This window comes from Heptranchias perlo, chromosome X, assembly GCF_035084215.1.
Source record: "Heptranchias perlo isolate sHepPer1 chromosome X, sHepPer1.hap1, whole genome shotgun sequence".
In the NCBI taxonomy this organism is placed as follows: Eukaryota; Metazoa; Chordata; class Chondrichthyes; order Hexanchiformes; family Hexanchidae; genus Heptranchias; species Heptranchias perlo.
The window spans coordinates 3320461-3464639 of NC_090370.1; the positions used below are offsets into that span (position 1 = coordinate 3320461).

Here is a 144179-nt window from a genome sequence, read left to right on the forward strand (position 1 = left end):
CGGCGCTAGAGGGGCCTGAACCGCTTTACTCAGCGGCGCGGGGTCTCCCGGCCGGTAGGGCGGCGCTAGAGGGGCCCTGAACCGCTTCACTCAGCGGCGCGGGGTCTCCCGGCCGGTAGGGCGGCGCTGGAGGGGCCCTGAACCGCTTCACTCAGCGGCGCGGGGTCTCCCGGCCGGTAGGGCGGCGCTAGAGGGGCCCTGAACCGCTTCACTCAGCGGCGCGGGGTCTCCCGGCCGGTAGGGCGGCGCTAGAGGGGCCCTGAACCGCTTCACTCAGCGGCGCGGGGTCTCCCGGCCGGTAGGGCGGCGCTAGAGGGGCCCTGAACCGCTTCACTCAGCGGCGCGGGGTCTCCCGGCCGGTAGGGCGGCGCTAGAGGGGCCCTAAACCGCTTCACTCAGCGGCGCGGGGTCTCCCGGCCGGTAGGGCGGCGCTAGAGGGGCCCTGAACCGCTTCACTCAGCGGCGCGGGGTCTCCCGGCCGGTAGGGCGGCGCTAGAGGGGCCCTGAACCGCTTCACTCAGCGGCGCGGGGTCTCCCGGCCGGTAGGGCGGCGCTAGAGGGGCCCTGAACCGCTTCGCTCAGCGGCGCGGGGTCTCCCGGTGTAATCTCTTTGACGTTTTTTAAAAAAACTGTCTGGCAGATCTCCGTCGCAGATGTGTCCGTGTTGCTATGGTTGTCAAAAAGCTTTAATTTTATTCTAAATAAGCCGGTAAGCGTGGGGTTAAAGACTTGTTTAAAGAGGGTGTGGTGTGGTGAGAGAAGATAAGATGGAGAAGGCCGGGCCGAGTCGAGCTGAGCTGAGCCGAGCCGAGCAGAGCAGGGCCTGTTACCCGGCCGGGAGAGGATGGCTGGCTGGCACGGGTGGGGGAGGAAAACAAAATGTCTGAGGTGCGAGGTTTGGCCTTTGTTACCGCGGAGAGTGTGACGGTAACGGAGCGCCCCCGGGCCCTGACCCAACCGCACACCAACCTCGAGTTCAGCACCGAGAGCCCGGCCTAGGCGGGCTCATTCGCCCGAGCCGGCGGAGATGGGCCTTTAATGGGATTTTGGTGGTGATGGATGAGGGGGGCGGTGCAAATGCTGCACTTGGAAATGTCACCCCGTTACAAACTCCAACTGGCTGCACATCTGCACCCAGCGCTGTCTCCTGAACTAACTTCATGCTCCGTGGGTCCTAACTATAACTATTCCAGAGACCTGTGTTCGAGCTTAAAAAAAGAGGGGAAGCGTTTATCGAAACATCCTATCATCAGAAATCCAGGGTCTTTCCCACAGCCTGGTGAAGAGAATGGAACTTGTAACGTAGGGTGAACTTAGAAAAACCTGGAAATTAACTTTTAATTTAAGAGGAACTTCTCTTACTACTGCCAGATTTGATTGTGTTTGCCATCTCATTCGCTGAATGAAAACATGCAGGTGTACAGTGCAGTTTTATTTTGCTGGGGAAGTTAAATCCAATGCTGCTTATGATGGTGTAAATGTTTCGATAAATAGCAAACACCTGGTTATGTAAAGTCTCAAAAGTCTTGAAATTTAACACAAAATTATCGTTGCTTTTTTTTTCGCTTTAAAAATCAGCCTGATTGTCGGAAGTGTTTTGCTCTCAGACTTGTCAGCTCCAGTTCTGAACAAAGTTCTACCTGTAAAACAATTTAAATAAAACTCCTGAGTGAAATCCTATTTTATTTACTTAAATGTCTGAACAGTTTTGACCTGATTCTGGTTTAACTTAAACATTAAAGGAAACATTCCAAATCAAATGTAGTCAGTGAAGGCCAAAGTCGTTTTTGTAAGCAGATTTCATAATGCAAATATATCATTGTACTTTTGATTTTTTTTGTAGTCAGAAGAGTGACTAACTCTCCCTGATTTATTAATATCATGATATTGTCAAACTCCTTTTAAGACTGCAGTAGTTTTTTTTGCCTCTCATTTTTCTAATCATTTGGTTCAGAGAATGATATGGTTTCTTAACACAGGGCAGCTTTATGAGACATAATTATGCTCCTTATTCTACTGGAAAAATCATTGAAATTTGCATGGAGAATATTCTGTAGCATTGTGTTGTCGTAGGAAATCTGAGAATGAACATTTAATCTTTCCGGATTCCTGAGTGTGCAATGAAAAACATTTAACAAATTAACACTGAAACTATTGCTGGATTAAAGTTTCTACATTATCTGCTTTATAAATGTAAAATCATTCAATAAGATCAGCCATGATCTTATTGAATGGCGGAGCAGGCTCGAGGGGCCGATTGGCCTACTCCTGCTCCTATTTCTTAGGTTCTTAAAATCATATCAAAGATCAGTGATAAGCAGTTTTTACAGAAAAAAGTGGACAGAATCATGGAATTTTGTTTCCAGATTTTTAAAACTGACTTCAAATTCTCAAACTTCCATGGTGGGGTTTGAAGTCACATCCAGGCCTCTGGATAACTAGTCCAGTAACACAATCTCTGCACCACTATACCCCTTGATGTTATATTGCCCATTGTTCTTTGTATATAGAGTACTTGACAATTGTCTGTATTAAATTTAACCTGTTGCTGATTTGCTCATTTACATGTCAGATCAGTTAACTTAGTCACTGCCAGACAAGAGATCGAATATGGGAATTTCTTGGTTTGTATGGCTCAGCTACTCTGCATTTTCTAAGTCATCAGGGAGCCAAGTTCCAAATACTATAACATTTTTTTGTAACTCCCAGACCTCCCACTAATACAAGTTGTAAGACATGTAATATGTACATTGTGAGGGACAATAGTCTTGTCTACATGTGGGTGTCTCATTGAGAGACATTTTTGGTGAGAAAATACTATCCAGAATATTTTATTTAATGCAATCTCTGCACATCCATAGAAAATAGGAGCAGGAGTAGGCCATTCGGCCCTTCAAGCCTGCTCTGCCATTCAATATGATCATGGCTGATCCTCTATCTCAATACCGTATTCCTGCTCTCTCCCTATATCCCTTGATGCTTTTTGTGTCTAGAAATCTATCTAGCTCCTTAAATATATTCAGTGACTTGGCCTCCACAGCCTTCTGTGGTAGAGAATTCCACAGGTTTACCACCCTCTGAGTGAAGACATTTCTCCTCATCTCAATCCTAAATGTCCTACCCGTATTCTGAGACTCTGACCCCTCGTTCTGAACACCCCCTCCAGCCAGGGGAAACATCCTCCCTGCATCTAGTCTGTCTAGCCCAGTCAGAATTTTATGTATTTCAAAGAGATCCCCTCTCATTCTTCTAAACTCGAGTGAATACAGGCCGAGTCGACCCAATCTCTTCTCGTACGACAGTCCTGCCATTCCAGGGATCAGTCTGGTGAACCTTTGCTGCACTCCCTCTATGGCAAGTATATCCTTTCTTAGGTAAGGAGACCAAAACTGCACACAATACTCCAGGTGTGGTATCACCAAGGCCCTGTATAACTGCAGTAAGACATCCTTGCTCCTATACTCAAATCCTCTTGCAATGAAGGCCAACATACCATTTGCCTTCCTAACTGCTTGCTGCACCTGCATGTTTGCTTTCAGTGACTGTTGTACAAGGACACCCAGGTCCCTTTGTACATCAACATTCCCCAATCTATCACCATTTAAATAATACTCTGCCGTTCTGTTTTTCCTTCCGAAGTGGATAACTTCACATTATACTGCATCTACCATGTATTTGCCCACTCACTCAACTTGTCTAAATTGCCTTGAAGCCTCTTTGCATCCTCCTCACAACTCACGATCAGACCTAGTTTTGTGTCGTCAGCAAACTTGGAAATATTACATTTGGTTCCCTCATCCAAATCATTGATGTATATATTGTGAATAGCTGGGGCCCAAGCACTGATCCCTGCGGTACCCCACTAGTCACTACCTGCCACCCTGAAAAAGACCCATTTATTCCTACTCTCGGTTTCCTGTCTGTTAACCAATTTTCAATCCATGCCAGTATATTACCACCAATCCCATGTGCTTTAATTTTGCACACTAACCTCTTATGTGGGACTTTATCAAAGGCCTTCTGAAAATCCAAATAAACCACATCCACTGGTTCTCCGTTATCTAGTCTACCAGTTACATCCTCAAAAAAAACTCCAGTAGGTTTGTCAAACATGATTTCCCTTTCATAAATCCATGTTGACTTTGTCTAATCCCGTTGATATTTTCTAAATATCCTGTTATCACATCCTTTTTAATGGACTCTAGCATTTTCCCTACTACTGATGTTAGGCTAACTGGTTTGTAGTTCCCTGTTTTCTCTCCCTCCTTTTTTAAATAGTGGGGTTACGTTTGCCACCCTCCAATCTGTTCCATAATCTATAGAATTTTGGAAGATGACCCCAACAGCTAGTTAGAGTCCCATTTTACTTGGCCTAACCAGATCAAATTGAACACACCACAACAGCAAGCAATTTCAGATTTACCAAGACACCCTGATAGAATATTTACTCTTTGTAACTTTGAAAATATTCTCAATTTCTACCATTTACAGTAACACAGAAAAAAAAAAGAAAAATAAATCAATGCAATATTTATCAAGATATGTAGTACTTTTTTAATGTAAAAATAAAGTCCCTGGAAAAGTACCAAAGAGTACCATTCAGGTGTGAATGGCTTCTAGACCAGATGGAGAAAAATTGATTTGGTCAGGGCAGAATAACTACTTTCAGTTCAACTGGGATCTAAGTAGTGTTTTGCGGAATAAGATAAATTCTGTTTTCATTTTGAGTTTTCAGGATTTTTACTGGTATTTTGGGGATCACATCCCATAATTCTATTTGTTTCTAATTAAACCTGTTGGTTTACAGTGACTGAGTAAACCAAATTCTGTTTTCATTACATGGGATAATAGGCATTTCACCATGTTTTGGAGACTGTATTCCATGGTTCTGCCCATTTATTCCTGTTAAACTGCTCATCAGTGATCTTTGATACTGACTGGTATCAGTAAAAGTGACCATGACACTATTGGATTGTAGTAAAAACCCAACTAGTTCACTAATTTCCTTTTAGGGAAGGAAACCTGCCATCCTTACCTAGTCTGGCCCTATTTGTAACTCCAGTCCCACAGGTTGACTTGTAATTGTCCTCTGAAGTGGTATAATAAGCCACTCAGTTTAGCGGTGGGAAATAAATGCCGGCCTTGCCAGCGATGCATCTCATGAATGAATTTTTAAAAATTATTCTGTGTATGGTTTTGAAATAGCTGAGGAGCAAGCTGAAAAAGAACTAAGGATTTTAGTAGACTTGATCGACACGTCTAGTCACTATGGAGCAGCAATCAATGAAGAAAGTAGAATGCTGAACTATATAGTCAAACAGTAGAGTACAAGTCAGAGGAAGTCACGCTCAAATAATATAGTTCTGGTTATACTGCACCTTGAGTACTTTGTCCAGCTCTCGAAACCAAGACATGAGGGGGGACATTCAAGCCTGGGAGTCAGTTAAGGGAAGGATTGATCCTTGGAGTCTGAGGGCTGAGTTATGAGGAAAAGCTTGCGATACTTGGGCTTTTTGCTCTTGAACATAGGTGACCCTATTGAGCTGTAGAAGATAGTAAATGGTATAGAAAAGGTAAGTCCAGGACACTACTTCAAACTAAACTATGACAATAGGACAACAGGGTCAAACTGAGAAAAAGCAAAGCTAAGACTGATGTCAGGAAGTTCTTCCAGAAAGAATGGTCAACATATGGAATGGACTCCCAGGTAGGTAGTGGAGCTGAAAGTCCTGGAATCATTTAAGAAGTAATTGGATGCTGTGATGGGAATGTAGGGTCTTTTTTGTTACTTTCTTTTTGTGTTTGTCTTGTTTTCATGATAACTGTTATCTGGGTGATTGTTCGCAGCCTTGTATTTAACCCCGAGCTGAGTATCCTCTCCGTCACTAGGACTGCCTACTTCCACCTCCATTTCATCGCACACCTCCACCCTTATCTCAGCCCATCTGCTGCTGAAACAATCATCCATGCCTTTGTTACCTCCAGACTCAACTTTTCCAATGCTCTCGAGGCTGGCCTCCCATCCTCCACCCCTTGTAAACTTCAGCTCATACAAAATCCAGCTGCTTGTGTTCTATCCTGCACCAAGTCCCGCTGGCCCATCACCCCTGTTCTCATTGACCTAAATTAGTTTCTGGTCCTCCATATCCCAAATTTAAGATTCTCATCCCCTGCGCAGCTCCTTGGGACTTTTTTTTTCTATGTTAAAGGTGCTATATAAATGCAAATTGTTATTGTTCAAATGGTACACACAAAGCTGGGTGATTTTAAAGGGGGACTATAGTTAACACTATTTCAAGTGCTGTAAGGGAAGAAAGCTGCAGACTTGCTGTTAACTCTGTTCTTGTATTTTTATGCGTTAAAACTGCTGGTTAAAGGCAGTCAACATAAAGAAAATGTTAGGAGTGAGATATATGATCAATAAGAATGAATCAGATTGAATGCCGATTTAAATAAATGGAGCTGTAGTTACTTTTAAGAGTGAGATAAGCCAAAATAGGTGCCATTTTTAAACAAAATAAGTGAGTCTCCACATAATAAAAGTGACTCCACTTCAAAAATAAGTGATTGGATTTGAAGTGCTTTGGGGTGTTTTGAGAATGTATTAAGGTGCTCCGTAAATGCAAGTTCTTTTTCTTTCAAATGAGCGGACACTTGATAGGTCTGGCTGGATACAGCCTGGTAATGTTCCTCCACACTAATGAGTGAAGGCTGTGTTGCACTCAGCCTTTCGCATGAATCTCACTCTCCATTCAGGACGTCACTGAGGGAAATAGTGGCTTGTAAAGCTCTTCAGTAAATCCAGTGCTTTGGATAAGCTCGTTTCAAAGAATGGCACAAAGCTCCTAGATTTTGAAATTCTGACTAAGTGGAAATGTTCAGAAGTCGGCGCCACTGATGGATGTATGATAACCCCTTGGTAAAATAGCAATAATCCCAGAATCCTGCACCGCAGGATAGCTGAAGTCATGTGCAAAATACCATAATTGACACAAAGTTTAGGAAGTTATAGAATTCTCATTTAACAGTACCCCTTTACCAGACCAAATCCAGTAAGTTTGGTAATGACACAATAAAGTGTGCAGTCTCTGTCCAATGTCCAGTCTCTGTCTATCAATTGCCACTCCAAGCTTATTAAGCTGTGCAACTACACAAAAGTTTTTTTTGTTTAGTCATTTTCATGTTGCTATACACATATGTGCGTGTAAAAGTGTATTTTTAGTTTATCATCAGCAAATGAACGTTCCTGTGCTTTTATCCACCTCTCCTCCTTTAAGATGCTCCTTAATACCTACCTCTTTGACCAAACGTTTGGTCACCTGTCCTCATGTCTCCTCCATTGGTTCAGTGTCAATTTTTGTCTGATAACGTTTCTGTGAAGCGCCTTGGGATGTTTTACTATGTTAAAGGCACTGTATAAATGCAAATTGTTGTAGTTTTGCTGCCTAACAATTCTACAGCCTCAATTTTAAGTCCTGAATTGGAATGAAAAGATACATAAGGCATTGAAGAATGTTATATTTGCACTATCTTGCATTGTAACTGACGTGACTGTTTTCATTTGCAGGCTTATCTTTACACAAGATATCTTTCATGGAAAGGTGTAAGGCTAAGTGTTTTATTGGCCAGCCAATTTGACTTTAGCGGAAGTTTTCCGAAGCACTGACAGAAAGAATGGGTATGAGAATTAAACTGCACAGTGCTGATCACCCTAATAACCTCCTTAAGGAACTCAACAAGTTTAGGCTCTCCGAAACCATGTGTGATGTAATCATTGTAGTCGGCAACCGGACATTTTCGGCACATAAGTCAGTGCTGGCATGCGCTGCTGGCTATTTCCAGAAGCTCTTTCTGAATTCCGAGGTTAACACTGCAAGAACGTATGTGGTAGACTTTATCACCCCGGCAAATTTCGAAAGAATCTTGAATTTCATCTACACAGCTGAGCTTTTCACCGACCTTATCAATGTCGGCGTAATCTATGAGATGGCGGAGAAGCTAGGAATGCAGGATCTCCTGAAGGCCTGTTACTCTACATTCCCTGACTTGGAAAAAACAGAAACCAACAAAGCGACACAAGGATCAGCTGAAGGCTACGTACCTCTCACCGGGGCCTCAAATGAACAAAATCCCCCCGTGCCAGACTCCAGAGGCACAGGCCCACAGTTTTGTCAAAACCGAGGTTACATCATGCAGGTTGAAGTAGGAGAGAGTTTTAAAAGTGAAGAAAGAAATGTAGTGAATGAAAATGGCCCGAGTATGCCAGTGATGTACCAACAATCAACAAAAACTGAAGATAACCTGGAGATGGAGTATAGCCAGTCCACATCTACCGAAAATGTGTCTCTGGCCTCTAGTAAAGGCCCATGTGAGCTGTATGAGATACAGAGTAATGGATATTATAATCAAACTAGTTTATTAATGGCTGGAGAAGCTCTCAAAGAGAGTAGTAGTTCCTGTGTCAGTAACAATGTTGACCTCCAAGTTCATTCAATGAAGGAAATGGAGTGCATGCAGTTTGAAGGTATTGAGCATGATGGCCTTAACTTCGATGACCACCAAGAGAGCAGAGATCCTTCGGAAGAGATAATAGAGCTAACAGACGATAGCGAAGATGATAGTCTTGTCTGTGTTAAGGATAGCAACAGTGAAGGTAAGAGCATGCCATGTCAGGTGTGTGGGAAGGTCTTACCAGCCAACATAGGATTGATTAGGCAACATGGTAAATTTCACATTGATGTAAAAGAGGGGCTGTGCAAAGTGTGTGGTGCCAAGTTCACTGACAGGAGCTCTCGAATCACCCACGTTTTGTCTCATGTTGGAATCTTCCTCTTCTCATGCGACATGTGTGAAATGAAGTTTGTTACGCAGTGGCAAGTGGCTGGACACAGGAAAGCGAAACCATACGATACTAACATTATTGTCCAGCCGAATACCATGCTTCCATCTGAAGCTAACTTTGGGGGCTCTCCCACAGAACTTTTTTGTGCTGTCTGTGGAAAGGCCATGACTAAAGACTACCTTGCTGTGAAAGAACATATCCTTTCTCACCTTGACATGAAAAGTCTCTCCTGCTGTGTCTGTGAACAACCTTCTAGATCTGTCTGTAGCCTAATGTGGCATGTTTTGTCCCACATGAATATATCTATCTTTTCCTGTTCTGTATGTGGTAATAGCTTTGTAGATCGAACTGTTCTGGAGCAACACATGGTCTCACACCAGGGTATGGAGTATTTATATGAATGTAATTTCTGCAGTAGGAAGTTCCGGTTAGAAGCCTCTTATCAAAACCATGTGAAGATACACAAGAAGCATAGCTTAGATGGTACAAAAGGTCTCCTTGTTCAACACCAGTGGCTCAAAAAGACCTTAACAACGTCACCATCAGACGAATCTACTAGTGATGGACAGGTACCTGGTCTACACCAAGAGAGCCTCCTGACCCTTCCCACAAACCATGGCAAGACCAACTCCAAAGGGAACTGGTATGAATGCGAATTTTGTGGGAAGCGGTTTTCCCATTCTAGCGAGTTTCAGTATCACCTGCGAATCCACTCAGGAGAGAAGCCCTATGAATGCAAGCTCTGCCACAAGTTCTTCAGAGGGCGATCGACCGTCAAAAACCATCTAAAGACCCATTCAGGTGCCCTCATGTATTGCTGCACAGTTTGCCAGAAGTACTGTCCCACCTTGAACCTTATGATTAAACACGTGGAGATGCACAAAGATGGGGGGCTGCCTCCTGATTTTAACATTGCACAGACTTTTATGTACATTGTGCATTCCAAACAGCCAGTAAAAATGATGGACTAATCCTTTACTTGAAAAGGAACCAGTCCCAATGTAGGTTTGAAAAACTGTATTCAGAAATAGACATGAAATAAAGTCTCATTTTAATGTACAGCGGAACCTTCAAAACTAAGATCACTTCCTTTTTTAAGGAGAGGTGCTAGTTGACAACTTAAAAAGAAACAGATTTTATAGATATTACTAGCTTAAGGTGCTAACATAACTACTGTATAATGAGGTTATCACTTTACTGTCTATTTTTATGTGGGGGCGGGGGCAGCAGAGAATGTGGTACTGTGCAAAAATCAAATGTCCAAACTGCACTGTAATTTGAGCATCAAAATCTACTCTGGTGCAGGACAGTAGCATCAGCGATGGAAGGTTTTCTGAATGAGGGTCTGATGGTGTCAATGTACAGGGTCACACAGTACAGTTGAATGTTGCTATCATAGTCTCCTGGGGATTAACAAAATAGTCTGAGGGAGGGGGGGGGGTCACCTTATTGAGGCTTGCACTATGCTACACACTGGAACTTTAGCTAGGACCAAGAGAAAAATTTATTTTAATGGGGCTCATAATAAGTCTGCTATTGAGTTCAACAGTACTATAATGCTGTAGAATTTGAATTTCTACCATTGCTGGCAAGCCATGTAAATCCATTAATGTTAGAAATCGCGCATTGTATTACAAGACTTCCAACAGTACAAAGATTTCTGCCTTGCTTAACCTCGCACCCATGCAAGTGCTTGGCCTTGGGCCAATAGAATTTTGAACCCTCCACCAATGCTGGCAGCATAATGGTGAAGGTGGCACTGCCTTTAGGCAAATCCACCTGTAATTGATGAATTTCATCAGCTGCCTGGCAGCCCAGAAAGGATACCTAGCAGAGGGTCATCTTAAGAAAACAATGTTTGTTATTACTCTGCAGCAATTGCTCTTCATTGGGCAACAGAAACTGGTTTGAGCCTCGTGTGCCATGCATCTAATGGAGGATGTGTGAGGCCTCTTTTGGGGCTGAAAAATTAGCAATCGTTTGTTTTGACTCTTTATTTTTGAGTTGCTGATTGATTAATCTTGAAGTACATTGGGGTTCCACCAGCCAGTTGTTTTGGTAATCCATTACTGAAATGGTTGAATATTATGTATGTATGCAAGATGGTGATTTAAAATTTTTTTTTGTAATATACTGCAGGGTTTATGATGTGATCAATTACATCGCAATACGGAGCCAGTGTATCAGGTTATTTGTCGTAAAAACAATTATGCTGCTTTTATCCTGAAACAAAATATCCACATCCAACAGATGGGCCACACCAACTGAACGAAATTCATTGATATCCAACAGTAACCAATCCCAGTATGTGAATTTAAGGTAAAATCGTGGGAGTTCTGATGAAATTTGCTAACCAGCTTCAGCTCTACTGTGGCAGTTTGAGGTCATCTGAAGCCCTTGATTGCAGTCCTGGATTGTGATACTGCCTTGTTCTCTCTCACTTTAAACTATTCTAAAAATGCTAGAAGGTGATGGTTTAATTTTCCATTCATTGTCTTGCACAAAATGCCACTTTGTCTATATTGTTGCCTATATTTTTCAGTCAAAAAATATCATTTGCCCCAGTATAAATAATACATCGGTGTTAATTTTATTGGACTGACTAGAGTTAAAATATAGTCATTTTTAGGTTCGTGGCAGGCCTCATCATCAGGCATTAAGTCTTAGTTTGACTCTAAGACTTGCATCTATTCATGCATATCTACATAGATTGGCTCTCCTGATGGCTCAGCTAGTTAAAGGCAGCATTCAACTGATAATATATTAGCTGTTTGACCTGTTAGCGTTTTGTTTCCCATGTCATCAGGAAGAGATTGATGAAAATGGTCAAACTGGGTGCAACAGATTGAGTTGTATAGGCTCGAGTAGCCTTTTCCTATTCCCTCCGTATGTTTTTATATTGCATACAGTGTTCAGCTTGGATCGTTTATGCTGGTGAAATTGAATATATATCCATAATTAGAGGTTAAAAAATAAGGCAACTGGTTATGGTAATATAGTGGTTATGGTATTGGATTGGCAATGTAGGGGTTGAGTGTTCATATTTCCCACCTGGCAATTCATTGAGCAAAATGTCCATGGAAGCTGTTGAATTATCATGAAAATCAAACCAATGTATTCACTAATGTCCTTCAGTTCAACCAACACTTGCTGCTCAAGAATAAGGCCAATAAATGTAACCTCAGCCAGAATGGTGTCCCTGGCCGATGAAGAGGAAAATTAGCATGTACTCCTAATCCTAATTAACTGCTGCTGAAATGGGTAGATGTCGGTGGGGGGAAACAGTATCTGCCTCAGCTATGATCCTCCCCATGGTTGAATACCTTGCCAATGCTTTATCTATGCTCGCACCTGGAAAATGGCAACTTGAACTAGGTATGGGCAGGCTGCCAGTGCCCATGGAACCATACTCAGCAGGAATTGGCACCTTCAGGAGGTGAGAAAATGAAGAGGGCGAGTAATATTTTAAGTGCACTTAATGTTCAATGGTGCACTGTACCATAATTACAAATTTTAAATGCTGCTCACTCAGAATTTTGGTGCTGTGACCCGAATTGCAAGTATGTGCGCGCTACAGTTTGGAGGACATTTTAAAAAGAACGACACCAGAAATGCATGATTTTGTTTGATTCTACCTAGGAAGAGTTGTTTGTGCTCTGATTCCCAATGTCCTTCGTCCGTCTCTCTCTCAGTTTGTAAACAGCCTGATGAGCTGTTTATGGGTGGCTATTTGAAGGAAGCATCTTTGGTAAATATTCAGATTCAAATCTTTTTCTTGATCTTGTTAAACTGGCAGAGGGTTGATAGAGCATGGCCGAGACCATTGTATAAGGGATGAGTAGATAAACAAAATAGTTTTGGGTGCAAAGCCATTTCAACAGACTTCTGACGCTGCTTGTTAAGAGAATGTGCCACTGGAAGAGGTTTTTTTATTGAAGGGGAATTAATTCAGGTGACTGGGAAATAATTAAACTAGGGAGTCAGAAGATTTCCCGTGTGAATGGCACGTTACTGTGGTTTAGGAACAAAAGGACCTCAAAATTTTGTAAATCCTGTTAAGCTGGCACCTCTTCTTAAGATGCCCTATTTTAAATGTAATTTCGACCCCTATTTGAGATTTTTTTGTTGCAAAAGTTGGGGTGATACCAGAGTTTGGCACTTTTTTAAAAAAAAGCAGTTTGTCACACGCAAGTTTTGTAGCTTGTTCTGATATCAAATGCTGAGACATGTCAAACACAGTGAAATACTGTTGCCGTGGAACACCTGTTTAGCAGGACATTTGGTTTTGACTTGAAAAATTGGTTGTTCAGTGATCTAATCTGATCACTGGCAACTGTGAGGGTCATATTTTGGTGTATTTCATCTGAGTATGTTTGTTCAATGAACCCACTCGATCATCGCCTTGCTGTAGAATATATACTAGGTGATTATATATGTTAATAAGATGGAGTGTGACGTCTTTCACTAAAATAGTCTTCCCATTGCATGATGCTGATACAAGGTAAATCTAGCATCATAAACCATGTGAAACCCCACTTTGTTATCCTGATCCAAATAAGCAATCAGCTTCAAAGGCCATTGTAGAATACGGGAGACCAAATTACAAGTAGTGGAGGCTCTGGAACAAAAGTGATAATACCTGTATGTATTGCCTGGTATAAACAATACACAGAAAATTATGGTGAGTGTGTGGAGGGATGGCACCTATTCTTGAGGGTCTTGCAACTACTTGAACCTGCATATTCTGCAGAACCCCCTGGATTGTGGTGCACCCTTATAACACACTCCCTGCTGTCTGTACAATATAAGCCAAATAGTTTATTCACTCTTCTGAAAATATCATTGAACAGTGACTGTGAGGTGAAGCCTTCAGACACTGTAAGCTTCATTGTCCTTTTACCTGCATCTATTGAATTCAGAGGCCCATGTCTAATACTATAAAAATAGTAAAACACCGTACACTATTGTACACAATAAATAGCAGCGGTGAGTTTAAAGGTTTGACACAATCCCTGGGTTTTTTTTGAGTTGAGTTAAGATTGATGATCACGACCTCTCAATTATGTTATACTTATGTGGCATGCGCACAGCCAACTTGGCCTCTCTATATTGTGGTACAAATTGTACGATATGCCTGTTCCCTCTTGTATTTCCTAAACTATGTCAATTGTAGTAGAACGTGAGACGTCCAGAAGACCATAATGAGGCCTTTTTAACTTTTAGATATTAAAAATAAATTAGAATAATGAAAGGATGAAAACAACTTTTATTTTTAAACTTTTTGGGATGTTAATATTTATCCAAATCTTTGTGTGAAAAGTTGTGACATTGACCATATCAAGTTCCAGTTATTTTCCATCAGTCTTTTTTTTTAAAGGGGAATTCATGTTTGTGAGTTACTTGGCTCCCTTTACATTAAGCACGGGTACCCACAGTTTCATTATCTTTACATTGATTGGATCCAAATGTTCACAACAGAGTAACAGAAATCTGAGATAATGAACACTAATTAATGTTACTAATCTATTTTAATTTCTTTTTCTTCCTCCTCCTCCCTCCAATTTTCTCCCTCCTCGCCTGACAGTATTGAGTCTTTGAGCTGTGGTTCCATAAGTGCATGCTGTCCTCCAGTACCTCACCCAAGTGGCCTAATCCACTTCTAATCCCTGACAGTGAGCAGTGGTCAGCTATTTGACTGCCAGGGGCAACACAACTGAGCCTGATCTTGCTCTTGCCCAGTGTCTACATACACTTCGGTCTGCTGTCCAGTGGCACCTTCTAGGAGTGGGAATCCTGGCAGTTCTTTTTCTCCCCCACCCAAATCCAAGGGCACTGAGGCCATTTGTAGCATCCAGCACTGCCCGATTGAGATTAGCTAACTCAGCACAGACAGGGGATCAAACTTGGGACTTACAGCTACTCGCTGGATAAACTTGCTGAACCACCCGAGGGAGCCAGTCATTTTTATTGTAGATTTTTGCAATCCAAGCAACCAAATTGAATAATAGTAAATACCTCTCAGTCAAAGAAATTTACAAGTGTTTTTTTTTCTATTTTTCCATTAGTTTCTTCTCCTGCAGGTTGAGTTCTGCACTGGGCAGTGCATTTACCAACTATGGCTTAGAATGAGTTAAGCAGATTGAAGAGAAACCATATGCAAGTTTCTTTTTAAGTATTTATATTTTTCCCTGCTCTTCCCAGCCCTATGCTATGTACCATTCTCCGCAGGCCAGCTGTGGTAAGCTGTCTTACCATTAATAAGTGTGTAAGCACCATGTTCATTTGTTTCCTCCCTGTATGGAGAGTCACAAGTATAAATCTAAGTCCTGTGATCCAATGCACATCACCTTAGTGACAGTGTGCTGGTGTACTGGGTCATTATTGCTCAGGTTAAACTGACCCTTGTATTTTTCCTCTCTCTCTTAACAGGAGAAAAGAGAAGGCTGAGGGGTGACCTGATAGAGGTCTTTAAAATTATGAAGGAGTTCGATAGGGTAGACGTAGAGAAGATGTTTCCATTTGTGGGGGAGACCAAAACTAGGGGCCATAAATACAAACATACAAATTAAGAGCAGGAGTAGGCCATTCGGCCCCTCGAGCCTGCTCTGCCATTTGATAAGATCACGGCTGATCTGATTGTGACCTCAACCCTACTTTCCCGTCTATCTACTATAACCTTTGACTCCCTTATTAATCAGGAATCTATCTAACTCAGCCTTAAAAATATTCAATGACCCTGCCTCCACCGCTCTCTGGGGAAGGGAGTTCCACAGACTCTCAACACTCAGAGAAAAAATTTCTCCTCATCTCCGTCTTAAATGGGAGACACCTTATTTTTAAACTGTGGCCCCTAGTTCTAGTCTCTCCCACAAGAGGAAACATCTTCTCAGCAACTACCCCTTTTCGTCCCCTCAGGATCTTATATGTTTCAATAAGATCACCTCTCATTCTTCTAAACTCCAGTGTATACAGGCCCAACTTGTCCAACCTTTCCTCATAAGGTAACCCCCTCATCCCTGGAATCAGTCGAGTGAACCTTCTCTGAACCGCCTCCAAAGCAATTATGTCCTTTCTTAAATAAGGAGACCAAAACTGCACACAGTATTCTAGATGTGGTCTCACCAATGTCCTGTACAACTGTAGAAAACATCTCCACTTTTATATTCCATTCCCCTTGCAATAAATGACAACATTCCATTTGCCTTCCTAATCACTTGCTGTACCTGCATACTAACTTTTTGTGATTCATGTACTAGGGCACCCAGATCCCTCTGTACCTCAGAGTTCTGCAATCTCTCTCCATTTAAATAATATACTGCTTTTCTATTCCTCCTGCCAAAGTGGACAAGTTCACATTTTCCCACATTATACTCCATCTGCCAAATTTTTGCCCACTCATTTAATCTATCTATATCCCTTTGCAGACTCCTTATGTCCTCTTCACAACTTACTTTCCTACAAACCTTTGTGTCATCAACAAATTTAGCAACCATACATTTGGTCCCTTCATCCAAGTCATTGATACAGATTGTAAATAGTTGAGGCCCAAGCACTGATCCCTGTGCCACTCCACTTATTACATCTTGCCAACCTGAAAATGACCCATTTATGCCTACTTTCTGTTTCCTGTTAGCTAACCAATCCTTTATCTATGGTAATATGTTACCCCTTACACCATGAGCTCTTATTTTGTGTAGTCGCCTTTGATGTGGCACCTTGTCAAAAGCCTTCTGGAAATCCAAGTACACCACATCCACAGGATCCCCTTTATCCACATTGTTACTTTCTCAAAGAACTCTAATAAATTCATCAAACATGATTTCCCTTTCACAAAGCCGTGTTGACTCTGCCTGATTGCATTGAGATTTTCTAAGTGCCCTTAATAATAGATTCTAGCATTTTCCCGATGACAGATGTTAAGCTAACTGGCCTGTAGTTTCCTGCTTTCTGTCTCCCTCCTTTCTTGAGTAGAGGAGTTACATTCGCTATTTTCCAATCTGATGGGACCATTCCAGAATCTAGGGAATTTTGGAAAATTAATACCAATGCATCTACTATCTCTGCAGCCACTTTTTTTAAGACCTTAGAATGAAGTCCATCAGAACCTGGGGACTTGTCAGCTTTTTTTTTTCAGAACCCTTTCCCTGGTGATTGTAAATGTTTTAAGTTCCTCCCTCCCTTTCACCTCTTGATTCACAATTATTTCTAGCATGTTATTTGTATCCTCTACAGTGAAGACAGATGCAAAATATCTGTTCAATTCATCCACCATTTCCTTATTCTAATATAAGATAGTCACTAATAAATGCAATAAGGAATTCAGGAGAAACTTCTTTACTTGGAGTGCTGTGAATGTGGAACTCGCTACCACATGGAGGTGAATAGCATAGATGCATTTAAGGGGAAGCTAGATAAACACATGAGGTACAAAGGGATAGAAGGATATGCTGATAGGGTGAGATGAAGTAGGGAGGGAGGAGGCTCATATGGACCTTAAAAACCCGCATAGATCAGTTGGGCCGAATGGCCTGTTTCTGTGCTGTAAATACTATGTAATGTAATGGTTACAATGAATGTTGCACCATGTTATGTGCTGCAAAAGGGAACCACATCCTGCATGATCAGAAGAGAGAACCCAACAGATTTTTTCCCCTTCCCAATTGGAGCACAGACCAGAGTTTGAACTTGGTCCATGAGGCTAAGTACCACAACTGGCAGTACAATGACCCACTAAGACATCAGGGGAAGCCACATTCTACCTAGCTACATTCTTTCACTGTGTGTATGTATGTACTTGTATGTGGAATTGCTCAGTAATATAGTGAAAAGTACAGCTACAGTGCCTTCCAAATAGAGCTGCTATTTTTCAGGTTAAATGTCATCATGCCTTCTAATCTACATCTTTTCCACGCTACCTTATTATTCTCAATGCTACCAGAAAACTTACATCAAAGGAAAGATCCTGTATACACTGAGGCAACAGTGACTAAACGATACACATATGTATTATGCAGAATAGTCAAATACTGTAGACTTAGACAATAATTGCATCTTGTGGTTTGTCCTCAATGTAACTAGTATCTTGTAATAAGCCCTCCCCCCCCAGTATTCACTATTAACCACTGTATACAAGTTCCTCAATAGCAATGTAAATTTGTTTCTCAACTTTTAAATTTATGGCCCTCCGTAACACCCATGTGACCAGGATTGATTGAGGTTTATCGAGATAGTAACAGCACTGTTTGAATTTTTTCAAGGTTGGCAGGGGATAGAACTTAGTGTTTCTTAAAGAAGGGACTCAACGGGTGGTGGGGAGGAAGACCATGGTAGAATAATCATACATGGACTCTGGATAGGCTGAGTGGCCTTCTCTAGCTCAGACTTCCTATTTCTGCAGCGAATATGACGACTGCCAGTCTCCTTCCAATCAGACCACTCGCACCCACAGGTTCTTGCATCCTGTCTCGACCAACAGTTAAAAATCTAAACAATGGAGTTCAGTGGGCAAATCCACTGTAATGTGTGGAATTAAGCCCTAGCCATGTGTGGAATTAAGACAAGGATGGATGGTCCCAGATTTGATCCGTGACCTGAATTAGCTGACCTCAGCTGGAGTGGTGGTAGGGTTGTACCTCATCGCTATCCAGTAATCATGCTGGAAAGTATGCACATCCAGGATCAGATTTGGCTGTGATGCCACTCGTGGTTAAATAGTCCATTAACACTCACCGTCTCAGCTCACATAAAGAAGGCCACTTGTGCGAAGTATCAGAGGGCTGCTGCTGGCCATTGAACCAAACCCCAGCAAGCAAGGGAGGGAGGGGGGGTTGTAATTGAACTCAAATTAAATTGCCGAGGGCCCTACGTACATCATTTTAAACATTAGGGATGTTTAACTGTATGACAGTCTTGTGGTTCAGGTGCCCTTTAAATTCTGCGTAATGTCATTTGACCCACACAGCTGTAAATTGGCTTTTAATTCCACACAAATAAAGAGTTGTGGCTTTATAACGCAAATTGCTTCTGGCTCTTTGACTCAACCTGAGGTCATTGTATGGTTCCACTGCTGTTTTTTTCTTGTAGGTCTGATATTGCATCTAGCGTGTTTGAATTATTTGGATGCCTTCTGATCGATCAACTGAAGACTGCCAAAGACGTTGTAACTTCAGTGATGGCCACCCGTCGCAATGGTCCATGTTTTTGCAGCAAATGTCTTCTTCGCCATGCTGTGTACTGATGATTCACTGTACCAGCTGATGTAAAACGTCCTGCAAAAAGAGCTGTGAGTTCCCATTGAAAATAACAGATCTTTGGGTGGGAAAGCGTTAAACGGGATTAGAATTGTTTTATTTTCTAAATATACTTTAATATTGAAAATATGTATATTGTGTTTTGTTGTGGTAATGGTATTGTTCGAATCTACTCTCTTTTTCCCGAGGTTTAGGTGTCCTGCTGCGCAGCACTTGTTTCTGTGACACTGGATGTTCTGTTCGTGCAGTACTATTGTGCAGTCAGCAAGTGGCGCTGTTGCACGTATTAAATCAACAGCAACTTGATACACTTAAGAGCCTTAAACATAGCCAAATGTCCTGAGGTGCTTGACGAAAGAGGCAATTGGACACCAAGCAAGAATTTGGATAAGATGGTTAAAGGAGATGGACCAAGAGGTAGGTTCTGAGGAGGCTTTTTAAGGTGGAGAGGAGTTTAGGAAGAGTATTGCAGTGTGACGGCAAGGGTTTTGGCACTGAGCGGAGTGCCCAGTCAGTCGTCCAGACTCAGAATTGTAAAGGGTGTGTGTTGGGGTGTAGAGCTGGAAGAGATTTGCAAAACTAAAAGATGAAAGAACAAACAAAGTGACATTTATATAGCAGCCTTATGTCCTCAAGATGTCCCAAAGTGCTTCATAGCCAATGGAGTATTTTGAAGTGTTGTATGGGTATGTGGTAGCCAAAGTGTGCACAGCAAGGTTCCACAAAGAGCAATGAGATGAATCACAATCTGGTTTATAGTGGGTGTAGATTCAATAACCCAAAACTATAATTTGACATTTGTCTGCCCAGTTGCATAGCCAATCTAAATCCTTCTTGAAATCGTTTGCTGCACCCTCTCTTTATTAGGCTCCCTTTTTTAAGTGTCCAACAAATTTGACAAGCTCATATTTGGTTTGAATATTTTGCTCATAAAAGTAGATTAGAAACAACAAGGATCCAAGCACTGATCCCTGAGACACTGCATTCAGCACCTCCCACAGTCTGCCATTACACCTCTCGTGTGTTCCTATTTGTTAACCAACTTCTTATCCAATCCCAACTTCTCCCCCAGATTCCTGTAGCTTTTAGAAGTCTTTCATGTGGAACTGTGCCAAAAAGATTTTTGAAATTCTAAATAAACTAATACCATAGTTGCACAATCTAATTTATTTGTAATGTTCTCAAAGAAGTCAAGGAGGTTTGTCAAGCAGGAACTCTCCCTTCAGAATCCATACCGGCCATTTCTTAACTTATTGCTATAGGCATTCTCCTCCAGTCTGCCCATTAGAATAGGTTCTGTTATTTTACCTGTCATTAAGTTGATGAGCCTGTAGTAGCCTGGGTCTGTTTTGTCTCCTTTTTAAAATATAAGTACTACTTTAGGCTACTTCCTGTTGCCCAGTGTCCAAGGATTCCATCATGGTAGCCAATGTCCTACAGATTTCCTTCCTTGTCTCCTTCTAAACCCTAGGATATATGCCATCTGGCCCAGGGGATCTTTTTAGTCTTAAGTTCTTTTAATTGTCAAGTCTCTTTGCCACATTGACTTCAAAATCCTCTAGAACGTTGAATGCACCACAGAAATTGGATCGCAAGTTAGTATCATCCTCTCTCTGCTTAAATTTTGTACATATATGCACTCTTCAGACATTGCATACCTATGCCACTATCATGTATATGCCTGTATATTTATTAAAAAGCCTTTCTTTATTTAATGCAAGTCTTACCTGCAAGCAAGCATGCAAGCTGGTGGGTGGGGGGATGCTTTGGAGTCCACTGTCACTTTTTGCTGACAAGCACCCAGACCAGTATTAGCAGGAGAATTATCTACAAGGTGAGTCTGGCTTATGTTTGTGCTGATTCAAAGTTTTATAATTTCAGCATTGATTTGACCCTTGTGTGCCACAATAAGAGGAGAATAATGGGCAGTAATATTGATATTAGTAAATTTGGACCTTAGCCGTCTCCCCAGTATTCCTGCCACATTCTCCCATTCACGTTCTATCATGTTCCCTTCCATTCTTGAGCTATTTTGCTCACCTTTTGTCTTTCTAATGCCTCTCACAGCCTAACTGAGATAATCTTTACACTGCATTCAACAAGCTTCAACTTTATCTAGTAAAAAAAATGTTTATAGGCCATTAACCCCATTACCTGCTTCTTTCTAATAGCAGTTAGCATATCTGTCCTCTTCATCTTCACTTATTATTTGCCCCTCTTTGTTTTGCTCTGTCCAATTAAAGGGGCTTTCTTGCTATCCTGTATCAGTTCTGATGAAAAGTCTGACCTCCCTAGAACACACAAACATTAACCTTTTCTCTCCACAGATGCTGACTGACCTGCTTTTGTATTTCCAGCATTTTCTGGTTTTATTTCCGATTTCCATCGTTTGCAGTTTTTCCTTTTATTGCTACAGTAATTTTCCTCACTTTTGAGTTCAAAATTCACCAACAAAAATTTAGCAAAGGAATAAATTGTAGAGAGTTAAAAGACTGGGGCAAAAGTCTAAATGATCTCATCACTGCAGCTCCCCGACCCTTGCACTGTGCATTAGTGGACACCATGTCCTAAAGTACTGGGTCCCTGTTTACATAGTGAATTCTTACTCTCTTCAACTGAAATATGAACCATAATGAAATATGAATCTGTTGCTTGTCACCATTGCCAGACTAAAACCAATGGACATCCGCCTAATTAAACAATTCTGGCCAAAAATGTCAGTTTTAATCTCCTGACTATGGAAAATTTATTGCTGTAATGCGTAAAATTAGGGGCTGTCAGCAATGGGAACAGTTTAAACTCACAATTTGACTTATCTGCCCACTTCCAATCATTCCTTGGCTTAATGAAAACACATTGTTTCGGTTGTTTGGGTGTATGCACACTTTAGCGTGCTATCTCTTTGTTGTGTTACTAATTTTCTAAGTACATGGAATTCCTGTTTTTGTTTAATGTGAGCCTCCAGCCCAGCATGTGATGAAATGGGCCTTGCACTCCAGCACGACACTGCTGGAACATTCCAGGTTAAGCATTTTTGCACTGAAATCACTGCAGGCTCCTCCATCTAAGAACGAGGTCCCTAGACTTGATGACTACCTCCGGACTCCCTGTCAACGTTAAATTATGAATGAGCCAGCATTTCTTCCAACTGAATATTAGGAAGACTGAAGCCATTGCTTTTGGCCCCTGCCAAAAAAAACTTTACTCCCTTCCCACTGTCTCCATCCCTCTTCCTAGCTGCTTGCTCAGGCTGAACCAGATCGAGCAAAATATCAGTATTCTCTACTTGCTGGACTCTCAACCAAATTCCACCTTGTCCAAAACTCTACCACATATGTCCTGTCTCACTCGTTGATCACCCCCATCCTCATTAACCTACAATGGCTCCCTGTCCCCCTATTCATTGAATTTGAAATTCTTCCTCTTATCTACAAGTGCCTCCATGGCCTCACCCCATCCTGCCTTTGCAACCTTTCCTAGCCTTGTATTCCTTTTCTTGCCCTCGGCTCCTCTGAATTTTCAGCCATCTCAGTCCTACTCTTTGACTTTCCCTCCCTTAATCCTTCCCCCTCTATTTCTTTCTTCCCCTCCCCCTTTTAAAAACTTCCCTTTAAATCTATCAAATCGACCAGGCGATGGTCACCTCTCTCAACTCCCCCACAAAGGCTCGGCATCAGTTCCTTCTTCCTCTCTGAAGCCCCCGGGACTTGTTTCTACATCAAAGGTGCTATGTCAATGCAAGTTATTGCCTTTGTGAATTTATGTTATTGTTTAATTGGATTTTGTGTATGGCAAATTGCACCCATGGAAACCGGATTAAAAACAGAATGCCAAAATGCTCAACATTAAATCGTTGCTGCTATTATTGTTGAGGTTTGTGCTCAAGGTAAATAGGGGAATGGAGCAGGGCAAGTCTGATGCTGACACTCAGCATTAGCATCAGACTCTCCCAGGTCAAGTGAAACATGGGCTGTATGCAGAGTAAGGCTAGCTCTATTCTGTCCCAATAATGAAGGAAGATTCCCTCAGTGCAAAATCGTAAACACATTTATAAAGAACAGAGTTTAGGATTTTGCCATCTATAGCACACAGAGGAAATTTTCACCCAATGTGTCTTAACTTCTGGCATGCCAACATGAAGCATTCCCAGGTCAGGTGTAACGTAGCCACCCGGAGAGTGACGTTTCCTTTACTCTGCTCCAACGATGTGCCTCAGCCACAACCTCAGAAGAGCGCCAGCTCCTTCTGCATCAATGTGACATTTATCCATTTCCAAAATCAGCCACCTTTGTTGCCTATCTGAGTGAGATTATTAATTTATGCAAAATTTAAGGACAGTTTTGTAGTGTGGACCACCCAAGCCAATCATTGATTTTTAACATCCTTTTATTTTCTGTCTGTCTTTTTGCCCATCATTTTATATATATTTTTTGATAAAGGAATAAGAGCTGATACATGGAAACTGACTTGGAGGAGTGGAAAACTTGCTTCTTAAGCTCAATGAACACTTTGTGTGTAGTGGTAATGTTGCTGTATGTAACAGTGTTGGAGCTGCATTCTTCTGTTGTTCGCTGTGTGCCAGCTTGTCACAGTATATTTTCAGAAACAATTTAAAACTGCATGTACTGGTATCTCAGTAAACTACCTCACCCAGCAGTTCTTTTTGTATCATCCTTATCTTTGAATATTTGAAAATGAATAGAGTCTCTTGAGTTCTCTCCTCCAAAACTACAAGAAGTCAAACACACAGGGATAGTTTTTAATATACAAAAAACATTTTGAATTAGTTTTGTGTTCAATCTAGTCAGCCTTGGCTCAGTTGGTAGCAGTCTCGCCTCTGAGTCAGAATGTTGTGGGTTCAATCCCCACTCCAGAGACTTGAGCCCACAATCCAGGCTGACACTTCATGCAGTACTGAGGGAGCGCTGCACTGTTGCAGGTGCCGTCTTTCGGATAAGACGTCTGCCTTCAGGTGGACGTAAAAGATCCCACGGCAGGGGAGTTTTCCAAATGCCCTGGCCAACATTTATCCTTCAACCAACGTCACTAAAACAGATTATCTGGTCATTTATCTCATTTGCTGTTTCGTGTGCAAATTGGCTGCCATGTTTCCCTTTTTAACAGTGACCACTTCAAAAGTAATTAATTGGCTGTGAAATGCTTTGGGACATTCTAAGGGTGTAAAAGGTCCTATTTAAGTGCAAACTAGTTTATTTCCCCTTTTCTTGGAATGTTAGTACTAGGGGATTGGAAAACTTTCTGTACCCCCAGGTCAAGCATTGCACAGTTAAATGCAGAGTAAAACTCCTTCTACTCTTCCCAAACAATGTATCACAAATCAAATTGGCAAAGGCAGTCTGGAGGTTGAGTTCATGGAATGCATTCGAGACAGTTTCCTAGAACAATACATCATGGAACCAACCAGGGAACAGGCTACTTTAGATCTTGTATTGTGTAATGAGGCAGGGTTAATTAGTAATCTCGCAGTAAAGGATCCTCTGGGGAAGAGTGATCATAATATGATAGAATTTCACATTGAATTTGAGAGTGACGTACTTAAGACCAAAACTAGAGTCTTAAACTTACTTAAACCCAATTACATAGGTATGAGGGGTGAGTTGGCTAAGATGGATTGGGAAATTAGATTAAAAAGTATGACAGTAGATAAGCAATGGCAAACATTTAGAGAAATATTTCAGAATTTTCCACAAATATACATTCCATTGAGAATTAAAAACTCCACTGGAAAAGTGATTCATCCGTGGCTAGCTAAAGAAGTTAAGGATAGTATTAGGTTAAAAGAAGAGGCCTATAATGTTGCCAAGAAGAGTAGTAAGCTTGAGGATTGGGAGAGTTTTAGGTAAAGGATGATCAAAAAATTGATAAAAAGGGAGAAAATAGAATATGAAAGTAAACTAGCAAGAAATATAAAAACAGATTGTAAGAGCTTCTACAGTATGTAAAAATGAAGAAAGTAGCAAAAGTAAACATTGGTCCCCTAGAGGCTGAGGCAGGAGAAATTATAATGGGGGAATCAGGAAATGGCAGATGCTTTAAACAAATATTTTGCATCTATCTTCACAGTAAAAGACACAAAAAGCATACCAGAAATAGTGGGGAACCAAGGGGCTAATGAGTGTGAGGAACTTAAAACAATTAATATCAGTAGAGAAAAAGTACTTGAGAAACTAATGGGACTAAAAGCTGATAAATCCCCTGGACCTGATGGCCTACATCCGAGGGTTCTAAAAGAGGTGGCTGCAGAGATAGTGGATGCATTGGTTATGATCTTCCAAAATTCCCTAGATTCTGGAACGGAAGTGGATTAGAAGGTAGCAAATGTAACCCCACTATTCAAGAAAGGAGGGAGAGAGAAAACAGGGGACTACAGACCAGTTAGCCTGACGTCAGCCGTCGGGAAAATGCTGGAATCCATTATTAAGGAAGTGATAACAGGGCACTTAGAAAATCATAATATGATTAGGCAGAGTCAACATGGTTTTCTGAAGGGGAAATCGTGTTTGACAAATTTCTTAGAGTTTTTTAAGGATGTAACTAGCAGGGTAAATAAAGGGGAACCAGTGGATGTAGTATATTTGGATTTTCAAAAGGCATTCAATAAGGTGCCACATAAAAGGTTGTTACACAAGATAAGGGCTCATGGGGTTGGGGGTAACATATTAGCATGGATAGAGGATTGGTTAACAGACAGGAAACAGAGAGTAGGGATAAACAGGTCATTTTCGGGTTGGCAGGCTGTAACTAGTGGGATGCCGCAAGGATCGGTGCTTGGGCCTCAGCTATTTACAATCTATATTAATGACTTAGATGAAAGGACCGAGTGTAATGTATCCATGTTTGCTGACGATACAAAGCTAAGAAAAGTAAGCTGTGAGGAGGACACAAAGAGTCTGGAAAGGGATAGACAGGTTAAGTGAGTGGGCAAGAAGGTGGCAGATGGAGTATAATGTGGGGAAATGTGAGGTTATTCACTTTGGTAGGAAGAATAGAAAAACAGAATTTTTTTAAATGGTGAGAAACTATTAACTGTTGGTGTTCAGGGAGATTTGGGTGTCCTCTTACAGGAAACACAAAAAGTTAGCATGCAGGTGCAGCAAGCAATAAGGAAGGCAAATGGCATGTTGGCCTTTATTGCAAGGGGATTGGAATAAAAGAGTAAGGAAGTCTTACTACAATTGTACAGAGCTTTGGTGAGACCTCACCTGGAGTACTGTGTACAGTTTTGGTCTCCTTATCTAAGGAAGGATATATTTGCCTTAGAGGTGATGTGATGGAGGTTCACTAGATTGATTCCTGGGATGAGAGGGTTGTCCTATGAGGAGAGGTTGAGTAGAATGGGCCTATACGATATAGAAGAATGAGAGGTGATCTCATTGAAACATACAAGATTCTGAGGGGGCTTGACAGGGTAGATGCCGAGAGCCTGTTTCCCCTGGCTGGAGAGTCTAGAACTAGGGGACACAGTCTCAGGATAAGGGGTCGGCCATTTAAGACTGAGATGAGGAGGAATTTCCTCACTCACGGTTGTGAATCTTTGGAATTCTCTACCCCAGAGGGCTGTGGATGCTCAGTCGTTGAGTATATTCAAGGCTGAGATAGATAGATTTTTGGACTCCAGGGGAATCAAGGGATATGGGGATCGGGCAGGAAAGTGGAGTTGAGGTTGAAGATCAGCCATGATCTTATTGAATGGCGGAGCAGGCTCAAGGGGCCATATGGCTTACTCCTGCTCCTATTTCTTATATTCTTATCACAACCTCATCCTAAGAAATCTACCCATATTGCACTAATTTAACAGTTTTCCATTTTCCAGACCTGCTATGTTGCATCCTCTCTGAAATTGCCCTTAATCCAGCACTTATTAGCAGTTTTCTGCTGTGGGCCCAAACCCACTAAGAACTGGATTGAGACATGGTTTGAACCCAGGTCCCAGAGGATTTTAACAATTTTCTCTGCTGTGTACCCTGCCAGATTTTTTTTCCGGTCTCCTTCCTCTCGCTCTCGACTCTTTACTGGGGTGCTGTTCCAAGAAAGCCAGTCACCATCTAAATGGGTTTTTATGTGAGAGCCCCTATCTGTCATCCACATACACTCTCTTCCAGCAGGGTCACTGGAAAGCAATCAGGTGTTGGAGCCCTGGCCAGTTTACCCCACCCCCAGAGTGCCGAGCTCAATTGTAGCAGCCCCACCACCCCGCGTGAGAAGAGCTAATTCAGCACAGTTTAGGAAATCAAATCTGGCCACTTCCTGATCTGTCAACTCAGCCACTCACTGGATAAATTCACTAAGCTGTTGAGGGAGACCCTCTTGCTTCCCCCCCACCTCAGCACCACACCAATACCTACCCTTTTCTGTAGCTTTATCTGTACCTCAACCCTGAATGAAAACGTTACAATAAATAAAAAGAGAATTGCAGTCACAAGCTCCTGTTTGAATGCAGATGTGTCTCTGTAGATCAGAGGACTCCTCCTTGGCATCGATATAGCAGGAGACCGTGTTTAGTCATAAAAACCTTCACCACACGGACTGCAGCGGTTCATGAAGGCGGCTCACCACCACCTTCTCAAGGGGCAATTAGGGATGGGCAATAAATGCCGGCCTCGCCAGCGATGCCCACGTCCCATGAACGAATATATTTAAAACATTGTTTTGTGACACTTGTGAATATTCAGATCAGCAACGTTCCCTGCAGCTAGTTCTTATAAAAGGAACATATTCATTTCTTATTTGGAGTCGGGGTTAAGATTTCCTTTGGTGAAATGTTGTTTGTTACTGCTAATCCATGATCACAAAATGCACTTTTGTTGCTAGTTTTCTCTCCTCCCTTCCTCCTGTCCTGAGATAGAGTTCCAAGAATGCTGACTGCCTACTTCTTGCTTGCCCAAGTGCCATTCTTCATGTGCGAGCTTAGACAGTGAGTGCGAGCAAGCTCTTTACATAGGGGCATTGCCACACTTTCCAGCAGGGGTCACTTTTTTCCTGACATGGAGGAAACAGCATTTCACAGTGCAGCACAAATGCTTCCACTGCTTTCCTCCCTGACATTGTGCAGGAATTCCATTCTACCAGCCCCAACAGCTAGAAATCAATATAAACGAGGTAACATTTATTCTGCAGGACCAAGTGGCACTTGGCACTGCCGAATGAGACGCAAACACTTCGGATGAGGCACACTTTGGAAATAAAATGGAGTATGGTGAAATGTCCCATGTGGTCAGTGTGACTCGGAAGATAGGTCAGGTGGAACACATCTCCAACAATATGTTTTTTTCTCCAGTTACAGTATGTAAAAAATCTTTCTTGGCTGAATTTCAGGCTGCTATTCCCTTGCTCGGGCTCCCGTGCTGACAGCAACTGTGGCATTCCCAGGTAAGCTGGGTTCTGGAGCGTGGTTTCTGATGTTTACCATGGTCCTGCTTTGAGGACTCAGAGGAACACTTACCCCTGCTGTTGTCACTTGTTAAGCTCCAGAGCCTGTGTGTTGAATTAGCGCGGTACATGCTGGAAGTAGTAGTCCCAACTGCTCGGGAACTACAGCAGTGAGGGTGAGTGCTCCCCTGGACTCACGGTGAGTGTGGTATTTGAGCAGATCCTCAGGACTCAAGTTGGAGGCTTGGAATGAGGTTTACCTGTTTCCACTATAGAAAGTGAGGTGAACCGAGAGCATTTTTACCTTGTTCATACTTTGAGGAAAGAAATGTTCTTTTTAAGGATAAAGAGTGTAGTCGGTGAGGAACTGCCATACCTGCTGTTCTTGAGAATTTTTTTTGCTGCAGTTTGATTGGGCTGAAGTTTTTTGTGGAATAGGAGTGAAGAGAAATTTAAAATTGGGAGAAAGAACATAAGAACATAAGAGATAGGAGCAGGAGTAGGCCATTTGGCCCCTCGAGCCTGCTCCGCCATTCAATGAGATGACTGATCTGATTTTTACCTCAAATCCACTTTCCCGCCCTTTCCCCATATCCTTTGACTCCCTTGCTGATCAAAAATTTGTCTAACTCAGCCTTGAATGTATTCAATGACTCAGCCTCCACTGCTCGTTGGGGCAAAGAATTCCAAAGGTTCACAACCCTGAGAGATGAAATTTCTCCTCATCTCCATCTTAAACGGGCGACCCCTTATTCTGAGACTGTGCCCCCTTGTTCTAGATTCCCCCATGAGGGGAAACATCCTCTCAGCATTTACCCTATCGAGTCCCCTCAGAATCTTGTATGTTTCAATAAGGTCTCCTTTCATTCTTCTAAACTCCAGTGAGTACAGGCCCAACTTTCTCAATCTTTCCTCATGAGAAAACCCTTCCATACCCGGAATCAACCTAGTGAACCTTCTCTGAACCGCCTCCAATGCAAGTATATCCTTCTTTAAATAAGGGCACCAGAACTGTACGCAGTACTCTAGGTGTGGTCTCACCAGCACCCTGTACAGTTGTAGCATGACTTCCCTGCTTTTATACTCCATCCCCCTTGAAATAAAGGCCACTTTATTTCAAGATTTGCCTTCCCAATTACCTACTGAACCTGTATGCTAACTTTTTGTGTTTCATATACGAGGACACCCAGATCCCTCTGTACCGCAGCATCCTGTAGTCTTTCTCTATTTATATATTTTGCTTTTTTATTCTTCCTACCAAAGTGGATGACTTCACATTTTCCCACATTATACTCCATCTGCCAAATTTTTGCCCATTCGCTTAACCTGTCAATATCCCTTTGCAGACACTTTGTGCCCTCCTCACAACTTACTTTTCCACCTATCTTTGTATCATCAGCAAATTTGGCTTCATCCGAGTCATTGATATAAATTGTAAATAGTTGAGGCCCCAGCACTGATCCCTGCGGCACCCCACTAGTTACAGATTGCCATCCTGAAAATGACCCCTTTATCCCGACTCTCTTTTCTGTTAGTTAGCCAATCCTCTATCCATGCTAATATATTACCCCCAACACCATGAGCTCTTACCTTGTACAGTAACCTTGTATGTGGCACCTTATCAAATGCCTTTTGGAAATCCAAATACACTACATCTACTGGTTCCCCTTTATCCACCCTGCTCATTATTTCCTCAAAGAACTCTAATAAATTTGTCAAACACAATTTCTCTTTCATAAAACCATGTTGACTCTCCTTGATTTTATTTTGAGTCTCTAAATGTCCTGCTACTACTTCCTTCATAATCAATTCTAGCATTTTCCCAATAACAGATGTTAGGCTAATTGGTCTACAGTTACCTGCTTTCTGTCTCCCTCCTTTCTTGAATAGGGGTGTTACATTGTGGTTTTCCAATCCGCTGGGACCTTTCCAGAATCCAGTGAATTTTGGAAGATTACAACTAATGCATCCACTATCTCTGTAGCCACTTCTTTTAAGACCCTCGGATGCAAGCCATCAGGTCCAGTGGACTTGTCAGCCTTTAGACCCATTAGTTTACCTAGTACTTTTTCTCTCGTGATTGTTTTTAGTTCCTCCCTCCCCTTTGCCCCTTGATTATCTACTATTATTGGTATATTATTAGTGTCTTCTACTGTGAAGACAGATACAAAATATCTGTTCAATGCCTCTGCCATTTCCTTGTTTTCCATTATTATTTCCCCAGTCTCATCCTCTAAGAGATCTACACTTACTTTAGCTACCCTCTTCCTTTTTATATACTTGTAAAAGCTCTTACTGTCAGTAAAGGTTCCATAAAATATGATTAGTGAATATCAAAAGTGGAAAAATAACCAATTAGAAAAGAGAAACTGTCTTAACCAGAGGGAGAAGATAAAGCACTTGGCCAATGAGGAAGAAGAAAATTAACAGACATTGACAATACACTGCAGTCACAATGTTCACAATAGACACAACTTTTTATTATATAGATAGATTATAAAGAGACATTCTCCCCTCCCTCCCCCCCCCCCCCATCGGAAGATAATAAGCCACACTGGTATAGTTCCAAAGCTTGCTCAAGTGCTGATTCGTCATGTGTGAACCTCAACAGTGGGCTAGAAAACCTTGCATTTATATAGCGCCTTATCACATCTCTCTCAAAATGCTTCACATACAATGAAGGACTTTTGGCAGTGCAGTCACTTATTATGTAGGCAAATGCGGCAGTCATTTTGCGCAGAGCAGTGTCCCATAAACAGCAAAAGTGATAAATGATCAGTTAATTTATTTAGATAGTGTTGGTTGAGCAAGGAGTATTGACCAGGAGAATTCCCTAAAAACTCTTTTCTCCTTCAGTAGTGTCATGGGATTGTTAACATTCCCCTGACCTGCCAGAGAGAACAGGGTCTCTGTTTAACATCTCATCCACCTCTGATAATGCAACGTTCCCTCGCTACTGCACTAAAGGGTCAGCTTAGATTATATGCTCAAATAAAGGGATCTGAACCCACAACCTTCAGACTTAGAGGTGAGAGTGCTACCAACTGAGCCAAACTGACACTTAACAGCCCATAAAGAGACACATGGGATAAGATGTGTATTTCATTCCTGTCTTCTTTTAAAATAAAACCTATTTCTTCCTCATTCTCCTCTTGCTTTCCACCCACCCAGGTTCATATCTCCTGTGCCAAAATGACAAAAAATGAGCTGCGTCCCATCGCTGTTCTGTAACTAGCCAGGAAAAGGCACAGTCAGATTTTCCCTCCTATATCCCCTTCCTCTCTGTGGGCGAGTGGTCCTGGAGTCTCTCTCGGATCACTGGGAGTGCACAATGTGGGAAATTGTGGGCAAGGATCTGAATCCTTCAACAAAGTGGCTCATGGCATTAGTGCAGGGGTTTCCAAACTATGGCCCACGGGCCACTTTCAGTCCATGAAGCCCAACCCACAAAGCCCACACAACTCAATTCTATTTGCGCTTGTATTTCTTACTGATTTGTGCTATTTGACTTTTGTCGGCTGAAAGTTTGAGAAAGCGCTGTTCTTAGTGCTGCTGCCTCTTGGATAAGTAAATCCAAAGTCAGAATCCCAAGATCTGTTTGTAGCCGCAGCTTGAGATAGATGCAAATTAATGAGATAATAGGTTTAAACTTTATATGAGGCCCATGCGAGCCACAACGGGATAAAAACGCGGACATTCCTGCGTTAGTGAACCAACACCCTGCGCCAACAAGCCTCCTCCTTCCCTTCATTTTGCATCCCACTTTTAACAAAATATTTTTAATGGAATTATTTAATACTTTCTAGCAGTAACATGCCCATATGATTTTAAATCAACATTTCAACAAGAATTAGGAGCAGAAGAAAAAAATCCTTAGACGATCATTTTGACTGAATCACCCTTTGTTTCCCCTCCCCCTTCAAAGGTTTCGATCATGTAATAACCACAATATGTTTGGTGTCTGAAGAAATGGAAACATCATCATCCTGCTTGACATATTGTTTGGGCATATACTTCACAACATTGGCCGCTAAATGACACCTGAAATCTTTGTGCATAAAGTTGTAGAGAATGGGATTTATGATACAGTGGGAAAAGGTGAGGCACTCCACAAAGTCATAAAAGAAATATAGCAACTGGATAACGACACAGTGAAAGAGCTCGTCTATCAGAGACAAGAATAGTAATGTGTAAAAAGGCGACCAGCATAGCAAAAACACTATGATATAAGCATATGTTATTTTACAGGTCCTTCTGCTTTCTGCGTTACTGGAGGCTTTCACAGCTCTTGCAGTGAAAACATTACTCACTACAATCACAGGCAAAGGAATAATGAACCCAAAAACTAAAGTAACAGTGTTTATAACATACCAAGTTAGCATACCATCAGCATAGCAGTAAAGATAAACAGATCCATGAAGTTCAGTGTATACAAACTCTGGTAAGGATAACAGCAAGGCCACAGCCCACACACACACGCACACCATCCTGCGGATCTGTCGATCCCTTGATCCCTGAGCCTGAAACGGGTATCGCAGTGAGACATAGCCGTCGACGCTCAAACAGGCCAGGAAGAAGATGCTGCTGTACAGATTAACAAAATAAAAGAAGGAAAGGAATTTACACATAAAGTTGCCCCAGATCCAGTGGTAATTGTACAGAGCCTCTATCATCCTGAATGGGACAAAGAGAAGGGCACCCATGTCGGCGACAGCCATGTTAAAAACGTACAGGTTGCTTTCTTTCTTGGACTCTTTCATCCGCCAATTTATCCAAATGACAATGATATTCTCTATCAGACCTACTACAAGAAAGATTATGTAGAAGATAAATGTCGCCATGTCCAGTGCCATGTAATCCAAAGAGAGCCAACAGTTGCACATAACACCATAGCAATCGTCACTGTCGTTGCCGCGCAAGCTGCTGTTGGGGGTGGCCATGACTGAGTCCTTCACGTAGAATCTGCAGAAATGAGAATGATTTGTAATATTGAATCAAAAAGTATTTGGATTAAATAAAGTATCCTTTAACTGCCTCAGTGGGTAACTGCGTTGCCTGGTGTGGTGCTAAGTTATATAAACCAGGAAGGATCCCAGGTTCATTGCCTAGTCTGTGCTGACTCCAGCCAGCAGGATTGCCACAAGTGGCTTGTGTCCCCGGGGTAATAATGAACCAGTGAGCCCCCTGCTGGAGTGGATAACAGGATCAAGATCAGTTATAATGCCCCTCAGTCGAATAGCCTGCCAATACTCACTGTCTACCCTCACCCAAGCAAAATGCTCACCTGGGCAAGATACCAGAAGGTTACATAAACCAATGTAATTATATGTCAGCATAAGTCACTGGTTTCAGGAATGGAGAAAATACTCTAATCCCCTTGCCCTGCTGTTTTCCTGTACTGTGTAATATTTTTCTTTAAGTGTTTATCTAATTCCCTGTCTAATGTTGTGATTGACTTGGCTTCAGTAGCCATTTGAATTTTTTTGAAGAGGCACTGGCAGCTGCACCCCCCCATGGGCTCAACAAGTATCTGCACTGTATGGTGCTGTAGTAAAATATACAGACTGAAAGATTCAGTCCCCACTCTCTGCTGAGTTATGTGATATGAGCTGGGGCAGCAGTAGAGGGAGCTACAAATGGCCTCAACCATTTCAACTTTACACAAAGAGTAGTGGAAATCTGGAACTCTTCCCCCCCCCCCCCCCCTCAAAAAAAAAGCTGTTGAGGCTGGGGGTCAGTTGAAAATTTCAAAACAGATAGATTTTTGTTAGGCCAAGGGTCTATTAAGGGTCACAGAACCAAGGCGGGTAAATGGAGTTAAAATACAGATCAGCCATGATCTAACTGAATGGCGGAACAGGCTCGAGGGGCTGAATGGCCTCCCTATATTCCTGGGTTAGGACGTGTGACAATCTGCCAGGGTTCCTGCTCCTGATTGCTATCCATGGACACCTGCTGGAAAGTGCGTGAGTGGATGGCCAGCGAGGAATAGCATAAGGCCCTCCATGGGTGAATAATCTGCCAATATTCATTGTCTTGGCTCATACGTGAAGAATAGCCACTCAAATGAGATAACAGAGAGTGACTTAGCACCCATAGAACTATAGGTTAGCAAGAGTCAGCGTCTTCAGGAGAGGGAGGGGAAAAAATAGAACCACTGTCTTTGTGCTTGGGGAAGGAAAATAGCAGCGCACCATCTTTATCACATTGATGTAGTACAGGAGCACGATGGTGATATCTGCGCAGCACAGTGATGTGTTTTGGTGTTAATTGCGTAATCACATCTGAGTAATTGCAAGCAAGAAAAAAAATTGCCAAACACCTTTCATGATGACTCCAGCCACTTAATTATTTATTCCTGACCACGATTAGGAAAAACAAGATATTAAACAAAAAAGACAGCAATCCAGACCAATCAGAAAAACCAGTACCTGAACCAGTCATTTCCTTTTCTTCCTCCTTTCTGCTATCAATTTCTCCCCCCCCACCCCCAAAGGTGTTAACTCCTTAATAGGGTACAGTTCTAGGGGTACCAGGAGCCCTCGAGTACCAATTTTCATGTGACCCTTGACAGTAAGCATTGTCAGGATATTTGACTGCAGTGGGCATCACGGTCAAGTCTGACCCTGTCTTTATTTGACGCATGCACACTCTTTCCAGCAGGCATCACTGGGCAGTGATTAAGAGCAGAAACCCTCGCTGATTTCCACCCCCCCCCCCCAACCCAGGGGCATTGAACTCAATTGCACCGCCTCATTGCTGCCACAGCTGAGATCAGCTAACTCAGCACAGATGTGAGATCAAACTTGGGAATTTCCAGGTTTGTATCACTTGGCTACTCAGGCCTTGACCAGCTGAGCCCTGGGACAGTAACTTTGAAACCAGGACAAGTAAATCAGAAAATCATTTTTTCTTTCATTCTGTGGTGAAGGGAACTGGGTGGCTCACAAATTAAGACTGAAGTGGGACAAAATGTCTTGTGGTGTATTTTCCTGTGTGTAAAGTTAAAGAAAAAGTATTTTAGTTTAGTCAAATAATTATCCCTCAGCTTTACACAGAGAAAAAATATTGAGTTCAGGGTATTGAGTGAAATTTCCTTCCTCTCTCAGTGGGGCAATCAGAATGGCAGATGCAGCAAGAAAAGGCAGCGGTGGGACAGGTTTGCAAGCAGTTCACCCTCTGTCTGTAGGTGAACTCCCCCAAAAGGATTACTACCCACATACGTACAGACCAGAAGATGCCTGGTCATCTGGGCAGGGAAGGACAAAAATTAACCAGGGCGCTTGCTCCTAGTCATGATCAAGTGACTCCTTACTGGACAGAGCAAATGTGTGGGTATCCAGGTGAACGGAACCCTCGCCCATGGAAATTCACCCCCAAAATGTACAAAATCTTTCAGATCTGGGTTTAACAAAGCCTGAGAAGCAAATTAACCCAGGTAATCGGGCAGTTTTTTTTCAGGCTGTAAAGGTTTCAATTCAATCGATTTAGATTTGCGGTTCAGTGTGAATTGAAACTGCAGTAGAAAAGCAGAACTTCATGAGGCATCTGCAGTTTCAAGATCAACAGGTTTTTTTTAAATTAATCCATGACACAACCGACTGTCTCTCTCTGTACTAAGGTCTTCACTTTAAATCAGGTTATTGTACAATACTTAACCTTGAATGCTAAGTTTCTTCGAAAGGTTCATAATCTACTTTTCCTGTTATGGACCCACTACAATGTACAATCCTCAACCAGAGCAAAAAATTAAAACATATATACAGAATATATCTCATTATAATCCCTGTATTTCAGAATGTTCACTTTTCAAATGATCACAGTAAGTAAGCTGACACTGACCTGAATAAATGTTCCTTCTGCCGTGCTGAGTGATTTGTTCCAACAGTATAAGAACCTCTGCAAACAATCACGAAAGACTGGTTACCTCAGCACTGTTTAGTTGTGAGGTTCGATATTTATTGCTGTGTGATGCAGGAAGGAATATGAGGGGAGATTCTGCAGTAAACAGGAAAACATGGGAGCTATGATATGTAACTAAAGGTCAAGGGAACATAAGGTGAGGTAAGATAATGAAAGTTTTGTTTGGCTTTTGCTTTGAAAGGTCAGCATCATTACTTTCCAACGTTGAGCCAAATAACTATTAACTAGCTGAATGTGCAACTCATAAAGCCATGGGCTAAATTGACACAGGAGGTTGTTTTGTTTAAAGGAGAGAGAAATTGGGTAGGGGATATTTTCAAAATGAAGTATTACATTAAGTTAGCTTAGAACTAATTGACATAGAAACATAGAAAATAGGAGCAGGAGTAGGCCATTCGGCCCTTCGAGCCTGCTCCACCATTCAATATGATGATGGCTGATCCTCGATCTCAATACCATATTCCTGCCCTCGCCCCATATCCCTTGATGCCTTCTGTGTCTAGAAATCTATCCAGCTCCTTCTTAAATATATTCAGTGACTTGGCCTCCACAGCCTTCTGTGGTAGAGAATTCCACAGGTTCACCACCCTCTGAGTGAAGAAATTTCTCCTCATCTCAGTCCTAAATGTCCTACCCCGTATCCTGAGACTGTGACCCCTCGTTCTGGACCCCTCCAGCCAGGGGAAACATCCTCCCTGCATCCAGTCTGTCCAGCCCTGTCAGAATTTTATACGTGTCAATGAGATCCCCTCTCATTCTTCTAAATGAGTGAATACAGGCCGAGTCGACATAATCTCTCCTCATTAGACAACTCTCTGTGACCTGGTAACTCTCCTTAAAACCTAGCGGATAAACGTACTGTGTGGTGAGGCACTGAGTCACGCAGATCAGGTGGGTCCCATGTTGGATCCCTGGACTGTGCTGAGTTAGAGGGTCTCAACTACAGTTGGCCCCTAAACTGAGAAGAGGATTGAGCTCAGCTGTGATACCCCCATGATAACATATCCGACCAGCACTAGAGGGCTGCTGGTGCCAATAGAATTGAACCCCAGCATCAGCCAGTGTCTTCAAGAGATTAAGAGTGAAAACTGGAGAAAGAAAGAAATAAACCTCTTCAATGTGACAGAATTGTATCTTTTTTTCATCCCCTTGGACACCGGTTATTTCAGATCTCCCCCTCTCTGCAACTAAACTTAGCTTCAGGACCATCAGGGAGTTGCTCCATTTGAAACCCTACAGATTATTGTCAATTCTATTTGTTGATGTTAATCAGCAGGCGTCCGCATTGTGAAAAATCCAATACCAGCTGGGCTATACTGTGAAAATCAGATGGAGCATCACCACAAGACCTCTTGCACACATCACTTAACAATGGTGGTGAGAAATGTAAGGGTATACATTTTGGGTGCAAGAATAAGGAGAGGACATGTACACTAAATGGTAAAACTTTAAAAGGAGTAGGAGCAGAGAGGGGTTCACATATACAAATGGGAGGACAAGTTTAAAAGCTGTCTTTAAAAAAAAAAGCATACAGTTTTATAAATGGGCATAAAGTACAAAAGCAAAAAGGAAATGTTAAATCTACATAAGTTATTGGTTAGGCTGCAGTTTAAAATATTGTAACCAGTTTTGGGCACTCTACTTTAGGAAGGATGCCAAGGTTCATGGAGAGAGTACAGAAGAGATTCACAAAGAGAATACCAGGGATGAGAGGCTTTAATTATGAGGAGAGATTAGAGAGTCACAGGCGCTTTCCATTAGAACAGAGAGGGTTAAGAGGAGATCTGATGGAGTTGTTCAAAATTATGAAGTGTTTTGAAAAAGCTATTTCCACTGGTCGGTGAGTCAGTAACTAAAGGGCATAAATTAAGATCATCAGCAAAAAATGAAGGGAGAGGTTAGGAGAAATTTTCTTACAGAGGGTTGTTAAAATATAGAATGCCCTATGAGGAATAATGGTGTAAGCAGAATCCATAATAGCTTGGGGTCTAACATGGGGGATCTTGGGGTTTGGCAGGACTCAGGGAGTGGTTTTGGTTTTTGACAGCACAGTGGTGGAGATCCTGGGTTTTGGCAGGACTGGAGAGGGGGGGGGGTTGGATCCACTGGGGAGGGTCTTGTGGTTTGGCAGCAACGTCGAGGGGGAATCTGAGGCTTAGCAGATTGGGGGGATGGAATGTGGAGATTTCCAGCATCGTGGGGAGAATTTGGAAGGAAGCTTATAGGAGATCTCCCCAGAGACAGTGAAGTAAGTTTTTTTTTTAAATGATTGTTCCATGGAAAATAAATAAATAGTACTTTTAGATACCAACAGTAATTAAATACATGGCTCCTTTAATTAATGTGAAATGCATATATATACAATCGTTAGTAGATATATTATTTTTGTGTCAAATACTGCACATGTTCAGACTGGAACATCCAGGCACAAAGCAATACCTCTGAGGAAATTATCAACAGCAAGTTTAGGGTTTTGAGAGAGACTGGGGCCTTTAAATAACAATGATGTGGAGATGCCGGTGATGGACTGGGGTGGACAAATGTAAGGAATCTTGCAACACCAGGTTATAGTCCAACAATTTTATTTTAAAATCACAAGCTTTCGGAGATTATCCCCTTCGTCAGGTGAGTGAATGAATAAGAGATTCTCAAATCGCATATCTTATATTAGGCTGGGACACCATCACACCAATCAAAAGGTGTCGTTGGTGTTCAGACAGGTTAGCCACGGAAAACAGTAGGCCCCAGTATGCTGAATACACATTGTGTCAAATTACACAGACAGAGAGAAAGAGACCCAAAAGGCAGAGAGAGAGAGAGAGAGAGAGTATTAAAAACAGATAACTTTTTTTCCCCCTTGCTGGTGGGGTTATGTGTAGCATGACATGAACCCAAGATCCCGGTTGAGGCCGTCCTCGTGGGTGCGGAACTTGGCTATCAATTTCTGTTCGACGATTTTGTGTTGTCGTGTGTCTCGAAGGCCGCCTTGGAGAACGCTGACCCGAAGATCGATGGCTGAATGTCCTTGACTGCTAAAGTGTTCCCCGACTGGGAGGGAACCCTCCTGTCTGGCGATTGTTGCGCGGTGTCCGTTCATCCGTTGTTGCAGTGTCTGCATGGTCTCGCCAATGTACCATGCTCCGGGGCATCCTTTCCTGCAACGTATGAGGTAGACAACGTTGGCCGAGTCACAGCAGTATGAACCATGTACCTGGTGGGTGGTGTCCTCTCGTGTGATGGTGGTATCCGTGTCGATGATCTGGCATGTCTTGCAGAGGTTGCCGTGGCAGGGTTGTGTGGTGTCGTGGATGCTGTTCTCCTGAAAGCTGGGTAATTTGCTGCGAACGATGGTCTGTTTGAGGTTGGGTGGCTGTTTGAAGGCGAGTAGTGGAGGCATGGGGATGGCCTTAGAGAGGTGTTCGTCGTCATCGATGACATGTTGAAGGCTGCGGAGAACATGGCATAGTTTCTCCGCTCCGGGGAAGAACTGGACGACGAAGGGTACTCTGTTGGTTGCGTCCCGTGTTTGTCTTCTGAGGAGGTCTATGCGATTCTTCACTGTGGCCCGTCGGAACTGTCGATCGATGAGTCGAGCGTCATATCCTGTTCTCACGAGGGCGTCTTTCAGCGTCTGTAGGTGTCCATCGCGTTCCTCACGATGCTCCACTTTTCCAGCTTCCACCCCAACCACGTCAAAGAGGCCATCCCCTATGGACAGGCCCTACGAATACACAGGATCTGCTCAGACGAGGAGGAACGCGATGGACACCTACAGACGCTGAAAGACGCCCTCGTAACAACGGGATATGACGCTCGACTCATCGATCGACAGTTCCGACGGGCCACAGCGAAGAATCGCATAGACCTCCTCAGAAGACAAACACGGGACGCAACCAACAGAGTACCCTTCGTCGTCCAGTACTTCCCCGGAGCGGAGAAACTACGCCATGTTCTCCGCAGCCTTCAACATGTCATCGATGACAACGAACACCTCGCTAAGGCCATCCCCACGCCTCCACTACTCGCCTTCAAACAGCCACCCAACCTCAAACAGACCATCGATCGCAGCAAATTACCCAGCTTTCAGGAGAACAGCATCCACGACACCACACAACCCTGCCACGGCAACCTCTGCAAGACATGCCAGATCATCGACACGGATACCACCATCACACAAGAGGACACCACCCACCAGGTACATGGTTCATACTCCTGTGACTCGGCCAACGTTGTCTACCTCATATGTTGCAGGAAAGGATGCCCCGGAGCATGGTACATTGGCGAGACCATGCAGACACTGCGACAACGGATGAACGGACACCGCGCAACAATCGCCAGACAGGAGGGTTCCCTCCCAGTCGGGGAACACTTTAGCAGTCAAGGACATTCAGCCACTGATCTTCGGGTCAGCGTTCTCCAAGGCGGCCTTCGAGACACACGACAACACAAAATCGTCGAGCAGAAATTGATAGCCAAGTTCCGCACCCATGAGGATGGCCTCAACCGGGATCTTGGGTTCATGTCACGCTACACGTAACCCCACCAGCAAGGGGGGAAAAAAAGTTATCTGTTTTTAATTCTCTCTCTCTCTCTGCCTTTTGGGTCTCTTTCTCTCTGTCTGTGTAATTTGACACAATGTGTATTCAGCATACTGGGGCCTACTGTTTTCCGTGGCTAACCTGTCTGAACACCAACGACACCTTTTGATTGGTGTGATGGTGTCCCAGCCTAATATAAGATATGCGATTTGAGAATCTCTTATTCATTCACTCACCTGACGAAGGGGATAATCTCCGAAAGCTTGTGATTTTAAAATAAAATTGTTGGACTATAACCTGGTGTTGTAAGATTCCTTACATTTAAATAACAAAGTTAATGAAGGTACTCAAAGACACAAAAGACAATCTCATATGGAAGCTTAAACATGTTATTGTGAAATATGTAATTTAAAAAAAAATGTCAGAAACTAGGGGGAGAATTTCCGCAGGGTTCTCCCGATCTCCCTCTGTAATTGCGGCAGAAACCCTGGAGAAATTGCTGAAGAATTCCTGTGGAAATTCCAGGCATATATTTTAAACCAGTAGTTGGCAGGTGGAGGGAAAAAATGGCAGCTGAAAAATATTTCACAAGTATTTTGAGAAATTTGATTGGTTTGTCTTTTCCTTTCTTTTATTGGTAGCCGTCGCTGGCATCTCAGTTTTGATTTGTAGGTTTTGATTTTTGGTTTTCATTCCTGCTTGTAACTTGGCGATGAACAAAGTGCCTATCTCTTCGGTTGGGATTTGTTGCTATTTTATGAATGTGAAATTTGAGCCAATCAAGAGAAAGTGTGACGTTAAAATTTAAGAGTAACGTCCAGAGAGACGTGGAAATGTGATGCCTGAAGCGTGACAGACAGGAAGTGCATGCTAGGCATACTGTTTTTTATACTGATATTAAAAAATAGATCTGCCATAACATTCCGCAAGGAGAAAATTGGAGAGGAAATTTACTAACATAAAATTTTTTACATATTTATATATGATGAAATGTAAATATATAATTTATATGTGTATATATAGCTGATTTCTCATCGTGTTGCTTAAGGGAAATTGGAGGATGTGTTTGATAAGGAATGATTATATGTTGGAATGGAGAAATCGTTATTGTAGTGGTGTATTGTAAGTGTTTTTATTAATAAAGGGAATGTTTGTTAAATACTAAGAAAAAAATGTAAATAGATTAAATGTTAGAGATAAATTATATAGAAAATGAAATGAATGCAACTGAAAAGTTATATGAAATTGTATATTGGAAGATTTTATTTAGTTGTGGAGGTTTATGAATGAAAGGAGTGGAAGTTAAAATAAATTAATGTTAAATATGTGAAACAGTATATTAAAATGTATTTACATAAGTAAAGGGTATTATAGGAAATCTGTGCAGAGTAAATATTTTCATATAATGTGTATATTTGATTTAATTGCATGGAGTATTTTAAAGATCTATATATCTACATTCTGTTAAAAGTCTTGCCGTTTAGGGTATACTTCCTTTCACTGTTATTTCTCCCAAAATTTAGTACTTCACATTTCTTGGTATTGTGCTGCCTCTGCCACCTATATATGTGCAATGCATTGTAGTTCTGCTAGCACGGCAATGAGACCTCATAATCAGCCCCACAAAGTGGATGGGAGCGTACATCAGAGGCGGAAACGAGGGGAAGGGAAAAAGGAGCTTGGGGCATGGGGAAGAAACTGGAGTCACAGATACAAGGAGAAAGAAAAAGGATCCTGTCTTGTTTGGAGTTAAAACCGGGACACTGAGCCGTCCCAAAACAATTTATTGGGGCATTAGGACACTGACTAGAAAACCAGGATGTTTGGTCACCTTAAATTATAGGAGCATGATCTTCAAAATAATTGCAGGGATGTAAGTGTCCTTTTGCAGTGGGTAAAGGTGATTTGGAAAATGGATTTGCTGAGCTTTCAAATTACAGACTGAACAACCCTTCCATGAACTTCTAACACCTATTGTGCACTTGGCTTTTCGTTTCATATCCTGCCTCCTGTGTTTTGCCATTTACTGGAAAATGCTTCCTTATGTTTTTTCCTGTTTTCGTTCAACAAGAAATATCAATCAATGAAGGATTCCAAAGGAACAGAAAGTACTGAGGAAGCACGGATATCAGCAAGCCACTGGTGAATTCTGTTGGAGCAAGTCAGCCTTTCACATACACAAATGGACAAGGCAGCAGAAGGAGGAGAGCCTAATCATTTATACAGATCAATGATTGTGTTTATTTAGTTTTTTGGGGGGCTAGGACTATGGGGCTCAAGTAGCACTACTGTACTATGGGCTCTGGCTCGCTGCATTATCTGGTACAGAAGCCTGAGACCAGCTGTGCTCTTGTAGTGCATAGGAACAGAAAGAAGCCATTCAGCCCCTCAAGCCTGTTCCATCGTTTAGTTAGATCATGGCAGATCTGTGCCTCAACTCCATTTACCCATCTTTGATCCATATCCTTTGATAGAATGTGGTAGGGAACATGGACAAGCCTTATTAAGGCCTCAGATTTCATGCAACAATATTTAAAAGAGCACCTAGCATCATAATATGGTATTTGTGCCGATTGTGCTTTTTCCTTAAGCATTCATTTATAAGCAAGGGAAACTCCATGGCACAGGAGTTCTTAAAGTGGTAAAAGCTTTCTTATTTTTTTAATTTTTCAATATGTACAGTACATTTTTAGTGCAATGTCGCTGTTATTACAAATTTTTTCCACTTTTTGATATTTCAATATTTAATTTTAATTTTCAGAAAAATTTTGGGGCACCATTTTTTTATATTCCTTAAGGTAAGTTTGTTTTTTAAAGTGCCTCAAATGTTGTGGTTTGGATAGTACAAGATCAAAGAAGTTTGTCCGAGAGATCAGCAGGTCCCAGATCATATCTGCAGACCTTAGCACACCTACCTGTCAATGACCAAGGACAACTGCCTTGGTTTGCTCAGGATCAGCAGGACGCTATTTGCCTGTCTTTGCCCAACTGGAAGTCCATCCTGAGTGTCAGTAAATGACCATGTTTGTGTTAGAATGGTTTGATATCAGAATCCCTTGGAAGATGTGAGTGTGACAAAGCTTACCATTGTATGTTGCAGCTTAAATGTCTGCCCTGCTGAAGTACGGGCATGCATGAGATGCAATGAAAGAGCTGTAAGGTTGTGTGAGGGCTTACCATGGACAAGCAGTAAAAGTAGGACAGGGAGGAAGACAACATTTTGTGACATGCAATCTTGCACCATCTACCTGGTACATAGTACTGTTCAGTAGTCTTAGGTTTCTTACATCAGGCTGCCTTCTCGCCTCTGAGTCAGGAGGTTGTGGGTTCCAGAGCACTTAATCCAGGCTGACACTTCAGTGCAGTACTGAGGAAGTGCGGCATTGTCAGAGATGTCATCTTTTGGATGAGACATTAAACAGAGGCCCTGTCTGCCCTCTCAGGTGGATGAGAAAGATCCCATGGCACTTTTCGAAGAAGAGCAGGGGAGTTCTGGCCTTATCCCTCAACCAACATCACTGAAACAGATTATCTGGTTGCAATCAGCAATCATCTAATTGCTGTTTGCAGGACCTTGCTGTGTGCAAATTGGCTGCCGCATTTCCTATATTACAACGGTGACGACACTTAAAAAAAAAAGTACCTCATTGGCTGTAAAGTGCTTTGGGACGTCCTGAGGTTGTGAAAGGCACTATATAAATGCAAGTTCTTTCTTTTCTCCCACACCTGTTCTCGGGTGTTGCAAATACTGCAAACAGCACTCAGCTTTCTGCCAGGCAGCCGGTGTCTGCACAGCTGCAGCACTGGCCCACACTCCGTTTCACACCTCAACATTGGCTTGCTTTTAGTCCGCTACATTTTTGCTTCCCCACCATGCAGTCTTTGGAAAGGCTGACAAATATATAATTTTTCAAATAAGCCTTTCTAAAGACTGGAAGATTTTACTGCCCCAATGCAGTTAATTATCTTCAACTGGCTGCAGCCATTTAATTTTTCCCAACACCCCATAACTTTTAATCATGGACTTATAAATCTGCTTATATCCACTTTTTTAATGTTCTCCTCTCCTGAAAGTGCTGACTAAACACCAATATATGTAACATCTTGCATTTCTCAAAATAAATGAATTCTTTGAATGAAATCCTGCTTCTCAGTTTATTTTGGTTTCCAACAAAACCTGCAGGTGGAGTCCCCTGACTGGGGTAGTGTTTATGCTCGATTATTCAGTGGAAAATTGTTTTTTGGAGCATTAAATCTATTTTGGGCATTATTACTACTGCTGCTGCAAATTATTTGCAAGGCTTACGCATTACTGTCTAAGTACAAAAACATCAATTGATAGCCAAGTTCCGCACCCATGAGGACGGCCTCAACCGGGATCTTGGGTTCATGTCACGCTACACGTTACCCCACCAGCGAACAAATGTTATCTGTTTTTAATATAACGGGTCAGTTGCTGTCTTTTCTATGTTTCTACCTCTCTATCTCTGTTTTTTTTGTTTGTTGTTTTTTTTTGGTGATTTGTATATTCTGAGACCTGGCAGGTAACACCTGTCTGTCTGCACACTGATTGCCTTGGCAACGGGCAGTTGAAAAAACTGTCTGTAATCACCAAGCATTGTTCTGTGAATTATAAATGCGATTTCATTTCGAGGATTTCATTTTCACATCGTTCACCTGACGAAGGAGGAAGCCTCCGAAAGCTTGTGAATTTAAAATAAAATTGCTGGACTATAACTTGGTGTTGTAAAATTGTTTACAATTGTCAACCCCAGTCCATCACCGGCATCTCCACATTACAAAAACATCAGTTATTAAAAAGCAGGACACACTAATCCCATTAATGATTTTACATCATGTTTTCTGGGGAGTAAACATGTACACAGTTAAGGAGCCTTTGAAGTAGGGTTTAACTCCCTTCCTTTGTTAAAACAACATACTTCGTCACAAATCTGCCAGATATAGTTATTTATTAACATGACTTTGATGCAAAGGAGTGGACTGATGACCTCAAAAGATGGACTCTGTTGCCTCTTGACCAAGTATATGGTCATGGAACCAACCAGGGAACAGGCTATTTTAGATCTTGTATTGTGTAATGGGATAGGGTCAATTAGTAATCTCACAGTAAAAGAACCTCTGGGGAAGAGCGATCATAATATGATAGAATTTCACATTGAGTTTGAAAGTAACATACTTAAGTCAGAAACTAGAGCCTTAAACTTAAATAAAGCCAATTACATAGGTATGAGGGGCGAGTTGTCAAAGGTAAATTGGGACATTAAAGGGTTTGACAGTTGAAAAGCAATGGCAAACATTTAAAGAAATATTTCAATATTCTCAAGAAATGTACATTTCATTGAGAAATAAAAACTCCACGGGAAGAGTGATCCACCTGTGGCTAGCTAAAGAAGTTAAGGAGAGTATTAGATTGAAAGAAAAGGCCTATAATGTTGCTAAGAAGAGTAATAAGCCTGGGGTTTGGGTGAGTTTTAGAAACCAACAAAGGACGACCAAAAAATTGATAAAAAGGAAGAAAATAGAATATGAAAGTAAACTAACAAGAAATATAAAAACGGATTGTAAGAGCTTCTACAAGTATGTAAAAAGGAAGAGAGTAGCAAAAATAAACATTGGTCCCTTCGAGGCTGAGAGAGGAGAAATTGTAATGGGGAATCAGGAAATGGCAGATCATTAAACAAATATTTTGTATCTGTCTTTACAGTAGACGACACAAAAAGCATACCAAAAATAATGGGGAACCAAGGGGTAAATGAGAGGAAATTAAAACAATTACTATCACTAGAGAAAAAGTACTGGACAAACTAACGGGACTAAAAGCCGACAAATCCCCTGGACTTGATGGCCTATATCTGAGGGTTCTAAAAGAGGTGGTTGCGGAGATAGTGGATGCATTGGTTATGATCTTCCAAAATTCTCTAGATTCTGGAACAGCCCCAGTGGATTGGAAGGTAGAAAATGTAACCCCACTATTCAAGAAGAGAGGGAGAGAGAAAACAGGGAACTACAGGCCAGTTAGCCTGACATCAGTAGTAGGGAAAATGCTGGAATCCATTATTAAGGAAGTTGTAACAGGGCACTTAGAAAATCATATGATTAGGCAGAGTCAACATGGTTTTATGAAAGGGAAATTGTGTTTGACAAATTTACTGGAGTTTTTTGAGGATGTAACTAGCAGGGTAGATAAAGGAGAACCAGTGGATGTAGTATATTTGGATTTTCAAAAGGCATTCAATAAGGTGCCACATAAAAAGTTGTTACACAAGGTAAGGGCTCATGGGGTTGGGGGTAATATATTAGCATGGATAGAGGATTGGTTAACGGACAGAAAGCAGAGAGTAGGGATAAACGGGTCATTTTCGGGTTGGCAGGTTGTAACTAGTGGGGTGCTGCAAGGATTGGTGCTTGGGCCTCAGCTATTTACAATTTATATTAATGACTTCGATGAATGGACCGAGTGTAATGTATACAAGTTTGCTGACAATACAAAGCTAGGTGGGAAAGTAAGGTGTGAGGAGGACACAAAGAGTCTGCAAAGGGATATAGACAGATTAAGTGAGTGGTGATGGAGTATAATGTGGGGAAATGTGAGGTAATTCACTTTGGTAGGAAGAATAGAAAAACAGAATATTTTTTAAATGGTGAGAAACTATTAAATGTTGGTGTTGAGAGAGACTTGGGTGTCTTATACAAGAAACACAAAATGTTAGTATGCAGGTACAGCAAGCAATTAGGAAGGCAAATGGCATGTTGGCCTTTATTGCAAGGGGGTTGGAATACAAGAGTAAGGAAGTCTTACTACAGTTGTACAGGGCATTGGTGAGACCTCACCTGGAGTAGTGTGTACAGTTTTGGTCTCCTTATCTAAGGAAGGATATACTTGCCTTAGAGGCGGTGCAACAAAGGTTCACTAGATTAATTCCTGGGATGAGAGGGTTGTCCTATGAAGACAGGTTGAGTAGAATGGGCCTATACTCTAAGGAGTTTAGAAGAATAAGAGGTGATCTCATTAAAATATATAAGATTATGAGGGGGCTGGACAGGGTAGATGCTGAGAGATTGCTTCCCCTGGCTAGAGAGTCTAGAAGTAGGAGGCGCAATCGCAGGATAAGGGGACGGCCATTCAAGCCTGAGATGAAGAGGAATTTCTTCACGCAGAGGGTTGTGAATCTTTGGAATTCTCTACCCCAGAGGGCTGTGGATGCTGAGTCATTGAATATATTCAAGGCTGAGATCGATAAATTTTTGGACTCTAGGGGAATCAAGGGATATGGGGATCGGGCAGGAAAGTGGAGTTGAGGTTGAAGGTCAGCCAAGATCTGATTGAATGGTGGAGCAGGCTCGAGGGGCCGTATGGCCTACTCCTGCTCCTATTTCTTATGTTCTATATAGCATGGTTCTAAGGGGTGACCATTGAGGGGTATTTCTTTTGCTTCATCAGGTTAGGTGCTCATGTTGAAGGATAATTAATACATTCTTGTTACCTTTAAAGGTAAACATAATGCTCTGTGATATAGGATCTTAAGAAATATTCTTCTATTTACAGATGACTTCGAACTTCTTAAGCATTACCAGGTTACAACTGATGATGTATTTTGGAAAAATTCACACCTACCTCCCCCGATGGCTCAGTGTTTGGTGGTGTACTGAGCCACACAAATTAAGAAGATCCTAGGTTTGATCCCCACCTGTGCTGAGTTATCTGATTTTGGCCAGTAATGGGGCGGGGGGGTGGGGGGGGGGCACTAGAATTGGCCTCAGTGTCCTGTAATAGAAATATAGTAATTGCTGGATGAAAAAAGAACAAGATCTAGTTCATCTTCTACCATCCTGGTAGTTGCATGATACAACGATAGTGAGATGTTGATTAATCATAGCAATCAATCTCCATCAATTAGTCTACACAAACCCAGACATGAGGTGAGGAAAACTCCCTATGGTGGGAAGTTTTGGGAACCATAGGTCCAAAGTCACCTGTTCCTCCCAAACATGCTTCATTTACCACATCATGTCTTAAATTACTCATAGACTGTATCCCAAAATGTTATTTTCTGAAAGAAATGAATCTAATTCGCCTTTGAATGAATCAATATTATCTGCTTCCACCATCTCCCCGGAGAGTCTGTTCCATAGACTGCCGACTCGCTCACTGAAATATTGATTCTGCAGATTAGTTTTGAATTTACCCCCCTTCAAGCACAGGCCTAGAAGCCCGTGGAATCAAGGGAAAAGTACGGACTTGGTTAGGAAGTTGGCTGAGCGAAAGGCGACAGAGAGTAGGGATAATGGGTAAGTATTCACATTGGCAGGATGTGACTAGTGGAGTCCCGCAGGGATCTGTCTTGGGGCCTCAATTATTCACAATATTTATTAACGACTTAGATGAAGGCATAGAAAGTCTCCTATCTAAGTTTGCTGACGACACAAAGATTGGTGGCATTGTAAGCAGTGTAGATGAAAATATAAAATTACAAAGGGATATTGATAGATTAGGTGAATGGGCAAAACTGTGGCAAATGGAATTCAATGTAGACAAATGTGAGGTCATCCACTTTGGATCAAAAAAGGATAGAACAGGGTACTTTCTAAATGGTAAAAAGTTAAAAACAGTGGATGTCCAAAGGGACTTAGGGGTTCAGGTACATAGATCATTGAAGTGTCATGAACAGGTGCAGAAAATAATCAAGAAGGCTAATGGAATGCTGGCCTTTATATCTAGAGGATTGGAGTACAAGGGGGCAGAAGTTATGCTGCAGCTATACAAAACCCTGGTTAGACCGCACCTGGAGTACTGTGAGCAGTTCTGGGCATCGCACCTTCGGAAGGACATATTGGCCTTGGAGGGAGTGCAGCGTAGGTTTACTAGAATGATACCCGGACTTCAAGGATTAAGTTACGAGGAGAGATTACACAAATTGGGGTTGTATTCTCTGGAGTTTTGAAGGTTAAGGGGTGATCTGATCGAAGTTTATAAGATATTAAGGGGAACAGATAGGGTGGATAGAGAGAAACTATTTCCGCTGGTTGGGGATTCTAGGAGTAGGGAGCACAGTCTAAAAATTAGAGCCAGACCTTTCAGGAGTGAGATTAGAAAACATTTCTACACACAAAGGGTGGTAGAAGTTTGGAACTCTCTTCCGCAAACGGCAATTGATACTAGCTCAATTGCTAAATTTAAATCTGAGATAGATAGCTTTTTGGCAACCAAAGGTATTAAGGGATATGGGCCAAAGGCAGGTATATGGAGCTAGATCACAGATCAGCCATGATTTTATCAAATGGCGGAGCAGGCACGAGGGGCTGAATGGCCTACTCCTGTTCCTATGTTGTCTGGTTCTATTGTTCTGGACAAGGTGAAACAGTTTGTCATGGTCGACATTATCTAGTCCCTTTAGAATCATAAAAACAGCAATCATATCACCTCTCAACCTTCTCTATTCCAGTGAGAACATGCCCAATTTACGTAATCACTCCTCGGAATCCAATCCCTCCATCATTCTAGTTGTCCTCTTCTGTATCCTTTCAATAGCTGTAATATCCTTTTTGTTCTGTAGTGACCAGAAATCTAGGGAGGGGAAACAATTCACTAGATTTTCCAGTCCTATCCAGTCACCCATGTTGGAAAGTGTGTATGTGTGGATGATAGATGAGAACAGGATAGGGTGCAGCTGTGATAGCCTATGTGGATGAAAAAATGCCCACACTCACTATCTGAGCTGACTCAAGGGCAAAGTTCTGGCACCTGTGGAGATACTGACGAACTGGATTCTTTTACCCAAGAAAACTGCACCCCTGTGTCCTTTCCAAGTTTGCTGATGACACAAAACTAGGTGGGATCATGAGTTGTGAGGAGGATGCAAAGAGGCTTCAAGGCGATTTAGACAAGTTGAGTGAGTGGGCAAATACATGGCAGATGCAGTATAATGTGGACAAATGTGAAGTTATCCATTTCGGAAGGAAAAACAGAAAGGCAACACATTATTTAAATGGTGATAGATTGGGAAATGTTGATGTACAAAGGGACCTGGGTGTCCTTGTACAACAGTCACTGAAAGCAAACATGCAGGTGCAGCAAGCAGTTAGGAAGGCAAATGGTATGTTGGCCTTCATTGCAAGAGGATTTGAGTACAGAGCAAGGATGTCTATAACTGCAGTAACAGGGCCTTTGTGAGACCACACCTGGAGTATTGTGTGCAGTTTTGGTCTCCTTACCTAAGAAAGGATATACTTGCCATAGAGGGAGTGCAGCGAAGGTTCACCAGACTGATTCCTGGGATGGCAGGACTGTCGTATGAGGAAAGATTGGGTCGACTCGGCCTGTATTCACTCGAGTTTAGAAGAATGAGAGGGGATCTCATTGAAACATATAAAATTCTGACAGGGCTGGACAGACGGGATGCAGGGAGGATGTTTCCCCTGGCTGGGGATCCAGAACAAGGGGTCACAGTCTCAGGATATGGGGTAGGACATTTAGGACTGAGATGAAGAGAAATTTCTTCACTCAGAGGGTGGTGAACCTGTGGAATTCTCTACCACAGAGGGCTGTGGAGGCCAAGTCACTGAATATATTTAAGAAGGAGCTAGATAGATTTCTAGACACAAAAGGTATCAAGGGGTATGGGGAGAGAGCAAGAATATGGTATTGAGATAGAGGATCAGCCATGATCATATTGAATGGCAGAGCAGGCTCGAAGGGCCGAATGGCCTACTCCTGCTCCTATTTTCTATGTTTCTATGTCCTATCACCGTTTCTTATTATATATCATCACATCATCAAAAAAAATCTGGAAAACATGTTATTTTACTAAAATGGATGGGTGCAACTATGTTTCTGTTATTGGTCTGAATGAAAAACAGATTAATTTGTATTGTTACAGCTGCCTGGATGAAAAATCATTTCCTACTGTTTTCCTATCACATCCAGCAGAGTGTTATCTGGCAACTGACTGAGCTTCCTTTTCCCTCAATTCTTTGTATTGGCAAAACACAGAAAGAGTGTTTTAAAGAATTCATGTCAAAGTTAAATAATACTTACAATTATTCCCTTTTTCATTAACTTTGGGGAGCATTCTGCCCATATTCTTTCCTTTGGTTGAGTGATTTTTAAAAAAAATGTAGTTGCCATTATTCTGGAGAACCCCCTGTCATATCCACAAAGCAGTATTAATGAAATCTTCCTGAAAGGCTCAGAAAAATCATATGCACTAGCTTTACTCTGGTACCTGATAGTTTATTCCCCCCCCCGATCTTCCCCCTCACCCCCGACCCATCTCTCCTGAAGGCAGACTTTTGCTGGGATAGGTTTCCACAAATGCAACAGCCCTCCACGTACTTTAGCCAACCAGTTATTCTTTATTCAGCCTAGATACTAAGGGCCAGATATTAGGAGGGAGGCGAGTTGGCAGCGGGGGGTTGACTGGGCACGTGGGTACCGCGCCCAGTGAAATCGGTGGGTTTGGCACGCGATCGTAAGTAAACTGAAGCCACTTACCTTGGCTTCCGTGTTTCGCGCTGGAAATCAGCGCAGCGGGCGGACTGCGCACCCGCATCATAGGCTGTCAGCTGGACGAGCCCTTTTTAAAGGGGCAATCCTCCACTGACTGATGCTGCAGAAAATAGGCAAAATTACAGCATGGAGCAGCCCGGGGGAAGGCTGCTCCTAGGTTTAATGATGTCTCACTCCAGGTCTTACTGGATGGCGTGAGGAGGAGGAGGAGGAGGGAGATCTTCCACCCGGCGGACGGGAGGAAGTGGCCTGCCTCTGCCACCACGAAGGCCTGGCTCGAGGTGGCAGAGGAGGTCACCAGCACCACCAACATATCACACACCTGCATACAGTGCAGGAGGCACTTCAATGACCGAACCAGGTCAGCCGAAGTGAGTACTCTTACTCAGTCCACTACACTCCGTCTGCCACATCACCGCCCCCACCCCACATCTCCTTCTGCACTGCCAACACTACTCTGTCACATCACTCCTCACACCCACTGAACCCTCATCCTCATCTTACCTGCACTTCCTCACCTCCCCAGTGCTCATCCCAAAATTACCACTCAACCCAATCCTCATACAATCTCATGGCTCTGTCTCATACTCTCTCATGCATCTCTTTCAAGGTCAGCCTCACCCCACCTGCCACTACCTTTGCTGCAGGCACAGGGCATGCATCACGTATGTGTAGTAGGAAGCGTAAGGCAAACGTGTCGTGAGCATGAAGGGGATGCACAAGGGTGTTTGAGGGTTTGTCATGGTTTTTACTTATATTTGATTTCTGATCAACTTACATTACAGATTATATTGTCACCACTACTGTCACGTCTTGGCCATTCTTGACTGGCTTGTGCAATAATGCCCTTTCATGAGGTTCTCCATGAACACCCTTGATGCCACCCGTTGGGTCACCCTACAGTGGGTGTATGTTTAGTTGCTCGAATACTTTGAGCAGGTGCCTGTTGCGCAGCACTGTGTTGTGTAGCTCCATGTGGCGGAGGTGGACGGTGGCCTGACGAGGCTGGTGATGTTGCTCATCCTCCAATGGAGTTATGAATGCAGCTATGGACACCCCCCCACCCGCATCCTGATGGTGTGAGTGTGAGGGGGTCCACAAAGTAGGTAAATGTGTTTGGACAGCAGAGTTTAGAGTATGATGTAATAATTTGAGTGTGGAGACAACGGTGTGGCAGGCAAAACTTTGAGGTGACAGAGTGCCCTGCTGCAATGAATGAGGTATTCCCCCCAACTGTCAAGGAATCCTCTGCATCTCCCAATGGCTGCTGACTGAAACACGTCTGCAACAACAGGGAGTGTTTCCCACAGCATGGGAAACATGCTGAGGAGAGTTCAAAATCACTGCTAAAATCTCTTCCTGATGAGGTCTGTCAACGACCTCAAGTACCTCCCTAACTATCAAAACAGTCATCCCGCCGGCTTTGATTGCCGGTGGGAGTCCCGCATACGGGGGCTGCGCGCGCACCAATTTGCGTCATTGGGGAACCCGGACATGGGCGGGTTGGAGCCGGGCTCCGGACCCGCTCTGGGATTCCCCAATTTTAGGAAAACCCCTGCCACGAATGCACCCGCTCGGCCATCCTAAAATTGACCCTAAGTGTCGGCAGGTTTTTCAACTGTGGACTGCATCATAGCAGAGCTTAATCTCCATCTCCAAAAACATACTCCTTCCAGCAGGAGTCACTGGATAATGATCAGGAATTCTGGCTGATTACGACTCTCCCTACCCCAGGGGTGCTAAGGCCAATTATGGTATCCCTACTGCTGCCCCATCCAATCTGATACTTTCTGATCTGTACGGCTTAGTATGCCATCACGCAGGGCATTTGTCCATTAAGCCAATTAAGCGAACTAACTGTATCTGATTGTACCAAAATGTTAACATTAATCTTCCATAGAGCAATAATGATAAGAAATGCCTGCATAGAGGGCCGTATACTGTTAAAATGTTTTAATTTTCGGTAAGGATATTGCTGGTACCTAACAGTTACTAATTTTAATCAGTAATTCGAAACATATCTACATTCCTACGATGTATTTTAATCCTCAATAGCTCAAAGTATTGTAGTTCATAATTTAATTTTTAAGAGTTAACAAAAATCAAATATTATAGCACTTTTTAAGGGGGACATATAAAGTCGTGCCTATTAGGAATGGTAACTGGTTGAAAAATGTAATCTATTTGGATGTACATCAATCTTAAAAATAAAACTTCATAGCCTAGAAATTACTGTTGGCGATATTAACGGATGTTCGAATGACATTCCTCTCTCCAGTGGTGGCAACAACTCATTTAAAATAAAGTTTGGATAAACGGCACACAACCGAAACGTCACGTTTACATGTGCTGACTGACCTGCCGTGTATTTTCAGTATATGCTATTTTAATTTATAACAAACGGGTTTATTTAAAATGGCTCATGTGTCTAAATGAGTTCACAATGTGTGTTACTCTCTTGTGACCTCGTCTGACGTTTCCTTCATGTTGACAGACTACACCGTGGAACTATTCCTGAGAATGATTGTCCACCATCCCTGGATCTGTCTGTGGCTTCAAACGATCTCGTCTCCTGCCGGATCTCTTCATGCCGATGTAACGCGGCCAAACCTGCGACTCCTTCTTCGATGTCACTAAAACGGAACGCAACGCGCAGCTTCCACCCGCTCAGCCTCCCTGGCGCTCTTTCGTTCCCGCGAGAATTGAACGGGATCGATACGTGAGGGCGACACAAAGGCGGGATTGTCCACGTGAGTGAGGTGCGGCTTTAAATTCAGCTTCAGTTGGAGCTGTGCGAGTCGGTGTGTGGAGAATTAGGGGTTGGGTGTGGGATAAGCCCTGTGAAATCCCAAATTCTCTATGCAATCGTTGTTTAAAAAAAGAGTATTTAAACTGATTATTTTTCAATACATTTTTAACTTTTTTACAAGATCATCTGACAATTTCAGTCAGTATTTTTATTTCTATAATTTTATTTTGTAATTTTTCCATTTCTGAACGGTAAGTTTTCTTTTTCTTTAACTGTTAAAACTTATTATTGAGGAAATAAATGGTCAGATCTTGCTTTGTTATATAATAAACTAATTGACATTGTATTTTTCCAGTTTCTGAACTTTTCTCTAGTTGGTAAGTTTTATCACTTTTTAAAAACATTTTTATTTGTTGTGGTAGTTAAATGTCTTTCTTGATAGAACAGCATATTACATATAATTTGGGATAATATAACTGTCATTATTAAGTATAATCTGATGAATGAAAAATCTGATACAATTACCAAAAGTGTTAGTGTATCCATGTGTTGCTTGGATTCATTGTTACATCATGGTGATGTAAATAGCCCAAACAGGCCACCAGGCCCAGTATTGATTTATCCAAACATGGTTAGTTCAGTCAAACCATGCAAGGACTGAAGTTTTGATGGTGCAGTTTGGCTCTGGTACATTTGGTACATACATAAGTACATTTTCACAAGGTTGCCATTTTCCATTCAAAAGGGATGAAATCTGCATGCTCTGCCAATATTAATGTCTTACCAAGATAGGGGAGATTTGTACTTGTATGTGCAAGTTTACTGTCTTGATGAGGGCAGGAAAACTGATCTGCAATGGATATCTTTCTCTGTCACTCAGATTGACTTCCTGGTAAGTCAAAAAAGGAGGAATATTGACATTATCTTTGAATATATTTGCAGGCTGGACAATCCCTCTTGTAACTATAATAGATGGCATGAATATGGTAGACTAACAGATTGAGAGACAACGATAGACTTCCCACAATAGAAAAGTACTTAAACAATGACAATTAGTGTGATTTTACCAGTGCCTTAAGATTTATTTGTTTGTAGAAAGCTATGTAAAGGGCTAGTGCAGTACATCAAAGTTGAATACGGTAGGTGAGAAGATGAGGTAAATTAGGATGAAGTAATTAGGTGATGCCAAGCTTGGGTTTTAAAAGCCTGAAGATTGAAGGAGGAAGGGAAGACCATGGGAAGTGAGGAGTTCCACATTTAGAACTCCAGGGAACAAATTAGTTTAATTGGGAAATGGTGTGATGAGGCTTGATTTCAACATGGTCAGGATACATGGAAGAGGAAGAGTATATAGGACTATGTATTTGGCGTTTAGAAGGAACAAAAGAGGAAAGTTCAGAGGAGCAATGACCACAAGTGCATAGATATCAACGAGAGAGAGAGAGAGAGAGAGAGAAGAAAGGTTGTTAACAAAAGTCCTATCCAAAAGGGTGAGAGAGGTGTGTGAAAAGCCATCCTAGATTTGGGAGCAGTATTTAAGCCTTGAGTGGAATTGGGCTTTATAAGGAGTTGTTGAAGGGAAAAGAAATGTTTTAATGCAAAAGAGAAAAAACAAACTTTTTGGAGGCCCCATCATTTCGTTCTGTCCATGGTCCATACACACAGGCCGTGTAGGGTTTTGTCCATAATTGTAAAGTTATGTATGAGAATTCAGAATACAGGCATCCCCATCCTATTGTGATAGCAGTTCTACAATACAAATGGGATAATAGTCACCTGGGAAGTGAGTTGAGCAACAGGTTGTAATGAATCTGAAGGGAAAACTGAGCTGACCATTACAGATAATCTAACTCATGACCAAATAATGAGACCATAGCTCAGAATAATGTAGGGAGATGTCCACTGTTTGCTATTTATAACAAAATTGTCAATATATATTTAAAGAATGTGTCTACAATGTCACTTAATATTAAACTGCAGAAATTTCCCCCCCATTGTCCTTCATTTTTAATTTCAAAGGTTAAGTGAATAAAATCACTAGGATTGCTATAGTATGCTATCCCATTGCAGTGCTGACACCCAATATGATGGGTCTGAAGAGGAAATAATTTGGAAAATTAGCATTTTTTTCCTGGGACACAAAATTTGAAATAAATAATTGCCTCAGATTGGGTTCCACTTGTCTTAACAGAACCAACACCTAAGACACAGACCCACAAAAAACAGTTTGCAACCTCTCTACTAGATCTCTTTCCAAGTCAAGATGAGCCCCCTCATTGCTGAAACTGTCAGAATGATCTTTATGGTGTAATATTACATTAAAGGCTGAATATCTCATATGGAGTTGATAAATAGAACTGAATGGGTCTCACTGCATTTTCACATGATAATTATTTCTTGTATTATTATTTCTAAATATTATTAGCTGAACTCCTGTGGCATTGCTCATAGGTAGTCTGGGATCTGTAGGATGGTTACAATGTTTAGCTGCTCACATGGAGCTGTGTTTAACCTAACCTGTCCCATTAAGGCCACTGCTCATGTACTTTCTACATGGAAGTGCTCAAATAGGCACATATGGAGGTCAATAGTAGTTCAAGTTAGTTGGCAAAGAATTATGGTTAATTTGATTTTTAAAAAAAATTTCAATATAGTTTATTGAGTCATAATGACATCTGTGGGATCCCGGTTTGGAGTATTCACTCATTCCATTAGTATAAGGGAACTGAATTAACATCAGTTGATACCATCACCAGAGCAAGTGATTTGGTGTGGTGCCCAGGATAGTTTAACTTGCTGCCTGATCATCTCAATTTTGCATTTTTAAAAATCCTAGAGGTTGTCAAAATGCATGTTTAAGCGATAACAAATCACTTTCCCTAATTGTCACCAGCCCATTGTTCTTCATCTTCAGCTGCATCCATACTGTTGAGCTCAGTAACTCCCGAGGGGCATGTCATCAGCACTCATTATCTGCATTTTTTTTTAAAAGCTGAAATATCATAGTCAGAAGAAAAATGTCTTTGTGATTCTATTAAAATTAATTTATTTTATGCTTTTCCAGTACAGTTAATTCACATTTTTTTTGTTTTACAGATTATCATGGAACTGCCTGCAGTGCAAGGTGAGTGCTAAAATCAGGGTGCTTTAATGATTCAGAGAAAATCTATCTATGTATATAGAAGTCTCGCATTTAGTCTGCATCTGTCATACTTCAGACATCACACTTCCAAGTGTGAGAAGTAAGAAAAGAAAACCAGTCATTTCGTGTTGGTTTTCCTGACCTTGATAACTGACCTGTCCTCAAGGACAGCAGCTGGTGATTTATAAGCAACTGCCAATGTACATAAACTTCCCTCAGCAATTGGCCTCTAGTTAACTTCAGGATGTACCTATTTAGACCACTTCCCTACAAGGAGCAGTGGCCTGAAAGGAATAAACCATGTTTAAACACAGCTCCATCTTAGCAGCTAAACATCCCAACCATGCTCCAGACTCCTGACTTCTTATGAGAAATGCCATGGGAGATCATATAGCAATAAAGACTGGGTCTGATAAATTGACTGGTGAGAGTGCCTGGTCTGAGATAGATGTAGGGGAAACTTCATGTAAAGTCCACCACACGTATTAACCTTTAGGCAGTTCCAAGGAAACAACGGTCTCCCTGGGGTGGATGGTTTATATGCTTTCAGCTGACACACTGTGACATTCAAACACTAGTATTCCAGTAATAAACTACTTAAATGTCAAGTGTAGTTTTAGTACTGTAATTTTAACCTACTGCATAAATAAACACCTAAAACAGAAGTTTAATGGAAAATCCAAACATTTTAATATTTCTGCTCGACTTGTCATCCTTTCCCCTCCATATTCTCTTTCCTTGATTCTATTTTTATTTACATAACTTTTTTTCCCCACATAATCTACTAATCAATCTTTCTAACTTTACTTATTTTATTTCTTCTTGGCTCTCACCTCCCACTTTGGAGGTGTGTCCAATTTTTTTTTTAAATGCAGTTTGAGTGGTTAAAAACTAACTCCATGGGTTATGCTAATTGACATGGACAGAAGACAGAACAATAACATGCCCAGATGATTAAATTCATCCTTGGCATGCTAAGGGTGAATAGAGTAAGATGTTACTTTGCACTGTTTCCAGGACTTGTTTCAACACATTAGCTGCTGGGAGTGTGTCCTCTTTATGCTTGTGATTTTAGCCCAATTTATTCTTTATTACTACTTTTCCAGTTTTGTGTTTTACATCAGCTGGGATGAAGCCAAGACAATCTTGATTGTGGCCTTCTCTTGTAGACCTCTCATCAGTCGTTATCAGTACTGTTCCATATCAACTGACAGCAGATGCACTTCTATGATGTTTCCTGTCAATTTTTGACAATATAGAGACACAGAGGGCTCCATCCAATAGCCCAGTTGAGAACCAGCAAATATAGTGATAAATGAGTTGCTGAGCTTGAACGACAGCCTAGGATGGGATTCAAGCTTGTGCCTTCAGAATGGCAGTCCAGCGCTCTACCACTGTAACTATCTTACCAGTATGTCTGTGTTGTCCAGTAAATTCTGACACACTCCTGGTGCAGTATTTTCAGAAAGAAAATTCCAAAAATCTGAATCTGGAAAGGGTTTGAGTTTCTCATTGCTTTACTGTTTCATTTCCAGGCATCTTTTCTTTCTTATAGACTGTATTCCAAAGAAGAGCTGGGGTGAGATTATGGATGAATTGGATGAATTGGGTGAACTGGATTGTGGTGAGTGACAGGGAGAATGGATTGTTTCCATTTTCACAAAATGGGTAGGGTTTTTTTTACATGCCTAAGCTTCAAGAGAATGTGTGAGAGTGCATGCAAGTATGCCTTAGATAGTGTGTATGTACCTGTGTGTTCATGTAAAGTAAGAGTTGATACTGCAGAGGAAAAATTTTTCTATTTCCTATTCAAACTCACGATCGTTTTTCACCACAAAGATCCAAGATGCCTTGATGCAGTGTTTAAATTATTGATTTTTTAATTTAAAGAGTTCCCTCAATGGACCAGTGAGTAAATAATGACCCCAGAGGGAATGGTGACACCAACACAAGCACTTCCCAGAACATTGCGACAAGCACTCAACCTGTCCCCTAGCACTGGCACAGATACTAGCACCCTGGAGAGTATAGTTAGAGCACTGGAGCAAGGAGCACTGGGTGGAGCTCCGCACATAAGCGAGCAGGAGCAAGTGGCAATGGCAAGAGAGAAAAATGAACCAGCTGGTGAGACTGTGAGCCCACTACACAGCATAATGGCTGTGGACTTGGTTTCCTACTGACCTTACCTTCAGAAGGGAGTTAAAGCAGAAGGCTCTTGGAGCATCTTTGAGTCTGTTATCAGCGGCGTGCGGCCGCTGGAAGACAATGTGCAGCAGGGCACCTCTGACGTCACTGCAGTCATGCGGGAGGGATTTAGTGCAGAATGCTATGGAGTGAGTGTCATCTTCATGGCTCTCTGCAAGTGAGCTCCAAAGCTGTGAGAGACCACAGCACAGAGTTCTCTCTCAAACACTGTGACTGGTGCCACTGAGACCTTGGGCCTCCAGTTACAGGAGTCTGTCATTGCTGGATTTGACAGACCGGGGAATTGTCGAGAATGAACAGTGACCGCTTCCTGCTAGTTTCTATTGGGAGGGACATCATCTTGGAAGGGCGCTACACAAAGAGAAAAGGAATATGTGTTATGATGTACGCTGGGCAAGATTTTGCAGACAGTAGCAAGGTCAATAATGAAATACTGTTGCTGGACAGAGGTGCCAGCATGTTACTGACTGAGCTGAAGGACTGGCAAGAAGAAGTTGAAGAGAATACTTGTTGGGATAGCACAAAGCCACCGAGCTCCCCTTGCCCACACCCTCAATGACCTCCACCCCTGTGATTTGTAGGGTGATCGCGTGATGGCTGAGGTGCTACAGGTTAGCTGGGCTCCCACCTCTTGGTGGTTGTGAGTGGTCTTCCCCTTTTAACAACAAACAAAACTGATGCTTTCAGCATTTGGAAGTAACATGAGGTACACCCCATTCTCTACAAAACCAACTTGCACTTATCTAGTGCCTTTAACATAGAAAAACATCCCAAAGCACTTCACAGAGGCACAATCAAAAGAATGGACACCAGGCCAAAGGAGAGATTAGGAGGGGTGACCAAAAGCTTGTTCATTGGGGTGGGTTTTAAGGAGGGGCTTAAAGAACGAGAGGGAGGTGGAGAGGCAGAGGGGTTTATGGAGGGAGTTCCAGAGCATGAGGCCTAGTGGTGTGATGTGGTTGGCTGAAGAGAGGGAGGAATGCACAAGAGGACAGAGTCAGAGGAATGGAGAGTTCGGGGGGCAGAAGGGTTGGAGGAGGTTATAGAGATAGGGAGGTGTGAGGCTTTGAAGCAATTTTAAAAACAAGGATGAGAATTAAAAATTTGAGGATTTGGGGGATTGGGAGCCAATGTAGGTCATTGAGGACAGGGTGAGCAGGACTTGGTGCAAGATAGAATACGGGCATGAGCTGAAGTTTAGAGGGTAGAGGATGGGAGACCTATATTCCTTTTGTGAAAGGATGACTACTCATTATGCAAGTAGTTTGAGATGCCATAAGTATGCAAGTCAAAGTTCTTTGCGTTGCAAAGTTACTGCATGCTGACCACTTATGTGGTTCCTTTTGTTCCAACGTTACTTTTAATTACCACCAGTCTGCATTTTCTAAATTAAATTACACATAGTCTTAATGGATTTGAACTTGATGACTATTAATTACTGGGGTAGATTGATTTAAACTAAACCAACCTGCAACTACCAGCATTAAATTCCCATGTACTCTGTATAAGCTGCAAGTTACACTTTAAAGTAGATTTAAACACTGCTAGCATCATTGACTTATTCATCAGCACTAACACTGTACTGCCTCCAATTACAAACACAATATAAGGCCCATTGGCTACTAAAATATTGATCTGTTTTTAATTGTAATGTTTTGTATTTTTTATATGCAGCTTTGTTAAATCATGGGAACTGTTAGTATCTGGAAATTACAAAAATGGATTAACCAAGGAATTTGATAAAAATACATTAGCATTCATAGGATAATATAGCACAGCACAATTTCAGGGCTTATATTGATTAAAATGTTTGCATGGTACCTTTGTACCAGAAAAAAAACTTTCTTTATAATTAAACATTCTTAGAAGAAAAGTTAAATGGGTTATTTTTGCTTGTTGACAACTTTTTTATTTTTTCTTGAGACATTTTCTCTTTGCATTCTTCTCCTCCTGCAACATGCATCATCCCTGGCCATGGTGATGGGCATAGTGACTTCTGCCAGACCTTCACGAAAGCAACTCTGAAACCAGTCACCAGGAAGTGCGTAAGGGAGACTGCCCCAACAATATTCTTTCCTTCCCAGTTGAGTAGTGACTGGCCTCCCTGTAGTGGCACAGTCAAGGTCTGGAACTCACGATTTGAGGTAGCAAGTGTCCCATCACTGTTGCACGGAGCTTTGATGCTTCAGTGCTCTACACCATGGTCCTTGCTCATGTGGGCAATTGTTGAAACCCATTGATTGATAGTTCTGAGTGATTTGGTAGATGCATCTGTTGAAAATGAAGAACTGAAGAGGCAAAAAGGTTTTGCATTCCATTGAATGCCACCTTCTAGTTAAAACACAGATTCTTTGTGACTCTTGGCTCATTTTTCCCCTTTTACCCTACTGTGCAAGCGGAAAGAGATAGGGAGAGTGGCATTAATGATTGCGGAGACAGTGGAGCAGCCAAACCAAACCTAGACCCTAGCCTTCGGTGGAGCTTTCAGGGGAGAGGGCCAAGAGAGAGCGAAAATGATTGGAGACATCAAGGAAAAGAAAGAGGCAGAAAATGAATGGCAGCACCAGGGAAAAGGTGGGAGAGAGAGAGAGAGCACGCATGATGCAATGCAACTGATGTGCATGGTTGTGAAGCACTCATCCTGTTGTTTGACATAATCAAAAACCAGGCCAACATGACTTGTTTACATGCAGGTACTTACGCAAGTCAACTCATTTTTCATTTTAAGTGGCCATAAATGGTTTACCCACATAACAACAGTAACTGCACAGTGTAATTATGTGTGAAATGCTTTGGGACATTCCTGAGATGCAGTAAGGTGCTATATAAATTCAGTTCTTATATAAATGTTTTGAGACATGTCTGTCATACTTCAGACTTCACACTTTGTGTAAAACACCAACAACTCACAATTGAACAGTCTTAAAAATGTATACAAAAAGAAAGAAACCCATTCATTAGCCAGGAATTGACCTCAGGGTGTGCCCATTTACAGCATTTGGACTTTATGGCCTTAAGAAGATACATCAGCTTACATGCAGCTCTAGCTTAGCAGCAGAATAATACATGGTGCATTACATGGTATAATAACACTTCCGTCCTTATAAAGTAGCACCTCTTCCAACTTACCTTGCACAAGATGACAAAAGATCTGATGTTTACAAAAAATTATTGTACATAACATCCCTGTGTTTTATCTTCTGCATCACCACTCTATCTTTGGCCAAGAAGACAGGATGGTATAAGGGTAGACTTATCCAAACCTGCTGTCAATGCTCTCTAACAATTCTTTTTCTGCTCAAACAGCACTTTACCATCACTACATCTCTCTGATGGCCCAATCAAAAACAGGACAGATGTGCCCCACAGAGAACAAGAGCTGAGATTGTAATTCTAACTCGCGCCCTTTCATCAGGGGTCAGTGCTCTGCTGTGAACCCTATCCACAAATTAGACTTCAGAAGTAAGGAGGTTCAATGTGACATAGTCCAATAGCAGGTTATATTCTTTTTGTTTGTGTTGACCCATATTCGACAAACCTTTGTATGTCAATGTAGTTTGTATACAAAGTACCTCTAATAATGTTCTCTTTATAAGGAAATTCTGTATTTCAAGGTGTAAAATTAGACCATCCCTTGAAGACTGTTTCCTTTTAAATTGATATTTTTTTATGAGGGATGTCAGAGCTGAGGAATGAAACACTTTTCCACTCTTACAAATTTTGGATCTGCACTAGATGTTCTCAGATTCAGCATCAACATAGGAACATAAGAACAGGAGTAGGCCATTCAGCCCCTCGTGCCTGCTCCGCCATTTGATAAAATCATGGCTGATCTGTGATTTAACTCCATATACCTGCCTTTGGCCCATATCCCTTAATACCTTTGGTTGCCAAAAAGCTATCTATCTCAGATTTAAATTTAGCAATTGAGCTAGTATTCATCTGTATAAATTATCGTTTGCGGAAGAGAGTTCCAAACTTCTACCACCCTTTGTGTGTAGAAATGTTTTCTAATCTCACTCCTGAAAGGTCTGGCTCTAATTTTTAGACTGTGCCCCCTACTCCTAAAATCCCCAACCAGCGGAAATAGTTTCTCTCCATCCACCCTATCTGTTCCCCTTAATATCTTAAACTTCGATCAGATCACCCCTTAACCTTCGAAACTCCAGAGAATACAACCCCAATTTGTGTAATCTCTCCTCGTAACTTAATCCTTGAAGTCCGGGTATCATTCTAGTAAACCTACACTGCACTCCCTCCAAGGCCAATATGTCCTTCCGAAGGTGCGGTGCCCAGAACTGCTCACAGTACTCCAGGTGCGGTCTAACCAGGGTTTTGTATAGTTGCAGCATAACTTCTGCCCCCTTGTACTCCAGTCCTCTAGATATAAAGGCCAGCATTCCATTTGCCTTCTTGATTATTTTCTGCACCTGTTCATGACACTTCAATGATCTATGTACCTGAACCCCTAAGTCCCTTTGGACATCCACTGTTTTTAACTTTTTACCATTTAGAAAGTACCCTGTTCTATCCTTTTTTGATCCAAAGTGGATGACCTCACATTTGTCTACATTGAATTCCATTTGCCACAATTTTGCCCATTCACCTAATCTATCAATATCCCTTTGTAATTTTATGTTTTCATCTACACTGCTTACAATGCCACCAATCTTGGTGTCATCGGCAAACTTAGATAGGAGACTTTCTATGCCTTCATCTAAGTCGTTAATAAATATTGTGAATAATTGAGGCCCCAAGACAGATCCCTGCGGGACTCCACTAGTCACATCCTGCCAATGTGAGTACCTTCCCATTATCCCTACTCTCTGTTGCCTTTCGCTCAGCCAACTTCCTAACCAAGTCCGTACTTTTCCCTCTATTCCATGGGCTTCTATCTTAGCTGACAGTCTCTTATGCAGGACCTTGTCAAATGCCTTCTGGAAGTCAATATAAATAACATCCATTGACATTCCCCTGTCCACTACTTTAGTCCCCTCTTCAAAAAATTTAATCAGGTTTGTCAGGCACGACCTACCTTTCACATCCATGCTGGCTCTCTCTGATTAACTGAAAATTCTCGAGGTGTTCAGTCACCCTATCCTTAATTATAGACTCCAGCATTCTCCCCACAACAGATGTTAGGCTAACTGGTCTATAATTCCCCGGTTTCCCTCTCTCTCCTTTCTTAAAAAGCGGAGTGATATGTGCAATTTTCCAATCTAGAGGGATAGTTCCTGAATCTAGAGAACTTTGAAAGATTATAGTTCGGGCATCCGCAATGTGCTCACCTACTTCCTTTAAAACCCTGGGATGGAAACCATCTGGTCCTGGGGATTTGTCACTCTTTAGTGCTATTATTTTCTTCATTACTGTTGCTTTACTTATGTTAATTTTATCGAGTCCCTGTCCCCGATTCAATATAAGTTTTCTTGGGATTTCCAGCATGTTATCCTCTTTTTCGACTGTAAATACTGACGCAAAGTAATTGTTCGACATGTCTGCCATTTCCCCATTGTCAATGACAATATCTCCACTTTCAGTTTTTAAGGGGCCAACACTGCTCCTGACCACCCTCTTTTTCCTAATATAACGATAAAAGTTCTTCGTATTGGTTTTGATATCCCTTGCGAGTTTCTTTTCATACTCTCTTTTTGTAGCCCTTACTGTCTGTTTTGTGACCCTTTGTTGATCTTTGTGTCTTTCCCATTCGCCAGGATCTGTGACATTTTTTGCCTTTTTGTATGCCCTTTCCTTATGTCTTATACTGTCCCTGACCTCTTTAGTTGTCCATGGCTGTTTTTTTGGCAAGTAGAGTTCTTGCCCCTCAGGGGTATAAACCGATTCTGTATCTCGTTAAATGTTTCTTTAAACATTTCCTTCTGATAATCAGTCGTTTTACCCATTAACAGATTTGCCCAGTTTACTGTGGACAGTCTCTGTCTCATCCCATTGAAGTCGGCCTTGCCCAAGTCTAGAATCTTAGCAGCTGACTCACTTTTTTCCCTTTCAAACATTACACTGAACTCGATCATGTTATGATCACTATTGGATAGATGTTCACGCACAGTTAAGCCGTTAACTAAATCTGGTTCATTACTCATTACTAAATCTAGTATGGCTTGCCCCCTTGTTGCCTCTAGGACATACTGCTGTCGAAAACTATCCTGAACACACTCAAGAAATTCACTACCTTTCTGACAGTGCTAGTCTGCTTTTCCCAATCTATGTGAAGGTTAAAGTCCCCCATTAAGACCACTATGCCTTTCTTACACGCTTGTCTAATCTCTGCATTTATACAATCTAGCACTTCAGAGCTGCTGCCAGGGGTCCTATACACAACTCCCACTATAGTCTTAGCTCCTTTCCTATTTCTCAATTCAACCCATAAGGTCTCTATTGGCTGCTTACCTCTCATTATATCCCCCTGTATCATTGAAGTGATTTCATCTCTAATCATTAAGGCTACTCCTCCCCCTCTTCCATTTTCCCTATCTCTCCTGTTGACCTTATAACCTGGTATATTTACTTCCCAATCCTGACCATCCTGCAGTCTCTCCTGTTAGCGGACCCCACATTCCTTATGATCAGGAGTTTACCAATACTGACTAATATCTAGTCATACAATAGCATGACCAGGGGGTTGTAACAAGGAAACTTCACATTGTGTGAATTGGATGCTGTAATCTCACACATATCTCCACGTGCATTTCTCCTATCTTCTAGAAGCTGACCTGATGAACACTCTCGTGAGGAAAGATCAATTATGAACCAAGAGGCAGATTTATTTTACATATAATATGTGAACGAACAGAATAGTATTTACATTGAATTTTAATATGTCGTAATGATCCTTGTAACATGGAAGATAACAAAGCAAGCCACACTATGTCTGACAGCAGACTACATACACTTTTCTGACTAGCAATTCCTTTGAAACTCATCGGCACTAAACTTTGGAAGACGGACAAATATACATTCTATTGGACCAAGGCTCAGGCTATAAACCAACAAACATTATACAAGTAAATGAACAGTACTCAATACAAACAGTATGTTTATAACAATTACAATCTTTACTATTCTCCTCAAAATATCAAAACAACAAGGATGCTTCTCCTGCACTGATCCTTAACACAGAATTGATATTTGAAAATCATTTACTCAATGTGGCAAAATGCTCTCAATCAAACCCCATACCTCAAAGACCCCCAGAGTGTCAATAACATGATGTTTGAATTGAATGGGATGCCTTGATACAGTGATCTGTGCCAGCTACTTTGAATGACCTGTTAGGTCCCCATTCAGGTACAATAGCAACAATCAAACCACGCATACCAAGCACTTCCTGAACTACACGAGTCTCTGCCTTGCCCTATAGTGCAATTATTAGCCAGACTGTAAAGTAAATTCTCTGAAAATTAGCTAGCAGTAACCAGTTTTAACCCTGTGTATACCATGACCTAAAGAAGAGGAATAAATTAGTGCACCAAAAATTTTGTCACAATTGCTTCTCTGGATGAGAAGGCTATCAATTTGTGCCAAATTATGGGCAGCTTGGATGCTATTGACCCACGTCCAAATTATCTGAATTGACGCTGCCCAAAGTGATTTCATAAAGGACCCTTACACCAAGCAGAGATAGGAGACTTTATCTTCTGGGCTAGATTTGAATCAAGGCTCCAGAAGTAAAATGGTAATATCCTAATCCTCTGTGCTACCAAGTCGCTCATCAAATCCACTAACCATGTCCAATTGTGCGGCATCTTTCAGCTATCACCCATGGCACTACAGGGTGCATTCTAAGCACATCTGATTAGTTGAGGATGTTAATACTCACTGATGATGTCCTTAAGCTGCACAGTTCACTATTGGCTATTTCAATGCTTGTAAACAATAGGTACTTTCATTATTTAACTTTATGCAATGTGTAAATACGTTTAGCAAATTTTCTGCCTACTTGCCTGTCTGATTCTGTATCTGTCTGCACACATTCATCTCAGTGAGAACTGGTGCTGGGAAATGAAAGATGTTATGACTTTGCATGGAGTTACAGTGTGAGAGTGGGAAATGATACACTTAACTACACAATTTACATTTATATAGCACCTTTCACATAAAATGTCTCATAGTGGTTTCCAGGTGGACATTGAGCAGGAAGTAGGAGAGACTTTAGGTGAAGTGACCAAGGCAGGACATAGAAGTAAGTTTTGTGCAGGCTTTTGAAAGTGGGGAGAGAGGTAGCAAGGGGGAGGGGTTTAGCAAGAGAGTTCCAGAGTGTAGGAGTGTAATGGCTGAAGGGTCTGCCACTGATAATGTACCAAGTTGGGAGGGTCAGTAAACCAGATTCAGAACATTGGAAGGTGTGTGCTGCAACATAGGGCTAGAGAAGATTGTGGTGGTATGGTGGGAGAGAATTGAAGGTGAGTAGAAGGATTTTGAAGCTGATGTACTCGGGACATTAAACTATTATGTGTTGATGAGAACAGTGTGATGGGTGTATGGGACAGGATATGGGCTGCAGAGTTCTGAATGAGTTTGAATTTGTGTAGGGTGGATTTTGGGAGGCTGGCAAGAGTATTGGAGAAAGCACACCTTTGAAGTGACCTGGATGAAGGTTTCAACAGCACTGGGAATGAAATGGGGACATAGTCAGCCATGTTCTAGAGGTGGAAGTAAGCATCCCTGGTTGATGTGCTGGATGTGGGGTTTGAAGCTGAGCTCAGAGTTGAACAGGACACTGAGGTTATGCACCACTCACTCACCTGACGAAGGAGGTAAGCTCCGAAAGCTTGTGATTTTCAAATAAAACTGTTGGACTAAAACCTGGTGTTGTAAGATTCCTAGCAGCTGGAGACGAGAGATGGAATTGCCATTTCTAGTGGGAGTTGAACAGGGTAGCTTCCATCTTGTTAATTTGAGCTGAAGAAAGTTCTGGCTCATCTCATTATGTTGTCATTTTTTTCTCCCTCCCGACATAAAAGCTGATGCCTCATCCTTCTACAGCACAGAGAAAACCTTGTGGATGACCCGTATAGTCAGACTTATATAGCTATTAATCAGTAATACCTATAAAAACAACAGTTAATAAGGCAATGAAGTTAAAAGTCTGCAATTCTCAGAGCCCCTCGAAAATGGCAGTTAGATGTTCAGTAGCTGCTGGATAAAGGGGGGTTTTCTTGTTACTCAGAATGCCGGTAGTTACATTGCACCTCCAAGTATAATGAGCAAAGCCTTAGAATTAAAAATACTGTTCAAACTGGGCTTTCCCATTTCAAATTAAGGCTTAAAATTACAACATTGTGGGGCTGATTTTTCTGTCCCCTGATCACCCAAGCATACACTCAACTTGAATGCTGCTGAATCTGGCCATATTTCTTGGTACAGCTGTTTTACATTTCATGGGGAAAGGGAATTGGCACTGGTGGCTGCTGTTTGTGTCAGCAGCTAAATCCACTGCATCCACACAGTGCAGCCCTACTGCAGGAAATAATTTGACCCCTCACTGAACCAATATATGAGCAGTTAAATAACATCAAACGGAAAGTTGCTGACTGCCCCTATAAGGATCCTCCAATCTGAAAGTATAGCCTAGCAATTCCTTATGACCAGTTTCCTCGTGTGTACCTCTAAATAGACAACTGCCCAACGTTAGCAATGACTTGGAAAGGGTTGTGACATCATTTCCACGTAATTTAAATGCCTCCAAGTGTTTCAGGCTGGATCTTTGTGCCCCTGTCCATTTGGTCCCAGGAAATGCATGTCATTCGCAAAAGGGATGAAGACCCGAATTCTTGTCTGTAATGCCCTTGGAACTGGTACACACAGGGCAAAATGGACAGGAAAATCAGGCCTTGTATCTCCTGATGTATCTGAAGTGCCGATGAGCCTAGCACCTGGTGGCAGAGAGATACAGTAACTACCTGATGTTACATTCAACAACATATGCTCAACTCACCAGCACATTAAACAAACACTGTTGTAATTTTAAATGGTAAAAATGTAATGCTGTGTTCACTATACAAGGAGAAATACAAGGGAAGATTTTACACTTCATAATGGGAAATTGTGCAGCCCAAGTCTGTGATTTTCATCCATTAATTTTACTGGACAAAAAATCGCATGCGGGAGGTGTGCAATTTCCTGATATGGGCTCCTGGCGAAGCAAAATACTCCAACAATTTTCAAACACCTGCATGTTAAAGATTTAAAACAGAGAGGTTGGGTTGTGGCAGAGAATTCCACATTCTAATCACCCTCTGTGTAAACAAATTTTTCTAACCTTTAATTCTTTTTGTGATTATTTTAAACTTGTGACCTCTCATTACCATCTCACTGACCAGTGGAAACAATTGATCACTATTTACCTCTTCATAACCTTTTATAATCTTGAAGAGCTTCTCAGCTCCAGAGAAAAAAGCCCTAATTTCTCAAGTCTCTCTTCATAATTATAATCCCTCATCCCTAGTAACATCCTAGTGAATCTACGCTGCACCTTCTCCATTGCTTCTTTATCCTTCCTATAACGAGATGTTCAAAACTGTTCACAATACAAGTTCAACCATTACTTCCTTGCTTTTGTATTCTATGCCTCTAGATACAAAACCAGGAGTTCTGTTTGCCTTTTTCTGGCCTTATCTACTGTTGCCGCCTTTAATGATCTGTGTAAGTTGCACATCAAGGTTCCTCTGCTTTTCTATTCCATTTAAAATCTTACCCAGTCTGACCTATATGTGACCAAGCAAGCCACCTAGCAACCACTGAGTTGTATTAAACCACTACCAATGCTTCAAGAAGAAGGCCCACCTTCTGGGAAATAAATGGGCAAACAATGCTGGCACGTACAGTGACACCATATCCTGAGAACGAATTTTTAAAAATTGGAACATCAGGTATTTGTTTCAATACAGTAACAATGAGGAAAACTGGGGGAAGAAAAGTAATGGCAGGCGAAAAATTCCACTGCCATGGAATTGCGGTGCATTAGGGGCTCAGCACCTTTAAGAAGTAGTCAAAACTATTTGGATCGATATTTTATTGACTAATGTTTTATCTTCATTCTGTAATTTTAGATGGCGCTGAAAGTTTACAGGCAGTCAATCAGTGAGTATTTCCTCTCTTTTCCTTGCAAAGTAGTACAGCTGCCCTCCTCAGTAAGAAGCTCTGTGGGATGTGTGGCCTGGTTAAGGGTTCTTCCTAATTATAGAGATGTGTTCATCCTGGTTGTAGAGATGTCTGCACTGGTTAATGGTTCCTCTTGACGCTATCCGAATGTGTCTGCTAGTTAACGGTTCCACTTGATACTGTTGGGATGTATGTACTCATGAGGACTCTGTCACTGTGATTGGCCAGGAATAGCTGAATAAAGTCAGCTTTTTCCTTCCCCTGGAGGGGAAACATATTGGGGGAATTCTCCTTCGTGATCCTGCCCAAAATTGGTGGAGAATGAGGGAAAATTTGGCGTCCAGCGCCACCTCGCCACCTCACCACCTCAACTAGAATTTCCCTCCTGCTGCCCCCACCAGGACCGCTGTTGGTCACTCTTTCCCGGCAGGGCTGCGAGGCCTGGGTCCCTGGAGAACTTCCCTCTGTCCATCCCACTTACCACCACTTCCCGAGGCCACCATGTGGAAGGCAGCGGTAGGCCCTGGAAAAAAGTGGTAAATTCCCCGAGTTCCCCCCAATGGAGGGAGAGGGCCTTGTAGTGGCCTCTTCTCCCTTCACTCTGGCCCCAAACACTTACCCGTTGAAGGCCCTAACTTGCCCGAGGCCTTCAGTGGAACCTGTACTCCTACATTCAGGACGCTTCTGCTCCTTTACGGTTCTTCGCCATAACCTTCAGGTGCTGCAGGAAAATGGGTCAGGTTGGGGCAGATCTGGAGGTGCGGAAAGAAGTCCTGCCTGCCGAACTCTGCCCCAAAGAGGAGAATCCAACGCTTGTTTCTATCTGGTATGCGATTTCTTGACTGATAAGGAAACACCCAAGAAAAGAAAGGAAATGTGAGTGATAGAAAAGCCCTTGGACTCAATCTTACAACCTTGGCTGGGAATCCATTGCTGAGTCTTTCAACTACCAGACCACCTAAGTTCCATTTTCAGATTTCAGCTGACAGAACACATCCTGTCTTCATTGGTGACCTCAAAGATGCTTGATACTTGGATATTTTTACTATATAAAATATCTGTCTTGCAGATCTCTCATCAGTGAAGAAATTAGAGATCTGCTCCTTGAATATGAGAAGCGTTATGAAGCTATGGTATGTCATTCATATCCTTGTATCTACAGATGAGCAAAAACCATCTGTATCATTGAGCTGTTACTTACACCTCTGAGGTGGTTTCTACTGTTATTGTTCCAATTGGCTTTATTGCACGAGATGTACTGATAGTTATGTAAAATATCATTGTTTCCAGTTCGGCAAAACCAAAAAGTAAAATAAATAAAACTGCATGAAAGGTTTTGTGCCTTAAAGGTGTAAGTTCCAAAAGGTTCACTTGTCTCATAGATGATACAACGCAGTAAAGAAAGAAACGATAAATGTTAATAAAGTTATGTATATTGTGTAATAATTTAGGACTCAGTGAGGTACCATCCATAAAGTATGTATGCTGCTGGGAATAGGGATTTGAAAAAGCATACATAAGCATACAGGGGAGGGAGTGTTAGTGAGAGCATACATATGCCCCTCTCCTTTTTCTGTTTCTTTTTGCAGCAGCTGATTTTTTTTTAAAGAGACAACGATGTTTAAGCCAAAAGTAGAAAAAACGAAGCAAGGTAACCACTCAATTACTGATAGGAGTACTGACTGGAACAGGAGGATGGTCCAAGAGACTTATTTCCCCTGAAATTTTCTTCTGGATTACTGAAAAGTGCCTCTTCCTTCTGTTAAAAGGTTATTTATGGATTGTCTCTCTGTGGTGGTGGTGTAGTGGGTGGTGTAAGTGGTGCAAGGGTAAGGCAGAGAAGCAAAGGCCAGCAGAAGATGCAATCCTGATTGCTCCTAATTATGTTATCACAGAACCTGGACTGAAAGAGGGGCTCTTTGCGGGGAACTCCTTGGTGGTGCTTGAGCCAACTTTAGTGAGTGAGGACGAATTGGAGCTGAAACCAGGACCTGGGTGCATAAACATCCCATTTCCAGCAACACCGACATGAATACATCAGTGGTAAAACAGTGTCAGCACATCCCGCTGCCCCTTCCCCTCGCCCCCCCACCCCCCAAACACAGAGCCATGGGCAGTAAACCAAATCCAAGAAAATGCTGGCCGCCTTCAGCAAGCTTTCAAATCACTGCTCAGGAAGGAGAAGATGGCGCTGATGCTGGAGGCACTGCAGTACTTGAAAAAGACATTTCTGACTGCAATTGTCACTATTTATAAGGGTTTTTGTGGGGGAAGGGTTGATTAAAGTGTACATACTTGGGAGGTATTAAACCTATTTGATTGGCAATGGGGGAGGGGGGGGGAGAGTAAACAAATTGTGATTTTTGGATTATACATTTCATGGGCAGGCCCTAGCATTAATTACAGAGAAAGAAATTAAGACTAATGAAAATATCTATGAAAATGTAAATATATGCAATCTGTAGGTAAATAGATTTGTTATTGTTGGTAGTAATTCTGGCTCCTCTATTTTTGGCCTTGATATTTAGGAAAAGGAAAGGAAACATCTCAAAACAAAGGCAAAATTCCTGAAGGTAGATAGATCAGTAAATATATTTATGTTGCTGTCAAAAGGAGTCTAGGTCATCTGTTGTTTTTCCTTGGCAAAAGGACAGTAAACGCTAGAAATTCCAATACACAAAGCCCATGAGTTTGCCGATAATAGAGGTTGCAAAACAGTGAGTTTCTGATCTCATTTGTACCATCTATGGAATTGTTGAACAAAAATGAAGCACAGGAAGCGTTGCAGGGCAAGTTACCTGGGGCAGCTACAGCATGCCTCCTGGAGGCTGTTTTAAGAGTGGCATTGGTAGAGATTTGGGAGCAGGTCACCTACCGGTCCATTTGATCCAGGAATGATGCATGGTGCAGTGAGACCTGAAGAGGGAGATAAAGCAGAAAATGTAAGTCATTCCCAGTGTTATGGTTGCTATTTTGGTAAAACGTCAATAAGTAATAGTCACCTACAAGTTTTTGTCTTCTAGGAACATAGGAACAGGAGTAGGCCATTCAGCCCCTCGAGCCTGTTCTGCCATTCAATCAGATAATGGCTGATCTGTATCTTAACTCCATTTACCTGCCTTGGTTCCGTATTCCTTAATACCGTTACCTTAATACCCTTAATATTCGTGAGACTAAGAATACCTACACCAGATTTTACTGTAATTGTAATATTTGGTGGCTGAAAATATCATGATTTCAACTGAAGACAGTAACCCTCCTTGCTCCAAACTAATAGCAAGTGTATTGACGAGGAAGAGTGAAGTGAATCAGAAATGTTACGTTGAGCTGATTCTAGGAGATATGAGTTTGGACTTGGCTCCTAAAGCTGAGTCAGTGGTCTGGTCTTGGTTCTTCCAGCCAGAATTCAGCCTAGCCTTGATTCTCCACATGAGGGCTTGAGTCAAATCAGGAGTCTGGGTTTGGCTATCAAAATCAGAACTCAATACAAATCAATGAAGTATTATTTTAAAAAAACATTAATTTCAAGAATAATTTGATATCTATGTTTGAGAAATAATGAACATAAGATACTGAACGATTTTAATTAATTTATTTATTGATTTTATTATTTAAAATGTTGAATTTGGGCCCTCTTCTGGCAATCTAATTGTCCATTCAACCACTTTCCACCAACTTGAATGGTCCACGGCAATCATGTAACCCATGTTACCATAGTTTTTCCAACAACTTGATTAGTCTGTGGGAATCAGGTGAATAATACACCCATTATTACTCTTCTAGCACTCTGGTTCATAGAAATCATGTGATCCATTCCTCCAATTAGCTGCTTACAGTGTTCACAAGTCTACCAAAAGGTTGGCAGCCATTACTAATTACTGTTTTAGATGTGAGTGAACTTTACGTAGCTTCATTTATTTCACAATCTCTATTTGAAGATGCAATCATTCTGTGTGATTTTTAACTTTTTTCTGTAGCTGCAAGTACTGAGTAATCTAGTTATTTTTAGGCTTTTAGCTCCTTATTTTTTGTAACAGTTTTAACGTCAGCAAATGGTTTGAGTCTGCCTCAACTTTCCATTGGGTGTGCCAAGATCTGGAGGATTGTTGTCCATGAACATTCTTTTCTTCCATCCTTATAGCTCACCAAATTAGAAGTGACTGAGCAACTGGAAAGCAGGTAAGGGAATGTAGATACTCTAACACTATTGCTAGGATTGGGATTCAGCTTGTCATATTTTAATAGATGTGGATGTTACAATATGGATGTAGTAAAGACATGGTAACAAGTTAATAGAGAAAGAGATGTCAACACATTACTACTGATCTAAACTCCAATGTTGGGGATTCAAACTAATTGAGGAAATCTAGTTTCATTTTGGATTACTATTTTTTTTACTTGAGGAACCTAGGAGAAAAGCCAAGCCCCATAGTGCAAGCATAGTCTTGTTTCTTGCTTGGTGTGCAGGGAGCACCATTCTGTGGCCAAGCCACAGTCCTAGCAGAGGCCTGCTGCACTTTTTGTGCAACACCCTCATTAAGGGTCATAAATTATGTTAATTACCTGGTGGTGCCATTTTCAGTGCTTAGCTCTAGGCATGCACTGATGTTGTTGAGTGTCCATTTAAAATGGACACTGCATTGAAGGCACCTTCAGCCATTTTGGAGGTTATTTTGCTGCAGTACTTGTTCATTTGCTGCTGATTTTGGTTGTGGCATAAAGTTTTGGGGATTTATTTGCGGCCTCCTATTTTCTATCTGTGACTTGTTGTAGCTGTAATTTAAGTTGCCACAACTATAATTCTGAAGATGGGCATCCCTCTGAATATACCTCCCTATTTGCTTGTTTTGGAGGAGGATCCGAGGAGGCAGAAGAGGGAAGTGTGTTTACATCTGTGGTGGTCTTGCTGCATTTGCCTTTACCAAGCCATTGGTCTCTACAAACCAAGGAGCACCTACTTAGTCATGTTTAAGGGATTTGCCTTTGTTGCTTACACTTTACCTGGGAGGCAGTCACAGAAATATGCCATCTCCTTGAGCCAGATATTCAGTCAAGTTCCACACAGGGAGGGCTCTGCCAGTGGCTGTCAAGGTGATTGAGCATAGCCTTGAACTTTTATGCTGCTGATTTTTTTCAAGCATCAGTGGGAGATGTATGCCAAAGTTAGCAAGCTTCCTACACCAATGCATAAAGCAGATGACTGATACCTTTGAGAATTTCCTTAGGGGTTCTCCCGATCGGCTGCTGTAACTTCAGCGGCAACCCCAAGGAAATTCCCGGCGCTTGTTTGCCAGGGCTAACTCCTTCATCACTTTCCACATGGAAAACACCCAGCAGTACGTGTCAGCACTGCACTCTCTCCATGTGGCAGGTTTCCACAAATTGCAGGGCACTATTGGCAGCACACATGTGGCCACATTGGCTGCAATCCCATGGCCTTAATGAACATAGAGAGGTTCAACTCCATAAATGTACATTTGGCCTGTGACCGCACGCACAAGATTATGCACGTGAATGCCTGCTACGTTAGTAGCAGTCAACACACCTTCATATTACGACAATCTATGGTACCATCATTACTTGAAGGGATAGGAAATAAGGTGGATATCTCCTTTGGCACCAAGATTTTCTCCTCAGCGCCTGCTCATAATTCCCTTGAGACTGCCATGAACAAGAGCAGAACAGATTTATAATGAGACACATGCGGCCACCAGGATCATAGTCAAACACATCGTCAGAATGTTAAAACAAAGGTCCAGATGCTTGCACAGATCAGGAGATTGCTGCATTGTATGCCTGTGTGTCAGTGAACGAATGCGCAACTGATTTTTTTTTCTCTTCCTACTCAAAGGGTGGTACTAGCCTTAAGTTTGGGGTAGTCTCCAACCTTACCCTCCCTCACTCCTGCTATAGCCTCCAGCTCCAGATTTTGGAAGGCACTCCTCGTAGCGAGCCAATAGGCGATAGTTGCGAGAGCCCCCTCTGATCCACATTTGATCCCACCTGCTGTGTGCTTTTTTTTCCAGTAAGAAAATACATATGTTGGAAATTGGAAGTGCAGAGACATTCTCACTCAAGTGCTAAACCTACATGCCAGTTTGTGAATTCATGAACATGTAGCATGAAAATAGCTTATGTTGGCAGTGTGCCAATAGTAACTTGCAAGATTTATGTGTGATAATAGAAGCATATTTCTGTGCCGATAGCAAAGTGTGCCCTGCAGCAATATAGGTATGCATGTGCATCTATCAACCAGCAACATCAGTGAAGCAACATCAAGGCAACTGTGAATTCTTGTTGACGTTCATCGTAAGACCATATACTAAAAGTATGGGTACTCTTACCTAAGCAATCTTTTGAGTCCATTTTTTAAAAAAAAATTCTCACCTGCTCCCATAACTTATGGACTTGGACTACTTTTACTGTGGGGGGCAGCCCTTTACTAGCTGCTGACCAATCTGATATTCTGCCCACAAATCCAACATGCTCCTTGCACATCAGCCAATCTGTGCAGGGAACATTTGATAATTACTGAAATGAGCTGACCGTGCAAAACCCTACAAGGACAGATCCCTGTGCTTCTTGTGCACAATTGTGTTCTAGTCCCTCCAGCACTTAGGACTGCATAATTGTCCCTCAGGAGAGCATATAAGATAGTCAAGAAGTAGTGATTGGGTGACACCAAGCTTGCATTTAGAAGCCTGAAGATTGTAGGAGGAAAGACTAACCGAGGGAGGTGAGGAGTTCCACAATTTTGAGTTCCTGGGAAAGAATGAGTTAGAGTAGGAGATGGTGGAATAATGTTTTTTGGCTTCGTATGCTCTAAATTACATCCAAATTTGAAAATTTAGACACTGATCCCTACTAGGTGTGATTATACAAACCGTTTTCTTTTCCTTAGGCTGAGGGAGAAAGATGCACAAATCTCAACATTGGAACAAGAAATTATGCAGCTGAATGAAATGTTTGAAATGCAAAAAAGCAAAAACGATGTGAGTGATTGCAGATTATGTTTCACATTGAAACACTTAGAAAGTATTTTTGTTACATTTTTAAGTTGTAGAATCGTAGAATCTTACAGCACAGAAGGAGGCCATTTGGCTCATCATGCCTGTGCTGGTTAGATGGCTCAATATCTTTGCTTAGCTGTGGGTCATTCTCTTTTTGTAGCACAGTCCTCGTAAAACAGTGCAATGTGTATTGCTGCAGTTTCTAAATGTACACGTTTTTGTGCTAATTAAGGTCAGTTGCTTAGGTCTGAGGAAAGTTTTTCTTCACTTAGCTCCCAGGAGTAGAAATTGGTATGTGTTGTGCCCAGGCAGATGCCTAAAACAGGCGTTGGGCCCCTTAAATATATAAATTGGGGACCTAATGCCAGTTGAAGGTCCCAATCGATAACATAGTCGGCGATGAGCGGGACAGGATTCTTCAGTGGCCGCCAACTGCAGGTAAGTTCAATTTTTTTTTATTATTATTAATAATTTAAAAACCTATCCTGTGGAGCCAGGTAGAGCAGGAGTGCTCCTCTGACTCCACAGGAGTGGCAAACTCCCCTCCCTCCCATACCCCATAGCGTGCTCCAATCTCTTTTTTTTTTCCCCCCCCCCCACCCAGCCCCCTTCCCAGGTTGCTGTCAGTGTGGCAGGCTGCCCGACATTGATGTCTTCACTTGGGCAAGCTGTCTGTGGAGGCACAACCAGCGCCGGCAGCTCGCACTGAGTTTGTTGATGGAGCCCAAGCACCAATTTCTATAGTTTCTTGGGCCTCTCGGTTCGGGCATGCGCTGGTCACGCAGCACCGAGCCTGGGCCCAAAAGCAGACTCAGATTAATTTCTAGGCCCCAGGTTCTGCACCAAATGCTATCAAGTCATGCAGTTTATCTGTACTCTGCCCCAACCTAAACTAGCACTTCCTACTGAATCAGCATAAACTTTTTTTCTATTTCCCACACCAGCTATCTTTATGCCCTGAATTGTGAACAGTTTTGTGTTATGGACCCCCATGGCTACTAGGAACTGGGTTGATGTTCCTTTAAAATCATTTTGTATAGAAACTTTTATAGCAGAGAGAGGAGATTATTATCTCCTCCGTCAGGGGCAGATTCAAATCCTGGTATCAGAGGTGAAAGCACAGTGTGCTAACCTATTGCACCACCCAGTGCCTAGATCTTGATGTTTCTACGATCAAATATTTTAATCCTAGTGCTTCACATGTTACTTAGATACCCATTTATTTAAAGAGAAAGGCAACTCTCGAGATAAAAACTTTGAATGGTAAGTATCTTACTTTTATAATCTATCTATTAATCCTTTGTGTATCTTTGCCATTTGCCACAATGAAGTGATGGAACTGGGATGAGTTCTATGGATCGCAGCTCCCTCCTATAATTAATGGCATTAGGATCAATCTGTTTCAGAACATAAGAAATCATGGAATAAGAAAAGCCCATTCATTCAGCCCACTCCTTCCACAGACATGTATAATCCCTATCATAGATTCTACACCAGTTATTTAAACGTGTGAGGGAGAACTCTGCCAAATTTCTCCCTCACTTCCAAAGGTAGACATGAGCTATTTCTTCTTTTCCCTTCAGCCTCCATGGGCTTTTTTGTTTATATTACAAACCATTTTATAAATAAATATATTTGTATTATTGTCCATAGTAATTTTGGTTCCGTTGGTTTACTTTAATATATAGGAAACCGAAAAAGAAAAGAAGCATCTCAAAATAAAGGCAAGATTCTTGAAGGTAGATAGCAATGTACTTATGAAGTAATCTGTTACAGTACATTCCCCTTTATAACACTATGGGAGCCACACAACATGTTATATCACACATGAGCCTAGAATCTCTGCTCAGACAAAATCCTGAGTGGAAGTAGGATGAAGTGCACTTCATGCCCACCCAATATGAAGTGGACTGACCCCCATCGTAGTTTCCATGGTCGACCGAATTAAGATATTTGTTGTGAGCTGCAGGCATCAGGAACACCAATGATTCAGAGCTGGCCCATTGAGCGGGGTGGGGGGGGGGGAACTAGCTGCTGCAGGCTTTAAAGGCTTTCAGCAGTTTAACAGGGCAGGTGCACAGGATTTGTAGTACACCTCAAAAGTTTTGTTGATGAATAAGGCTAGAATTTCTTCTCATTTTGTGGCAGATTTGGGGTAGACAGTAGAGAAAATGGGATTGAAAGACCATTCTCTGATTCCCTACTAGTCCTGAGGTCTGCTGGAATTTTCTTAACCCCCCTTCCCTACCCCCAACCATCGATTTTGGTGTCTTGCAGTGCCTGCCTCAGATCTGCCCACAACATGCTAATCATGTTCAAGTCAGTGTGCAACATGCAATGCTGCATTCCTCTTCCCCACTGGCTGTGCCCTGCCTCCAAAAAGCTATGCCAGTATGAAAGAGGCACTGCAGGTTGCTAGGTGTTAGTGGGCAGGTGGAAGTACTGCAAAAGGCCATTTTGGTTATTTATTTCTCTGAGCCATTTGTTAGTAAATTATTTTTGCTGCAGCTTTGTGGACCTGTAGGAGATAGCTGCAGCATTGCTCCAGGGATTGATTCCCTTTTCTTTTAAACCGTCCACCCAAGCGACTGTGCCCTTTCCCTGTGGCAAGATTCAAGGGGCACAGTGTAATCATGTTCCCACAAAGAAAAAGGATGGGGCTGCTAAATCTCGAGCCCCCAGGATGTCGAGGAGCATACAGGGTAAGATAAGGCAGAAATGTCAGACACCGAGAACTCAATACTATAGAAAGCCTAGAGCAGTATACAAAGTGCAGGGGTGAAATTAAAAAGGAAATTAGGAAAGCAAAGAGAGGGCATGAAAAAATATTGGCAAGGAAAACCCAAAGATGTTTTATAAATACATAAAGAGCAAGATGATAACTAAGGAAAGAGCAGGGCCTATTAGAGACCAAAAAGGTAAACTATGTGTAGAGGCGGAGGATGTTGGTATGATTCTTAATGAGTACTTTGCATCTGTCCTCACAAAAGAGGGGGACAATGCAGACATTGTTGTTAAGGAGGAGGAGTGTGAAATATTGGATGGGATAAACTTAGTGAGAGAGGAAATATTGAAGGGATTAGCATCTTTGAAAGTAGATAAATCGCTAGGCCCGGATGAAATGTATCTTAGGCTGTTAAAAGAAGCCAGGGAGGAAATAGCGGAGGCTCTGACCATCATTTTCCAATCCTCACTGGATACAGGCGTGGTGCCGGAGGATTGGAGGACTGCTAACGTTGTACCATCGATTAAAAAAGGAGCGAGGGATAGACCAAGTAATTACAGGCCAGTCAGTCTAACCTCGGCGGTAGGCAAATTATTGGAATCAGTTCTGAGGGACAGGATAAACTGTCACTTAGAAAGGCACGGAGTTATCTAGGACAGTCAGCATGGATTTGTTAAGGGAAGGCATGTCTGATTAACTTGATTGAATTTTTTTGAGGAGGTGACAAGGATGGTTGTTGAGGGAAGTGCGTTTGATGTAGTCTACATGGGTTTTAGCAAGGCCCCACATGGCAGACTGGTCAAAAAAGTACAATCCCATGGGATCCAAGGGAATGTGGCTCAGTGGCAGGAAGCAAAGGGTAATGGTCAATGGGTGTTTTTGTGACTGGAAGGCTGTTTCCAGTGGGATTCTGCAGGGCTCAGTACTTGGTCCCTTGTTTTTTGTGATTATACATTAATGATTTGGACTTAAATATAGGGGGCATGATACAAAAATTGGCCATGTGGTTGATAGTGAGGAGGAAAGCTGTAGACTGCAGGAAGATATCAATGGACTGGTCAGGTGGGCAGAAAAGTGGCAAATGGAGTTCAATCCGGAGAAGTGTGAGGTAATGCATTTGGGGAGGGCAAACAAGGAAAGGGAATACACAATAAATGGGAGGATACTGAAAGCTGTAGAGGAAGTGAGGGACTTTGGACTGCATGTCCACGGATCCCTGAAGGTAGCAGGACAGGTAAATAAGGTGGTTAAGAAGGCATATGGAATACTTTCCTTTATTAGCTGAGGCATAGAATATAAGAGCAGGGAGGTTATGCTGGAACTGTATAAAACACTGATTAGGCCACAGCTTGAGTACTGTGTACAGTTCTGGTCACCACATTACAGGAAGGATGTGATTGCACTAGAGGGTACAGAGGAGATTTATGAGGATGTTGCCAGGACTGGAGAATTTTAGCTATGAGGAAAGATTGGATAGGCTGGGGTTGTTCTCTTTGGAACAGAGGAAGCTGAGGGGTGATTTAATTGAGGTGTACAAAATTATGAGGGGCCTAGATAGAGTGGATAGGAAGGACCTATTTCCCTTAGTAGAGAGGTCAATAACCAGGGGGCATAGATTTCAAGTAATTGGTAGAAGGATTAGAGGGGAGCTGAGGAAAATTCTTTTCACCAGAGGGTGGTGGGGGTCTGGAACTCACTGCCTGAAAGGGTGGTAGAGGCAGAAACACTGAACTCATTTTAAAAAGTACTTTGATATGCACCTGAAGTGCCATAACCTACAAGGCCGAATGGCCTCCTTCTGTGCCATAAATTTTCTGTGATTCCCCTTTACCTCTGTTATGAGGAGGAAGAACAACTCAGGGAAGATGGGCTCGTCATGCTCCCACCTGCAGATACCAATGCCACCATGCCTGTAAACTCAGGTACTCCTATCTGAACCTGATGACTTGCCAATGCTTCAGAAAGATGCGCTTCTCATGAGAGGCAATAACAGTTGTGTCAGCTGCTTATCCTGGATCTGGAGCCCACATTGACCAGAGGTGCCGCATTGCCAATGGCAGTGAAAATAACAGTGGCACTTATATTCCACAGGTTTCTTTAGGGCAGCATCGGTGGCATGTGTCTTATTAATCAGCTCTCCACCACTGAATCAAGCAGGGTACAGATGCCTTGTTTGTACAAGCTGCCTAGTTTACCTCATTCCCAGTGGTCCTGGCACAGAGGCATGAAAGGGCTATACAATTTTACAGACTTGCTGAATTTCCTCAGGTCCAAATAGCCATTGACTGGGCCCGTCCCAGAATGCAATTAACTTTGCCAACAGGAAAAGATTTCATTCCTTTAACGTGTAGCTGATGTGTGATGCCAAAAACATCTTTATGCACATCAATGTTTGCTATCCAGGAAGCTGTCATGATTCCTTTGTGTTATGATGGTCCAAGGCAGTTACTGTGTGCCAAGGGCTACTCTCTACAGCAGTGGCTAATACTGCTATGGACCCCAAGGACCCTCGAACATTGATACAATGAAGCTCATAGTGCTACGAGAATTGGTATCGAGCAGACCATTAGCACACTGAAGGCTTGCTTCAGGTGCCTGGATAGATCTGGGTGCACTCCAGTATAGTAGTTCTGGCGTCTGCACAATTTCACCATCTGAAAAAGACTGTTTATGACAAACCCAGAGGACAATGAGGAAGATAACCCAGGGCAGCAGCGACAGAAGGCTGGTGAGGCCATGCTTGAGGAAGAGCATGGCCAGGAGGAACCTTTGCCAGCTTTTACAGAGAGAGTGCACAGTTCATAAGGGTCAACTTTAGCTAAAATAGATCCCTGCCCACTGCTTATTCAGACCTGCTGTCAGAGTCCCCATATGACAATTGTTTCCTCTTATTAATATGCTCACATAAGATTATCCTTCAAAACTACCATATACAAAAAATTCAGGTTTTCACAAACATGCTATAGATTGTTCTGAAGTATTATTTTCAACGCCATTAAAATGTGAACCTCAATATTGTTTTCTACCATCATGCCTCCCCTTTGTGCTCCCTTTTAAACCAAACTTCCTACTTCTTTGCTCCCTCAGTGACAGTATGGTACTCTCTTTGGGGACTGAAGTGACTCTCCATTCAGGTCAGCTAAAAGCCCAGAGGGATCTGCTATAGGTTGCATATCCTGTGCTGTTGCAAGCCTGGCCCTGGCTACTTACTCCCACGTGCAGGCATTTGAGAGGTCGGGTGGGAGGCACACACGTGACACTGTCCTAAGAAACGGCATGTGCACCCCTACCAGGCTACCGAGCAGCGGATTTATTTTGCCACTGGTCAGTGGGGAAGCAGACCGAATGGTTCCAACCAGATCTTGAAAACTCTTGAGATTGTACACTCCACTCTGGTGCTTAACCCTAACCCATCTACAGTAGCAGTTGAAGCTGCCATGCACTAAACTATTATTGACCTTTGATCCTCTGTGTGTGGGGGCGGGGGGGCTCTGCTACAGATCATGCTGGAGTTGTCACATACTCCAGGGTCAACTGCAGGACTGTGCACATATCCATCATGGTACCACAGATGCGGCTAGTGGACTCCTCCATCTGAACCAGCTGCTGCATATTTTGGGACACTGCCTCAACTGCTTGAACTTGGGTTTGAAACTCTGCAAGCATCCATCTTTTAAATGCCGGACCCCTGAGATCTGGGTCCCAAGGCTCCTCAGTGGAGGGCTGGCATCTCCTGTTCCTCCCAACAGCAACGACTGTCTCCTCGTCTGCACCCCCAAGTTCCTCCGTGCCACTTCTGAGTTTCACCATGTGATCCTTACTCATTTTGACAAAATAATCCCTCTCAGGTAGGTGTCTCTGGGCCGATGCTTGCAAAGGGAAGGTGCAATGATGAGGTGGGTGAAATGGGTCTGGATGGAGACAAAGTTGAAGGCCCCAGTTCATGTGGCTGCTCCTCCTGAGTGTTGCTGGGGTTCCCCTTGAATGGCCTAAAAAGAGGAGAGGATGGCAGGAGTAACAGAGCTGCAGAATGGTCGTTGCACTGTCAGAAAATTATAAGATTATGTAGTGACAATATTTTGTGAAGAGAGATTGCCATACCAGGTCAGGCAAGGTAAGGGGAACCAGCCACAGCTCTCCAGCATATCTACCACTTACAATGACATTTCCCTCACATTATGTTAGTGTTTGAATTGCTTACCATCAATATCAAGGAGGCAGCACAATGCCCTTTATATTCCCAGCCTTCACCTGAACATCTTCCTTCGCTCATAGCTTTACATGCATCCTTCTTAAAAGCCTGTCATGAAATGTAGTTGCTTGTGCATTCACCAGTCATCACACCCGTTATGGGCTGGATGTTGACACATGGGTTTTACTGCATGTCATGGTAACCACTGTTTGCATTCTTTTTCAAGAACAAGACAGCCCATAACACCAGAGAGAGCTGCAACAATTGGTGGACCCCCAAACCTTTGATCTATCCCTTCCCACTCCCTCATGAGAGGAAGCATTCCAAATGCTGGGGTGGGGAGGCTATAGAGGGTGCCGGATATGGGGAAGTGGAAGGGCAGATGCCAGCTGCAGACTCACAAAGACATTCTGCTTCTCTCCCTTCTCATCCTATTATTTCCCACATTACCTGAGAGCAAGCTATATCATGAAACCCTATTGTCACTCCAACTGAAAGTGACATGAGAACTCTATTATTCAGCAACCCATTCTAACTTCTTTTCCTCATTTCCTCCTCTAGATGTGCCTCCAGAAGATGAGCCAGGCCCCAGTGCATCCAGCCCTCTCAGCACTTCAAAGCACATGCTATCACTTACTCCTTCCCTGGCAAGCACAAGCCCAGAGATATTCACCACAGGGGAATTAGAGATCGATCCAGAGGGGAGTGCAATGGGTGAGACACAAAGCATAAGTGAGCAGGAGCAGCTGTTAGGACATGAAGAGGAAGATGTTGCTGACTTAAAAGTCAGAATACGTCGCCCATTGGCTGAAGAGCCGAGGATCCATATCTCATGGATCCTACTTTTAAAAGGATGCTTGCAGAGCATGAAATATATGTGCAGACACTGGGGGCTGTGTCAGACAATGTCCTGCACAAGACAAATTTAATCCCCTACCTGCATGTACTGGATGGCTTTGCAACACTACAAGTCACCATGGAGTCTGTGGCAGCTCCAGGGACATCTGTAGCGGAACCGCCCATGATAGAGGCCATATGGACAGTCTACTTTTTCAATAGACTGCTGCCATGGAAGCCTGGGGTGTCATTAGAGAGGATTGTCTCTTCTGGCTTCCAAATGATTGGGCTGGTTTGCAGACAAGCATCACATTGAGCTTCATTGCTCTCATTAGGTGTGCTTCCCAGCAGATTGGCGGCCAGTATTATTGGCATGCCCAAAATGGATGCAATGATGATACTGTCTCTCCAGATAGCAGCACATGCGTGCTTTCACCCCAGCCCCTTCCAGGTCTACACATGTGGCCAAAAGGACACAGGGAAGGCAGTCCACGCAGCTGGACAAGAGGTGCAGCCTGCAGCAGGTTCATCTTAGGTCTTAGCTGCTGTGTGACGAGGGCTACCTCAGTGTGAAGAAACTCCAAATAGCAAGACAGCAGCCAGTCACCTCATGCGCTTTAGCTACTGAGGTAGCACCTAGGGCTACATGCTTCACCCAATGTCATCAAGGGAAAGCAGAGTGATAAGAACTAGGCACACACACTGTATGGATTTTCATTCAAATTGTGGTTACATTGAAGTTGTTCTTGGCAAGGTTTAGAAGTTGCTTTCATTAGGTGGCACAATTTGTGTGTCAAAGCCAAGTATGTTTACCTTTTTTTTTTAACAGATGTGGGGGTGTGGGTCCTGGCAGGTGGGCACAGAGCACCCCTCAAGCATCCTGGCCTGCCTAACATCCCTTTGTTGGTCCTTCTCTTCCAAACACCTCAGATAGGGGGAATTCCCATTGGGAAATCTATGGGTGCTGGTAATGGTGTTGGGAGCAAAAAAATAAATAATTGACAATTGGCACAAAGGCTTATGAGAAAATCAGTTAAGAAATAGTTGAAATAGATTTACTTTAACATTATACCGTGCCCTTTCCATGACCTTTCATATAATTACCATCTAGCTACCCTGGATGCACATTTCTCAGGGGCGTGATTTATATCTGATGTCCTGCACAGCAGAACAGCAGGAAATGACATGCAGAACATCGCCATCCCAAATGAATATTTTTAAATTTTGTTTATGTCTGTCTAAGGTTGATGCTTCCGCTTACAGCTGGAAACAAAGGCTGTAAATGGGCAGCTGCTAGAGTGGGGGGAGATCCAGTGTAACAGATCGTTGTACCATTCCTTGCTATTACCTGCCTCTATCTGGGAACTATATATAATATGAAATTATACTTGCATTTATATAGTGTCCTATCAAGTTGAAACATCTTGAGGAATTTCACACAATAAATTACTTTTGAAGTGAAGATGCAGTAGCTGATCTTTGTGGACAGCAATGAGATGAATGACCAGTTCGTCTGTCTGTGGTGGTGTTTGAGGGACAAATGTAGGCCAGGCAACCAGGAGAATTCTGTGTTCCTCTTCAAATAGTGCCATTGGAACAGGCAGACGGAACCTTGGTTTAGCGCCTCATCAGAAGGACATACAAATATTAATCTGTTTAGAACTTGTACTTTTAATGTGTATTATGAATAAATTGAGTTTGCTAATATTTATACCTTATTGCTGGCTATAACATATCCACGAATTATCCAAAGCAGTGTTATACTGTACTGTTTTATATGGTTTCTCTATTAGCAAACTATGAAAAATGCATGTACGTTATATTAAAAACCACTTTATCATTTTTTCTTTTTTTTAAAAAAAATTGGGTGAGTATTTGTGCTCATTAAAGTGAAGGGTCAGTGCTGGGGAGTGAAACATTTTTTCCAAATCTGTTAGTGTGTCTGCATCAAGCACTCCCAGGTCAGGCATTGCACAGCCAGCTTATACTCACTTGGAACTGGACTACTCATACCCAAACTCATTTCAAGGACCCTTAACAGCCAGAAGAGACTTTTTCTTTTCCCAGTTGTTTGGGCTGGAGTTGAAACCAGGTCCCAGAAGTGAAAAGGCGGTGCGTTAATTTACAACACACTGTCATCTACCTGAGAGCTTTTTTAAAGGAGGTGGGAGGGGAGGTACTGGATCTATGGTGTTGTCAAAAGGAATTTTTGTTTTCTTGTTTTGTGTTGATGTTAAATAAGGAAAATATTGTAAATTGAAATTATACTAATAAATAGAGTAAGAACGACTTATCGTTTTCAGGATGGCTCTTTGCCTTGTTGCCCATTTCATTGGTAGTGCAGTTCATTGCAGGCAATTTTCTGCCATGCTGCACTGTCTGTAAAATCTATTAAGATCATATAAAATACTAGACTGCAGATCAAAAGAATTAATTTCATTAACACTGGGGCTGAAATTCCTCGGGATGCGATGATGGCAGTTACACCAGGGTCACGTCCGCAGGTGCCCTCCAGTGCTGACCTCGCAGGAGTTTGTGGGATCAGAGGGATTTTACCTAATTTGCATGGGCATGCAGGTCTCCAGCATGCTGCCACCATTTGGCCAGGACCGCCTTGATCTTGGCCACATTCTCCTTGACCCCATTTGTAAGGGGACTGATCTTTTCTTTAAAAAAAGAGGAGTCCGTAAGACTGTTTATGTTGGGACTGAAGGGCTGCTTTTAATTAAAAGTCTGTTCAGTCAGTCCTTATTGCACCAGTCTGTTGACTGCATCAACTGGGGCTTCCTCCTCTCCTCCTCCTCTGTAATTGTAAACAATTTTACAACACCAGTTATAGTCCAACGATTTTTATTTGAAATCTACAAGCTTTCGGAGGCTTCCTCCTTCCTCAGGTAAATGTGGATTTACATTTACCTGAGGAAGGAGGAAGCCTCTGAAAGCTTGTAGATTTCAAATAAAAATCGTTGGACTATAACTGGTGTTGTAAAATTGTTTACAATTGTCAACCCCAGTCCCCATCACCGGTATCTCCATATCATGGCTACCATCGCCTCCTCTGCAGTCAAGGGTGCAGATTCACCTTCCAGCCCTTTGGCTGCATGGCTTCCCCACTTGTAACAACAAAGTTGTGCGGAATACAGCTGATGCAAATGATGTTTGACACTTTCTTGGGACTGTTGAGTAGGACCCCACCCGATCTGTCCAGACATTAGAAGTGCTGCTTCAACATCCTAATGGTATGTTCCACGAGAAGTCAGGTAGAGGCATAAGCCTCATTGTATTTTATAATCTGCGTTGATGCGGGGTATCTTGCAGACAGACTTATTATTCACTTATGGCGGTCTAAGACCACCTGCACGTAGATTGAATGAAATCCTCTTCTATTCCTGTATGCCATGGAGTTGTTGTCTGGCATCCTGATAGCAACGTGGGTACCATCAATGACGCTGTGCGCTCTTGGGAACTCAGCCACCTGATGGAAGTGCTGGACCTTCTCCAGTTGTTCCCTCCTTTCCATTGGCAAAGTGGAAAAATGTGTTGCCGCAGTCATGTTCCAGTAGACAGCACAACCTGCTGACTGCATCGCTGCTGAGGTGCAGGTAACCTCTTCCAATATGTGCAAGTAGTTGTCCCTGGGTCATATGATGTGATTCCTGGGCTGTCTGTGGGGGGTGTCAGGTGTCTGCTTTGGCAATGCACCTGCTTCTCCTCCCTCCTCAGGTATTCCTTGTCCTCCTCCAATTCCAACATTGCCATTAACAGGTCCAGTGGAAAGGCCATGGTCAATGCTGCTTGCAGCTGCAGGGATGAACTGGTGTGCTCTGAAGGGAAACAGTAGCAAGCAGCAGAGGGGAAAAAATCTCCCAATGCACAAAATTCAGTTACTCAAGTCAGAAACAGCAGTCAGAATATGAATCTCAATAAAGATACATTCAGATGTCTTCATATAGAAAGAATGTGCATTTATACAGCGCTTTTCAGGACATCCCAAAGTGCTTCACAGCCAATTAAGTACTTTTGAAGTGTAGTCACTATTGTAATGTAAGCAACCTAGCTTTAAGTGGTAGAGTTCTTTAACAACTTGCAGGTCTCAGTGCCTGTTTTATACAGGTGCTCGGCGAATCAAGAATTGAACTGCAAAATTGCACGAGAAATCCAGGGTGGGACCAATTTGCATTAATTAACATAATTTTGTAATGTCTAATGAGGCCAGCACATGCACAAAGTGCTGCCTCAAAAACAAAATTCTTTTTCTCCCACAGAATCGGGAATACAGGGCTGAATGCACTGAGGCCGATTTTCCCGATTCCGGAGGCCAAGTATGCTGCTGCCAAGGGGCTGCTTATTGAGTGCACCACTGCAGAATCAGCTCTGTGGTACAAGACAATCCTAAATCTGAATAGTCTTACCATACTATCACTGCAAGCATTGGAGCAGCACCACAATTTGGTGTAAGACATGCAATGTAATGGAGCTGTAGGATGTACTTTCACACCTATGATTCCTCACTGAGATGATCTCAGCTCAGCCATGCTGTCAAGGGGGAGCGCCAAGTAGAAGCCAAAGCTTTCCCACAGGGAGAGGAGGTAATTAGAAAAGTCAACCTCAGTCCCTTTGGGATTTGCCTGGAAACTGCTTGAGGATTTCTGTAGGGTAGTACCTCAATAATAATATAGACATCTCATCCCTTAGTTGCTCCTGGTTCGTTAAAGAAACAAGCAGCCCTTTTCTGCTGGATATAGTGGTATATGTATGAGTATTAGAGATTTCAAACACAGCTAATTATAAGGAGTAACTTCTTCACACTGAACTGAGTTATGGAATGGACTGCCGCATGGCACAGAAAATGCTAAAAAGGAGTTGACCAGATTCCTGATTTGATCAGAGTAGAGGGCTGTGGCATGAGGTAGGAAATAGATGACAAATTGTCATATCGGGTCCTGAAAAAGGAACTGGATGACAGAGCAAGCCGAATGGGGTGAATGGCATTTTCTCATTCCACCATTCTGATGTTCTTTTTTTCCATTATTCTAGCTCACCAAATTAGAAGCAGTCGAACAACTGGAAAACAGGTAAAGTACTTTATCACCACCGTGAAAGTCATGTATCTGATTGCATGTGTGTAAAGCCATATTGATCTAATGCATTAATCTCAGGTCCTCAGTTTTAAATATATATCTGTACACACTATCACTGAAATCATCATGGAGCACCATGGGAAATTCACTAGAAACATATGAAAATAATGGACAGAAAATGACCAGCTGGTCCATCAAGCCTGTCCCATACTATCATGGTGCAACTGAGCATCATGATCCCCATCGCTCCCCTATCCACCACGCACTGTCCTTGGAAAGGCAAACCAAAAACAGTTGAAAAAACCCTAGGCCAAGTTAGGGGGAAAAAGATCTGGGAAATTCCTCTCTCACTCCTGCAGGTGATCAAAACAAGTTCCAGGAGAGCATGATAACATGAGACACATCGCCCAATACCTCACCTACCTTGTCTACGCTGTAATATGAGCCATGGCTTGAAAATCATCCTGCTTCCTTTTGAATGCTTGTTCTAAAGGTCAATGACATCTGCGAAAAGATGTAATTCTGGTATCTAACCTAGTTCTGTGCTTACACAACTTATATACATGTCCCCTGGTTCTCCCTAATCTATCAAATTCAAATAGTCTATCCATATGGACAGAATCTAGTCTCATCATTTCAAATATCTCCAATGTCTACGCTTTTCTACAGTAAAAAGACACAGCTCTCTAAGCCCCTGTTGTGATAACTAAGGGCTTTTAAGCTAGGTATCAGTCTAGCAGTCCTCCTCTGTACCATTTCCAAGGCCTCTATTATCATCCATCATGTGAGGGGACCAAAACTGAACAAATTATTATAGATGAGGCCTAACCAAGATCTTATACAAGGATAGTATAGTGATTTTTGTTTTGGATTGTCCTAGCAATTCATCCTAATACTCTATTTGCTATAGCCTCTGGTCATGAACTTTAAGAGATTCATGTATTATAATTGTAAACAATTTTACAACACCAAGTTATAGTCCAACAAATTTATTTTAAATTCCACAAGCTTTCGGAGGCTTCCTCCTTCGTCAGGTGAATGTGGAAATTCACATTCACCTGACGAAGGAGGAAGCCTCCGAAAGCTTGTGGAATTTAAAATAAATTTGTTGGACTATAACTTGGTGTTGTAAAATTGTTTACAATTGTCAACCCCAGTCCATCACCGGCATCTCCACATCATGTATTATAACACCTAGGTCTTTCTCTGCTGAACAGAACCCTGCATGGTATACACATGCTTGGCGTTAGCTCTGCCCAAGTGCATAACACTAAATTGATCTATATTAAATTAAATCTGCCAGATGGGGGACCATTCCCCCATCGCATCTAGATCTGATTATAGTTTTTTCTGGTCTAAGGCGCTATCATTAGCACAAGTCTTGTATCATCCACAAAGTTGCAGACAATTCCCCCAACACCTTCATCCAGATCATTAATAAAGATTGTGACGAGCAAGGGTCCTAACACCGATCCCTGTGGCAATCCCCTAGTAACCGGTCCTCATGCAGAACAACTACCATTAATAATAACCATCTGCCTATGAGAATGCAACCAATTCCTTATCCAACCCAAGATCTACCTGCTATATCTTATTAAGTACCCTATTGTGTGGCACCTTGTCAAAAGCTTTTTGAAAAGCCAGGTATACAATGTTATCTACATCCACCAACCTAGTAACTGCCTCAAAAATTCAACCAGGTTGGTAAGACATGACCTTTTCCAGAAGCCATGTTGAGAGTCTGTACACCCCTTCTCTGTCCAGGTGGTCATACAGAGAATCTCTAATGATCCCTCCTAGTAACTTGCCTATAACCAAAGTCAAGTTAAGGGGCCTATAATTTCCCTGTTCTGACTTGTTGCCCTTTTTGAATATTGGCACTACATGGGCCTCCCTCCAGTCCATGTGAACAATCTCAGACCCTAGCAAGCTGTTAAATAAATGGGCAAAGGGCTTGCTGAGCATAGCTCTCATTTCTTTGAGCATCCTCGAGTGAATGCCAACAGGACCAGCAGCCTGTTGTGTTTTGAGATTCCTTATACTATCCAGAATTATATCCGCATCCACTTTGACACTTTCAACTTAAGTCAACAATGCATTATTAGTAACTGAGCGTAGTCTCCTAGGATGAAGACTGATGCAGAGTAGCCATTTAAAATCTCAGCCATATCCTGGGAGTCCACCTGAATGTGCCCTGAGGAATCCTTCAATGGTCCCAATGCAGTCTTCAATGGCCCTATGTCACAAATGCAAATTTTTGTGTCATTTTTTAAAAAGCCTGTCTAACCACGAGTTAACCTAAGAATCTAATTGACTTCAGGAGTCATCATTTATGTAAAAAAGAAAGCCACCCTGCCCTCTAATTGTCCTTCGAATGTGCTAAGTGTAATCAGCCTCTAATTGACCCCGGCCGTGAGGGCAGTTACACTTGTGGCCTTAATGGAACACACCAGTTACATACAGCTGCAATTTAGCAGCACCTTGTGCATTACATGGTATGATGCTCCTGTAACAAAGATGAGATAACAAATGAGCTAGGCCATTTGGCCTGTGTACCTCATCCTTCCATAGAAACTTACATATAACAATGATGGACAGGAAAAGAGCAGCTGGTCCATCAAGCCTGTCCTATACTGTCATGGTGGAACTTTTGCGTACCTTGACCGTCCCCATCCTCCAGCAAGCAATCTCCTGGGAGAAGAAGAAATAACGAGGGCCAGTCAGGAAAAAAACTCTCCGGCCTCTGAAGGTGATCAAGCAAATTCCAGGAGACCATGGTGCCTGGGAGAGACATCCCCCAATACCCACCTACCTTCTACATGTAGTTACGTAGGCCACGTTTAGGATCAGCCCAATCCTGTCCCTATAAAACAGTATATCCTCCAACTTACCATAGGCAGTGCCAGAGATCTGCTGGTAAATTACAATTAATGTAAAGCATATTAGAATTATGCAGAAAACAGTTTATTTGCAATGAATATCCTTTTCCTGCAAGTTCAAATGTGTTATGACCAGCCAGTACATACTGGTCAAGAAACCTCTTTGTACCATAACAATAGGTTAAAGCTTTAAACTATAATCTGTCAATCCTTGTAATGTGCTATGAGCTGTTAAATGAATGACTAATGATGCTCTTCAATTTAATCCATCAGCCACTGTGTAATGATTTGATGTGCTAATTGATCATTAGTGCAAACCGTAATGGATTAGTAGCTTTAAAAACAAGTTCCCCAATTTTCTACCCTCCTCTCCTGAAGGTAGTAACATGCTAGGGTGCGGGTCCATAGGCCCTGTCACCCCTCCCATACTTCAGCCAAGTAGCCAGTCTTCATGTATGAGTATTAGTGGACTATTCAACTGGTGGGGGCACCATAGCTGAGCTTTGATCTTGTTCATAGCCTATACATCTACACAAATGGACTTTCCAGAAGGGGTCACTGGATAGCGTTCCGCGTGAGAACACTGGATGATTTTTCCCCTCTGAATCTTGGAGCGCAGAAGCCAATTGTCTCTTCCTTCTGCTGCCGCAGCTGAAACCAGCAGACCAGAGATTAAACCTGGAAACTTTACCTACTGAGCTGTCTGGGGATTCCAAGTGATAGCTTTGATCCCTTATAGTGAAATTACATCAAGAAAACCTCATCCTAGTCCAATAAAAACCCAGGTGCACACAAGCATTTATTTATTGTGTATGAATGACATTACATTTGTACTCAATTTTACAAGCTTTCTACCTCGAACAAGAACAAGAAGCACAAGGTGAACTCTATATTACGATTACTGTACATGCCATTCTCTTGCTTTTAGCCTGAAGGAGAAAGATGCAGAAATTGCAACACTGGAACATGAAATTGCAGAGCTTAGTGAACTAGCTGGAACACAAAGAATCAAAAACAAACGTGAGTGACAACAGATTTATGTTCCAGTTGTGGCTTTGAGGAGGAGGTTTTGTTTAGGAACTTGGGTGCTCCAACCAAGTTGCTTGGTATGGGGTCACTTCCTCTCTCAAGTTATATGGTGAGACTGCTGATTGGTTATAGTTAGGCAGACTCCTGAGAAGTGTGTGGGTGCACTAGTTCCATGGAGTGGTAGTTCATTGGGCTTTATGCCCAAAATTCTCCCACACAGCAAGTTCCTTCACTGAGTTAAGCTATTAGGGGAACGTGACAAATGAAGCTGAGACTCCTCATTAGCAAGGAAGAGAAGGATGAATCAACCCACACTGCTCTCACTATTGGGAGAGACTTGGAAACAAGTTCTCTATCCGCCCTCTCAGCAGGTATGGTGTGTGGCATTGGAGAGTCCTAAGGAAATAAAAATAATTGTAAACAATTTTACAACACCAAGTTATAGTCCAGCAATTTTATTTGTCTAAAAATAGACAAATAGACAAATTTGTCTGAAAATAGACAGGGGGAACTGGTGACATTTAATTTTGCTTTTATATCTCTGGCATTCATGAACGTCCAGTTGTATATAGATTGTTCTATTTTCCTTTTTTATTTGTTTGATTTTTGATAAATATTTGTTCTCTGGTTAATATTGAATTTTTTCTGTTATTTTGTAGATTGAAGACAGTGAGAACTAACTCTTTGCTAATATGGATTTATCCTGTATAAAGATCATAATAAAATATATAAGAAATCCCAGCTGAGTATTTTTTTCCACTATACACTCTGTCTGTTGTCTATAAGGGTTCCACGTGGAATGAGTCTCAACCCAGAAAGTGAGTATCCACAGCATAGAATGTTTTATTAGTTGTTCTCACTGTGACAGGAATATGATTACAGTGAGAAGGTACATAACCGCACCAAGCCTTTATACACTAGTGACTACGAGGTATGTTTCCTCTGTAAAGTTAAAGAAAAATTATTTTACTAAACTGGTTTATAATTACAGTTTAATAAAAGGATTTTTGTTAACTTTACACACAAAGGAATATAGGGGGTGAAATTGCTCTTGGGCATTTGTACAAAACAGGCGATAGTGAATCGACAGCCCGTTTTACACCTGCCCGATTTTCTTTTAATTGAAGTCAGTGGAAAACAAAATTGGGCAGCGGGTAAAACGGGCTGTCGATTCGCTATCACCTGTTTTGCAGTACTGTCCAAGACCAATTCCACCCTCATATACTCTTAAATTACCTACTATAATCTGTTCCAAATTTACATAACACACTAATCTTGAACACCCTGGTGTCTAAGTTTATTATGTCCTAGTTTTGGACGCATAACTGATGGCACACTTCCAGTGCATGCCCAAGCCAGGAAGTATGAGGACCATCCTAAATTAGTCCTCGGGCCTCATTAAAATAATTGTCGAGTTGCTGGCGCCTGTCGTGCTTCCAGAGGCAGCTCACTGCTGTGGTCCAATCCAATTTGGGCTGTTTGCCTCACTGTCAGCAGCCTTCTGGTAAGTTCTGCGGGGGTGGGGGGGGCAGAGGAGAGCGTGGGTTGGCAGCAGCCCACAGTAGTGCTGTGGAGGTAAGTATGAACAAAATATTTATATTTTTGTTGCTGACCTCCAGCGGTCCCTTTAAGGACCGTTAGTTGGGCTGTTTGTACAGCTGATAATGCTCTACTCTGCTGTGTGCAGACAAATTTCGTGGATGGGACCTAAAACATTCTCTTTAACTGAACACTTCTGTTAGCATGACGCACATCAACTGGCATAGTATCTAAACCTATAAGTACTAAGAAATAAATGAATGTAGATTCTGAACATTAGGATAAGTTTAGGCTCAAGACAAACCAGTAATGTGATTAGCATCTTGAGTGGTAACAAGTCAACTCATATTTTATTACCAAGCTCATTCAAAATTAAATATCAATTCTCTATATTCCAGGAAGTGAATAATTGTTAAATAATTTGCCTGACTTTCTCCATGGCTCTAGTTTACAGTGCTTTTTTATAGGTGTCATAAAAACCAAAGTATGGGCAAATCTAAGATTGACTTTACATCCCAAGGCCAAATGGATACAAGAATTCTGTAAAATCTGAGATTGGATATTCAGCCTTGGTGTAGATGGGTACATGATGTGGAGATGCCGGTGATGGACTGGGGTTGACAATTGTAAACAATTTTACAACACCAAGTTATAGTCCAACAATTTTATTTTAAAATCCACAAGCTTTCGGAGGCTTCCTCCTTCCTCAGGTGAATGTGGAACTGAAATCCTCGAACCTATCGCATTTATAAATCACAGAACAATGCCTGGTGATTACAGAGAGTCTTTTCAACTGCCCCGTTGCCAAGGCAACCAAAGTGTTCAGACAGATAGGTGTTACCTACAGGCCCACCGAATATACAAACGGCCAGAACTAAAAAAACAGATGATGTGGAGATGCCAATTAAAAAAACAGAGCGAGAATGGGTACAATCATTAAAGTCTGGTAATGACCATTTCTAAGATTGGTAAATAAATAAAATCTAGGAAGGCCTGAGACCTGGATTGGTGGACAAAATCATTGTGTTGGCCAAGTTCCTAACCTTTATGTCCTAATATTCCAGATGTACTAAAATTGTATGAAAAATTGCTCTTCATTTGAGAGATAAAAATATAATTTAAAACTTGTCTGACTCTTAACTGCCCTCTGAAGTGGGCAGTTGTACAAAAGAATAACACCGTCACCAGACAGCCTGCCGTGCGGTTCAAGAAGGCGGCCCACTACCACCACAGATTTTTGGGAGCAGTATCAACGTTTTTGAAGAAGGCCCACCACCACCTTCTCAAGGCAACTAGGGTTGGGCAATAAATGCTGGCCTTACCAGCCATGCCCATATTACGAGAATTATTTTTTAAAAACTTTTAAAACAACAAATATGCAATTGAGTTTTATTTGCCAGCTGATTTTGATAGTTGATTGTGGCTTTAAAGCTAACACAATAACAACTTACATTTATGTAGCACCTTTAAAATAGTAAAACATCCCAAGATGCTTCACAGGAGCATAATCAAGAAATTGACATTGTGCCAAAGAAGGAGATATCAGGACAGGTGACCAAAAGCTTGGTCAAAGAGGTAGGTTTTAAGGAGAGAGACAGAGGGATTTAGGGAGGGAATTCCAGAGCTCGGGGCCGAGGCAGCTGAAGGCACAGCCACCAATGGTGGAGCAATGAAAATCGGGGGTGCGCAAGAGGCCAGAAGTGGAGGAGTGCAGAGATCTAGGAGGGTTGTTGGAGATTACAGAGATAGGGAATAGTGAGGCCATGGAGGGATTTGAAAACATGGATGAGAATTTTAACATCAAGGTGTTCCCAGACCAGAAGCCATTGTAGGTCAGTGAGCACAGGGGTGATGGGTGAATGGGACTTGGTGCGAGTTGGGATATGGGCAGCAGAGTGTTTACGGAGGGTGGAAGATAGGGGGAGCATTGGAATAGTCAAGTCTAGAGGTAACAAAGGCATGGATGAGGGTTTCAGCAACAGAGGCAGGGGTGGAGACGGGTGCTATTATGGAGGTGGAAGTGGACGGTCTTGGTGATGGAGCGGATATGGGGTCGGAAGCTCATCTCAGGGTCAAACTGGATAGATAAAAACTCAGGCCAAACGGGGGGAAAAAATCTGGAAAATTCCTCTCCGACCCCTTTAGGCGATCGAAACTCGTCCAGGAGATCACATTGAACCAAATATCATGCAGTACCTAACTTTTTATATGAGGTGATCTCTGCTCCAGCCAGGAACAGGTCCAGCTGTGGCTTAAAGGAATGTGATGTAACGACACATTTCGGCACAAAAATGGATCATTGTCTTTAATGTTTGGGAAAGGAGGAAAAACAAAAAAAAAGTTGGCAAACAATTTTTGAGATGTCCTCTTTATTTGGAGGCTTTGAGGGAAGAAAGACATAGACCGAATCCATGTAGAGTACAACTCCCGTCAAGCTTGACGGGCTGTTTCCGGTTAGTGGAGAGTGGTTCCGGTTAACGGCTTTCCGCGCGCTTTTTGCAGCAGTTGTTGCTCAGAAAATGGCGTTAACTGAGAGTCGGTACGAAGCGTCTGAATTACCAGATTTACTTCCCATTTATTACAGACGCCTCTTCCCATATCCTCAGTACTTCAGGTGGCTAAACTACGGTGGTGGTAAGGAAGACGTATAAAAAAAAATTCTTCCGTAACTCTGCAAAAGGTTTTCTTCCTGGTTTCGGGTAAAACGGAATGAACTTGTTTCCGCGTGTTTTTTCCATTACATATTTAAATTGACTTGAAACGTATTTTATTATTACATATTAACCCCTTTTTGTTGCCCCTGTGTTGTAATATAAAGTATCAGAAATGTTTAAAATGAACATTGGGTAAGAAAGTCCCAGGTTCACTCCCCAGTTTGTGCTGAGTTCGCTGATCTCAGCCACAGTGACAGAAGCGACGCTTTTTGGTCTTAATCTCATGGGCTTGGAAGGTGGGATAATCTGCCAAGATTCTTGCTTCTGATTTCTATCCAGTGCCCCCATGTTGGAATTGCACTTGTGTGAGCATTAGATGTGGATAAGATTGGGCTTGACTGTGGTACCCCCTATAGTCGAATAGCAGCATTCACAGTCTGGTTCTGATGAAGGGTCCACGCCTGAAACAAAAACAGAATTCTGGAAAGACTCAGCAGGTCAGGTGGCATTTGTGAAGAGAGGAAGGTAGGGTCAATGTTTCAGGTCTACGACCCTTCGTTAGAACTGGAAGGAAGGTGTTACAGAAGAACGGTTTATAAGGAGGAACAGCCAGGGAAAAGGGAGTGGGGGAGAAAAAGAATGGTCTGTGATTAGATGGAGCACAGGAGATGATTAAATGACAAATGTAATACAAAAGAAGGTAATTAGAGAAATAAAAGATATACCCATGACCCAGAGGATGTGTGAATGATTACAACAGAATAGCAGAGGGGGAGGGAAGCTTGGAAAATTTGGCAAAAGCTCCAGTAGCCCAGGAGTGTGGTGAAAGAAAAGGGCAAGCAGACCCAAGGGCTGTCGACCTCCCCACTGGCCAAGTACTATTAATTCCACAGATGCTGCCTGGCCTGAGTGTTTCCAGTATTTTCTTTTATTTTGTTTCAGATTTCCAGCATCTGCAGTTTGTTTTGCTTTTTGTTAGCCCTTAGTCCAGCCTTGTGAAACATGGCCATTTGGGGGAGGTACTAGAAGGGTGATTGATGTAACAAACGTGAACACAAAACACCATTTTGTATCTGAGTATTAGGTATTATCATGTATCTTCTACCACATAAAGCCTGCTGTTAATTAGTACAACACATAGGGCTTTTTGGGCCTTCAAGTGTATGCTACTCAATGTTTTGTGGCCCAATCACTTAAATATAGTAATTTGTAAACTTCCATTTGCCAATATTGACACAGCCAGACTGTAACTAATTTAGACCACTATATATGAAATGTGGGAACTACAGAATATTATTTAATGGGAAGTCTTTACTGATGCAAGAAAGTTCTGCATGCTGATGTCTGTTGTGATTTAGGTCATGTCAGAACCCTTCAATTTAATTACTGACCTATATCATTGACAACTGTAACTGCTACATGTATGAATTTACCATACCCATCCTCCTGATTAGAATGTCTCACAGCTACCAAGTTAGATGATTGTCAACGGTTCAGATTTTAAGGGCTAAACTGAAATCAATTACAAAATTATTGAAAGGAACAGCTGAAATGAGTCATGGAAAGAACTGAATTTAAATCAGTGTTTCAACCATAAAAGTACTGAAATGCAATGTCAACCATGTAACTTCTATGATAACACACCAGGCTTGCTGCCTTTTACACAGCATTTCAGAATAGGGTAGTTCTGCACAGGTTCTGTATGCTAAATACCATCTCTTGAAGTTTCACAGCTGGTTTGTGACACATTCTGAACAGTGAAAATGGTAACAATACTGTCAGCTGTTCTAATCTATGTTGTTCTTTGTAGGCTGGCAGCAGGAGGGGAAAAAATGACCGTGAAAAGCTGCTGGTTTACTGCTAAAAACCCAAGTAGCTCACGGCTGCCCGACAGGGAAGGGAACCTGCCTGGTCTGGCCTACACGTGACTCCAGTCCCACACTATGTGGTTGATTAATGCTCACTAAAGTGGTTTAAACCACTCAGTTGTAAAAAAAACACAAGCCAGGATAAGGGATGGGTAATAAATGCAGCCATGACAGCATCTCCCTCATCCTGACAACAAAAATCTATTGTCACTAGGATTTTGGTGCAGTGTAATGGTGAGTGTGGGAAATTTTGAAAGTGTTCACCTGAACAGTTTAAAAATACCCAACCATACAACTTTTTTTTCCCTCCCAAACCTGGGTTGTGACTGGCGAGCACACTTTGAGCTGAATAGCCATGGTGAAATACTGGTGGTTACACATCTGTCACTGGTGATAGAAGGGGTGGGTACAATTTAAAAATGAATTTGGTATCGCACAAGAAGCCAATTACTTAACATGAAAGTGTATTAGTTTAAGTGCAAGTTTCCATGTAGTGTATTGGTACCAATATGCTAAATAAATTAGTGACACCATTGACTAATTGTACAATATGTTTCTTGGAAAAGTATGTCCTGGCCTGAATGGCTCAGTACCACACTGGGGCCGGATCTTTACTCTCTCTCTTTGTGTCAACAGTCCATAAGAACTATTTCCAGAATCGAGAATTCTCCTTCACCCTGAAAGATGACATCTATGTACGTTACCAGTCCTTTAACAATCAGAATGAACTGGAGAAAGAGATGCAGAAAATGGTCCCTTACAAGATTGACATTGGAGCTGTCTACTCACACAAGGTAACTGTTGTGCAAGTACCTCAAATGACTCCAATCTCATAAACTGAGTACAAAACTACCTTCACATGTATAAATTTAAAAATCATAATTGTCATGTCCCAGGCATCAGTGTTCATTTGCTGCTAGTTGATCACCCATGGTGTTGTAAACAGAGTGAAGTGTTCCGGGTTAGTGGGCAGGAAATAATTGGACCAGGATGTGCAGGTGTAATTTAGTCCCCATTTTAAAGCCATACATTCGGTCCTTATCATACCTATAGTTAAATGGCAAAACCTGAGGCAATTTGGGAATTCGGGATGATTGGAGCTACAGCATCACCACTGACAGGAAGATGTAATTACAGCCCGACAAGATACATAGGCAGATTTCCATTATAAATGTGGACATGGGAATTTGTAATGAAAAAGTTGACACAAAAATGTAACAACAGGAAGTAAGATTTTGTAGACAAGAATTGTGTGCAGACATAATATTTGCATTACTAGTTGATGCCCTATGACAGTGGGCATGGTAAGTCACTTGTCTGCCTCTGGTGTCTTTGTTACTTGATCTCGCTCACTTTTCTCTCCATAATCTCCCTTTTTTTTTCTCTCATCTCTCTTTGCCCCTCTCTTTTTCACGTTTATAGAACATGAAACAAAAGCTATCCCAACAACATTTAAAAAAAAAAAACTATACATTTTACCTCAGCAAAGCTTTTGAAATTTGACCTCTTGTTTTTCAAAATTATTTGAGTTACTGGGCAGAAGGTGCTAGGCGATAAAGGAAAATATCCCATCAATTATACATCCTGGGAATTTATCTACATTCCACATGCTCGGACTCAAATCCATACACAGTCCCAGCCCTGGGCAAAAATATTTAGTCCACCCCTGAACTTTTGGGAGAGGCTGAGTCCTTCAAGTAAAAACTTCAATGAAGATATTAAAAGACACAAGATAATTCAATGGGTACATTTGATCATGCAGTGAAATGTCATTTTTATTCTTTGGTTTATGCCCTTCTTTTGGGTATTAGAAAATTTTGCCAGCAATTCATAACTCTTCAGTGTTTTTTCTTTTGTAGCCTAGCCAGCATAACTCTGTAAAGTCCGGAATCTTCCAGCCCGAAGCTAAAGAGCTGGTCTTTGATATTGATATGACCGACTATGATGATGTCAGAACCTGCTGCAGGTATGTTAATGCTTTCGCACAAGCCCAGCGTTTTACAGCGCTAAACCCAGGATGCTTTTACAGTTAGCGATTCTGCAGATTGGATTGCTGGAGAACATTGTCCAGGCACTGACTCCCTGCTTTAACATTGCTAAAAGCAGCTCCCTTATCCCAACAGTAGTATTGAGACTGAGGATGCTGAAGCACCTTGTGTTTGGAGAGTGTAACATTGTTAACCGGAGTGCAGTGAAAAAATTACAGATGCCTCTTTTGTGCAAAGCAGGTATGTTCACCAAGGAACTTTGAGGCTCTCTGAGCTGTGTAATGTTAGTGACAGAAAGGGTTGCTATTGCATTTTCATTTACTCCACAGATCTAGCAGAAATTGGAGAAAGAAAAATGAATGTAATGAGAATTGTTTTAAAGATGTGGACACAGCCTTTGTCTCTCAGTAATCTGGAACTGTTGGAAAACTGACTAGGTAGTTATTCATATATTTAGTAAAATGGAACCTAAAATCCCATTAATGGGAGATTTTAGATCAGATTAGATTCATCACTGGCTAACCTGTTATGGGTTGTAGTAGAAAAGTTTTACTTTTTTAAAAAAAAAGTCTTTTGTTAAAAGTTGAGGTTGATTTTTGAAGGGAGTGGCATGTATTAGATTGTCATGGTTCAACGTTCCTAATGTCTGCTGTAGATAACAACTCTAGCCTGTTGTGTTCATATTGACATAGAATGTCTTATTATGCTGAAAGATTGCAGTCAAGTTATTTTGTATTCTTCAGCTCTGCAGACATTTGCCACAAGTGTTGGACACTCATGACCATTGCTATCAAGATTCTGGATAGAGCATTGGAAGGTAAAATTGCGTTGCATTTATTTTCTCTCCAGTAATTCTGATTCTCAAGTTTTTCATCCGATTTTTCTCTCCCGAAGGCACTGACTCTTGGGTACAGTTTCATAGCTGCCTACAGCCTTTTGATGCTTGACCCAAGTGGCATTGTCCTTGAGTGAGTGTCAGCGGGCTAATGGACAGTGAACAGCATCACCCGTTCCAATGGGGCTCACTATGTAATGTTCAGGAATACGAGCCCTACCTGTTTTGGTTTCTGTATTATTCTTCTCTCTCCACCTGGAGCGTCCCCGTGCACTGAGAGCATTAATACCGGCATGTACCACTTGGGCCGTATGGCCTGTTTCTGTGCTGTAAATTCTATGTAATCAGCAACTTAACATGTGGCTCAAACCCATGTCCAATCATTTTGTGGCACAATATACTATATTGCCCTTGAAATTGGTGGGGGGGGGGGGAGGTGGTGAGAGTAAAATGAAACACTTTTTAAACTGCAATAGTATTATTGTAGTAATAGAAATCCAGTGGTATGTGTATTCTGATATTCATTGTCGCAGGTGCCCATGGATAAGTCGCACTCCTGCTATAACACCGTTTTTTTGTGTTCACAATACAGAGGACTTTGGGTTTCAGCATCGACTCTGGGTGTATTCAGGCCGAAGAGGTGTCCATTGCTGGGTCTGTGATGAAAATGCACGAAAGCTTTCCCAGGCAGCTCGGTCTGCTGTTGCAGAATACCTGAGTGTGGTTAAGGTATGTATCTTATAACCGTGAGATTAATTGCCCTTTTAGAGAAAGCATAGCTTGTAACCATTCTATCCTCAGTTTATAATGCTAAATGTGACTGGCTGTTTTACAGGGTGGAACAGATACAATCAAGAAAGTACATCTGACTCATCCCATTCATCCTTCTATTGAGTGAGTGCAGTAGAGTAAGAAAATAGTTCTATCTATGGTTACGTGGAGAATATCAGATACCCGAGTGTGGTTATAAGGCACTAATCTCGTTTTGTGGATTAAGTGTAAAATTTGGCTCATTGGTAGCACTCTCGCCTCTGAGCCAGAAGGTCATGGGTTTAAGCCCCACTCCAGAGACCTGAGCACATAAGTGACCTGAGTCTTCCCCGGTGTCCTGGCCAACATTTATCCCTCCACCAACATCACTAAAACAGATTATCTGGTCATTTATTTCATTGCTGTTTGTGGGAGCTTGCTGTGCGCAAATTGGCTGCTGCATTTCCTTGCATTACAACAGTGACAACACTTCAAAAGTAATTCCTTGGCTGTAAAGTGCTTTGGACATGCTGAGGTCGTGAAAGGTGCTACATAAATGCAAGTCTTTCTATGTGCAAATGTTTGAATGTATCCATCTGTAGCTGGATCCCTGTCTTGTAATCACAAGAGATGTGCGGTTGTATGAAGACAGGAACATTATACTATTTAAAACACAATGTATTATTGTGCTACTAAAGTGTGTGTCCTTTTTTAAGATCAAAAAGTATAATTAATGAATAAACACTGGGTGAGTTCATTCAAAGGTTAAATATTCAAGGCTGGGTATCAGAACCCTATCTTTATGGGAAGGTCAACTATGAGACTGTAGATATTGTGGCTCCAGTGTTTTGTGTTCCTGGAGTTTTCTGTGCATTGTCATCATTATTACAATGTGTGATGGACCGAAGTGTGTGCATATGTAAAGCTTTTATATTATACAGTACTAGCAGATCTCCCATGACATTGCTCAATGAGTCAGAGGATATGCTGTGTAATGTGCAATATATTACGGTGATTTAAATAAGTGAAATTGCATTTTTATGACTGTGTTATAGGAGTGTTGGTTGTATTATTGGATTCATACTCTGATTATGTTTGTATTTTTGTAGAAATTCTAAATCAGTTGATTATTGAGATTGTTTAGCTACGTACTGAATTTATGTCTGGGCTTTTTAAAAGCCCAGATCTAAGCACGTAATTGTCTGCTTGTGTGTTGCAGAGGTGGTTTGAAGAGTGGAGTGGGAATGATTACTGCTTCAGCCCAATTGCTAACCATTGCTTTTGATCCACCTGTAGGGAAGCTATCAACGTGATAAATAGGTACTTTAAAGACTATGCAGTGGATAAACAAGACATCTTTGGCAGTAAAGAAACCTGGCAGAAAGTCCTAGCTTTGGCCCCTGATGATATCCTTTCATTGGCATTAGCAATATTTGGTGACTCCATGGTTAACTTTTTAAAAATTCCTTTTTTGTGTTGATGTTGGCATTTAATCGCTGCAGCAATTTGCTTGCTGCAGTGTCTCTAAACATTGCTATCCTATCCTTGGGCCTGGTTTTCAAACCAGTCCAAGTGGGAAGACTGATTGACTTTTCTGTTTGGTATTTTCGTGAATGAAATGAGTCTGGCGATTAGAGTTCTCGTGGCCACGAGTAGCGATCCCAACGGTGCTCTAGACTTCAGCATTAATTTGAGTAGACTTGATTGGAGTATTAATATGGCTAGAATATGAGGAATCTTCTAGCCAGTTCTGCCATGTGATTAACGGTGGAAGAGTTTTGTGAGAGATGAGTTTAGGCAGCTTTACAATGACTTGCATTTATATAACGCCTTTTTTATTCATTCATAGGATGTGGGCATCGCTGGCAAGGCCAGTATTTATTGCCCATCCCTAATTGCCCCTTGAGAAGGTGGTGGTGAGCCACCGCCTTGAACCGCTGCAGTCTGTGTGGTGAAGGTTCTCCCACAGTGCTGTTAGGAAGGGAGTTCCAGGATTTTGACCCAGCGACGATGAAGGAACGGCGATATATTTCCAAGTCAGGATGGTATGTGACTTGGAGGGGAACGTGCAGGTGGTGTTGTTCCCATGTGCCTGCTGCCCTTGTCCTTCTAGGTGGTAGAGGTCGCGGGTTTGGGAGGTGCTGTCGAAGAAGCCTTGGTGAGTTGCTGCAGTGCATCCTGTGGATGGTACACACTGCAGCCACGGTGCGCCGGTGGTGGAGGGAGTGGATGTAGTAATGGGGTACCGCAGGGATCAGTGCTTGGGTCCCAGCTATTCACAATATATATCAATGATTTGGATGAGGGAACTAAATATAACATTTCCAAGTTTGCAGACGACATAAAGCTGGGGTGGAATGTGAGCTGTGAGGAGGATGCAAAGATGCTCCAATGTGATTTAGACAAGTTGGATGAGTGGGCAAGAACATGGGATGCAGTATAACGTGGATAAATGTGAGGTTATCCACTTTGGCTGTAAAAACAGAAAAGCAGATATTATCTGGTGATAGATTGGGAAATGGGGAGGTGCAACGAGACCTGGGTGTCCTCGTACACCAGTCACTGAAAGCGAGCATTCAGGTGCAGCAAGCAGTTAGGAAGGCGAATGGTATGTTGGCCTTCATTGCAAGAGGATTTGAGTACAGGAGCAGGGATGTCTTACTGCTGTTGTACAGGGCCTTGGTGAGACAACATCTGGAGTACTGTGTGCAGTTTTGGTCTCCTTATCTGAGGAAGGATGTCCTTGCCATGGAAGGGAGTGCAACGAAGGTTTACCAGACTGATTCCTGGGATGGCAGGACTGACGTATGAGGAGAGATTGGGTCGACTAGGCCTACATTCACTCGAGTTTAGAAGAATGAGAGGTGATCTCATCGAAACATATAAAATTCTAACAGGACTAGATGCAGGGAGGATATTCCCAACGGCTGGGGAGTCCAGAACGAGGGGTCTCAGGATATGGGGTATGCCATTTAGAATCGAGACGAGGAGAAATTTCTTCACTGAGGGTGGTGAACCTGTGGAATTCTCTACCACAGAAGGCAGTGGAGGCCAAGTCATTAGATGTATTCAAGAAGGAGATAGATATATTTCTTAATGCTAAAGGGATCAAAGGATATAGGGAAAAAGCGGGAACAGGGTACTGAGTTAGACAATCAGCCATGATCATTTTGAATGGCGGAGCAGGCCCAAAGGGCTGAATGGCCTACTCTTGCTCCTATTTTCTATGTTTCTATGTTAAAACGTCCCAAAGCACTTCACAGGAGCGTTATCAAACAAAATTTGACACTGAGCCACATGAGATATTAGGAGAGGTGACCAAAATCTTGATCAAAGAGGTAGGTTTTAAGGAGCGTCTTAAAGGAGGAGAGAGAGGCAGAGAGTTTTGGGGAGGGAATTCCAGAGCTTTAGGGCTTAGACAGCTGAAGGCACGGCCACCAACGGTGGAGCAATTAAAATCAGGGATGCGCAAGCGACAAGAATTGGAGGAACGCAGAGATCTCTGGTTGTAGGGCTGAAGGAGGTTAGAGATAGGGAGGGGCGAGGCCATGGAGGGATTTGAAAACAAGGATAGTCCAGTTCTTGGTGGGTCTGAGCCCACAAGTAAAAAGAAAATTGCCCTAATCGCAAGTCTTGCTCTGATGGCTAGTGAGAAATGCCCTACTGTTACAGTAGGGGGTGCTTGTTTGAAGTTGGGGATTAAGACATATTTTGGGTCAGATTTGCTCTATATGCAATGCCTGCTTGCTGTTGCAAAAATGTGAGGAAGTATCCCATTTCACCGCAGGAACATTCTTCATCTCGACCACAAAAATTCACATTCTGACTGTGTTGCTAGGTTAGAAAAAAAACTCCCTAAATTCATTAGTGTGTGTTTTTTTTGAAGTCCCTTTTTTGTCTGTCTTTCAAAATATGATTGCACTCTTTCAATACTACACCACATTCTCCCCAGCCAAGAGGTTATGGGTGTGAGAGTGGAGGGAGGTGACTTGGGTATTTTTGCTAACCCCACCCTGCCCGTGGAGATATTCCCAGCTCCCAATCAAAGATTGTTTCATGATTTTTTTTCAAGTTGTTTACTCACTCAACTGGTAGGTTATATTCCTGACTCTATTCTTCCATCTCCTGGGAACTTTTTGTTTGTGTGGGATCGATAGTGTAGTGGTTATGTTACTGGGCTAGTAATCCAGTGGTAAATGAGTTCAAATCCCACCATGGCAACAAAATCTGGAAATAAAAAGCTGGTGTCAGTAAAAGTGACCATGAAGCTGTTAGTTTGTCTTAAAAGCCCAACTGATTCGCTTTAGGGAACCTGCCGTCCTTACCCAGTCTGGCAGTGACTCCAGTCCCACACCAACATGGTTAACTCTTAACTGCCACTCAGTTGTATCAAGCTGCTACGGGCGATTAGGATGGGCGATAAATGCTGGCCCTGCCAACGACACCCATATCCCGAGAATGAATTGAATTTGTTTTTAAACTCTGCTTACTGTAAATTGGACCCTTGTTGCAATAACCCAATAAGTATTTAGACGGCACGCAGGTGCCCAATGGTGTGACTTATTACACTACAAAATCTGGTGTATAAGTGTAACAGACTTATGCTGGGACATGTTGACCCAGTTATTTACAGCAGAGGCTACACAACAACTTCTTAGATTAGTATTACACAAATGTTCAATATTGCAAAGGAGCAGAATGTTAAGTTCCTTACAAGAGTTGGTCTAGTCGTAAGATTTGTTTCTTTCCTTTAAGCTTCCACTTCTTCGGTTAAAATGTGTTGAGATATTTTCATGAGACAATGCAGTATCTTCTTTAACAACCATGCACAGTTTCGAGAGGGATTGCAAATAGATTTTGTTAAAGCGCGAAATTCAGCCCAGCGTTGGGAATTGTTGCATCGCACTGTAAGTGGTCACGTTCTATTAGATAATCCGATACCTGAGAGCGATTACAAAGAACAGTGCGATTGAGGAAATCGGATGACTATATAAACTGTTGCGTTTAAAGGGTGGGAGGAATGAAGTGTGGAACATAAACACCAGCATGGACCAGTTGGGCCGAATGGCCTGTTTCTGTGCTGTACATTCTATGTAAACCTCAAGTGGTTTATAATCATGAAATGTTTTCCACTTTCTCCTCTGAAAGCACTGCCTTGCTGGAGTAAAGTTCCACAGGTATTGGAAGCCTTGGGTTCCTCGCCCAAATCATCATTCGTGTGTATGCCAAAACAGTGAGCTCATTCTGTCCTCACCTAACATCCACACACCCTTCCAGAGGGGATCGCTGTATTGATACTTTCTCTCGGCACTCCTGGGCAAAAGGGATGGAGAGACCAATTACAGCACGTTGCCTGAGATTAGTTAACTCGGCACAGACTCGCGATTGAATCTAGGACATTCTGGTCTTACTCCCACACCATATAGTGCATTTACCCACGAAGCTATCGGGAGACCTATTCTATTAATCCTGACTGCTTTATTCAAGCAGTCACAGCTGTCGATACAGATGCTAACAGCCAGAGCATGTTATCGTGCTGTCAATGCATTATGCGTTCGGAACAGAGAATTCCTGATTGCTTTAAGTTAATTGAGGAGTAATTTACAGTTGATTGAGCATGATCTGTATGATGGGCTTTATTTATCCTGCTCTATCATTTTTAATCCATCACTGAGGAAGACCATAGAAATTCTGAGTAAGTTACAAGGAATTGGTTCTGATTAACCTTTGAGCATTGTATTGATACCATGATTTTGGAGTTTCTGCATATATGAATGTCAGATGAGGACTGGATGAGACTCATCTATGTTATGTCCCATCCCATCCCCCCTCTGGTCTAGGCTCACACGTAAAGAATGGCCACTTGGGTGAGCCACTGGAGGACTGCCCATATCCGTGGTAACCGTACCCCAGTATAAATCAGCGCCTTACAGAGAGGAGTGGAAAGCTGGGGGAGGGGGGGATACGGAATGTAGCGTGCTCTCGTACTCTTCATAGTCACGTAGTGGGTTTTATCTCTGGTGTTTGGCCAACACGTTTATAAATTTTCTAGGTTGGTTATTACGGCTCTAAGTAAAAATGTTGGGTTTTCTTTGTCACAAATGGCTGATATTTAGCTGCATGACTGAATACATGACTATTTTAAATCTTGGCCTGCTGGTGTTATAGCTTTACGAGCTGCTTATGTTTGTAAATTGTAATTCATCAAATGGTTTTCCACAGTTAACCAAAAATATGAATACCTACCATTTAAAAGAGATAATGCTGCAGTACTGCTATCCTCGTCTGGATGTGAACGTCAGTAAAGGTGTCAACCACCTGCTGAAAAGCCCATTTTCTGTCCATCCCAAAACAGGTAATGTGTTTGTACGTTTGTATTTGTGTCTTTTATTTCCTTCCCTCAAAAGTTGACGGTGCTTTGCACCATCCCAGGTTGACAGGTAGTTAGACATAATTCTAGGGCTACGCCAGTGCTACTTTGCAACTGAGGTGCACAAGTGGATTGTTTGTTTTAATCCTCCCTTGCTCTGGTGGAGTGTCTGTCTGGTCTCTTAGATACCTCCTCCTTAGTCACCCGACCCCCCCCCCCCCGGCCCCATGCACAGCTGAGGTTGATAACTTGTCATATGTCTTTATGTCTCCAGGCCATAAGTTCTTTGTTTCGGCTTCTGAATAAGTCCATGCGAAAGTATTGGATATTATCTTTCTTTAATTTATAGCTTTTTGTGTTCAAAGTGAGGTTTGTCAGCCCTGGATAATGAAACATTTGCTACTTTTATCACCCAGTATCAGGTACTCCAAGGCCTGGTATTGTACAGGTGAGATCTGGAGTTAAATAAAGCTCCCTCTACTATGCCTCAATAATGTGCCTTAGTGCCAACCTGGAGTGTCCTCTACGGCCACCGTTGTCACATTTTTCCATACTTTTCACCCTTGCAGCCTCTGATCTGATTTCTGCCATTATTGGCTGTTTTGTGCTGTCGACTCATAGGCACTAGGATTTGGTTTCAGACGATCCCAAATTCATCTTGCGAGGTCCCTTTGCAACTAGAAAAGAGAAGACTTTTATCCAGTTGTGCTTAGATTTGAACTCCAGGCCTTGCAGATGAAATGACAATGTACTAAAGCTATTTCATCAGCCCCATTTTTAATATTAAAGACTGTGTATATATAAAAAAAAAATCTGTCACTAATGTTTTGTAGTGGCAGCATGTCATTTCTATTGAGTGCCACTGGTCAGTTTTTGAAAGTTTTCTGCGTGCAAGTATTCTGCTTATCATTTCTGTTGCTGTTTCAGGACGCATTTCAGTGCCTATGGATGTGAAGACTTTAGATAAGTTTGATCCCTTTAGTGTGCCTACAATAAGGTAGGAAGGACATTGGCATCGAGTTATTTTTACATATTCAAAAAGCAACTTAACTGATTTTTACTGTGTTAGTGCTTTGTGTAAATACACTGGTATATGTAGTCGTAACCAAGATTCTTTAAAGTTTAGGCAAGGTACAGGATGTAGCTCCACAGGATGACTTTGCAACATGTGTGTGTCCAGGCAATTGTGAATGTAAATTAGTGACCTCAGACTGTGGGTTCTATAGAATGTCAATGTTGATCCCAAAATATTAAGTGAATTTCCATTTAACCCTAACCTGTTTTCTTGCACTACAGTGCCACCTACTGGCTAACCTCACACCATGTTGGCACAGCCTGTGTTTGAACTTCATATTCTGAATAGGTTTTCCTACTTAGTAAAGTGCATTTTGAGCAAATATTGAGAAATGCAAGACAAAAAAAGGGTGTGCTTTTTGTTTTAGTATCTGCAGTCGTCGGTAAGTATCATCGGGCTAGTTCACGGGAAGCGGTGGAGGGAGCATTACAGCCAAGCCTGACCCAGTCCTTGTCTGGCATCCATACCGCACACTTCTAGCAGGTGTTGTTGGATGGGGATTCGAATATGTTTACTTGTGTTTGCTTTTTTCTTCTCTTCCCTTGTCATGAATGCTGAGGCTAATTTGCAGTACCACCTCCCTCTGCACAACCTGGCTTAGTGCAGAGAACTTCCTACTATTAAAGCACTCGTTCTAAGCCTAGTTTCCATTGATTGAAATTGCATCTTGCATTACTATCAATTGGATCTTGCTAGCCACACCTGTAGCCATTGTTTATTCAAGCATGATTTGCTGATGTGGCAGATATTTTTTACCTGTGATTATCATGCCGCAGTCCAAGTAGAGTATGTTGACGCTCCAACGTGCCAAGTAACTGGAGTTGAAGGATGTGGGTTTATTGACCTAATAACTTGCAAAGTGACTTCCCAATCTGAGTTGTGTTGGGGAGGTGCTATAACTGGCTGCAGTGCTGTTGGTTTAGGGAAGGGAAAATCACCCAGGGTTCCTGCTCCAGATTGCTGTCCAGCAAGCCCTGCTGGAAGAGCACCTTGTGTGGATGTTGGGTAAGGACAGGGTCGAGCTCAGCCATGATGGTCCATGTGGTTGAAAAGCCAGCAAAACCCATTATCAGTGCTCACACGTGAATAATAGGTCAGTTGGGCAAAGTACGAGAAGATGACCATAGTCCAACAAGGAGTCAATACCTTTGGGAGAAATCCGGGTTGGCATTTCCTATTGGGAGGGGGAAAACCCACTTGGTTTCTGCCCAATTGCAATACAGTAACCCCACCCCCTCTGGAAGCGTGGCATGTTTGGATGCTGGGTGAGGACTGAGTGCAATGCTGTCATTATGTCATTCACCGTCAGATAGTGTGCAGGCACAATCTGTCTAAACTCACGAGTAATGGGGATTCGGTATTCAAGGGCATCTGCCACCCGTGTAAACTTACCCCAACAAGACTACGATATCTTCCAGAGAAGAGGATTAGGAAAATTGAGGGAAAGTAAATACTGCTGTAGTTTACAGCAGGATGATCCCTAATGCAGTGTGTTCTTTCAGTTCTCTTTGCCAGGAACTTGATAAGAAAACTGAGGCAGAGCAGGAGAATACAAGCACTGAGAATGGTGAGGAACCAGAGATGAAGCGTCGCACCAGAGGTAGAGCCTTTATTCTGATTTGTACACCAGATAGTGACTTTTCCTGTGGGGGAGCAATTCTTAGTAATGCTGCAGGTCCAATATATCTTCAGATCACATCTCCTAAAACCAGTAATCATCCTCTTTCCCTCTTCCCCCATGTATTTTTGTCATCTTCCTCCCCTGAAGGTCTTGACTTCTGCTGGGGTCTGGCTCCAAGGGCACTGGTTGCCCTCTGGTATATCACCAAAGTGACCTGCAGATGTCAATGGATAGAGGTCAGAGCAGTACCTTGGCTGTGTTTTAAAATTTGTTTCCATTCCTGGCCCAGGAGCACAGGCTAATTTTGTAGGCCCTCATCCCACACAGGCTAACTCATAGACCTGAGATTGAACCTATAGGCTTTCCTGGTCTTATAGCTCAATATTACACCAAGTAGTGTCCTTGCCCACTGAGCCTTTAGGGGTGCTTAAGTTAATGCTTGTTATCATACATCATATGGTGTGACTGTTAAGTTCAAAGATAACTGACTATAACAGACACCTATAAATGAATTAGTGCCAGGAGTCTTATTTTGGGGTTCACTGTCATGGCCTTTGACAATCTATTCCCCCACCACCCATTTGGACTACTGCAGTGTAATTCACCAAGTATCCATTGTTATAAAAGCACAGTATAATTTTGTGTTTTTTCATGTTATGCATTATTCTTTAAGTAAGGGGTCAGGCCCTCGCTCCCTGCAGGCCTTGCACTCGTCTCTCATACTTCTCCGTTTATAGCAACATTGGTACAGACCTGAAAGCTACCACTTCAGTCATGAAGTGGTGTGGGGATGTCTTATGAAATCAGAAGAAAAGCTTTTCTTAAAGGAGAAATTACTGTAAAATCCCAGTTTTTAAAAAAAAATCCATATTCCTAATAGTCTCCACAGGCTGTCCCTGGCTGAAATAATGAGCAAGTGGCCTGTTTCCATGCTCCTGCCAGTGGCACTGTGCAAACGGCTACTCGAAGGTTCATGTGGAATTGGAACAAACACCTGACAGTATTGGGGGATTGTGGGTTTGAGCAGAGCTTCCAGCACTTTGCCTGCAAAATCCACTGTTTAAAATGGATTTCAAGTGCGCTCTCTCTCTTCCCCCACCCCTTAATGGCTGAGAATAGCTGAATCATACAGACCAGGAAGCTCTCTGGTTCCATCCCCGGTTGGTGGTGTTAGCTGAGGCAGCAGAAAGAGTACCACAATAAGGCCTCAGCACTTCTTTGGGGAGGGGTAGATTGGTCAGGATTCTTGCTAGAAAGTGTGAATGTTGGGGGTAGACAAGATAGGACTGTTGTGATGCCTCCCAATGTGGAATAGCATGCTGGCTGTTTAGGCTAACATGCTAGCTATTTGTGAGAGGGAGGGATTGTACTCTAGTCAATACCTTGGGGGATGGGAAAAAATTGGGAAGAATAATTAAATGGGGATAAAGTAGATTTTTGGAAAATAACAAACTGAATGCAAAACAGAAATCATTTGCAAGGGAATGTAGTGCACATGGGTGAATGAATTCCTTTTCATTTCTCTGCACTCAGATTATAAGAAAACAAGTCTCCTGGGGCCCATCAAGATTTTTGAGCAATTTTTAGACAAGATGGAGCAGTCACGAAAGGGCCTGCTGCTGAAACAGAGTGGTGAGTATCATCGGGATAGTACAGCATGAACTTATCAAAATACAGGGCTCTGGGGAAAGCCAATGCAGGCCTAGTAAGTCAGGCCAGCACTGATTTGTCTACAACCATGCAGGAAACATGGAGCCTAAATATCTTTACTTTCAGCATCTTGTGCTTTCAGTGACTCTTCAAATCCTTTTTAGTAATGTAAGTCATAGAATGATACAGCACAGAAGGAGGCCATTCGGCCCATCGTGCCTGTGCCAGGCTCTTTGAAAGAGCTATCCAATTTTTTTCCTGGAAAGGGCCAGTACTTTCACTGCGAATCTCCTGCTTAGTGTGTTTTTTTAAAAAATTGGAATGTTTACATTTTAGAATTAAACCATAAGGGATGACTTTGCTTTGAGTTAAGTCTAGAAGCTTTTCTCAAGTGTGAAGACTTGGTTTGACTTGCAGGAGCTCCGTTTTTTAAATTTTGAATTCTTGGTCTTGTGCCGTGGCTCAGAAGAATGTTGCTAGTGAAGTGAAGTAATGGGCTGGAGATTTATGCCTGTTCCTCCTGAATTACGAAAAGAAAGAAATGAAATGCTCGCATTTATATCATGTAAGATCAACATCTCAAAGTGCTCCACACAGTGAATTGCTTTTGGAGTGAAAAGACTATTACGTAGGCAAATGCAGCAGTCATTCTGTACCCGCAGTGCCTGACAAACAATAACAGAGATGAATGACTGGTTAATCTGTTTAGATGGTGTTGGTTGAGGGAGCAATGTTGGCCAAGACACTGGGGAAAACCCTCTGCTCTTCAAGTTGGCTTTAAATGTCTGGTGGCAATATTTGAGCAGGCAGAGGGTGAGGAGGGGGTATCCTTTAACATCTCGTCCAAAGAATGGGACCCCAACAAATGCAACACTTGTCAGGATACTGCACGTGACTGGGGAAAGTGGTTTGCTGTGGCCTGACAACCCAAGACACATCCCACAAGTTTCTACAGTTACCACGTGTTGCATGATCTACTGCTCGAGTACTGAACTTTACTTAAAAAGTCCTGGAGGCAGTGAAAATGCTGATGTCTGTGCCTTAAAGTAGCCATGATAGTGGAGGCAGGGGCAGTTCAAGAAGAGAGCAAATTGGAAGAATGAGACGTTCAGGATACTCCTGGGTATCTCCTTGTGGCTGGTTCATGATGTTAAGAGTAGTCTGTGAGCAAGTTGCTAACCTCCCATTTGAGTGAGGAATAGTGCATGATATGGGGGCAGCATAGGGAATTTTAAAAAGTACAGCTGTGAAATTAGAAAAAAAATTGTTTCAGCGAAATTCTGTACCTGGTATTTATATTTAAAGGGCCTATTTGATCCATTATATATTTATATATTTTTTTCCAGATATAGAAAGAGATTTTTGATGTCAGCAATGAATGGGTTCCTTTTTCAAACACATTTTAGCGAGTTATCAGCTTGAGTCATCAGATCATAAGACCTGCAACCAGTGACTACCTTCAGCCTTGCCTTCTGGACTTGCTCCTGTATCTACGATGAACATTTAAAAGTTCTTCACTATTAAACAAAATGCAATTCCTTAGCTCTGGATTGCCTTCAGCTAAGAAAGCCAATGGAACACTTGTTTCAAACCTGCTAATTATAGGTCTTTGTATAATAATTTTGTATCTATTAGCATCTATTGATGTATCCAAATTTTGTGTGATTTGTCTGAAGGGCCCCTCTTATTTTTCTGATGGGTTCCTGTTAGTCATATGGTTAACCAGGATCAATCTGATTGGGAGTCACATTCCACAACACAAACAAGGCAAGCTGAAAAGTTTAAGTGGAAGTAGCTTACCATTTAAAAGTTGGACCAAAATGTAACCAAGCAAGTTGGAGTAACAAAAACTTTTAAAAACTCAGTTTCCAACTGAAATTATAACTAAATTGGAGGCCTGAAATTTGTAATTAAGTTGGAGGTCAAACCCTGGGCCCCTGGAAACCAGTGACTCAATTTATGAGTAGGTCCAGGGAGAGGCCTGGAAAAAAAAACTTTGTCCATGAGCAATACCATGGGAGACTAACCGTTTATTTATTGATTCTTAGTTTTTCTCCCTTGATGTGACCCTAGCACTGGATTTTGTTTTAGCTGCCTTTTCTCCATATCCCTTGATACCCTTACCTAACAAAATCTATTAATCTCAGTCTTGAAAATTTAAATTGCCCCCCAGCATCCACGGCATTTGGAGGAGAGAGTTCCAGATTTCCACTACTCTTTGTGTGAAAATGTGCTTCCTGATTTCACTCCTAAATGGCCTTACTCTAATTTTATTATGCACACTTGTTCTGGACTCCCATCAGAGGAAATCGTTTCTCTGTATCTACCCTATGGACTCCCTTAATCATTTTAAATGCCTTGATTAGATCACCCCTCAACCTTTCAAATTCAAGGGAACACAAACCAAGTTTATGCAACTTGTCCTTGTAATTTAACCCTTTAAGCCCTGGTATCATTCTGGTGAATCTGTGATGTATCCCCTTCCAAGGCCAATATATCCTTTCTGCTTGGCTGTTGTAACTTTAGCAGAAGAGCTGCGGAAAACCGGCAGTGTTTTTCCGGGGGTTTCCTCAGTTCTTCCACTGAGGTATGATGGATGAGCTGGATAAATCATGCACAGGGTGGCAGAAAGTTATCTCCTCCATGTTTTCAAGTTCACCTGTGAAGAATAGCCACGTGAAGGACTGAAAAGCTACTGGCACCTGTGGACCCATACCCTAGTAACCATCAGCATCTTTGAGAGATGGGGTGAAAATTGTTTCTTTCTCTTCCAGTCAGCGGCTCAACAGGAGAAATGTACAGAAAGATTTTTTGTGACTGAAAATGTATTTTGTAAACTGCAAGCACATTCAGTACTTGAACAAAGCAGGCAGTCCTACAACAGATACCCGCTATGTCTAATAAACAGCTAGTGTCAGGCAGCCTCCATTTCTGTGCAGCACAAGGGCATGTTTTAATTCTGTGTAAGCACTTGTTATGCCTGCATATACTATTTTAGCTGCAATCTTTGGAGGCTCATTAAACTGAAGGATGACAAATACTGGGTAAAGGAATCAATTCTAAATTTCGTTTCAAGGTAGGTATGGTCTTCCTGGATTTATATTCAATCACAGGACAAGGGAGTTACCGAACTATTATGTTGGTGCAGAAAAAAAAATGTTCATCATTCAGAATGAAATAATTCATGCACGCCTGTGCCAATCAGCTGATTAAACAATCAAATACCACCCAATACACAGGTCTATAAAGTGACCGCATCCAAGATATATGGAATGATTCTGTATTTCTCACAACACTTAGAAACCTAGTTTCTGTGACTGTTCAAAATTGAATGAAGAACTGCTTTACGCTGAGAAACCTATAAAAACTCTAGTCTGAGATTAATTGTTTGCTGTGGCAGTTGCCTTCCCAAGTGTGCAATAAATCTTGAGTGAAAATGATTTCTGCTTCCAAATATAGTCAATGGCCCTCGCTGTGATGTAGCACAGGCCTTGTTCAGGCATCACATGAAATATTGCCTCCTTTAATATGTTTTTTGTATGACTCCTCAACAGCTTTATGGAGAAAGTCTGAGAGAAAACAATTTGTTTTATAATCCAGAGTAGAGTCTTGATTTGAACTCTGCCAGCTCCCACCCCAAGACTCAGACTTGCAGTATCAGTATAATGTAGAAATTTCCCAGTGGTTCAGTGAAGTTATCCAAGGCCCATTGTGTAAGACACCATCAAAATTGAAAGAGTAGGAAAGCAAAGGGAATAGTGATTAACATCTAGCTTAGGTTTTAAACGGATTGTAAAAAGGGAGGTAAAGGATTCCACAACAACGAGATGATGGGAAAGAATGAGTCGGGGATGCTGCGGTGGACCTTGGATTTCAGTACAGTGAAATTGCAAGAAGGAAGGAAAATGTATATGACTGTATTTGGAGCTGAAGAGTAGCAAAAGAGCAAAATTCAGAGGCACATAGACAATCACAGGATCATTAAAATAGAGAAGATTGGCGGTAGCATCCAAACTATATCATCGCACGCTGCAACCATATCACTAAGAATGCACAGAACCTGATGTGACTATGCTTGTAGTCAGTAATGACATTATTGTGCTGCAATTCTTTACTGTTTATTTTGTTACTTCAAAGCAATGGATGATGTGGAAGCTTCAAATCACTTCACTTCTCATGGAAATGATTGAGACGTTTGATCAATTTATGAACGTGGAATCACCAGCTGCAGAGGCCACCGGTCACCTAAAGCCAATTGTAAAATATAGCAAATGAAGAGTTCAACAAAGGGAAGGTCAGACTTTGGACTGTGCAGCACTGCTTGGTTGCATCAGACAGCATTGCTTTGCAAGGGATAAGTTAGTCATTTTTTTAATATACTTTTTTTAAAGAATCTTACAGCACATGAGGCCTTTCAGCCCATCATGCCTGTGCCACCTTTTTGAAAGCTATCCAATTAGTCCCATTCCCTTTTTTTCCCCATTGCCCTGTAAATTTTTCCTTTTCAAGTATATACCCAATTCCCTTTTGAAAGATATTATTGAATCTGCTTCCACCACCCTTTCAGTGCTTTCCAGATCATCATAACTTGCTGGGTTTAAAAAGAAATCTCATCTCCCCTCTGGTTCTTTTGCCAATTATCTTAAATCTGTGCTTACTGACCCTCCTGTCAGAGTAAATAATGACAAACTGTTTGCACTATCAAAACCCTTCATAATTTTGAACACCTCTACTAAATCTCCCCTTAACCTTCTCTGCTCCAAGGAGAACAATCCCAGCTTCTCTAGTCTCCCCACATAACTGAGGTCCCTCATCACTGGTATCATTCTGGTCGATCTCTGTGCCCTCTCCAAGGCCTTGAGATCCCAAGAACAAATCACAAGAAAGTTGAAATTTTATACTTTAATTTCAATTGTGTTTTGGTTTGGTGTTTCTCTTACCATAAGATAAAATAGCTGGTTTGTAAATCCTTGTACCACAGTCCATATAATCCATCGCTAGAAAGATTAAGGGAGGTAAGACTTGCACAGTTTTTAGGTATTGGGAAAATTAATTAGAATAGCAGATTAGTGAGTCTTTAGGGCCTATTTTAATGTGCACCATCAGCCTTGTCCACTGGCTGTGCATATCCCGAAATCCTGTGCGTACTTGCCTATAATGCATGTTATGTTTTTGGGTCTTTTCTAACCTTCTGCTGGATTATTTTGGCTCTTGTATCTTAGATCATTCTCATGGGTAAGTGTCAACTCGCCATATTCTAAAGAGTGTTGATTATTGACTTCAGATCTAGCTAGGTAAGGTTTTGGTAACGTGCCTAGAAAATGAACAGCAAACCCTGTCTTGTAACTATACAGTCATAAGCTATCATTCCAGTCTTCAAAAACGGTAGAGCATCACATTGGAAACTAAACTGGACCAGCCCCATAAATAATGTGGCTACAAGAGCAGGTCAGAGGATGGTCATTCTCCGGCAAGTGACTCACCTTCTGACTCCCCAAAGCCTTGCCACCATCTACAACGCATAAGTCAGGAGTGTGATAGAATACTCTCCACTTGCCTGGATGAGTGCAGCTCCAACAACACTCAAGAAGCTCAACAATATCCAGGACAAAGCAGCCCGCTTGATTGGTATCCCATCCACCACCCTAAACATTCACTCCCTTCATCACCGGCACACCATGGCTGCAGTGTGTACCAGCTCCAAGATGTACTGCAACACCTCCCAAACCTGCGACCTCTACCACCGCAAAGGATAAGGGCAGAAGCCGTATGGGAACACCACCACCTGCACATTCCCCTCCGAGTCACACACCATCCAGACTTGGAAATATATCGGCCGTTCCTTCATCGTCGCTGGGTCAAAATCCTGGAACTCCCTCCCTAACAGCACTGTGGGAGAACCTTCACCACACAGACTGCAGTGGTTCAAGAAGGCGGCTCACCACCACCTTCTCAAGGGCAATAAATACTGGCCTTGCCAGCGATGCCCACATCCCATGAACGAATTTTAAAAATCCTCATTTTAAGATTAAAGCATCAAAAGAATTTAATGTACAAAAGATGAACAAGCGCATAATATAAAACTATTATCTGACTTTCTTAAAAGTGGTCAACCGCTCACCTATCTCCTCATAGACAAAATAATTTTTAAAAATTGCAAGTCTAAGAATAAACCTAACTTTTTTGTGAATAACTCTTAAATACACACAATGTTTCTTTTTCCTTTCAGGAATATCATACTGACTGGTTGCTTCTCAGATTTCAAACTGCTCCACTCATGGGATTTCTAAATGGCCCCTCAATTCAAGCAGAATCAGTCGTTCATATCTTGGAAAAGAGTTTCCTCGATTTTGAATTCTGAGGAGTATCTGATCCTCCTCAAATTCAGAAAGGAACTGTAAGATGAGCCAATTGCATAACACTGTTTAAGTTTGAATTATCCCTCTCTAGCCTGTGACCAATGAAACTTCCGACATTGTATCAAGAGAGGTTTGGTTTCAGGCTCAGCTAGCTACTAAATTCCTTGTGGATTATGACTCGGTTAAAGGGGCAGCCGCCAAACCAAAACCTAGATGAAAATACCTAATTTTTGTCACAGTCCAGTGGTGGCCAAGGCTTGTAAAATCAGTCCCCTTATTTCAACACAATGAGGATGTAGGGAGGAGGAAAAGGATATAGGCAGTTGCATTTGGAGCTTAGAAGGAACAAGAGAGAAAAGATCAAAGAGCACTGACTATAGTCATGGATAAAATGGAGAGATACAAGAAAGGTTGCAATGAAGAGAGAGGTTGGAGCGTAGAGGTGAGAAAGGGATCGCCTATCCGACACAAAACCTTTTCTTATATCCTGTCCAGGAGTGTGATAGAGGTATTAAACTAGCATCTCCGAATATAAGAGCAGCATTCAAATCTTCGATGCACTTGGGCTTTAAAAACAGTTGCTGAGGGGAAAAGAAATGTGTAGCTGGAAAAGACGTGTTCACCATTAGGAGGGGAAACCAAGCTTCTTAGAAGCAGCTTTAGCAATGAATCATGTGCTAGATAACCAAAATATAAATATATACCCTTATTCACCATCAGGGTGCACACATGAAGAATGGCCATTTGGGTGAGATATGGATATGGTTCCATGGGCAGTTGGTGCCCATGGAACCATATCCACCATAGTGCCTTCAGGAGAAGTGAAGAGGCATTTGGAGGGACAAGAATTAAGGAACAAAATTTACTTAGCGATCTTCCAGTGAAGTGTAGGTTTACATTAAGGTCTACAGTTCCATTCTTCTTTGTATACATAAATCAGCCCTCCTTTGTCAGATTTCAGCAAAACAGCGTGCATAGCAACCATAATATTTGGACAGGAAACATACATTTTTAGGTAAATATTAGAACAGGTGCAGTGACTCTTGTTTCCCTCAATGAGGCAAGATTTTGCTTTTTCTAGCATGCCCAGGTTGGATCAATGCTATTATACATAAGGCTCAGATTGGTGCTGATCCCCCCCCCCCCACATTAACAGCAAGCTATGTTACCAATAGCAATGCCAGCAGCTAACATATCCCAAATTTTAAACTATTCAATCTTCTAGTCCACCGCCTGTCAGATAATTCTGTCAGGAAGTTCTGTCTTGGAATGCAAACATTCCTGACTACAATAGCCCTTTAATACATTTGATTCCTAATGATGACAATCCAGATTTCCACACATTGTGTTTGCCCATCTATAGTGCTGACATTATGGGAATTTACAATGTCACTGCTTGTTCTTGCTGCAAATCGATGGAGAATGACAAATCCATTTGTACAATAGCGGCTATGTAGGCCTTTTGCAAATACAACTGTGTGTAATTTAACCATAAACATATTAAAATATATTTCTCAGTCCAGCAATTGAGTATATTACTGTCTCATTAGATATCCTTGTGTGATCAGTGAGTTAGTAGACTGCACTTTCCCTCTGGCCCCTGGGTTCAAAACCAGTCCAGACTAATGGGATGAAAATCTTCTCTCTCCATCTGCTGGCTGTAAACAGCTTATCTGAAATAAACGTGGGTAGTTACCAGTGTGTGTGTGGCCACAGCACAAAACTGGCACTAATTGGCTCGGCTCTCATATCCTCCACAGCTGAATAGCCTGCTGATTCTCACTGTCTCGGCTCACGTATAAAGAATGGCTACTTGGACAATGTACTGGAGAGCAGCCAGTGCTCATGGGAGTGTACCCCAGCAGGAGTCAACACCTTCAGGAGAGATGGGGAGAAAGTGGAGAGAAATAAAACACGAATGCTTAGAATGTGCTCTATAGTACATGGTACATGCTAAATGGTACATTTTTAAAGGGGGCTTCAGGAACAGAGAGACCTAGGAGTTCACATACACAAATCTTTGAAGGTGCTAGGACAAGTTGAGAAAGCTGTTAAAAAAAGCATACGGGATCCTTGGCTTTATAAATAGAGGCATAGAGTACAAAAGCAAGGAAGTTATGCTAAACCTTTACAAATCACTGGTTAGGACTCAGCTGGATTATTGTGTCCAATTCTGCGCACTGCACCTTAGGAAGAATGTCGAAACCTTGCAGAGGGTACAGAAGAGATTTACTGGAATGTTACCAGGGATGAGGGACTTCAGTTATGTGGAGAGACTGGAGAAGCTGGGGTTGTTCTTAGAGCAGAGAAGCTTAAGGGGAGATTTAGTAGAGGTGTTCAAAATTATGAACAGTTTTGAAAGAGTAAATAAGGAGAAACTATTTCCACTGGCAGGAGGGTCAGTAACCAGAGGACACAGGTTTAAGATAATTGGCAAAAGAGCCAGAGGGGAGATGAGGAGAATTTTTTTTACGCAGTGAATTGTAATAGTCTAGAATGCACTGCCTGAAAGGGTGGTGGAAGCAGATTCAACAGTAAGTTTCAAAAGGGAATTGGATAAACTGTATACTTGAAAAGGAAAAATTTGCAGGGCCATGAGGAAAGAATGGGGGGAGTGGGACTAATTGGATAGCTCTTTCAAAGAGCCGGCACAGGCACGATGGGCCGAATGGTCTCCTTCTGTGCTGTAAGTTTTTTTGTTTACTCCTGCAATCTGCCATTAGATGAATATTTCAGATAAATTATACAATTAAGTGAAAGCTTGTAAATTCAATACTATTTTTGAGCTACAGTCAATAATTTTTACTATTTTTTTTGCCAATATTCTGCCCTTCCTCTCCTAAGGTGCTGACTCTCACTGGGCTCTGGTTCCAACGGCACTGATTACCCTTTGATACCTTGTGCAAGTGGCCATTCTTCATCTCTGAGCCTAGACAGTGAATGTCACCAGACAATTTGATTGTGGGGGACATCTCAGTTGTCCCTAATCTTATCCTCACAATGTCCACATGTACACTTTCCAATCGGGGTCGCTGGGTTGTGATCAGGAGTGGGAGCTCTGACTGGTCATTCCCTCCCTAGCCTAGGGCCACTGAGGCTAATTGTAACATTCCTAGTGCTGCCTCAACTGAGTTGACTGGAACCTTCCTGGTTTGTATAGCTATTTGTTAACTTACCCAGTGAAGACATCAAGGGAGCAGTTAGATAGGACCTTTCTAACTTCATCATCCAAAAACATAAAATAATTAACGATGGTTTCTCCTGATCTAAAAATGTATTTCTGTCAAGAGCTGCTGTAAGAGTGATGGTCTGAAATTTTAAAATACTTAATAAGAAGGGAAGTTCAGCATTTAAATCAAATGGACTCTGGGCTTGTGGCCTGAAGAACTTAATACTAAATCAATTATTTACAAAAGCCCCCATGAGACATTAACTGGAGGCCATCTTGTTTAGGCTCATTGGCTTGAGTTCAAGATGAATTCAACCATTTGTTCCTGTACTCAATACTGATCCCAGGCTTCACTCAACCAGCAAAAGAAGTGCTGGTTTTATATAAGAAAACTTTTCATTGACTTGTCTGATCACTCAGTGTGCAATATGGTACTGAGCCATGCAGATGAGGAAGATCCAAGGTTCGATCTCCAATATTTTCCAGGGCAGCAGTTAGTGTCCTGGATCAACCAGGCTGTCAGGATTTTCTTCCCTTATAGGACTCTCACTACCAATCATTCTCCTCCTCCATCCAATAGATGTAATGATCTGAGGTGGGAACTTTTCCATGCCTGTGCTTGAAGAGTTCTGTGATTCTCCAGCAGAAGCTCCAATTCCAGTTGGTCTGATGTAATGCTGTGAGCCCCCACACTCCAGTAGGAATCCTTACTTTTATGTAGCATATCATCCAGACACCCAGCTGGGAAGAAAAATACATTCAGCTGATGCACCTTCAAGTGGTGAAACCACCAGATGGGGAAGGAGTGCCTTCCCCCCCTCTGGTCTAGTTTCTTCTCTTGCAATCCAAAAATTCCTGACAATAGCCTTTTAATATCTTTGATTCCTGTTATTATCACATGTTTCCCATCCATTGTCTGACATTGTAGGAATTGACATAGATCTGTCACTCTGTTTCATGTTGCATTTTGGTGGAGAATGAGAATGACAAATATATCTGTACAATAGTGGCCGTGTAGGCTGAGCGAACAGACATTCTGGAGGGAAATGCGAAGAAAGGCAGTGATTGTTGATTCACTGGCAGAGAAAGCATTGAAATTATGTTTATTCTCATGTGTACAACCATTTATCATAATCAATGATTTACTGTATTTCTAATTCTATCTTCTTTACTTTTTTTGGTCATCCAGTCCAGAATGAGGGTGGCACCATTTCCCAGTATTCCACCACACTGCCTTGCAACTCGCTTCTAAGATGTGCTCAAAAGCAAACTACGCGACTGTGAAGAAATTACAGAATTTTTTAGCACGGACATGAGTCACTGATCCATCATTCTATGTCTCTTACAAACACCTGGTAAATGATATATGGTGAGAATGCAGCCACCATTCTACAGAAATAGAGACATTATTTGTAGGTTGGACTTGGATCACTGATTACTTTGATTCCACCACTGGTGTTGGAAGTTCAGAACCAAGTCAATCCTCGATGGCAGACTCAAAAAGTCTGATACCTGAGCCTGCCAGGTCTGTAGTCCCTGGGCACTGTTGATGATTGATTAGTTAGCCTGGAGAGATAGATCTATCAATAGGAGCTGGGATTCTTCCCACTTGGCTCCAGATAACCCTACATCAGTGCCCCATCACACCACCAAGGTGGTCCTGGCTGGATAAGCAGTGAGAAGTATACCAGTGCTCTGTGCTGGTAAGCTGCACAGCTTTTAACTAGTTAAACTCCAGCAGTATTGGGGGTCCCTAAGCCCAGACTCTATCAGCCTGTCTCTACCTCAGCTCCTTAGACTTGCTTAAGTGGGGTATGACCCTTTGGGAAGAGAGTGTGCATTCTATAATCTTGCAAATAGAACATGTACCAGTGTAAATTTCTCAATAATTTGGTTTGAAAACTCTTGAACACGCTGATGGGCTTCAGCACATCAGATACTTGTCTGACCAAAAAAAAAATTGGGTTACTTTGACACAGTGCAGTTTTATTTTACATGCTGTAGTGCGGTGAACACTGGCAGATATCAATAATGCAGATTGATATAATCTCCTGTAAAAAAAAACTTTGAGACTCTTATCAATGAGCTGGAAGATCCACATTCAAGTGGATCAACCGGAAATGGTCCTTCGCTGGAATTTTAACCAATCAGCAAGCGACAGGGGCAGGACATCAAGGGGTTATAGAATGACCCGGAAGCTAAAGCTCGACCTTTTTAATATCTCTGTGAAAGAAATCCTGCCTCTTTCTCCAGCCATCTTGGATTTGACTAACTGAGGCAGTAAGTGTCCGAGTAAAATCCACTTCCATCCGTTCACTAAACTGTTGGCAATGGGCGTAAACTTTGCGTTGTCAGGGAAGGGACACTTCGTGCTCCAGATATCGTGAAAATTTACTCGTAAAAGTGTGTTAACAAAATGGAGTGGTCTAAATAAAATGTGTGGGGCGAAGAGGGAGGGGGCAGCAGCAATCTCGTGGTGTCCCAGGAGTAGCAGCTCAATGGTGGAGGGGAGGGGGGAAAACCACGAGTCGAGGTTTTTGCTTGTATGTGCTGGTTGAGGCCGTGAATGTATTTGGCGAGTTATCTGTTTTCAGATGGTTTAATTTTTTTTGACTGGCAAGGTAGGCCACGAAAAGTTGTTTCGACCATAGCTTTAGGTAGTGTGGGGGCCCTAGTTTGTAATAGGGAGCCGTTTATCTATGTACAAATTGTCTTTAAACTTTTTTTTGGTGGTTTGTTATTTTTTTTCTCCTTGTCTTGAAATGTGACGTTCCTTCAGACTATTTGTGAGTTTATAAAGAAACTTTTCACTTATTTATCTTTTAGTTCAGTACCATTCTGACTTATAGGGTAATTTGTGTTACTGAACATTGCCTCTGCAGCTACACGCTCCCTCTAGATTTTTCAATTGCGTCTTTATTTCTGCAAACTACCGTCACAATTAAGTACCGAACAGTAAGAATGTGCCCCTGCCTGTTAAGCTCAACAGATCTGTTTTTATAACGTGCTTTTGGCAAGGACCAAAAACCGTGGTTGAAGAAAGTACTTTTTTAAAAAGTCTATAATGATTTAACTCTTGAAGTATGGTATGTAGCAGTTGAATTCCAGTAAAGGAGCAATGGCCATTACATGGCTAAATATTCAATCTATCCATTTTTGATTTGAATGCTGTATTGGGGATGCAGTGGCCTTTGGTTCTTTTTGCTGTCTTCACAAGTAAGAACAGTCCCTGTTAAAATTAAAAGTTGTAGAAAGTGTAACTATATATATATATATATATATATATATTAATTAGTCCTATATATCTAATGTCCAATAAAAATTCCTGCAGCTCCAAGTAAAGTAAAATAGAATTGTTGCTACTCCATTGATATTCCTTGCTGTATAGCACATGTGTAGTGCCACTTCCTTCACACATTGATTCTGCTTCTCCTGCCAGCCCCAAGCATAAGATGCTAAATGATCTGAGTTAGTAGGAGCAACAGACCGAATTATGCTTTGAAATTAAAACAGAAAATGCTGGAAAACACTCCAGGTCAGGTCTGCAACAGTAACTGTTTCTCACCACATATGCTGCCTGACCTGAGCGTTTCCAGCATTTTCTGTTTTTATTTCAGATTTCCAGCAACTGCTGTATTTTGCTTTTGTTTGGAATGCTCCTCTGAACCATGTTATGTTTTCTAACTTCTATCTTCATTTAATTCATGAGGTTATGATTTCTCCGCTCCTTGACTGTTCAGTTTTTGGGTAGGATATGAAATTTGGGCTTAATCTTGAGATTCATACACCAGCATTCATTTGGCTAGATTTTGATATATTTCATAATGGGCTTAATTCTAAGGGGTGCTGACAGCCTTTGGAAATAGTGAGTGCCTCTGAATCCAGTTTTGTAGCAAACAAAGTCTGCATGTTTTGAACAATGCAAGTGTGACTCAAAGCTTCTGTATGAAGATTGCACTTTTGCCTAGCCAGAAATTCCTGGCAACAGTGCTGGTACATAATCCTTTATATGGGGCTCTTAATTATGGCAAATGAGTTTCTGCTAACTGATGGATATTTTTCTGTCTAGAAATGCCTGGTGAAGCCACAGAAACCGTTCCTGCCACAGAGCAAGAAATGCAGCAGCCCCAAGCTGAAACAGGTTTGTATATATGTCAACTGCACAACAGGGATCCTTGTTACCTGTTTATGGGTTTTATTTGTGCAGTGCTAAGCCAGTTTATTTTTGGCTCATTTATTTGGATCCCTATAAGCAGTGATCAAGGCTTGATATATTCATCATGGGTCAACTTCAGGTCATCCCTAAAGATTTAGCTTAACTTCTCTGCTTATTGACTCGCGTTATGGCTTCCAAGTGTCCAGAGAATTTGGTGACCTCCATGTTAAGTACATTTAAGGTTCAGTCGTTCACATGTTTTTTCATATCCGGTCCATTCCCAGATTCTATTTGCATTCTCCTTCCTCTTCTCTTCCCCCATGCACATGCAAAAAGTGTGTTTCAGGTGGCTAAGTGTTCAGTAAGACTGGTATTATACCTCAAAAATGTGAGCCTTGTTTATATCGCATCTTATTTGTGGAAAATGCAAAGATTGGTAAGTGCTCATGCATCCATTGACCAAAAGCAAGTGGTGTGGTTATGATCAGAAGGTTCCAAGATGTCTGAGCCTGTACTTTTTAAAAAGTGATGACTTTTGCAAGGGTGTGTATTGAGATTTGTGGCCTGATGGGCCAGTTACATAGGAAGAGGAGAAGGCCATTTAGCTCCTTATGCCTGTTCTGCCATTCAATGAGATCATGGCTGATCAAAGTTCCTGAGGGAGGGGAACGAGTGAAGTAGCCATTTGCACTGCAGTGGTATTTGAATTGGAATTGAATGGCAGAGGCAGTCTTAATGCTTTGGAGAGTTATCTGACTGCTCTGTATTATGTGGGAAATTGAATAGGCGAAACCAATGCAGGAGCTACCCAACTTTTTCCTGGGTGGGAGAGTGGGATTTTAAATGGACGAAATGTTTTATTTATACTGACTTGGTAGCACATTAATCTTTTTTTTAAAAAAAAATAGGATGTACTGTTAGTACACTCAGTGTAAAATAGTCTTCACATGAACATTTTCAAATGGTGCTTTTGCTAAAGGAGCAAATTTCTTGTAACTTAAATTTGTTATTAAGTGTGGCCTTTTTTTCCTACTAAGTTCCTTCTTTGCAGAAAGATTTATCCCCAGATTTATTCAGATTCTTTGTTCTTCCACACAGATTTGAGGTATAATACCACTGCAGGGCTGTTGTGTTGGTCCATTTTGTTGCAGTACTTAACATTGAGGAGCATGTCTTCGAAAAGGAGTGTGGTTTTATGTCTTGCTTGCTCCTTGCTGTGAATAATACTTGAATGAACATTCATGAGCACTAAGATACAGCTCCTCACAGAACTGTTACAAAATGGCAGCTGTTGCATTCTGTTCAAGCCTTGAACACTGTTGGTGCATGAAAGATACTTCATTGGGATTAAGTAGTGGAAATTGTGGTGAGCTGTAAGCAGTCTTTATGCTACTCTGAAATTCTCTTACACTGAAATGTAAGCGGTGGGTATTGGACAGAGTTGCTAATGCCGTGCATTAGTAGTTGTACAAGAGGAATTGTTTGGGGTTGAAATGGTTAAGTTGACCATTTATACTTGTACTTGATTTTTTAAAAAAAAACAAATTCTATTACAGTACTAGTAGCCACTGTAAAGTGGTTCGATACAGTGAAAGTTAATAGGTTTGGGTTTTCTACATGGATCACTTGAATTTCATAGTGAGGGAAATGAGTTGCTTGTTTTTAAGCAACACTTTGATTTAGTGTAAAGTTAGAATGCCTGTGGATATCTTCTCCCAGTATAAAATTTGGAGTGGTCATTGTTGGAAACATGCAACTTTTACACAATCTTTAAATCAGCCGCCTTGTCAAGTTGGCTGTCGAGGGCTATCAAGCTGTTGTTGTTACATTCTGAAATGGGTTAACAATTCAAATAAGTGGCTTTGGACTGGCATGGGGGTTATGCAGCACACTAAAATCTGTAAAATGAGCATAATCCACAGCAAGAAAAGTACAAGTGTAAACATCCCATTTTTCCTTTGCTATATATTGATGGTATTGGTGCAAGACTGCTTGGAAAACAGGTTTTCTCTTGGGTTTTTCACACTTTGTACACCCACTTAAGGGGCAGCTGGACTTCTAGAAAAGTATTCACTGAACATCCAGTGGAAGCTGGCCATCTTACTGTCCTTCATCTTGTAACTGGAACACATTAATGCATGTGGTGATCTGGTGTCAAGATTGGTTTTCCCTTTTGGGGGCCATATGGGGCATTCAAACCCTAAGGTAGGATGACTTGCGCACCTGGGCAGTTTTGGCTTTTTATTGGCTGCTTGTAGTACTGTACAAATCCTTTACAGCAGAAGAACAGAGTGATGTCAGCCCTTCTCCTGCCTCTGGGGGAGAAAGCACTGCGAGCGAAATGACTCCAGCTACTGACGCAACAGAATCGGCTGTTACTGAGGTGGCAAGTGAAGCTTCCCAGACTGAGGCCACCACTGAGAATGCAGTGTCTCAGGCTGCTCAGGAGCCTTCAGGTGCGTTGTAGACACATAGCATTAAAATGGTAGTTTTGTCACCATAACCACCTCTAGTCGGATTTTATTTCCAGGTTCTAACTACAAAAAAAAATTGTTTTGCAGCTGCTGTCTAAAATCCACATTAACAATACTGCTGTACTATCATCTTTTTAACTAGTCCATTTGAAGTATTTTATGTGGAAGATACTGCAGCAGTAAAGGTGTGGTAAAAGGTCTGTTGTGCGTAGTGCAGGCACAGTGGAGTTGTTAGTTTTCAATGTGGGTGAAAGAGCTATTACAAGTTTCCTTGAGGCACACACCATAACATACTATATGATGCATGCCATTGATAATTATGTCCATATCTTTATTACAGCTGAGGTATCACTGACTTAATAAACTATAATTCTATAGGAAAGAGAAGAACTTGCATTTATAAAGCACATTCTCATGTAAGGGCATCCCAAAGCGCTACACGTACAATGAACTACGTGGAAGTGCAGTCACCCTGTTAATGTAAGAAAATGTGGCAGCCAATTTGCGCAAAATAAACAGTGAACAGCACAATATCACTGGATGTCCTAAAGCACCCCACATGCTCAGAACTACTTTGAAGCGTCATCACTGTTATTCGGGCAAACGCGGCAACCAATTTGCGCAATATGAAATACAATGTATGTGAGAGAGAACGAACTTGCGTGAAGGAGGTGCCACATCTCTCCGGATGTTCCAAAGCGCTACACACACAATGAACTACTTTGAAGTGCTGTCGCTTATGTAGGCAAATGCGGCAGCCAATTTGCGCAAAATAAACTAATGTATGCAAGACAAAGCACTTGAGTTTATATCGTGCCTTCTCTCTTGGGCTGTCGCAAAGTGCTTTGCATGCAAAAGACTACTTTGAAGTCCAGTCACTGAGCAGACAAATGTGGCAGCCAATTTGTGAAAACCAAGCTGTATGACAGAGGAAAAAAACAATTTGCATTAATAATAGCGCCACCTCCTGTGATTCCCAAAGCACTATGATATTTTGCTGTGAAAGCATTAGAATGTAGGCAAATGCAGCAGCCAGTTTGCGCAATGCAATCATCAGTATGGCTCGTTACGTTTTTGCTGGTGCTTGAGGGGGAATTTTGGTATAGTTCCACGGCATCATTAACATCTCCAAGAACGCACACCCCTAATTTTAGTGTTGTATTTTTGAATGGCAGTTTCTCTGGCGCATTCTCAGTACTGCACTGGGGTGTCGACCTAGTTCCACGAGTGAGCTGGAACTTGGGATGCCTGGAGCTGTAGCACAGCAAGCAGTCAGCCCCTTCAAGAGAGCAGAAATGGAAAATTGAGTGTTAGACATTACTCCACATAACAGCAGGTAATTGAACATTTCACACAATGCTTTTCTCACAAGCTGTTGATAATGGTTGAATTTTTGTTCTTTGGATCTTTCAATAGTGGAAGAATGGTCCCAAACTACTGCAACTATGTGGCCTTTGCTGTTTCAGTTGGGATTTGGGAGTTGGAGTGGGAGAAATGAAGATCGAATTGTGGGCTCAAACCTGCATACAGTGATTGTTGTACATTAATGCATCCACATGCTACACGTTGGTATAAAATCTTGCTCAGATTTAATCATGGTTTGTAGGTCTTCATTGTTCATTACATATATTGAGTAAAACTGAACTGCCAGATTAATTTAGTAGTCTGGGGAAGGGTTATTTAGCAATCTCTGCTAGTTGGTCTTAACTTTGCTGACTCTCAAGTTGTATTGTGCTGTAAGAAAAACAATGCCCTAATGTGACTTGATGCTTTCGGTATTAGTGCTTGCTGTTGTATAAATGTACTCTGGTATAATGTAGTTAAGTTGACTTTCGGGAAAGTAGTAGTAAGAGTGTGAATCACTACAGTTGACAGTTGATATTGATTTTATTTGCCTGCTGAGTTTGGGTACTTTGCTCGTGTGATGGCTGCTCCTCTGTAGAGCTGAAATATTTCACAGTTGGTTGCTAATGGAGAAACTTGGATATGATTAAATATTTAAAGCAGATAGTGAGGTGGCTTTGTTGGCCAAGGATGGTGCTTTGTAAATTGCCTGTATGAGGTTTGGCTAATAAAGAAACTGGTTTAAGTGACTAGTGAAGTGGTAATTTGAGACATACCATATATGAGGGATCAGGGTTAATTTACTTGGCTGGCTGAATTATAAACTGAAATTGCATTTGCAGAACAAAACTGAGACAAAATATTGGCTTTTTGAAAGGTTACCAGCTCAATGCTAATGTAGAATGTATTATTTTGTTGAGTCCCTACTAAGGGTCCTAGGATTTTATAATATAAAGATTGCACCATTCACGGGCGAGGGAGAAAGAATTAGAGATTCTCGGCTTAGGAATGGGAGGAAAAACTTGAACAATGGAAAGTGTAGGCTCCTGAATAGCTTATGTTTTGGGACAAGTGTTTGATACTCTATTACTTAACCAGAGACAGTCTTGCCACTGGTTCTTATGTCGGTCAAAAGAACTTTAGATAAAATGTTAAACCTAAAGGGTGATTAATGTTGGAACATTGTACCTGTTGACTTTTATATTTATTCTTTCATTGTAAGCCACGGTTTGTATAATGCAGCCCTGTTCATGAATGGTAACCTGTTGCATCTGTAGATTAAAATTGTTTTTGCCTCCAATCATGCCTCCGTGACATTTGATTCTCCATTTCTTTCAAAAATGGGTGTGCAGTGAGCCTGAACCATAGACAAAACTGAAGAACCTTTTTCAGTTGGACCCTAGATACCTTTTAGTAAATAGGCTCGCTTGGCTCCTGTTTAAACATGTCTGTAAATTGCCTTGTTACTAGACATTAACTCTTTCAAAAAGTTTCCATGCTTCTGTGTACTATGTATTTCCAATGTTCTAACAACTTTTGAAATTTGCAGGTTTATCCTTTGGACCTCCATTTTGGTAGACAGTGCCTTGTTGAATCGCTGCTAACTCAATTATAATGTGGAGATGCCGGTGATGGACTGGGGTTGACAATTGTAAACAATTTTACAACACCGTTATAGTCCAGCAATTTTATTTTAAATTCACAAGCTTTCGGAGGCTTCCTCCTTCCTCAGGTAAACATTTACCTGAGGAAGGAGGAAGCCTCTGAAAGCTTGTGAATTTAAACTCAATTATAACCTGTGACACTCATTGTGATTAGGCTCAAAATAGCTTTGAGCCAAATGATTAACTGGTTTACAATACTCTACTCTTGCATTTCGTTCTGTTTGCAGTGCGTCTATACTAAAGTGCATCATGGATTTATTTTCGCTTTGTTTAGTCAAGTGTGTGTATCTGTTTTAAGTTAATGGGACCATGGATCCTGTCAGTCTTTGAGACTGGGTCATACCTTCTAATTATATTTGAACCTCTTACAATTGAAGTAGAAATAGCTCATTAATACCGATTCATCCCTTTTTGGGGAGGGAGGTTGGAGAGAAGGTAGAATGAGTAGAGACTATTGAGCAGGTTCTCTGAAATGAAATGTCTGATTTTTTTTGACTTTCTTCCCCATCCTAAACCACCATCCCAAAGAGTTGCAATACTTTGCCATTGCAAAGTATTTGATTCAATACCTTGTGAACTGGTATACAATAATGGTATAGATGCAAAAAAGATTTACAAGTATCATACCAGAACCAAGGTTATAACCGACAGGAAAGATTGAACAGGCTGGGGTTCTTTTCTCTAGAAAAGAGAAGGCTGAGGGGTGACCTAATAGAGGTCTTTAAAATTATGAAGGAGTTTGATCGATAGGGTAGCCGTAGAGGACATTTCCAATTGTCGAGGAGTCCTAAACTAGGGGTCATAAAAATAAGAGTCACTAATAAATCTGATGAGGAATTCAAGAGAAACTTCTTTACTCAGAGTGGTGAGAATGTGGAACTCACTACCACGTGGAGTAGTTAAGGTGAATAGCGCAGATGTATTTAAGGGGAATCTAGACAAGTACATGAAGGGAATGGAAGGATATGCTGATAGGGTTAGATGAAGTAGGGAGGGTGGATGCTCATGTGGACCATAAACACTGGCATAGACCAGTTGGACCGAATGGCAATTCTACGATAGAACTTTCCAGTGTGGTTTGGTTTAGATCATGGGTTTTCAAGTTGGTCCCTAGACACTTAGTGGTCAAGTCATGTGATTTTTTATATTTTACTTACTAGTACAATATTTCTGTTGTATAATGTTTTCTGAAATGACAGGACTGTTTTCCTTTGGCTAGCTGACACTGCCTTTTTGCAGTTAGGATGAAATCCCTGGGAGTGTCGATATTTGCAGAGAAAATCTTGAAAACCCCTGGTCTAAACTAGAATGTGAACTGACACTGCCTAGAAGTCCACTAGGTGCTACTATTGACCTATTTGTATTTTAATACTCTGTGCAAAATGTGGTTACATAAATTTGGATTTATAGGTACAGATTGGTAAGCCCTGGCAAATGCTACAAATTGTCAAGGATGTTTAGAAGCCTAACGCACGCATGTAGAAATTGAGTGCAAATGTGTAATTAACTGATTCTCTTGAGGTGGTTTACTAGTATAATTCTCAACTGTTAGCTATATGTATGTGTAAAAGTATCTGGGTTTAATCTAGACTGTAGGTTTGCTTTAAAGTTTGTCTGTAACTCATGTTATCACTCAACTTTCTAGCTGGGGCTGGTGCTCCTGCCTCAGAAGCTCCTGCTGTGCCTGATGCAGTCCAAGCACCTGTATCCCCCGTTTCTCCTGAGAAGTCTGTTCAAACTGCAGGTAGACTAACAATGGATGACATCTTAAACTAACAGTGATCTGGGACTTGCAGTTCTGCTAACAACTTGTTTGTTCTTATGTATTCTCAACTGCTATAACCCTTCCATTTGAAGTGCCAAGTGACATGGGTTTACACAGTCTTTTCACCTGGATCCAGCTCAGACTGGTGGGATTATGGTTTCTTGTGACAGCTGTGTGGGTCTTAAAGTGAAATGGGTTTGGCCAGTTGATTGTGTTGGTGCAAGACATGGCATAAAACTCTCAAGTGGATTAGTGATCTTACTCAGAGGCTAGTATGGGAACTGAAACTCATACCAGTACAGTAGGAGTGCTTTTTCTGAAGTTTGGGTTGAGAGATCTATTATTTTGGCAAAGTAGGGGGAACTTTACTCTGCATTTAATGTGTTTTCTTCCTGATCTGCCAAAATTAAATGTTCTGTTTTCCCAGCACTTCAAACACTAACTTAAAAACAAAATTTAAATTCAAATTTATTTCAGCTATAACTACACTGTTGATTTATATGCAGTCATGGTTCTAAAAAAAAAAATTCTCCCCTGAAAGTGGTGGCTTATGCTAAGTTATGGTTATACAGTTGCTAGTAGTCCTCTAGGATCTATCTGAAGTGGCTGTTTGTCATGCGCCAAGACAGTTCTCTTGGCTATTTGATCAGAAGGACATCATAGCCAAGTGTGATCCAGTTGTCCTCTGACATCCATGTGTACATGCTTTCCAGCTGGGGTCACTGAGCAACATCAGGAGTATTGAGTCCTAACTTGCGCTCTCATTTCCCCCTTGTCCAACCCTAGTCTGGGGGTGTGGAGACCAACTGTGCCTCAATACAGGCATGGCTGAGATCACAGTCCAAGGACAAAACCAGGAATGTTCCTGGTATGTATGCTCCAGTAATGCCATGTGCTGAATTTACCATTAGCACAGCTTGGTTCTGAAATTTTTATCGGGGTACTAGTTTGTATGTTAAAATCTGTATTCCACACTAGAGGACATAGAAATGTGATTTGTGCATCTGACTTAGTGCTTTTAAAGTCATGATTGCATATTGACAGTCCTACCTATTTGCATGTTTCTTGCATATAGATCCATAAATAGGACCTATTAAATGAGTATTTTGAAATCTTTATCCCACCAAGAAATTCCAAGTGTCTTCAATGTGATGCCTGTGCGCTTCAGGTGGTTAATACCATGCTGGTCATTCAGTACAATGTTTGGGTGACCAACATAGTTTATTTTACACTTTGGTGTGGGGGAGGGAATGTTTTTCTTTTTTCTACCTCTTGTCTTTCCAAGTTCTGTAACTTTCTGTCCTTATTCTGTTTTTTTTAATACTCAGTGTTGGCAATAGGCTTATTTAGCATATTAGAACCAATGCACCAAGAACATTTTACCTAAACCAATACACTTTACTGTTGTGTGGTGTCCTTAATTGGTCTCTCAAAATTATCACCTCCAGTGATGGGCTTGTAGACAGTGGAGCACTTAGATGTTTGCCCAAAAAAGTGTTAATTTGAGCAGGCCATTCTACTGGGCTAGTTTCTGCTTTTTTCCAATTGCTTATGCTGGCCTTGCAGCCTCTAATCAGTTATCAAGTCAAAATGTTTGATACTCGGGCTACAGTTTTTTTTGTGGGTGGGGGGGGTTAAATCTAATTGCGCTGAGCATTTTTTTTGTAGTTTGTGACATTTTATGAAAATGTCACAATCATACTTTACTGAAATCCTAGTGACAACACTGATGCTCTTTAAGCTCCTATTGATGGTTTTTTGGTTATCTTCAACAGCTACTATTGAAACCTGTTCTGAGCAGGAATCGGTTTCTTCAGCCAGTGAGTACATACAGGCTGAATATGAACCCAACAGTGCCAATAAGATGGAGCTTTTGGCTGCTACTGACTTGCATGATCCTGATCTTCAGCTTCCATCTCCCCAAATCACCATCAGCAATCATTCTCCATCCCTACTGTCTGCTTCTGTGCTATCCATTGTCCAGCCTCCTTTAGAGTGCTCTCTATCTTCTCCTATCCCTGTTTCTGCTGAGGTGCCCTCTTCACTTACTGCTGGCTCCACCACTGATCAACCACCTTTATCTGCTGACTGTACTGATGCTGTTGATGGGGTACTTTCACCTGACCTGGTTGCTGCTTTTCCCACTGACTCAGTAGCTGCCAGGTCTGATTTGTCTCCATCTGATGGTATTACTGCTATATCTTCAAACACTGAAATAGATTCTGACTTGAGACTGTCCCCATCTGACCATATTACTGTTGCCACTGCTATCCCTGCCTACACTGCTACTACGAGTGTAACTTCAGCTGATGCAGTTGATGGCCCTGCCAATGATCAGCTGCCCTTGCCCACTGACACTCCAGCTGCCCTTTTGATGCACAATCAGCATTGGGCTGATCTGGAGTCAACTGCTGTTTTGCCTGGGTCTGTGAAGGATACTGATGTCACCCCTGATGGTCTTCTATCTTGTGACCGTATTGTTACTACTGTCATGCCCTCTGCTGCTGCAGTTGCTGTTGATCAGCTGTGTTCACTCACTGACACTTTTGTTTCCTCCACCAATGATGGGCAGCCATTGAATGATACAGTTGCCATCCAAGGAGGGCTGTCTTCAGACAGTATTACTGTTGCTAGCATGCTGTTGCCTGCTAATACTGTTGCTGCTGATGGTCCACCTTCATTTGCCCCTGTTACTTCTGTTGTGGCTTTGTCTACTAACTCAGTTACTGCCACTATTTGTCAGCTGCCTTCATCCGCTGACCCTGTTTTTGCTGACGATGGGCTTCCTTTATCTGCTGACTCTGTTACTACCAACTCTGGATTTTCTCCATGTGACAGTATTGCTACCAGTGCTGTGGTTGCTGCCCCTGCCTTTCAACTGCCTTCATCCAGTGATCCCCTAGTTGCCTCTGCTGTGGACATTAAGATTTTGGCTGATATAGTTGCTGAAACTACTGCCACTGCACCTCTGCCCAATGATGCTATTGCTGCTCCTGATGGACTGTCTTTACCTGACAGTATTACTGCAGCCATAGACCCTTCGCCCGCTGAGGCGGTTGCCGCCGATGTTGCTGATCAGCCCGCTGAGGCGGTTGCCGCCGATGTTGCTGATCAGCCCGCTGAGGCGGTTGCCGCCGATGTTGCTGATCAGCCCGCTGAGGCGGTTGCCGCCGATGTTGCTGATCAGCCCGCTGAGGCGGTTGCCGCCGATGTTGCTGATCAGCCCGCTGAGGCGGTTGCCGCCGATGTTGCTGATCAGCCCGCTGAGGCGGTTGCCGCCGATGTTGCTGATCAGCCCGCTGAGGCGGTTGCCGCCGACGTTGCTGATCAGCCCGCTGAGGCGGTTGCCGCCGACGTTGCTGATCAGCCCGCTGAGGCGGTTGCCGCCGACGTTGCTGATCAGCCCGCTGAGGCGGTTGCCGCCGACGTGGCTGATCAGCCCCCTTCGCCCGCTGCCGCCGACGTTGCTGATCAGCCCGCTGAGGCGGTTGCCGCCGACATTGCTGATCAGCCCCCTTCGCCCACTGGGGCGGTTGCCGACGTTACTGATCAGCCCGCTGGGGCGGTTGCCGACGTTACTGATCAGCCCCCTTCGCCCGCTGAGGCGGTTGCCGACGTTACTGATCAGCCCCCTTCGCCCGCTGAGGCGGTTGCCGGCGTTACTGATCAGCCCGCTGAGGCGGTTGCCGGCGTTACTGATCAGCCCGCTGAGGCGGTTGCCGGCGTTACTGATCAGCCCGCTGAGGCGGTTGCCGGCGTTACTGATCAGCCCGCTGAGGCGGTTGCCGGCGTTACTGATCAGCCCGCTGAGGCGGTTGCCGGCGTTACTGATCAGCCCGCTGAGGCGGTTGCCGGCGTTACTGATCAGCCCGCTGAGGCGGTTGCCGGCGTTACTGATCAGCCCGCTGAGGCGGTTGCCGACGTGACTGATCAGCCCCCTTCGCCCGCTGCCGACGTTACTGATCATCCAGCCGAGGCGGTTGCCGACGTTACTGATCATCCAGCCGAGGCGGTTGCCGGCGTTACTGATCATCCAGCCGAGGCGGTTGCCGGCGTTACTGATCATCCAGCCGAGGCGGTTGCCGGCGTTACTGATCATCCCGCCGAGGCGGTTGCCGGCGTTACTGATCATCCCGCCGAGGCGGTTGCCGACGTTACTGATCATCCCGCCGAGGCGGTTGCCGGCGTTACTGATCATCCCGCCGAGGCGGTTGCCGACGTTACTGATCATCCCGCCGAGGCGGTTGCCGACGTTACTGATCATCCCGCCGAGGCGGTTGCCGACGTTACTGATCATCCCGCCGAGGCGGTTGCCGACGTTACTGATCATCCCGCCGAGGCGGTTGCCGACGTTACTGATCATCCCGCCGAGGCGGTTGCCGACGTCACTGATCATCCCGCCGAGGCGGTTGCCGACGTCACTGATCATCCCGCCGAGGCGGTTGCCGACGTCACTGATCAACCCGCCGAGGCGGTTGCCGACGTCACTGATCATGCCGCCGAGGCGGTTGCCGACGTCACTGATCATGCCGCCGAGGCGGTTGCCGACGTCACTGATCATGCCGCCGAGGCGGTTGCCGACGTCACTGATCATGCCGCCGAGGCGGTTGCCGACGTCACTGATCATGCCGCCGAGGCGGTTGCCGACGTCACTGATCATGCCGCCGAGGCGGTTGCCGACGTCACTGATCATGCCGCCGAGGCGGTTGCCGACGTCACTGATCATGCCGCCGAGGCGGTTGCCGACGTCACTGATCATGCCGCCGAGGCGGTTGCCGACGTCACTGATCATGCCGCCGAGGCGGTTGCCGACGTCACTGATCATGCCGCCGAGGCGGTTGCCGACGTCACTGATCATGCCGCCGAGGCGGTTGCCGACGTCACTGATCATGCCGCCGAGGCGGTTGCCGACGTCACTGATCATGCCGCCGAGGCGGTTGCCGACGTCACTGATCATGCCGCCGAGGCGGTTGCCGACGTCACTGATCATGCCGCCGAGGCGGTTGCCGACGTCACTGATCATGCCGCCGAGGCGGTTGCCGACGTCACTGATCATGCCGCCGAGGCGGTTGCCGTCGTCACTGATCATGCCGCCGAGGCGGTTGCCGTCGTCACTGATCAGCCCGCCGAGGCGGTTGCCGTCGTCACTGATCAGCCCGCCGAGGCGGTTGCCGTCGTCACTGATCAGCCCGCCGAGGCGGTTGCCGTCGTCACTGATCAGCCCGCCGAGGCGGTTGCCGTCGTCACTGATCAGCCCGCCGAGGCGGTTGCCGTCGTCACTGATCAGCCCGCCGAGGCGGTTGCCGTCGTCACTGATCAGCCCGCCGAGGCGGTTGCCGTCGTCACTGATCAGCCCGCCGAGGCGGTTGCCGTCGTCACTGATCAGCCCGCCGAGGCGGTTGCCGTCGTCACTGATCAGCCCGCCGAGGCGGTTGCCGTCGTCACTGATCAGCCCGCCGAGGCGGTTGCCGTCGTCACTGATCAGCCCGCCGAGGCGGTTGCCGTCGTCACTGATCAGCCCGCCGAGGCGGTTGCCGTCGTCACTGATCAGCCCGCCGAGGCGGTTGCCGTCGTCACTGATCAGCCCGCCGAGGCGGTTGCCGTCGTCACTGATCAGCCCGCCGAGGCGGTTGCCGTCGTCACTGATCAGCCCGCCGAGGCGGTTGCCGTCGTCACTGATCAGCCCGCCGAGGCGGTTGCCGTCGTCACTGATCAGCCCGCCGAGGCGGTTGCTGATGCATCTGACGGACTGTCTTCATTTGACTGTATTACTGACACTAATGTACATTCACTTGTTGACTCTGCTGCCATTGTAGTTGATCAGCTGACTTTGTCTGCTGTTCCATTCACTATCGACAAGCAGCCTTCGTATGATCCTATGGCTGTTGATAGTCTGCTCTTATCTGCCCCTAATATTGCCACACTGTCTCTGCCTGCTGACACAGTTGCTCTCTCTGGGCTGTCTTTACCTCAAACTGTGGCTGATGTCACAGCTACTGTACCTTTGTCCACCGATCCCATTGCTGCCAGTGCCACTGATGGACCGCTTTCAGCAGACAGCCCTCCAATTGCCCCCATTGGTACCGCTGACTCGCCAGTGTCAGCTAATCCTCTGATCGTTGCAGTGGATGACTTATCAGCTGGCCCTCTAGTTGTTACCCCTCTGGCAACTGATCCACAAGTTGTTGTACCTATGTGTACTACTGAACTATCTTCAGCCACTGCTGCAACTGTTGAGTCACAATTGTCCACTCCCCCTGTAGTTCTTGTTGATTTTTCTATGCACCTCGACTCTCTCTGTGCTGATATGCCTGCTATTGAGCAGACACTGACTATAGTCCCACCTGTTCAACAACTTCAGTCTCCTGACCTGCCTGCTTCAGAGCTACATCCCCTTGTCATTCAGCTTACTTCATCTGACCAAGTTGTTCCTAGTACTGACTTGCTTCTATCTCTTGACCCTTCTGTTAATGCACAGCTTCAGCCTCCCCTGCACGTTTCTACCAAGCTGCCTTCCTCTCTGCCTATTGCTGATTATTCACCTCATGAAACGCCTTCATCCACTAAACTTTCTTTATCTTCAGAATCTAGAGCACCTGTCACTGAATTTCCATCATCTCTCACTCTTCCATCTGCCTCTGTTCAACTCACTACCCCATCCCCTGAATCATCTTCAGCTGCCCAAATTGATGATGATGATGATGAGATGCCGTCTTTGATTTCTGCTGTCGACGAGACTCCCCTCCGCGAAGCTCCTGCCCCACCTGTTATTGAGAAGGCAATTCCCAAGACTGCTCCAACTGGAAAGGAGCCTGTGGTGAAGCAGAATGATGAGGGTATTTAGTTTGGTTGAGGTGTGCATGTAGTAGTGTCCTGCCTAGTTGAGCTGTGCACCTGCATTAAACTTGGGAAGTAAAGGCTTGTCCTATTCAAGTTCATATTTAGGAGAGGCTAACTTTTAAGTGAAGCACTTGGACTCTGTGGAGGAGTGTGACTTATTGGAATATATTTGTCATGTCCTCCAGAATGAATAGAGCAGCTTAAAGTTAGCCTGTCCTTTTGGACAGGAAAATTGTGTGGTTTGAAATCTGTACTTTATGTAAAGTATGTAGCTGAGAATTCCTTGAAAAAGCTAATATGAGCAATGCCAAATATTACATGTCCTCTTACAATTTATCAAATGCATCAATTGTCTTTGGTAGTCTACCTTGGTTTGAGGAATTGCTGTCTCTTTTGGAACAGGTCAATAGGCATAATGTACAAATTTCAACTGTGTCCACAAGGTGTTTAGAGCTTGTGTACTAATGGCAGTGTGGAGTCCATCTTTGTTTCTTCACTATTTATTTCACAAGTAGCGGGGACTTAACACTTGAGTGAACTGGTTTTGACTAGGTTAGTAGTACACTAATCTGTATTAACATCTTGCCTCACATGCTAAAACTGGCCTGCGTACCTCAG

General features: G+C 42.5%; 6 protein-coding genes across 23 annotated transcripts in view; 5 read left to right on the forward strand and 1 right to left on the reverse strand.

Annotated features, from left to right (window-relative positions):
- The first annotated feature begins 431 nt into the window (after nucleotides 1-431).
- Nucleotides 432-9903, forward strand: LOC137307161 (zinc finger and BTB domain-containing protein 39). Its single transcript, XM_067976499.1, has 2 exons — nucleotides 432-709; nucleotides 7568-9903. Exon 2 carries the CDS (start codon nucleotides 7675-7677, stop codon nucleotides 9811-9813), a length of 2139 nt encoding a protein of 712 aa, XP_067832600.1. The 5' UTR covers nucleotides 432-709; nucleotides 7568-7674; the 3' UTR covers nucleotides 9814-9903.
- A 100-nt stretch (nucleotides 9904-10003) lies between these two features.
- On the forward strand, nucleotides 10004-96206 carry LOC137307163 (coiled-coil domain-containing protein 68-like). Of its 8 annotated transcripts, none has more exons than XM_067976507.1 (15): nucleotides 10004-11161; nucleotides 18926-19124; nucleotides 19287-19509; nucleotides 54965-55229; nucleotides 55575-55596; nucleotides 58316-58343; nucleotides 59897-59985; nucleotides 71636-71666; nucleotides 72757-72820; nucleotides 74216-74260; nucleotides 75829-75866; nucleotides 78589-78679; nucleotides 91489-91526; nucleotides 95340-95431; nucleotides 96100-96206. In XM_067976507.1, exons 7-15 carry the CDS (start codon nucleotides 59949-59951, stop codon nucleotides 96102-96104), a joined length of 441 nt encoding a protein of 146 aa, XP_067832608.1. In that variant the 5' UTR covers nucleotides 10004-11161; nucleotides 18926-19124; nucleotides 19287-19509; nucleotides 54965-55229; nucleotides 55575-55596; nucleotides 58316-58343; nucleotides 59897-59948; the 3' UTR covers nucleotides 96105-96206. The 8 variants fall into 8 exon arrangements, with proteins under 8 accessions (XP_067832608.1, XP_067832602.1, XP_067832603.1 ...); XM_067976501.1 differs by having other exon boundaries at nucleotides 59917-59985; XM_067976502.1 differs by having other exon boundaries at nucleotides 54965-55220; nucleotides 59917-59985.
- Nucleotides 31821-36446, reverse strand: LOC137307162 (G-protein coupled receptor 182-like). The gene is made up of 2 exons (XM_067976500.1): nucleotides 36325-36446; nucleotides 31821-33444 (listed from the first exon to the last, which is right to left on the reverse strand). Exon 2 carries the CDS (start codon nucleotides 33420-33422, stop codon nucleotides 32415-32417), a length of 1008 nt encoding a protein of 335 aa, XP_067832601.1. The 5' UTR covers nucleotides 33423-33444; nucleotides 36325-36446; the 3' UTR covers nucleotides 31821-32414.
- Nucleotides 96207-99463: 3257 nt separating the features above from the next.
- Nucleotides 99464-122226, forward strand: prim1 (DNA primase subunit 1). Of its 2 annotated transcripts, none has more exons than XM_067976511.1 (13): nucleotides 99464-99613; nucleotides 102138-102295; nucleotides 103361-103467; nucleotides 104233-104306; nucleotides 104917-105053; nucleotides 105160-105218; nucleotides 106371-106480; nucleotides 109905-109981; nucleotides 111297-111429; nucleotides 112372-112441; nucleotides 114022-114119; nucleotides 115674-115772; nucleotides 122020-122226. In XM_067976511.1, the coding sequence occupies exons 1-13, from the start codon at nucleotides 99499-99501 to the stop codon at nucleotides 122031-122033; spliced, it is 1251 nt and encodes a 416-aa protein (XP_067832612.1). In that variant the 5' UTR covers nucleotides 99464-99498; the 3' UTR covers nucleotides 122034-122226. The 2 variants fall into 2 exon arrangements, with proteins under 2 accessions (XP_067832612.1, XP_067832611.1); XM_067976510.1 differs by lacking the exon at nucleotides 122020-122226 and adding an exon at nucleotides 117137-119230.
- The window catches only part of naca (nascent polypeptide associated complex subunit alpha), a 36452-nt gene continuing 6320 nt past the window's right edge, over nucleotides 114048-144179 (forward strand). Inside the window, exons 1-6 of one of the 10 annotated variants that reach the window (XM_067976513.1) lie at nucleotides 114048-114058; nucleotides 129388-129459; nucleotides 131754-131930; nucleotides 136602-136700; nucleotides 138497-138541; nucleotides 143306-143557. In XM_067976513.1, the coding sequence (XP_067832614.1) occupies nucleotides 129390-129459; nucleotides 131754-131930; nucleotides 136602-136700; nucleotides 138497-138541; nucleotides 143306-143557 (643 nt within the window). In that variant the 5' untranslated portion in view covers nucleotides 114048-114058; nucleotides 129388-129389. Of the gene's footprint in view, nucleotides 114059-127493; nucleotides 127599-129387; nucleotides 129460-131753; nucleotides 131931-136601; nucleotides 136701-138496; nucleotides 138542-143305; nucleotides 143558-144179 lie in introns of those variants that run through there. The other 9 variants (XM_067976516.1, XM_067976512.1, XM_067976517.1 and 6 more) reach the window with 9 other exon arrangements.
- LOC137306871 (fibrous sheath CABYR-binding protein-like) lies at nucleotides 138549-143301 on the forward strand (the record flags this gene model as incomplete). Its single annotated transcript, XM_067976261.1, has 1 exon — nucleotides 138549-143301. A coding segment is annotated over exon 1 (4716 nt), but the record flags the coding sequence as incomplete, so codon positions are not given.

What these genes read in the sequence shown, in the direction of transcription:
- LOC137307161 (XM_067976499.1), top strand. Translation starts at nt 7,675, where the DNA reads ATGGGTATGAGAATTAAACTGCACAGTGCTGATCACCCTAATAACCTC.
- LOC137307162 (XM_067976500.1), bottom strand. Translation starts at nt 33,422, where the DNA reads ATGGCCACCCCCAACAGCAGCTTGCGCGGCAACGACAGTGACGATTGC.
- LOC137307163 (XM_067976501.1), top strand. Translation starts at nt 58,322, where the DNA reads ATGGAACTGCCTGCAGTGCAAG. An exon ending in ACTGAGCAACTGGAAAGCAG is followed by an intron (nt 75,867 to 78,588) that starts GTAAGGGAATGT and finishes TCTTTTCCTTAG; the next exon opens with GCTGAGGGAGAAAGATGCAC. An exon ending in TGCAAAAAAGCAAAAACGAT is followed by an intron (nt 78,680 to 91,488) that starts GTGAGTGATTGC and finishes CCATTATTCTAG; the next exon opens with CTCACCAAATTAGAAGCAGT.
- prim1 (XM_067976510.1), top strand. Translation starts at nt 99,499, where the DNA reads ATGGCGTTAACTGAGAGTCGGTACGAAGCGTCTGAATTACCAGATTTA. An exon ending in CCTAGCTTTGGCCCCTGATG is followed by an intron (nt 106,481 to 109,904) that starts ATATCCTTTCAT and finishes ACAACCATGCAC; the next exon opens with AGTTTCGAGAGGGATTGCAA. An exon ending in TTCTGTCCATCCCAAAACAG is followed by an intron (nt 111,430 to 112,371) that starts GTAATGTGTTTG and finishes TTGCTGTTTCAG; the next exon opens with GACGCATTTCAGTGCCTATG.